This window comes from Bos grunniens, chromosome 24 (genome assembly GCF_055505025.1).
Source record: "Bos grunniens cultivar Pamir isolate PY7600 chromosome 24, Bosgru_T2T1.0, whole genome shotgun sequence".
Classification (NCBI taxonomy): domain Eukaryota; kingdom Metazoa; phylum Chordata; class Mammalia; order Artiodactyla; family Bovidae; genus Bos; species Bos grunniens.
In genome coordinates, this window is record NC_141188.1 from 52,524,706 (window position 1) to 52,668,884 (window position 144,179).

At 43.1% G+C, this 144,179-nt stretch overlaps 2 long non-coding RNA genes across 2 annotated transcripts; both read left to right on the plus strand.

Annotated features, from left to right (window-relative positions):
* Positions 1 to 20,818: 20,818 nt before the first annotated feature.
* LOC147346291 (uncharacterized) lies at positions 20,819 to 23,352 on the plus strand. The gene is made up of 2 exons (XR_015154095.1): positions 20,819 to 21,637; positions 23,057 to 23,352. It is a non-coding gene; the product is annotated as an uncharacterized LOC147346291 (long non-coding RNA).
* Positions 23,353 to 52,089: 28,737 nt separating this feature from the next.
* LOC147346292 (uncharacterized) lies at positions 52,090 to 116,421 on the plus strand. The gene is made up of 4 exons (XR_015154096.1): positions 52,090 to 53,055; positions 54,346 to 58,891; positions 78,893 to 78,956; positions 115,625 to 116,421. It is a non-coding gene; the product is annotated as an uncharacterized LOC147346292 (long non-coding RNA).
* The last annotated feature ends 27,758 nt before the right edge of the window (positions 116,422 to 144,179 follow it).

Here is a 144,179-nt window from a genome sequence, read left to right on the forward strand (position 1 = left end):
TCTTTCCGTCTTTGGTTTAAAAAAGTGATCAGAAACCCAGCCAATCTATTAATTAAGATCAGGTTGAGAACCTCTCTACACCAAAATATGAACTTGGTTCTATCATCTAAATTAGGTTTCTCACATGAAACTGGACAAAAAGAAATTGAACAGTAAGCTTCACCATTCTCCTCTACCCAAAAACACACATGTGCACTCAGAAATGATATTCAAAATATCCAACATTCAGAAAGTAATAGAAAACATAGCTTACAAATGATACATGTAGGGATACATGTGTCATTGTACTGCTTATTGAGTGATTTAAAATGAGGTGCAAATTGCTCATAAAATCATTTTAATAATTTCCAAATAATTTGTTGATGAACAGAGATGGTGATTGCAATATTTGACATGACTGTCATCCAAAAAATAATGACCTGGTCTCAACTTTGGTTTGATGAAGGAAATTACATTGAATGGCACCAAACTGTTCCAAAGCGATTTCACTGAATTGTGAGCCTTTAGGTCCTTGGGGACCAGACACTTTGTAGCGGACAGAGTAGAGAGGATGCACAGTCTGCTTTGTGGCTTGGCATCCACTTGGGCACAAGGGCTTTTCATGAAGCTGGGGCTGGCCTAAAGATCTCCGTTGCCTTCCTCCTCCCCCACTGCACTCCAAAGGTGGCTCTCGGAGCTGGAAGCAGAGATGTGGACACCCCTTGCTCCCTCTTGTGTGCAGCATCAGCTTCATTACCACGAGGGTTGGGTTTAATGGCGTTATATAAGAAGTGACCGAAGCAGGACTTACATTTTCTGAGCAATGAAGGCTGCCACTTCTGCCTTGATTTCAATAGGATGGATCTGTGCCTGTAACAGTGAGTTTAAAACACAAACAAAAAACAACAGAAAAACTCCTCAAGTTGTAGTAAGAGAGAACTCGGGCAAAGGCAGACCTCTGTGTTAAGTCAGATGTTGGCAAAACCATGCCCAAAGGTGAATGCAGATGATTCTAACAGCAGTACAGAGAGCACGTGTGTGTGTGTGTGTGTGTGTGTGAGTGAGTGAGTGTTAATAGCTCAGTCATGTTTGTCTCTCTGAGACCTCATGAACTGTAGCCTACCAGGCTCTTCTGTCCATGGAATTCTCCAGACAAGAGTACTGGAGTGGGTTGCCATTCCCTTCTCCTGGCTATCTTCCTGACCCAGGGATCGAACCTAGATCTCCCATATTGCAGGCAGATTCTTAACCCACTAAGCCACTAGGGAAGCCCCCTAGAGAGATCTGTGTCACAGAAGAGAATGCAGACTAGATGAGCTTTGGCCTCTTTCAGAGGCACTCATCATTTTTTCAGTTAGGAGACTATGTTCAAAACTCAGTTACCTATCAGCGTGTATAAGAAATGGAAATTGGTTTTCTGTATAGAATGGCCTGAACTGATCTGTCATCTTTATAAAATCTCAAGGAAAATAACCCTCTTTGGATATTGCTTAATATAAATACTTGGACTAGGTAGACCATTCTTGCTATAAATGTCAAGATCAAGTAATACAGGTAAGTAGCTCCCGTTTCAACATTCTATAACCATGAAGTCTACTACAGTCTGGACACACTAAATACGTTAGTGTCTGAATAGGATCACAAAGGATTATCTGGGTTCAAGGTTGAGAGGTTCAATCCTTAAAGTGCTTTGTGACGACCAAAGGAAGTTGTAGAAGTACAGATCTTGGGTTCCATTCCAGAGATGCTGATTCATCAGGGAAGGGCTCTGGAATCTCCTTTTTTTGGCAAATGCCTAAGGTACTTGGCTGTCCATATGGCCCTGTGTTACCGAACCTTAAGAAACACTGAACTAAAGCTTTTAGTTTCAGGAGACTGTAATTGCAGACTTTTTGAAGGAAGGAGAGAATGATTAAGGGTGTAGGATAGAGGGAAGATAATGATGGTATTCTTGTTATCTACATCAAGAAGTGAAACCATTGGTGAGCAGCTTCTATCTTCCCAAGAACTGCCCGAACAGCCACAGTTTTCTAGAAGCTGTACAAAACAGGAAGGTCCTGCTGTTAATTTCTCACAAAGTTATAATCAGATTATGACAGAGACAGAAGGCAGGGAGAAGGGGAGAGGCGGGTGTCATCCTGCTAGTTTCTTACTTCCAAACCTATTATCATCTCTGAATGAAATGAACACACTGCCAACTCTGATTCTAGATCGTTAACCAAGAATTTAAATTTAATAAAATCCCTGACTAATCCAGACAATTGGTGGCCAACTAGAAACTTTCCCATCAAATTCTTAAATAGTATTTACTTTTATAAGATGCTCATGGTTTCCAAGTCAATTATCATGCTAGAGAATACTACACATGAGTCAGAAGAAATGAGCTTGATTTACATGTAGCAACATGAGTGGATCTCAAAAACAAAAGACTGAATTGAAAAAGTAACACACAGAGGTTGATAGTAAAATACCACTTATGTGTATAATATGCACACACAAAAACAATGCTATTTTTCCAGCCTGAGTACACATCTAAAAAAAAGTTGGAATGGGAATATATGTGTTAAATAGACTAAAATGAGGGCCTGTGTTGGGAAAATTAAAACTGGAGATAGACAATAAAAAGGAAAAATAATTCACACTATACCAAACCAAATAAAACCAGGACCTTGCCACAGATATACAATAATTGTGGATCTTGAGTTGAACAGTATGATATGGACTCAATTTGGGACCTTGGGACCTCTGAGGGACAAAAGGAAAAATGTTCACGACTTGGTCTCTGTACTTATGGAATTGCACTATAGCTGGATTACATACATGGAATAAATATGATACTGTAATAGAACCACAGTGGCCAAGGGGTAAAGAATCTGCCTGCAATGCAAGAGACACAGGAGACATGGGTTCGATTCCTGGGTCAGGAAGATCATCTGGAGAAGGAAGTGGCCACCCACTCCAGTATTCTTGCCTGGAGAATTCCATGGACAGAGGAGCCTGGTGGGCTGCTGTCCATTGGTGACAAAAGAGTCAGACACAACCTAATGTCTAAACAACAACAACTATAGAGCCTGTCCTGGCGCAGCCTTTAGCAGGCAGCCATTGCTTCTCAGTCAAGAAGCAACAGTTAGAACCAGACATGGAACAACAGACTGGTTCAAATTGGGAAAGGAGTGTGTCAAAGTTGTATATTGTCACCATGATTATTTAACTTATATGCAGAGTACATCATGTCAAATGCTGGGCTGGATGAAGCACAAGCTGGAATCAAGACTGTGGGGGGAAATAATCAATAACCTCAGATATGCAGATGACACCACCCTTATGGAAGAAAGTGAACAAGAACTAAAGAGCCTCTTGAAAGTTAAAGAGGAAAGTGAAAAAATTGGCTTAAAACTCAACATTCAGAAAATGAAGATCATGGCATCCGGTCCCATCACTCCATGGCAAATAGATGGGGATACAATGGAAACAGAGACTTTATTTTGGGGGGCTCCAAAATCACTGCAGATGGTGACTGCAGCCATGAAATTAAAAGACGCTTGCTCCTTGGAAGAAAAGCTATGATCAGCCTAGCAGAGACATATTAAAAAGCAGAGACACTACTTTGCCAACAAAAGTCTGTCTAGTCAAAGCTATGATATTTCCGGTTGTCATGTATGGATGTGAGAGTAGGACTATAAAGAAAGCTGAGCGCCAGAGAATTGATGCTTTTGAACTGTGGTGTTGGAGAAGACTCTTGAGAGTCCCTTGGATTGCAAGGAGATGCAATCAGTCCATCCTAAAGGAAATCAGCCCTGAATGCTCATTAGAATGACTGATGCTGAAGGTGAAACTCCTATACTTTGGCCACCTCATGCGAAGAGTTGACTCATTGGAAAAGACTCTGATGCTGGGAGGGATTGGGGGCAGGAGGAGAAGGGGACGACAGAGGATGAGATGGTTGGATGGCATCACCAACTCGGACATGAGTTTGAGTGAACTCCGGGAGTTGGTGATGGACAGGGAGGCCTGGCGTGCTGTTATTCATGGGGTTGCCGAGGCAGACACCACTGAGTGACTGAACTGAACTGAGCGACTTAACTGACTGACTGCTTCACATAACCCAACTCCACTCCCGCCCCCCACCACTCTGTTACTAGGCAGCAGTTGCCATGGGACCATTCGTGATTCTGCCCAGCCATTGGTCGGCACTGCAGGGGCTCCTCCCCCAAGCTAGCAACTGTCACTGAACGACCATTAATAGACCTGCTCAGCCATTGGTCAGTGATGCAGTTGGTCCCTCCCCAAAGTGAGCACCTGCCTGAGAGCGACAATTAGTGGGACTTCTCAGCCAAAGTTGGTAGAGTGGTGGTCGTCTAGAGGAGAGTGAGGTAAGAGGCTTCTCCCCTCCAGCTCACTTGGCTTCGGACCAGCAGGAACAGGCTGAGGGCTGTGTCCTGCTGCTCCAGAGCCCTCGCCAAGGCCACCCACTGGCTTGGCCCAGGCCTCGAGGTGGTGGTGAACTTCTCCCTGAGCCCTGCCTCTGCAACATAATGGCGGCGGCCGACTGCATGGGACAGTGGTCTGAGGGACCTGGTTCCTGCCATTTGGGTGGCCCGAGGAGCCTGAGGGCTGGCTGGTCCTGGGCACCTGGCTCCCACAGTGATGTAGCTGGGCAGGGTCTGGGGACCCGACCCTGAGGGAGCTGCCACCTGAGACCTGCTTCCTCTCAGCCAGGGCTGGACCTCAGGGTGAAAGTGGTCCCTGAGGACCTTGCCCTTACTTGTCAGAACAGAGAATAACATTCATTTGGTAGAGATTTATGGGAACTTTGTTACCTGACGGTGACCTTACTTCAAGAACCAAGACTCTAACACCAAGACGTTTGCAACAACTCACTGTGCCCCTCCCTCATCTTTCTTAGAAAAGGGCTTTTCTGAGAACTTTCGGAGAGTTTGGAGTTTTTAAAGCATGAGCCACCCATCTCCTTGCGTTATTGTTGCTCAGTTGCTAAGTCGTGTCCGAGTCTTTGTGACCCCATGGACTGCAGCACACCAGGTTTCTCTGTCCCCCACTGTCTTCCAGAGTTTGCGCAAATTCATGTCCATTGAGTCAGTGATGCTGTCTAACCATCTCATCCTCTGTCACACCCTTCTTCACTTGCCCTCAGTCTTTCCCAGGATCAGGGTTCTTTTCCAGTGAGTCAGCTCTTTGCATCAGGTGGCCAAAGTATTGGAGCATCAGCTTCAGCATTAGTCCTTCCGATGAATATTCAGGATTGATTTTCTTTAGTATTGACTGGTTGGATCTCCTTGCAGTCCAAGGACTCTCAAGAGTCTTCTCCAGCACCACAGTTCGAAAGCATCAATTCTTGGGTGCTCAGCCTTCTTTATGGTCCTACCCTCACATCCATATGTGACTACTGGAAAAACCATAGCTTTGACTATACAGACCTGTGTCTACAAAGTGATGCCTGTGGTTTTAAATACGGTGTCTTGGTTTGTCATAGTTTTCCTTCCAAGGAGCATGTGTTTTTTAATTTCATGGCTGCAATCACTGTCTGCAGTGACTTTGGAGCCCAAGAAAACAAAATCTGTCACTACTTCCATTTTTTCCCCTTCTATTTGCTAAAACCTTTCTCTGATCCAAACGCCAACATTTTGACATTTGACCCCACTGTGCGTTGGGCACACAGACTTGCATTTCAGTAGCAAAATAGTCAAGTGTTAGGCAATACCATGGAGAAGGAAATGGCTTCCACTCCAGTATTCTTGCCTGGAGAATCCCAGGGACAGAGGAGCCTAGTGGGCTGCCGTCTATGGGATCGCACAGAGTCGGACACGACTGAAGCGACTTAGCAGCAGCAGCAGCAGCAGGCAATACCAGTGACTACTATAATAGTTCAGAGACTGGGAAAAAAAGAAAAAGAAAATTACAGAAAATTTTAAGGTGAAAGGAAAGGAAAAAGCAAACATTTGTCCATGTCTGCTAGTGGTCCTTAATGGATTTTCCTGTGTGACAATCTTTGAAAGTCTGTTCTTTTCACCATTTCCTCAAGAGTCTGCAAGAATTAATACCAGTATAGATCCTCTAGGCCTATCCCAGTTTCAAAGAACTATTTTGTTCACTTTGTTCTTTTCCAGATGACTGAACTTTGCATACATGAGGATGATGTTATTTTAATCTAATTTCATGTATTTATTCTTATTGTTTTTTATATTGATTTTAAAAATATTTTTTCTGTAAGGCGAGGTAATATATGCAAAAGTTTTCCAGTGTTAAAGTGTGCTCTTCTGCCTCACATTAGTTAAGGTGATGCTAACTACAGTAGACACACGTCAGAGGCTGAAGACTCACATTCCAGTACAATGATGGTTCTCCTGGTCTACTGGCTCTTCTCCATGCAGTGATTCCAGACTTCAGTTTCCGGCAGTGTTGAATCTTTGCCATGTTATACATATGATTCTCAAATTTCTCTGGGGGACTTTTCCATTCCAGCCTGCTGAAGAGGGAAAGAGGATGGAAAACCATGTTTGGAGAATTTGATGGATCAAAACTGGAAGAAGTGTTACATCACTTCCTAACCCCATGCCCTTGGCTAGAGCTCAGGAGGACTAACAAGACGGTTGTGAAAGGTAATCTTTCCGTATGCTCAGGGATATGGGGAGACAGTCTGCCATGTAACTCCTTCTTATTTATTTATTTTCATTGAGCTTCCCTTGTGGGTCAGCTAGTAAAGAATCTGCCTGCAGTGCGGGAGACCTGGGTTTGATCCCTGGGTTGGGAAGATCCCCTGGAGAATTCCATGTCCTATATAGACCATGGGGTCGCAAAGAGTCGGACATGACAAAATGACTTTCACTTTCACTTCACTTTTTTCATAAGATGTGTAGAAATAGAAAATGTTAAAACTCATAGGAAATATCCCTTTGACTTAACTTGATATGTTTGATGTATTGAATCTGAAGTTGGATAAAAGGACTTGGTTGTGCCCTTTTAAAGTCTTCTTCATTAATTGATCATAAAATAAAGAAGGCTATATGAATAGCACAATTGTATGAATTGAAAAAGTTTGCAAGCCTTCACCTGAAAAATATTCTGGCATCTGGCCAACTGGGGCACTAATCAGCCATTCACCTCTCCTTCTTAAGCTGCCTTTTCTGACTTCTCTGAGCCAATAAATATCCAGATGTCTGAATCTTCCAGTCTTGATTAAATTTTATAGATTTTACCCCTGACCTGCCCACAGGGAATAGCCTGGGCCTTTATGCCTTAGCTGTTTTCCTTGGACTCCCATTTCCTGACAGCCTGAATTTCTCTGCCTAATTGCTTCAGCCATGGCTGTGCTGGTATAGAATTTCCTTCCAACTTTTTCAAAGCAAGGATCAGCTCCCTCCTAAGTAGCTAGATTCTGGGTAGTGCTATATCCTGCTTAGTATCACTTTGTTGCTATCTTCATCTCATTGTAACTCTGGCGTACTAATAGTTGGGATTTATATGTGAAATCCCCACAAAAGAGCTTACTATTTTATCCTGTATATGTTTGGAAGAGTGCTGAGTCATCCAGATATTTCAAATAGAAATTTAAATCTGAATCCTGTAAGAAAGTTCTCCTGGGGATATCTGCTCCAGTGTCTCTGTCACGTGTTTGGGAATTTGCTCATCATTTTTGGTAACTGTTCAAAGTTGTAGAGGGAATGGAATCAAATTTCAACTCAGGCCTAGGAAAGTCAATGTGACTGAACACAGACTTTGTTCCTTGGATAACCTGAGGTCTAAAGTGTGTGCAGCTGGGTTATCAATTCATAATACAAATATATCTTTTAATCACACTTTTACATAAACTGATTAATAATGAATAGTGCAATCATTTCCTTGCCTTTGCCTTATTATAAAGGTCAGATATTGGCAAATTACCATCTGTTGGTCAAATTTGGCCCACTGCCTATTTTGGTAAATAAAGTTTTATTGGAACATAGCAGTACTCATCTTTTCACTTATTGTCTCTAGCTACTTTCATGCCACAACAGCATAGTTGAGTAGTTGTGACAGAGACTGTAGGGCTTCCCAGGTGGCTCAGTGGTAAAAGAGTCCGCCTGTGAATGCAGGAGACACAGGAGACCTAGGTTCAATTCCTGGGTCAGGAAGATCCCCGGGAGGAGGAAACGGCAACCCACTCCAGTATTCTTGCCTGAAAAATTCAATGGACAGAGGAGCCTGGTGGGCTATAGTCCAAGGGGTTGCAAAAGAGTCAGACTCAACTGAGTGACTGAGCACACACTACGGAGACTGTATGGCCATCACAGACTGAAATATTTATTATCTGGTCCTTTACACAAAATGTGTGCCTATTTCTTATATGATTTATATGATTCCTAACATCCCTTACATGATTTATATGACTTACATGATTCCTAACACAGAATATGGCCAGTGAATGTGAATTTTTGATCCCACCTTCCTTTGCTTAGACTGTTGCTTCTACCTGGAGAGCTTTGACTCTCCAATCATTTATTCACTTATCCAACAGGCACTGTTCTTGGTGCTGGGTCAGTGAAGATCACACACAGATGCTCTGTTGGGCTTCTGTTCTTCTGGGGTAGGAGACGAGGTTCCAGGTAAGCGAGTAGATGCGTAACATCATGTCTCCTCACGATTAGCCTCACAAAGGCAAATAAAGCAGCGCACAGGGCCTGTTTAATTCCTCCTCGTTTTCCAAAGTTTTGCGCAAGCCCCACTTCCTTCACGAGATGTTCCTTGGTCTCCCCATTTCGTCTTTGCCTCCCTGTTAGCTCACAGATCCTTCTAGTTTGTGCTTTTTTGTGTTATTCCACTTTGAACTGGAGTTCTTGGTGGATGTTTTTCTTTGTAACCAGAGATTGTGAGCCTTAATAACAAGAGTCATATGACAACTTTTTTTGTTCCCAACAGTAACTAACACAGTAACTGAAAACAGGAAACTGGTGAATAGCCCCAGTTAAGCCCGGTTCTAACAATGGAGGTCTTTAGTAAAGTACAATTTAATGCACCCGCCTCACAGTCTGTAGTATTCCTGAGTTTGTGATCATCACTGTGGTCCACCAGTTGCTTACAAGAGAGGAGGAGAAAATTTCCCACTTTTTAAGGAGCTAGGATCCTTTCAGAAATTAACTACACCCACAGATATATCCTAACCATAAGTTTTATCTTCTCTTTTGATATAGAAATCAGATAAAATTTTAATTGATTATACCCTAAATTTCCCCCAGTCAAGGGGGAAAAGTCCAAGCAATCAAGCAAATAAAAGAGAGAAAGGGATGAAGTTGCATATACCAAAGCAGTTACCAAATAGGTGATATAAATGAGAAATTCTTGGCATTTTGTTGCTGTATTAAATCATTAAATCACACACACACACATACACCCTCTGAGTTCGTGGGCTGGTCTGTCAAGAAAAAAAACAGGTTACTTTGTTGGAAAGAAGCTAGCGTTGGAGGTTGCATTAATCAGTGCTTAGGGATCAGCCAATTTCTCCCCTGATTGGGATGAATGGGGTTATTCATGAGAGGGCATCTGGGAAGGAAGTGGGGGGAGTTGTGGCTCACTGGGCTGGCTAGTGCCTGAGAGTGGAAGGAAAATCTGTCATCAGAACAAATGAACATCAGCGAGGTGAGGGCAAAGGCCAAAGGTGCTGGTGGAAGCTGAGTGAGAAGGCAATGAAGAGCTGCAGCCTGTTAGCAATTCGCACGTTTCTCCAGGCAAAGCCAGAGACACAGAGCTGGGCTACAGATTATGAGCCTATCGTATTTCACTCATCACAGAGGCCTTCGCGGAAAAGACCCGAGTCTGTAACCCTTGGCCTGGAAGAGACTAATTTTATTATTGCCTCATTCTCTTCAGCATCATCACCAATGTCCCCCAGTGTTTCTCAGCACTGACTGGGAGGAAAGAGCCGGTATGGAGGTCTTGTAATGCCTAATAAAATCGTACAGCTCCTAGGTACTTGTAGCTTCTATCTCAGGACACCCAAGTGCTACTGAACTAGAAAGTCTGGAAATTTCTGTTGATGATGAGAGTGAATTGGAGACAAGACAGCAGTCTTGCCTGCTGTGGGGCCTTGGATAAGATCCTCTCCTCAGCCCACAGTGTTAACCTTCCCTTTGAACTTGACCCATGCTCATTCCCACTCTGTTACAACTACATATCCTTGAAAAAAGCAATCAAGGACTCTGGTCTGTTGGAATTCAGACTGTGTTTTTGAGAACAAACTGTTTTATGGGACAACCGGCAGGCACCTGGGCTAGGAGTGCCCCCTGGGACAGACAGTGCAGTGGTTGGTTAGGCAGTGGGCTTGACTGCCCTGTAGGTTTCTCTCACTGTGTATTTAAAGTCTTTCCCATGAAGGTTGTACCTCTTGATGCTCATGTCTTTGCATATTTATAAAATGAGACTGATTCCATTCCTAAGATTCTATGCTCGTGTTTCTAGTACAGTCTAAATTCCCCAACACTATCACAGTGAACTTGAGCTGTCTATAATGACAGTCACAGCACTTGTCCTGTAGTAAATATAAGTGCATTTGTCCGATGATACAGACACTACTGTCATAAAAATGGGCCTCCCAGGTGGCGCTAGTGGTAAAGAACCTGCTTGCCAGTGCGGGAAACACAAGAGACACAGGTTCAGTCTCTGGGTGGGGAAGATCCCCTGGAGTAGGAAATGGCAACCCATTCCAGCCTTCTTGCCTGGAGAATCCCCTGGACAGAGGAGTCTTGACGGGCTATAGTCCATGGGGGTCACAAAGAGTTGGACACGACTGAAGCAACTTAGCGTAGCACACATTATAATAATAGCTATCATTAATCAATAACTTACTATGTGCCTGCTACCCTGCTAAACACTTAAAAATTGTTTGATATACTTATATATTGCAAAATGATTGCCGCCATAGAGTTAGCTAACACATCCATCATCTTACATAATTACAATTTTTTTTTTGTGGTGAGAACAACAAAGATCTACTCTTTTAGCAACTTTTAGGTGTATAATACAATATTATTACCTATAGCCAGCAGTACATTGTACATGAGACTCCCAGAATTTATTTGTCTTATTACTTTGACCGACATTTCACATCTGTCTCATTCTCCCACCTCTCAGCTCCTGGCTAGTACCATTCTACTGTATCTCTGTGAATTTAGCTTTTTTAGATTCCACGTATAGATAATGATATGTAATGATATTTGTCTTTCTCTGTTTGACATTTTATTTATTATTAACTTACTAATTATTAACTTAGCATAATACCCTGAAGCTCCGTCCATGTTCTTGTAAACGGCAGAATTTCCTTGTTTCTCATATATAAATATAAATATATATAATATGAATATGTATATCTTCTTTGTCCATTTATCTGTTTAGGGACACAGACACTTGAGTTGTTTCTATGTATTGATTACTGTTAATTTTGAACAGTGCTGCAATAAATATGGGAATACAGATAAAAACATACAAAGTAACATTTGCAATAACACTATGAGGTAAGTACTAATATTCTTCCCTTTTTATAGGTGGGGAACGTGAGGCTTAGGTTAAATATCTTTCCCAAAGACTCACAGTCAGAATCTGCAAAGCTAATTCCAGAACCCAGGCTCTTAGCTTCTGTGTTATGATTGCTCCAGTTCACACAGCCTAACGAGGGAGGGTAACAGAGGTTCAGGCGCCGGCAGCTGGGCTCAGAGGCGCCACTCTTCTTCAGTGCTCTATGCTTTTATTTGTGTCTGTGTTTACATATGTTTTCACCAGATTTGCTGCACTAAGTGGTAGCTCTTTTTCTTCTTGGGGACAAGTGGAAGTCAGGAGAACTCACGGCCTGAGGCTTAGTAACTGTGCATTTTACAGTGTAGGTTAGCTCTGTGCATTTATGGAAGAATGAGACATGGCACTGAGATGTAGAAATAGTCATAGGCACTTTTAAAACTGTGCACTTGTAGACTGTGGCAGGAAGGTTGCAGTTATATCTGTTTCAAACACCATGAAGTTGCACTGACCTTTTTTGATCCTATGTAACAGTGGACTCCGGAGAGGGTGATGGCAACCCACTCCAGTACTCCTGCCTGGAGGATCCCGTGGATGGAGGAGCCTGGTAGGCTGCAGTCCGTGGGGTCGCTGGGGGTCGGACACGACTGAGCGGCTTTGCTTTCACTTTTCACTTTCATGCATTGGAGAAGGAAATGGCAGCCCACTCCAGTGTTCTTGCCTGGAGAATCCCAGGGACGGGGGAGCCTGGTGGGCTGCCGTCTATGGGGTCGCACAGAGTCGGACACGACTGAAGCGACTTAGCAGCTTAGCAGCATCAGGGGACTCATCTCTAGGTAGAAAAAGGAAATTGCAGTCAGTGGAGAAAGAGCGTTGTCAATTCTGTTTTACCTGAAGTGATTAACTTATTACCGTTGGATATAATTTATGAATAACTGCAGGTTACCTTCTATGACTTTCCCGTTATCTGAAATGTTTCATATTTCAGGCTGCTTTGGCCAGATCTGTGCTAAAAGAATTTAACAGTAAGAGAAAGAGTGAATTTCTATCTTATTTGAAATATCTTCTTCCTTGTGATTAACCAGCAGAGAGGTTTTCTGTTTAGCTAACAAAGAAAAAGGAGTTTATAATATAGTATTTGGAATTTGAGATCCCAGTAACCTGCTTCGTAATTTTCCTTTAATATAAGCAACATAATCCATTCTCTGATTTACTAGTTTCCACTTTCAAAGAGGCTCAGTTCAGTTCAGTCGTTCAGTCGTGTCCAACTCTGCGACCCCATGGACTGCAGCACGCTAGGCCTCCCTGTCCATCACCAACTCCTGGAGTTTACTCAAACTCATGTCCATTGAGTCGGTGATGCCGTCCAACCATCTCATCCTCTGTCATCCCCTTCTCCTCCTGCCTTCAAAGAGGTGGCACATGCTATTTCCACAGCATTTGCCAGAGGATTGTTTAACCCATGTCTTGATTTGCATCTAGAATTGCACAGTGTAAATTACCAAGTAGACCCTGAGTAACATGGTGGAATGAGATTCTTTAGATTCTGAACGCAGTCTCTTAACCCTCAGCTTCCTGTTTCTATCTGTTCCATCTATACGCCTGTAGGAAGGCTGCTGAAACCGTTGGGATAGTGGTGCAGGTGATGGTGATTAGTTCAACAAATGTTTTTGGCTGCCTTCCAGAGACGTGGTCAGTAGAACTTCCTGTCTGCCTTGGAGTTTGGTGGGGCCTCTGTGACCAGTTCTGGCAAATGTGTTATGTTTGGAAGTGTGTGTCATTACTGTCAGGGCATTCCATTGGCAGAACATCACCCTCCAGAGCTCTTTTTCCATCTGCTGTGGACCAGCAATGAGCCTTCTACATCTGTCCTGTTAGCCTTGTTCCTAGAATGGGGACTTCATGGAAAAATGCTGACACAAAGGATATATAACATGAGCAAGAAATTGATTTTTTTTTTTTTAAGTATGGGGGTTTGTTAGCAGAACAGAAGCCAGCCTATCATGAGGCCAGAGTTATCTGTTAGAATATTGTATGGAACTAGCTAAGCCCAAGAATCCTCATCAGGATAGTCCCGAAGAACAAGGTGCTGGGATGGGCAGGCTCTCCTTTTGTATTAAAATAAAGCATATTATTATAAAGCTGTGTTAATTAAACCAATACAGTATTGTTAAGGTGATAAATAAAATGGCCAATGAAAGAAAAGTGAGAGTTCAGAGCAGTCTCAAACTTATTGGGGAATTGTATATTTGATATAGTAATGTTGCAGATTGTTAAGGAAAAATAGAAAAGTCAAGAAATGGTGCTGGGAAAGTTGGTGTTCCAAATGGAAAAAAATGAATTTAGCACTCTATCTTGTACACAAAAATCAATTCACATGTAGGTTAAATAGCTAGATGTGAAAGATAAAAATTTTAAACTTATGAGGCTTTGAGTAGAGAAGGAATTTTTAAAAGAGAAATAAAAGATTGATAAATTAGATGCACTATACTGGATGCTTGGGGCTAGTGCACTGGGACGACCCAGAGGGATGGTATGGGGAGGGAGGAGGGAGGAGGGTTCAGGATGGGGAACACATGTATACCGGTGGCGGATTCATTTTGATATTTGGCAAAACTAATACAATTATGTAAAGTTTAAAAATAAAATAAAATTTAAAAAAAATTAAGAAACATGTATAATATCATGTATGAAACGAGTTGCCAGTCCAGGTTCAATGCACGATACTGGATGCTTGGGGCTAGTGCACTGGGACGACCCAGAGGGATGGTATGGGGAGGGAGGAGGGAGGAGGGTTCAGGATGGGGAACACATTATACCTGTGGCGGATTCATTTTGATATTTGGCAAAACTAATACAATTTGTAAAGTTTAAAAATAAAATAAAATTAAAAAAAAAGAAATCAAAAGCCTTTATAAAAATTTATGAAAAAAGAGAAGCCACCACAGCAAATGAATATAATTTGCAAAGGGTTACATATCAGAAAGAAAAAGATAACTGTGTAATAATTCAGTTCATAGGAAAAAACTTTAAGCCATTTCACAGAAGAGGGAATACAAATGCCAAATAGATACAAGAAAAGACATTTACTTCATTAATTATCAGAAGAATGCAAATTAAGTACACATAAGCACTCAAAAATTTAGAAGTTATACCAAGTTGTTATATCACATGTTATACCAAGTGTAGATGAGGGTGTGGATATATATGAATCCTCATGTACTCCTTATAGAAGTGTAGGTAGTTAATAACACTTCGGAAAACAAGTTTTCGTTCTCTGTAAAGCCAAACATTTCATTTCTCTACAAATGAGCAATTTCAGTCATAATTTGTCATGAAGAAATACTCTAAATATGTATACTAAGACATATTCAATGGTATAGCCATTAGGGAAAGCAGTTTGGAAGTGCCCCCTAGAATTACAAATGGAATTACTGTATGATCCAGCAATTCCACTTGTGGGTATATATGCCAAAGCTATGAAATCAATATCTCAAAGAGATATCTGCATTCCCCTTTGCGGAATTCCTCATTGCAGCAGTATACAGAATCATCCTGTGTCCATTGACAAATGAATGGATTAAGAAATGGGTCTCTCTCTAAGTATGTATGTATGTATGTGTGTGTGTATGTGTCTGCTGTTAGTCATATTCAACTCCTTTTGACCCCATGGACTATAGGCTGCCAGGCTCCTCTGTCCATGGAACTTTCCAGGCAAGAATACTGGAGTATTTGATCTATATAAATACATGTATAATATTCAGCCAGTTATTTATGACAATATGGATGAAACCGGAGGACATTATACTAAATGAAATAAGCCAGGAACAAATAATGCATGATCTCACTTTTACATGGAATCTAAAAAAATTGAACTTGCAGAAGCAGAGAGTAGAATTGTGGTTTTCAGGGGCTAGAGGATAGGAGAAATGGGGAGATGTTGGTAAAAGAGTACAAGCTTTCAATTATGCAGGATGGGAAATTTTGGAGAGCTAATAGCATAGTGATTATACTTATAAAATACTATATTTTATAGTTGAAATTTACTGAGAGTACATCTTAAGTATTCTCATAACCTACACACATAAAGTGGTAACTAGGTGAGGTGGTGGATATATTAATTATCTTTATTGTGGTTATTTTACAATGCATGTATACATCAAAGCATTGTAATATATACCATAAATACATACAATATTTTTTTGTCAATTATACTTCAATAAACATTGGGGAGGTGGAAAGATACATGCAATACTGTTCATGGCAACACTGAAAGAGCAAAAATACTAAAATCAAATCAAACAAATCAATATGCCCATTGACAGGAACATAATTAATTGTGGAATGGCTTTAAATGGAATATTATACATCAGTGAAAATGAAATGTATCACCTGTGTGTCATATTTGTTTGATTTATGTATAATTATGAATGATGAATATTTGAATAAGGAAAATAAGTTATAGAATAATACATACAGAATGAAACCATTTTTGAATGCTTAAAAACAAGAGCAACTATGTAGAGAAAAAAGCTGGGGAATGAATGAGCAACGGTAACACACTTGCAGCTACAGCGATTTTGATAATACTCCAAGTATTTAGTAGGCGATAGATCCATACGTGTTTGTTTTATTAGAGTATTTTCTCCTTTATTTATATGTCACATATATGTAACAGATCTTATTAAATAATTTTTCCTAAAGATCGTATATATGTCCAGTGAAGTATTTAAAGAACTGTCCAGTGAAGGTGGAACAAAAGATACATCTCCATTGGAAACCTCTTTCCAGCAACATGTTAAACACCTTTGAACAGTGTTCCCAAATACAGTTGCTTTTCCCAACATTTTTTCATTTCTGATTCTGACATTCATGAATGCCTCTGAAATCCTCGGATAACAGAAGAAGGGCCCTTCCCTGGCAACATATTCTTTTCCTCCTTTTCTTTCTCTTTCTTCTCTTCCTTTCTCTTTTTCTTTTCATTTAAAAAGTTCAACTAAATCACAGATACTTTGTTGCTTTAATAGTTGTTATTATTTTTCTTCCTTAGACATGCATCATTTCTAAGACATTTGCTTCTAAAGTACTTCTTTTTTGGTCAACACGAAGTACCTTTCTCAGATGATAGCTTGTCTTCTCAATATTTGCATTTAAGTTTTCAGATAATTCTTTCCTGCCTCTGTGTCAGTGTCTGCAGTTTCCCTGGAACCCCACTAACTGCGATAGCCCACGTTCATATAGCACATACTATGCTCTAGCTTATACTCTTAGTGTTATCTCATTCAGTCCTCACAAATCTTGCTAGTATTATCCCCATTTTGCAGATGAGAAAGTTAAGGCCTGAAGAGGTTAAAAATCACCAGTGGCAAAGCTGGGATTCAAACCAAGTGGTCAAGATACATTTTCCATGTTTCTAACTAACTAACACATCATTACACCTACCCTGTGCTTTTAAAGCAACCAGTTTTCTGTAAGAAGCAATACAATTGTCTATTGCTTTCAAAAAAATTTTCCACTGGGCATCTTCCAACACGCCTGTATTGAATTTATCTCTGGATGAGATGCAAGCCTTTACCAAGAGGGTTGCCTGGTTTTCAAGTATTGGATTGTTCTATCTGATCCTGAAATATGCAAACCTAGCTAGTATAGCCTGCTAGACTAGTTTGGATACAAATAAAGTTCTGTCTTTTTAAAAAAAAAATCATCAAACTCAATTATCATTGTATCCGTAATACACTTACCTGATTCAAAATTCTGAAATTACAAAAAAGACTATGCAGTCTGAAATAGTTCCCACATGTACCTTTCACCCAGGCTCCCAGATTCTCCGTGCAAAAATTTATTCTACCGTGCAATAAACTTTTCCAGTTTCTTGAACACAGCAGAGAAAACTTACAAAATTTATTTATTTTTAATTGGATGATAAGGGCTTTACATTACTTTGTTGATTTCTGCCATACATCAACATGAATCAGCCATAGGTTTACCTATGTCCTCTCTGTCTTGAACCTCCCTCCCACCTCCCACCCCATCCCACCCCTCTAGGTTGTCACAGACAACCTGTTTGAGCTTCCTGCATCATACAGCAAATTCCCACGGCTATCTGTTTTCCATATGGTAATGTGTATGTTTCAATGATCCTCTCTCAGTTCATCCCACCCTCTTCTTCTCCCTCTGGGTTCACAAAGTCTGTTCTCTAGGTCTGCATCTCCACTGCTGCCTTACAAATAGGTTCGCCAGCACCATTTTTCTAGATTCCATACATATTTATTAATATATGATATTTGTTTTTCTCTAACTTACTTCACTCTGTATCATAGGCTGTATGTTCATCTACCTCGTTAGAACTGAGCCAAATGTGTTTCTTTTTAGGCTGAGTAACATTTCATTCTATACACATACCATAACTTCTTTATCCATTCATCTCTCGATGGACATCTAGGTTGCTTCCATGTCCTAGCTAATGTAGTGCTGCAATGAACATTAAAAAGACAACATGTGTCTTTTTAAATTATGGTTTCCTTAGGTTATATGCCCAGTAATGGAATTGTGTCATATGGTAGTTTTATTCCTAATTTTTTAAGGGCTCTCCAGCCTGTTCTCCATAGTGGCTGTATCAATCTATATTCCCACCAACAAGGCAAGAGAGTTCTGTTTTCCCCACACCCTCTCCAGCATTTATTGTTTGTAAACTTTTTGGTGATGGTCATTCTGACCCGTGTGAAGTGGTATTGCATTGTAATTGTGATATTGCATTGTAGTTTTGATTTGCATTTCTCTAATACTTATATGCAGAGTACATCATGAGAAATGCTGGGCTGGAAGAAGCACAAGCTGGAATCAAGATTGCCGGGAGAAATATCAATAACGTCAGACATACAGATGACACCACTCTTATGGCAGAAAGTGAAGAGGAACTAAAAAGCCTCTTGATGAAAGTGAAAGAGGAAAGTGAAAAAGTTGGCTTAAAGCTGAACGTTCAGAAAACTAAGATCATGGCATCCGGTCCCATCACTTCATGGGAAATAGATGGGGAAACAGTGGAAACTGTGTCAGACTTTATTTTTCTGGGCTCCAAAATCACTGCAGATGGTGATTGCAGCCATGAAATTAAAAGACGCTTACTCCTTGGAAGGAAAGTTATGACCAACCTAGATAGCATATTCAAAAGCAGAGACATTACTTTGCCAACAAAGGTCTGTCTAGTCAAGGCTATGGTTTTTCCAGTAGTCATGTATGGATGTGAGAGTTGGACGGTGAAGAAAGCTGAGTGCCGAAGAATTGATGCTTTTAAACTGTGGTGTTGGAGAAGACTCTTGAGAGTCCCTTGGACTGCAGGAGATCCAATCAGACCATTCTAAAAGAGATCAGTCCTGGGTGTCCTTTGGAAGGAATGATGCTAAAGCTGAAACTCCAGTACTTTGGCCACCTCATGTGAAGAGTTGACTCATTGGAAAAGACTCTGATGCTGGATTTATATACTTTGGATTGTGGGCAGAAGGAGAAGGGGACGACAGAGGATGAGATGGCTGGATGGCATCACTGACTCGATGAACGTGAGTTTGAGTGAATTCTGGGAGTTGGTGATGGACAGGGAGGCCTGGCGTGCTGCGGTTCATGGGGTCGCAAAAAGTCGAACACGACTGAGCTACTGAACTGAACTGAATAATGACCGATGTTGAGCATCTTTTCCTGTGCTTATTAGCCATCTGTCTGTCAGCTTTGGGGAAATGTCTGTTTAGGTCTTCTGCTCACTTTTTGATTGGCTTGGTTGTTTTTCTGGTACTGAGTTGCATGAGCTGCTTGTATATTTTGGAGAATTGTCCTTTGTCAGTTGCTTCATTTGCTATTATTTTCTCCCATTCTGAGGGTTGTCTTTTCACCTTGTTTATAGTTTCCTTTGCTGTGCAAAACCTTTTAAATTTAATTAGGTCCTACTTATTTTATAGACAAATAAATATGCATATTTAAAAATAATTTTGAATATGAAATATTCATTTTGCACTTAATTTCATGTCAGGCACTACACTTAACCCTTTTGCTTAATCTTTCTAATAGCTCAGTCAGGTAGATTTTACTGCATCCCATTTTGCAGATGAGAAAACTGAGGCACAAGAATCACACATACTGTACCAAACATAGCTGAGATTTGAACCCAGAGAGTCTGACTCCAGAGCCCATACTGTTAACTGCTATGATATATTGCCTTTCCCTGCTGAAGTGTTTTATGAGAAAAATGAGATACCAGATTCTTTAAAGTTTATATAGTCCACATAGGGGAAAATATCCCCATTTCTTTAGGGAGAGTAAAATATTGTACTTGTACATTTCTTTTTTTACAACATCTTTAGTGAGATATAATTTGTTTACCATAAAATTTACCCATTTAAAATGCACAATTTAATGATTTAGAGTATATTCACAGAGCTGTGTAACCATCATCACAATAAAAGTTTAGAACATTTTCATCATCTATAAAAGAAACTCTATACCCATTAACAGTCACTCTCCATCCCCACTGTCCCTATAGCACTCGGCAACCACTAACACACTTTCTGTCTCTGCGGATTTATCCATTCTGGACTTTTCACATAAATGGAATCCTACAGTATATAACCTTTTGAACTGAGTTCTTTCACTTTGTATAATATTCTCTGTTAATTGTTCTATCCCTGACATGTCCCTTTAGCAGGAAGTTAATATTTTTATCCTGTGGACTTCTCCCTGTCTCCAGTTTCTTAATCAGTTCAAAATTCTGGCACAATAATTGGTTAAACAGGTCAGTTTTGCTAATGCTTTTGTGGCTGTGCTGATATCTCATTTAAAGACTAGTCTTGCACGTTTCAGTGGACTCTTCTAGACCATGGAAGGATGCACTCACTCACCCAAATTCTGCTTGGAGTGCCACATGCTTGATCTCTGGGATCTTTTTGTTGTTGTTGATCACGTTTACATGCCTACCCACTGCTTTTTTCAAATAAGAGTCATGGTGTCAGTTGGCCAAGTTTCAAAGTGGGCGTCTAGCTCCAGCCTGGACCAGAACATCTAGATCCCTCTGTTAGAACTGGGACGATAGTGCAGTCCCATTGGTGAGTTTACTTTTAGGGTCCTTGGGGTCTTGTTTGGCTAGTGGAATTTGGATCTGGCAAATCTTGTCTCTGCTAATAGTCTTCCTTAACTTTGAATTTTAGGGAATAGGTGTTGGGGGTCTGTGTTCCTTTCTTCACAAAAAACCTTGAGGAAAATCATTCAACTTCGTATACTCTCTGCTGGCACTAGTTTAAACCTTCAAAAGTGTGTCTTATTGGAACATAAAGGTATTTGCTATGTCTACTTCTAGACCAATGACTGGCTATCAGATAAGGGAGCCGCCCTTAAAATTCTTCGAGCAAGGAAGACCATTGCCAAGGCTGCTTGCTATATCCAGCTAAGCAAAGAAGTGAAACATAGCTTCAGCAACCCACTACACAATGCAAACATTTCACATCTGGTAAATAATTCCTTTTCATTGTTTAAAAGAAATTGCATCAGCTCAGTGCTCTTCATAGTCTCCATTGACATTTCCTTGAAATTTCAGAGCTCTGTTTGTGCATTTAAAATTTTTCTTTTTGTTTTTAAATTTTTTTCGAGCTATGGTTAATATATAATGTTGTGTTAGTTTCTGCTGTACAGCCAAGTGTATCAATTATACATATATCCACTCTTTTTTAGATTCTTTTCCCATGAAGGTCATCACAGAGTGCTGAGTAGAGTTCCTGTACTAAACAGTAGGCACCTGTTAGTTATCTGTTTTATATATAATACTATGCATAGTAGTATGTGTATGTCAATCCCAATCTCCCAGTTTGTGTTTGTGCATTGAGTATGGCAGTGTGGACTTGGAAATTTGCTCACTCACATTCATTTCTCCTACCATTAAGTTAAACTCTTCTGTGTCCCTTTCAGAGAGATGGATTATCTTGCCTTTCGGGGAGGTAGATTTGACAGTCTGTATATCCCATCAACTTTTCTCTCTTTTTTTTTTTTTGACACAGTGAAGAGCAAGAAATTTAAAAGTTTAAAGAAAATTTGCAAAGATAAAGGGGAGAGCAGTTTGCAGGAGATCCACTTACTGTAAATACGCCTGCAGACGGTGTCAGCCAAGTGACTGCCAGCTGCGGTGAGTACAGCTGCTGATCGGAATGCAGAAGCATTGCTTGCAGAGCTTAGAGCTCATCAGTATGGGGTTCGGTCCTGGCCGTGCTGTGAGAGTGGGGAGCATCCCTAGTTCAGCAGGTTTAAATCCAGGGTCGCTTGTATTAGAATTCTGTTACATACGTTTGTTAATGGAGAAGATTTCTAGTACTAATATAATGAGTTGTTTTCCCTTCTTGTTGCTCTCAAGGCATTACTTTTATTATAATAGATTCTAGCTAGTTTATGAGATCAAAATGAAGCCAGTGACTGGAAAGGCAAGAAGTTACTTACTTTTTTTCTTAAGGAGGAAAGTAGATATTTCACATGTATGATTTACAGTTGTTTATCATGCAAGATGACTGACTGCTGACCCCCAAAAGTTTTCATTTTCTGGTTCAGATCTAGAAAGGGCCATACAGACAAATGTGGTAGAGTGTCATATGGAAGATTTAGATGGTCGGACTTCTGCCAGCCTTCTCAGGGTGAGGAGGCACACAGACCAGACAGAAAGCTGAGAGATCCTTCCATTGCTTGTGCCTGAGCCCCTTCTTCAGGCCAGCTGTTATGCTAGGTACTTTCCTTGTGGAAAAAGAAAATTAATAGCCCTATCTATCTACCTGTCTAATTTTGGCCTTCCAAGTGGCTCAGTGGGTAAAGAATCTGCCTGCAGAGCAGGAGACCTAGGAGATATGGGTTTGAGCCCTGGGCTGGGAAGATCCCCTGGAAGAGGGCATGGCAACCCACTCCAGTGTTCTTGCCTGGAGGAGCCCGTGGACAGAGGAGCCTGGGGGACAGCAGGCCATAGCGTCACAAAGAGTCAGCCACAACTAAAGCGACTATGCATGCATGCAGGCACACTGTTTTAATTGAAGTATAATTGGCTTACAATGTCATGTTAATTTCAGATGTACAGCAAAGCTATTCAGATGTATATGTGTATGTGTGTGTGTGTGTGTGTATATATTTATGTATATATTCTTTTCCCTTATAGGTTATTACAAAATATTGAGTAAAGTTTCCCATGCTCCCTATGCTATACAGTAGATCCTTGTTGGTTATCTATTTTATGTATAATAGTGTTATACATAATCCCAGACTCGTAATTTATCCCCGCCCCTTCCCCTTTGGTAGCCATAAATTTGTTTTCTCTATCTGTGGGTCTATTTTGTTTTGTCTGTAAGTTCATTTGTATCTTTTTCTTTCTTTTTTATTTTAGACTCCTCGTATAAGCAGTATCATATGCATTTGTCTTTCTCTGGTGTACTTCATTTAGTTTGATAATCTCTAGGCGCATCCATATTGCTGCACATGGCATTATTTCATTCTTGTGCCTGAGTGATATCCCACTGTATAAATATGCCATGTCTTAAAAGTCATATTTTTCTATTCACAATTTTTCTAGGTCACAAGTGTGGCTGAACTATTGCTATACATCTCAACAGACTTAGAGCAAATAGGAGTTGAAAAGAAGACTTAACTCAAGTAACTATGGGACTAGAAAGCCTTGGGCTAGTTCATTATCAAGATAAGAGATTAAAGGCTATTGACAAGTCAATTACTGTAAAATGACAAGCAAGAAAGAACTTTAGCCAGGTAAGACAAATGTTTTTGAAATAGTATCTGTAGGAATTCTGAATTATTAAATTTCTCACTATGTTATTTGCTGAAAAAAATAAACTCTCCTTTGCTGATCCGCCATTTAAAGTACAAGTATTTATTTCTATGGAATGTAACCTTTAATTATATGGCTAGATTTATTTCAAAATTCACTTTTTTGGTAAGAAATTCTATTTATACATTAGAAGTTCAGTAAGAAAGTGTTTTGTTAGAAAATGCTATAGAAATTGAGTTAATTTGCCTCAGTTTTGACATACACACTGATTATGAACTCCTTGTTTATGACATTTTAACTTCATTCTGTCACCTCCGTATATTGTTGTTGTTCAGTCGCTCAGTCGTGTCCAACTCTTTGCGACCCCATGGACTGCAGCACGCCAGGCCTCCCTGTCCATCACCAACTCCCGGAGCTTGCTCAAACTCATGTCCATTGAGTCCGTGATGCCATTCAACCATCTCATCCTCTGTCGTCCCCTTTTCCTCCTGCCTTCAATCTTTCCCAGCATCAGGGTCTTTTCCAACGAGTCGGCTCTTCGCATCAGGTGGCCAAAATATTGGAGTTTCAGCTTCTTCAGCATTAGCCCTTCCAATGAATATTCAGGTGACCTCAGTATATAAATGACAAGAATTTGCTTGTTAGAAAAAAGCATGAATATCTCATGCTTTGGCTTTTGTTCCTTTGTTCCCTTTAGCAAAACAGATGAGTGAGTCAAACAGATTCATTTCTAATCACATTTGAAGTTCTTTTTGTTGTGCCATTGTTATTGTTTTCAGTCCTCACAAAACCCCTCTGAGAGAAATTGCATTATTGCTGGGGAAATAACTGCTGGGAAAACTGGGGCTTAGAGGCTTAGAGACCTTCTGCTCCAAGGCAACATGGGAGGTGACAGAGCCAGGAATCAAATCCAGACCTGTCTGTACTTATGGCCCAGCTCTTTTCACGCATCAATGATGCAAATGTTAGATGTTTTATAGTAGGCTCACAGGTCTCTGGGTCTCCCTCTGAGTTTTTTTCAATCTGTTTTTTTCCTGTTGTTCATATTGTGTTATTTCCGTCATTTTGTTTTCAAGATCGCTCATTCTTTCCTTTGTCATCTCCATTCTGCTGTGAAGCTTGTCCATTGGGTTTTCATTTGGATTATTCTTCATTTCTAAAATTTCCATCTGGTTTTTTTGTTGTTGTTGTTGCTGCTGCTGACCTTTTCTATTTTTTCTCTTGTTTCAAGCATACTTGCTATTGCTTCTTGAAATATTTATACAATGGCTAAACTTACATTTCTTGTGAGACAATTCTGTCATTTCCATGTCGATATCTGTATATTAGTTTCTTAGGGCTATTGCAACAAATTACCATAGATTTGGTGGCTTCAGACAATAGAAATTTATTCTCTTACCATGTGGAGGTCAGAAATCTGAAACCATGGGCTTCCCTGGTGGCTCAGTGGTAAAGAATCCACTTGCCATTCAAGAGACATGGGTTTGATCTCTGGGTTGGGAAGATCCTCTGGGGAAGGAAATGGCAACCCACTCTAGTATTCTTATTTGGGAAGTCCCATGAACAGGGGAGCCTGGTATGTTACAATTCAAGTGGTCACAGAGAGTCTGACATGACCTTTTGACTAAACAACAACAATGATCTGAAATCAAGTGTCTGGTGGGGCTGTGCTCCTTTGAAGCCTGTAGAGGTGAATGTATCCTTGCTTCTTCCAGTATCTAGTTGGTTAAAAGACTTACAGGAAAAGTTTCTGTACTCATAATTCCATTTCTAAGGCTCTGGGTGCTTTATAGATGGCAAAATAAACAGCTTCAATTTAAGGCTGAGGTTGGCGGGGATGCAGTTACTATTGCTTCTGCTACTTTTGGGAGACAGAAGAATTTGGGTTGTTTCCATTGACATTTTTGGTTCATTGCTGTGTTTGTGGTCTTATTGGGGCAGCCATGAAGGTTGTTGAGCATCAGCAAACTGCTTGGACAATCTAATCCTGAATAAAGATTCAGACTTTCTTTAATGAATCCTGCCTCCTTAGCATCAATCCCCTTCATCTTTTCATCACCGATCCCAGTGCCATTGCTCTTCTGTCTTGCCTGAACAATTGTCAGTTTCTACTCCTAATTTTTCTTGTATACCTACCCATGGAGAAGGCAATGGCACCCCACTCTAGTACTTTTGCCTGGAAAATCCCATGGATGGAGGAGCCTGGTAGGCTGCAGTCCAGGGGTCGCTGAGGGTTGGACACGACTGAGAGACTTCACTTTCACTTTTCACTTGCATGCATTGGAGAAGGAAAGGGCAACCCACTCCAGTGTTCTTGCCTGGAGAATCCCAGGGACGGGGGAGCCTGGTGGGCTGCTGTCTATGGGGTTGCACAGAGTCGGACATGACTGAAGTGACTTAGCAAAATACCTACCCTAGAAAAGTGAAAGTGTTAGTTGCTTAGTCGTGTCTGACTCTTTGTGACCCCATGGACTGTAGCCCGCCAGGCTCCTTTGTCCTATTCTCCAGGCTAGAATACTGAAGTGACTAGCTGTTTCCTTCTCCAGGGGGTCTTCCCAACTCTGGAATCGAGCCCCAGTCTCCTGCATTGGAGGCAGAATTTTAACCATCTGAGCTACCAAGGAAGCCCCATAATATAGTTAAAGGTATTAAAAATATTTAAGATAGTATAAATTAACTGCATGAATGTGGTCCCAGACCACTTCTGCCCATGTTTCCTGACACAGAGAAGAAGCTGAAGAATAGAGTCGGTGTTTAGAATGAAACAGAAATGAGAGGTTGAGAGAAAGGCCTGGGTATTGGATCTCTGAGGTCTGTCTTTTATTAGCCAGTAACCTGGTAAAGTTAATTAACTTCTGTAAACTCTGTATTTTTTAACCTATGAAATAGGGAAATTAATACTACTTATCCAATAGAGTTCTTATGAAAGATTATGTGAAATACAAAGCATAAAAAGTGCATAAAAAGTGCTTAACAGTGCCTGGCTAGAGTAAATGCTCAATAAACTTTAGTAGAATTCATTATAGCTAAAGGTAGAAGACAGCTTCCTCCTCTTTTTTCTCATCCATAGTGATTGGGGCTTCTCTGTCAGTATTTAGGCTTAAGCTCCCAAGTGGTGCAGTGGTAAAGGATCTGCCTGCCAATGCAAGAAACGCAGGAGACTCAGGTTTGATCCCTGCCTTTGGAAGATCCCCTGGAGGAGGAAATGGCAACCCACTCCAGTATTCTTGCCTGAAAAATTCCATGGACAGAGGATCCTGGTGGGCTATCATCAATGGGGTTGCAAAGAGTTGGACACGTGTGAGTGCACGCACACACGGACACACACGCATCACTGACTGTGGGACCAATTTCCGGTCCCCAGTATCCTCTTAGCCCATCTGTCAGGCTCATTACCATCCTTTGATGTCTCACTTTACTCATCCTTATTCCTTTAAACATTTAAGTAAATTCAGTCTTAACAAACATACTTTGAGAATATTTTCATTTAATTGCAATAAGATTGAAATATTTAAGGTACTAAAATGCATTAGGAGATGGGACCAGTGAAGATTTTTTTTTCCCATTTTTGGAAATCGAATACATTGAAACACAAAATAATTTTGATTGTTTCAAGTATCACATTACCAAGTGGGTACCTTACAGGAAGAATGTGTTTGACAAGGGCATTCTGTAGGCAATTCAGCCTGCTCAGCACAATTGCTCCAAAAAGTTGAAATGTTTTTTCTCTTATTAACAGACTGACTTCATATTTTTGTGGGAAAACTGATACTTTCCTTTGTAGTGTCCTCTTAAGATGCATATGAACTCTATTTTAAAGCGGGCAGCCAGTGACCTTATTGCATTTCTCTCTTCTGACCCAGTTTTTAAAAGAAATGCAGCCTCAGCACCTCTCTTATCTTTTCCTTTAGCTGCTTGAGATCTAAGCAAAATTCCCCCAGAATACATCAGTGAGGTTGGTCTGGGGAGACTCTAATGATCTCTGCTATTTCTCTTTAGTATAGAGAAATATTAAAGGCTGTTTTGACTGCCCCAGTGGACATAATCATTGGAAAGAGCAGAGTCAGTGATGGCAAAGTAATAAAGGAACCCTGGACAACATGAAGGGCCCTTGGTCCTAGTCTTCATTCCATCAATTGCTGTGCACCTGGCTATCTTTTTTTTCCTTCTAGATATCTTTTTCCTCATCTGTAAAATGAGAAGCTTTTACTAAAGAATCTTTAGGATCCATAACACAAGTGTACTTTATAGCCAACAGATAACCTCAATATTTCAGGATCAACATGAATATGAATTTGACACTCTTTATTGAAAGTGGAAGTGAAATCCCTCAGTCATGTGAGACTCTTTGCAATCCCATGGACTGTAGCCTACCAGGCTCCTCCATCCATGGGATTTTCCAGGCAAGAATACTGGAATGGGTTGCCATTTCCTTCTCCAGGAGACTTTCCTGACCCAGGAACTGAACTTGGGTCTCCTGCATTGTAGGCAGATGCTTTACCGTCTGAGCCACCAGGGAAGTCCCATTGGGTATAGTTTAATTCACGCCTTGTTAACTGCAAGAACAGAAACCTATCAGACTAGTCCAGAGATAAAGGGAGACTATTGAAGGACTGCAAGGAACTTTACTGAAGGCATCCCAGGATAGGAGGTGAAGTTCTGCCAGGCCACAGGGGAGCTAGGGAGAGTCAGGAACAGAGCCGCCCCATTCCAGAATTTCTCAGCGCTGCCTCAGTTGGACATTTGGTCTGTTCCTCTGCTTTCTACTACAGACAGGTTGGTTTCTTCGAATTAATTTTGAATTTTTAGCTCCCTTGTAATTCTGAGTTGTCTTGGCACAGTGCTGATGCTGATTAACCCTTGACATTTTTGCTATTTAAAATTTTATTTTATATTGGATTATGATTGATTTACAATCTTGTGTTAGTTTCATGTGTACAGCAAAGTGATTCAGTTATACACATACACACATCTATTCTTTTTCAAATTCTTTTCCCATTTAGGTATTATAGAATATTGAGCAGAGTTCCCTGTGCTATATACTAGATTCTTATTGGTTATCTCTTTTATTCATAGTTAGTGTATATATGTTAATCCCAACCTCCTAATTTATATCTCTTCTCCCATCTTTCCCCTTGGGTAACCATATGTTTGTTTTCTAAGTCTGTATAAGCTCCATGATGTTTAACTAAAAGATCTGATACCTCTCATGATCCAACTTCTTTAGCCCTTTAGAGATCTTCTTCTTCTATAGCCTTTAGAAGAGAGTGCCCAGTTTGAGTCAGGCATCCATCCTGGGTCCCACCAGTGGTGGCTGGGGGCCATGCAGTGCTCAGAGTCACTCCTGTCACAGGCTGTGTGTAGGGGTACAGGCATTGAGACGGTGATGGGCGTGTCTACTAAAGGCCTAAGGAAATCCAATCTAGGGGCCCGGGGGCTTGAGTGGACCTTCATCTCATTTATGAAAATCCACTGGAGAGATTGGGGGTGGGCAGACACTAAAGAGGCTCCTAGTCAATCAGTTGCTCAGCAATACTCAGTAAAGACCCTTACAGACAGATGACATCTGTGTATTCCGTAATCTATGCAGAGTGCCTGGTGGGGCGCTTACCACTGAGCACGTGCTGTGTGATTGACGACTCCCCTCTCAGTTGAGCTGTAAAAATAAAATGTCCTTTTATCTAGTGATGTATAGGGGAAATGGGATGGGCCTTTGAATTCCAAACAAGGGAGAGCTCTTGGGTTGAAGCTGGAGGTCAGAAAAATCTCAGGTGACTGTCTAGCCTTGAGGGGTGGATAGAATTCACACAGGATACAGAGAGAGGGGTGAAGAATGCATTCAGATTTCAGGAATATAAAGAGAGAGAGAGGCCAGCTGCTGAGATTTGTGGAGCAGAGAGCAGGCCGTTTCTGGTTGGGGAGTTTGCCAAGTAGATAGCAAAGGCCCTAACGCTTCAGGATGGAAGGCTCGCCCAGGGACTGTTCGTGAGTTGGGTGAAAGGTAGAGCCGTTCCTTGATAGGCAGACTCCTAGGTGTTCACTGAGCACGACTTGGCTCAGAAATACTGTCAGTGGCCCAGTTTGCCATGAGGTCCAGCACATAAGGCACTTGATGACCTGGCACTTAGATGATTCAGAGGCTTATTATGTAAGCAGTGAAAAGGTACTTAAAGTACTACTTCTCAGAAGAAAGACTCCTTGAAGGCAGGTAGATGCCCTGGTAGCAGATGAGAGCTGGCTAGCGGGCATACTTATGACCCAGAAAGTGAACATAAAGGGTTCCACACTGAGACTGTTCTGTTGAGATCAAATAGATCATATTGCCAAAAAGTTTTTAAGAATGGAAAAGTTCATTATAAAGGCTTACCAGATATAAAACTTATTTTTTTTTCTCTAAATTACTCCATCACTTAAAAGTCTAGTGTGTCCTGAGTTTCACAGGTGCTTATGTTTCTTACTGAATATAGGATTCCCCACCTTGGGGATGATAGAGGTGGATACGCTATCTCTGTTGGGTCCTGCTGTTGCGAAACACACATAGCCCTGTGTATCAGTTATCTGCTGCTGTGTAACGAATTACTCCAAACCTAGCAACCTAAAACAATGAACATTTATTCAGTTACTGAGGGTGAGGCATCCAGGAATGGCTTAGCTGAATGGTTTTGGTACAGGGTCTCTAATAAGGTTGCAGTTAAGCTGTTGGCCGTTATCTGAAGGCTTAACTACAGTTATCTGAAGGCTTAACTTGGGCTAAAGTATCCGCTTCCAAGCTCTTTCACACGGGTTTTCTGGTTCTTTGCTGGATTTTGGCTGGAGACATCATTTCCTCACCACATGGACCTCTCCTAGGTGGCCTGAGGCCTCCTAATATGTCTTGAGAAGTGAGAGAGGAAGAGTGAGAGGGAGAGACAGAGAAAGAGAGAGAGGACCTCCCAAGACTGAAGCCAGTCTTTTTTGTCATCTAATCTTATAAACAATGTGCTATTATTTCTGCTGACTGCTGTAGGTCACACAGCCCAATCCTGGGACAACATGCCTTGGTCCAGGGACCAACTGGTCATCTTGGAGGCTGGCTATCATATCATGAAGCTTTGGGTAAGACAGCTAACTTCTCTGAATCTCCTCTTCCCCTCCATTAAACAGGAATAAAGACATGAGCTAGAAGTGCTGACTTCATGGAGTCAGGTGATGGATGAGAAAGCCCTTTGTAAACTGTAAAATCTATTGGATGAAAAAGTTGATACATGATCTGGAGGTGAGAACTAAAAGGGAAAAAACAGTGGGAAATTCCAGCCCAGCAGAGGGGAATCCTGAGTTCTCTTAAGCCATAAAACCCTTCCCCTTCTCACAGACACGGTAAGTCCCCCTAGGGCTTGGCAGATGGAGACTATGTAGAGTTTGGGGTTGGAGTGCCTTTTTATTTTTTTTCTTGGAATAATAAACTTCATGTTTCTAAGGAAAATAAATGAAGAAACAAGTCTTCCTGCAAGGTTTAAAAGGTTTGAGGCCATCAGCTTGTTCTTACAATACAGTTTGTTAATGCATCAATTGTCAATGAATTTAAAACATGTGGATTCAATTTTACTGAAAGGGTTCATCACTTGCAAAAATATATTTGGGGTTCCATTGAATGCAAGGACATCTAATAAAAGTGCCCATGTCCTGAGCTCACATACCCTTTTTCAGGCCAGCATCAGAGGCAGACATTCTTGCCCACAAACTGGCTGGGCTTATTCCTCATTTGCATGTTACCTCTTGACATGATTAGAGCTGAGTTTAAGTAGATAATTTTGACAAAAATGTGCAAGATTGATTAGAAAGTAGGTACACACTGGTCAGAATGACCATCACCAAAAAAAATCTACAAACAAAAAATGCTGGAGAAGATGTAGAGAAAAGGGAACGCTCCTACACTGTTGGTGGGAATGTAAATTGGTGCAGCCACTTGGAGAACAGTACAGAGGTTCCTTAAAAAACTGAAAACAGAACTGCCATCTGATCCAGCAGTCCCACTCCTGGGCGTACACCCAGAGAGAACCATAATCCCAAAGGATACTTGCACCCCTGTGTTCACTGTAGCCCTATTTGCCACAGCCAGGACGTGGAAGAAACAAACGCTCATTGATGGAGGATGGACAAAGGAGACACGGTACATATACACAATGCAGTGTTCTTAGACATAAAAAAGAATGAAGTAATGCCATTTGCAGTGATATGGATGGATCTAGAGACTGTCATATCATATGATATCGCTTATATATGAAATCTAAGAAACGGGACAAACGAACTTATTTACAAAATAGAAATAGAGAGTCACAAATGTAGAAAACAAAGTTATGGTTACCAAGGGGGGAAGGGGTAGATACATTGGGAGATTTGGATTGACATGTACACACTATATAAAATAGATCACTAATAAGAACCTACTATATAATGCAGGCTCAGATGGTAAAGAATCCACCTGCAATGTGGGAGACCTGGGTTTGCTCCCTGGGTTGGGAAGATCCTCTGGAGGAGGGCATGGCAACCCACTCCAGTATTTTTGCCTGGAGAATCCCCATGGACAGAGGAGCCTGGTGGGCTACAGTCCGTGGGGTCACAAAGAGTCCGACATGACTGAGTGACTAAGCACACACATACAGCGCAGGAAACTCTTTTCAACCTCTGTAATGACCTATTTGGGAAAAGAATCCAAAGAAGAGTGTATGTGTGTAATGGATTCACTTTGCTGTACACCCAAATCTAACACAACATTGTAAACCAACTATATTCTAATGAAAATTAATTTAGTGGAGGGAGTGGGTAATGGTAAACTAGATAATTACACCCAAATAACCATTTTGTTCAAGCCGCTAAAATAGCCAAGACAAATCTAAAAATTATTTTCTTTAAAGTGTGAAGGAACTAAAAAGATAACGAGGAACTACAAACTACGGTCTTGGCAGACACAGGAAACTAGAAAGATGAGATCATCTTTTAAGACCACTTTATATACACTATCATGTGTAAAATAGTTACTAAAGTAGAAGAAAGAAATGAGAATCTAAAAATTAACACAGACTGAGAAAGTAAAATCTGCCCCGCCATGTTGGCATCAGGTGGACATAGCCACAGATAGAGCTAGCTGCAAAGTTAGTAGGAGACAATGTTTGTCCAAGGACATGCTGCCCTTGTAAAATGTCATAACGACTTCTTTCTTTAAGTGATTCCTGCTTTCTTACCTGTGAACAGTACTTTTTTTCCTCTGAAATCTTTTGTTACTTGAAATTATATCAACAAGAATGAAACATCTCACTTTTGCCAAAGGATCTGAGCCACTTTGATAAAGAGAAGGAACCTCAAGCTTCAGTCTGTCTGCAGAGTTTCAGGTAATTGGTTGCTAGACACAGCATTCCATATCTATCTTAACTTTTAGTGTCTAAGGAAACAGGACCCTGAATCCACTTTTCAGTCCAGGCTTGTTTTGCTTTGAGCCTGTCCCAGCACTGCTTCTTTTAAGTTTCAACTAAACTCCACCTTTCCCCCAAATTCTGTAACTTTGTCATTTCTGTTGTTTGGTGAGATGTTTATGGTTCTTCTGTCATTTCCCTGGTGGTTGGTGGTGGTTTAGTTGCTAAGTGGAGTCTGACCCTTGCAAGCCCATGGACTATAGCCCGTCAGACTTCTCTGTCCATGGGTTGTCCAGGCAAGAATACTGGAGTGGATTGCCGTTTCCTTCTCCAGGGGATCTTCCTGATCAAGGAACTGAACCCAGGTCTCCTGCACTGCAGGAGGATTCTTTGCTGACTGAGCCACCAGGGAAGCCCTCTTAATCTGACTTTATAGAGCTATGGGGTTTGCTGCTGGTTGTCTTACACTGATGGGTTAGTAGAGGAAGAAGTCATTTTTCCACTTCTGACAGTGACTGTAAGCCCTTACAGCTTTGATGTTGGTTTCTGCAGCATCAATGGGGTTAACTCCAGAGCTTCTGATTAAAAGTGGTGGGTGAGTTTCAATAGCAGTGGCAAGAGCAGTGGCAATCACGTGGGTTAGTGGGCTCTGAACTGGGACACGAAGCAGCTTCCTGGTCTCTGGGTGACTTACTCTTTTCCTCTTGTTCCTCTAATTCTTCTAACATTTTACAACCAATTCTCTCTTCTGCTTTTTTCATCCTTTCGTCTATTTTTAATCTTGATAGATTCTTTTAACCTAATTTTCAGTTCAGTAATTCTTCAGCTGTGTCTAATTTAGGATTAAAGCCAACTATTGAATGACTTTTTTTGTTACTGCTTTAATTTTCACTTCTAAAATTTCCAGGTTTTTTTTTTCCCCCAAATCTGTTGTTACTTTTTTAGTCTCCATTTTCTGAATTTTTGGCCTTATCTGTACTTTTAATTTGTATGCTCTTAATAACATGCTCTGTGTGTGTGTGTGTGTGTGTGTGTGTATTTGATAGAACTACTAAGAGAAATAAATAAATCTGCTGTCATAATGGAAAATGACAAAAATCTCTCTCTCAGTAATTGATAGAATAAACAGACAAAACTTAAAAATAATATAGATGTGAATAGCACAGCTTACAAAACTACTTAATTCCCATATATAGAACACTGTACCCAACTGAAAAATGTTTATTATTTTTTAATTACATGGAGAATAGTTACAGAAATTGACTATAGACCTATAGATCTATACATTCATTAGGGAAGATATGTATCAAAGATGTCAGTTTGCTGGGAGCCAGCATATTGCATATTGAGTGCATATTGCATATTGCATATTGAGTGCAGCACTTTCCACAGCATCATCTTTCAGGATCTGGAATAGCTCAACTGGAATTCTACCACTGCCGGGAGCCAGCGTGAGGAGCTCCACCCATGACAAAGGTCATGAGGAAGGAGGCTCGGCATACGCAAAGGCGGGATCGAGCCTCAGGAGTCCCCCTGGAAATTCTTGAGCATTTACACCCAAAACCAGAGTCTGCCTACTTTCTGCTTTGTGCTTTCACCTACACCTCTGACTTTACAGGGGGCTGTCCCCCACAACCTCTCTCTGAAAAAAGAGTTAGCTTACAGCTCCAGTTAATAATTCCTGGGTGTGACAGTGTTTCAACCTACAAACTCCTTTGGAAGTCCCCTAGCCTTCCTGAATAGGTTTTTCCAGCCACATGTGATTGCTCAGAGCCTCCCAACTGTGAGAGGCATGAGATGTTCTAAACTGTCTAAACACAGATTCCTTTGAGTAGTTAAAAGATTGATTAGAAATTGTATTGGTGAAGGGATTTTCACTTTTTGGGCCAATGTTTGCTGCTAAGTTTCCATATCCCTTACCTGCTGTGTCCCTGGCAGTGTATTGATTAATATAATTCGTGTAAATAGTAGCTTTAATGTTTGTAACCTGGGACCCCTGAGTTAATTCTTTTTCTTGTTATAGCCCACCACACCTTTTGCTCTGTAGGAATGCAACTTTATCTAATGCTTTTGGAGGGTGGCTCCTGACCAATCACCTTTAGAGAAAAATAAGTTTTCTGAAGAAAGGGTCTTAAAATGTTAACAGGCCTCCGGGCCAGAAGATGATACAAATCACCTAAGCTTTTGCATATGATAAGTTTGCAGGAAGAAAGCCTGGCTTGCTGCATGACTCTACCCCTTCCCCCATTATCTATGCATAACTTAAGGTATAAAAACTACTTTGGAAAATAAAGTGCGGGCCTTGTTCACCAAACCTTGGTCTCCCCATGTCGTTCTTTCTCTTACCTTCTGGCTGAATTATTCAGCCTCTTTTCTTCACTGAATTTCCTCACTGAGCTATCCTTATTCTATTACTCTATATCTTTGATAAATATTTAAATAAATAGGTCGCCTATGCCATCTCTCCTTCGAATACCCTGGATCAGCCGGGGCTGGACCCTGGCATCAGTTCTTCCAAATGGGTCTATAGATTCAATGCAATCCCATTGAGAATACCAGCAAAGTATTTTCCAGAACCCAACAAGCTTATTTTAAAATTTGTACTAAAACTAAAAGAATGAGAAGCGATATTCTTAAAAAAAAAAAAAAAAAAAAAAAAACTTGGCCTACTCATTGTTAAAATTTATAAATTTATAGTAATTAAGACTAGTCTAGTATTGGCAAAGGGGACTTCCTAGGTGGCCCAGCAGTAAAGAATTCACGAAAGAGATGGGCTTGATCCCTGTAGTAGGGGTCCCCTGTAGTAGGAAAGACCCCCTGTAGTAGGAAATGGCAACCTGCTCCAGGACACTTGCCTGGAATACCCATGGACAGAAGAGCCTGGCGGGCAACAGTCCCTGGAGTCGCAGAGTCAGATATAACTGAGCATGCATGCAAACCTGACATACAAAGTATTGGCAAAAAGCTTAAAAAAACCAACCAATGGAACAGAAGAGAGGACCCAGATATTCACTGATGTATGTATGGACTTGAGTTGTGACAAAGGAAACCATAGACTAGAAAAAGAATGTTTTTCCCAATAAATAGAGTTAGGGTAATTGGATAGTCGTGCAGGCAAAAATGAAATAGGATCCTTTTCTCATTTTACATGTAAAAACAATTCCAGGCATATACAGACCTAAGTGTAAATGGAAAAACATAAAAGCTTTTAGAATGTAACATAGGTGAGCATCTTTAAGACCTCAGAATGTGGAAAAAACAAGACAGACGAGTCACTAACTGTAAAATAAAGAATTGATATATCTGATGACATTAAAATTAAGATATTTTGCTCACCAAAAGACAAATAATGAGAGACAAAAAGCAAGCTACAGAGTGGGAGAATAATTCCGTAACATATCTAACAAAGAAAAGGTTTGTATCTAGAATCTATTTCAAAACTCCTTCAGATGAATAATAAAAATGCATGTTATCTATTAACAATAGAAAAACTTTGGAAACACTTCAACCATAGTTTATTATCTGCTGCTGCTGCTGCTAAGTCACTTCAGTTGTGTCTGACTCTGTGCGACCCCATAGATGGCAGCCCACCAGGCTCCCCCGTCCCTGGGATTCTCCAGGCAAGAACACTGGAGTGGGTTGCCATTTCCTTCTCCAATGCATGAAAGTGAAAAGTGAAAGTGAAGTCGCTCAGCTGTAGCTTCTACCATTAGATTGTCATCTTAGCAAGGACAGGACTGTTTTGTCTGTTTTATGTTATGTACCTGAATGCCCAGGCTTCCCATGTAGCTCAGCTGGTAAAAAATCTGCCTCTAATGCAGGAGACCCTGGATCTATTCCTGGGTCGGGAGGATCTTCTGGAGAAGGGTTAGGGTACCCACTCCAGTATTCATGGGCTTCCCTGGTGGCTCAGACAGTAAAGAATCCACCTGCAATGCAGGAGACCTGGGTTTGATCCCTGGGTTGGGAAGATCCCCTGGAGGAGGGTATGGCTACCCACTCCAGCATTTTTGCCTGGAGAATCCCATGGACAGAGGAGCCTTGTGGGCTACAGTCCATGGGGTTGCAAAGAGTCAGACACGACTGAGCAACTTAGCAGAGCACAGCACCTGAATGCCCAGGACAGCACATAATTGGCACATAATTGTTGCTCAAAAAATATTTATTGAATATCCTCATTTAACTCTCATAACAAACCCACAATTGAAGGACTGCTACTCTTCCTAAATTACAATGAGGAATCAGAGGCTCAGAGAGCTCAAAAATGGCCCATCCAGTCTCTCTAGATAGCAATTAATAAGGGCAAGACCCAAATTCGTACCTTCAGATGCCAGAAGCCCATTTTGTGTCCACTGTATTACCTGAGCCTCTTTACAATCCTGCTAATGGCCAGTCATGGGTAGCCAGGTGAGAGTACTTCAACATGCAGGCCCCAGGTAACTTACACTTTACACGAAAGACTACATCAGGCCAACATAAGTGGCTCAGAATAATGGAAATTGTCAGATCCTGGTCATCTAATTTAACAGTTTTCCAATGAGATGTTTCCCTCAAGGGGCAGGGCTGCTTAGCCTCCATTCCACAGAGTAAATGAAGAGGCTTTCTTCTCTGGCTTGACCATTTACTCTTTCCTTATGAGATAATCTGAATGAAACTACAGTTTTCTTCATCTGCTAACATTCAAAAGGCTCAGCTAAGAACTCTCTTTCCTTGTCTTCTGCCAGTATTCTTTATTACAGGCTCTGAGCTTGATGTACAATTAATGCAAGGTTGATTATATTGAGATTATAAGAATTTACAGTGGTTTACTCATTCTTAGATTTAAACAATGTCATATAGGATAAAGCTTCATGAAAATGCCAGCCATTTATCTTGAGTTCCATGTAGGCCAGTCAGATCTAAGAGCAGAGTGCAGCATATTGACCTCCAGGGCTAGGACCTGCCATGGAGGGTAGACACGTTCCAGCCTCCTGACTGGCCACAGGATGGAGAAAGACTCCTAGGAGTCTTGAATGAATCGATCTTTGAAAGAAGGCAGTTTTTGTTTTTGTTTTCCCACAAGGAGATTTTTTGCAGTGTTTAAGAGAAATTAGTACCCAGGAAGTTTGAGAGTCACACAGGAAAGATGCTCCCTTCACTGTCACAGTAATTCAAAGATATTACTTCCATTCTGAGCTTCAAATCAGATTGTTGCTTGATTAAAGAATAGGGCTCCTTTGTGTCTATATGTTTGCTCTTTCCCATAGGTTACCACCTTTTCTCTCACTTTTCAAAGCCCTTTCCATTCTTCATGATCTGCCTTTTTAATGACTCATGCTGTCTAAGGTTGGCTGGTCAGGAGGATAAGAAATTGTGGCTGTGTATTACCAGAAATGGGGCTTCTATGGTGGTTTAGTGGTAAATAATCCACCTGTCAATGCAGGATATGTGAGTCTGATCCCTTAGTTGGGTAGATCCCCTGACAAGGAAACGGCAACCCACTCTAGTATTCTTGCCTAGGAAATCCCCTGGACAGAGGAGCCTGGCAGGCTGCCATCCATGGGTGGCAAAAGAGTAGGGCATGACTTACTGACTAAACAACAACATTACTAGAGCAGAGGCACAGACACACCTGGATAGTGAGCTGCCTAACAATAGGACCAGCATCCAAAACAGTCCAGTCGCTCAGTCGTGTCCGACTCTTTGCGACCCCATGGACTGCAGCATGCCAGGCTTCCCTGTCCATCGCCAACTCCTGGAGCTTACTCAAATTCACATCCATTGAACTGGTTATGCCATCCAACCATCTCATCCTCTGTTGCCCCCTTCTCCTCCTGCCTTCAATCTTTCCCAGCATCAGGGTCTTTTCCAGTGAGTCAGTTCTTAGCATCAGGTGGCCAAAGTATTGGAGTTTCAGCTTCAACATCAATCCTTCCAATGAATATTCAGGACTGATTTCCTTTAGGATGGACTGGTTGGATCTCCTTGCAGTCCAAGGGACTCTCAAGAATCTTCTCCAACACTACGGTTCAAAAGCATCAATTCTTCGGTGCTAAGCTTTCTTTATAGTTCAACTCTAACATCCAAAACTTGATTTTCTGGTTATTTCCATCCCCAGGTATGGATCTGTCTGGTGGGGTTATGCCCAGTCATCTCTGAACTGTGGTGCTTCTCCTAGTGCCTTGGTTTTGAGGGTCCATCAAAGTTGAATGTACAGCCATAAGCTCTGCATGGGAGCTTTCAAGAGCTAGTGGGTTTGTCAAGGTACCAAATGTGGTGGGTTGAATGGCAGCTCTAAAGATATGTCTATATTCTAATCTATGGACTCTATAACAGTGAAAAAATTAGGCTTATTTGGAGAAAAGTTCTTTACAGATGTAATTAAGTTAAGGATCTTGAGATAAGATTATCCTGGATTAACCACATGGAACCTAAATCCAATGACATGTGTCCTTACAAGAGACACACAGATGAAAAGACCCAGAGAGAAGGAGGCCATATGAAAAGAGGCAGACATCAGACTGATGAAGCCACAGGCCCAGGGACGCCTGCAACTACAAAGCTATGACAAACCTAGACAGCATATTAAAAAGCAGAGACATCACTCTGCTGACAAAGGGCTGCATAGTCAAAGCTATGATTTTTCTAGTAGTCTGTATAGATGTGAGAGTTGGACCATAAAGAAGGGCTTGAGGCCCAAAGAATTGATGCTTTCAAACTGTGGTGCTGGAGAACACACTTGAGAGTCCCTTGGACAGCAAGGAGATCAAACCAGTCAATCCTAAAGGAAATCAATCCTGAATATTCACTGGAAGGACTGATGCTGAAGCTGAAGCTCCAGTACTTTGGCCACCTGATGTGAAGAGCTGATTCATTGAAAAAAAAACCCTGATGCTGGAAAAGATTGAAGGCAGGAGGAGAAGGGGATGACAGAGGATGAGATGGTTGGATGGCATCACCGACTCAATGGACATGAGTTTGAGCAAGCTCCAGGAGTTGGTGATTGACAGGGAGGCCTGGTGTGCTGCAGTCCATGGGGTCGCAAAGGGTCGGGCACGACTGAGCGACTGAACAACCTGAGGCTGGAGGAGACAAAGGACAGAATCCCTTATAGCGCCTCTGCACAAGTGTGGGTTTAATTTCAGAGTTCTGGCCGCCAGAGCTGTGAGGGGGTGAATTTATGTTGCTTTCTGTCACCTGGTTTGGGCAGTTTGTTACAGAAACCCTAGGAAGCTGATCCACCAGGCCATGGGCCTCATGCTCAGGCCAGTTAGAGGCCCACTGGGGATTAGGTAAAACTGGTAACTGGGACTGAAAGAGGCTCAGTTACAGGAATGAGACCTCTAAAAGGGGGCCAGGTATAGACAAGAAGCTGCAGGTCAATGAAGGCCCAGTTGGCCAGGGTCTCATCTAGGACATAAGACTAATTCCAGACATTCCGCTGATGGGAATATGGTTTATGTTAGAACAGTAAGTTCAGTTGTTTTTGATGAAGACAAGTTTGATTCCCCAAACTATGGGTCACTACTCCTTAGTTGACTGTGAAATCAATTAAGTGAGAGACAATAGTTTTTTAATGTTTGTTTGCTTTTAAGAATGGAATAAAAAACATCAGATTGCATCACACAGGGCAGAAGTAAGGATTTGTATCAGTGAGATACTTTCAGGAAACAGATGACACTCAAATTGAATAACTTGAGTTAGTTTAAACTCGGAAAGTACTATTTGCAAGAGCAAAAGCAGCAAGAGATGGTGCAGCATTGGGGTATAATATTAGAAGGGAGACCTTGCTATTTCTGTGGGCTTCACTGGTGGCTCAGGCGGTAAAGAATCCACCTGCCAATGCAGGAGATATAAGGAGGGCATGGCAACCCATTTCAATATTCTTGCCTGGAGAATCCCATGGACAGAGGAGCCTGGCGGGCTATAGTCCATGGGGTTGCAAAGAGTCGGACACAGCTGAGAGACTAACACAACTCCGAAGCCTGAAGATGTAAATGGAAAGAGCTTCTAGAATACTGTAAGGTTGGGGGTTGAGTTGCCTGATGGGGCTGTGGTCTTCAGAGGAAGCAGGCAGATGCCCCACACTAAGCTGGCAGGTGAGGGCCAGTATAAAATAAGTGCCCAGTCCCACCCTCCCACCCCCCTCCTGCTTCCTCATCTCCCGCCTGCAGCTCTCAGTGGCCAAGACCACCTTCGGGCAGAGAGCAAATGAGTCCATGGATCCGCTGCATACACATCAGCTGGAGAAGGGTGGATACTGAGCTAGAAGAGCAGGAAGAACTAATCTAGACTAGTACTGCTTCCTGATGCTCTTGTGAGTGCCGAGTGACAGTAGAAAGTAGCAGTACTTTGCTTACTGTGTGTTATGGTTAAAAACTGGAGAAAACGTAGGAGGAATTCCAAACCTTCCAAACTTAACGATTGGAATTGTTCTGGGCTGCAAGTTAAAGGTTTCAGAAACTGTAGCCAGGCCAAGCCAGGAGGGACAGCACGGATTCCATGGAGAACCTTCCCTTAACTCCACACTATATCCATCCCTCCTTACGAGAACTGCCTGCAGCTTTTACTGCACATGATGGGCTTGGATTATACTTTATTCAGCACTGCACGTTATGCTAGCATTTAAAATTCTTTGCATCAAGTATGTAAGTTGGGTCTCCCTGATATTCTAAAGTCCTTCAGGGAAGAAGCAGGGTCATGGGCTTCTCATGTAACCTCCGCAGTGCTCAGAGGAGAGTGAAGCTGGCCAACCCCTGGAAATTTAATTACATATGAAGTACAAGAGGCCAGGGAGCCTCCCGGTCTTTCATCAGACCTGGTGCTTCAGACCTTGGTTCGCGCTGAGGAAACTATAATGAGTTGAACTTAAAACCTAATTCGTCCTAAGAAAAGTTTCCTTTAATGGTTAGTAAGGATATAACTGAAAGCCAGAAGTCATTTAGTTACTAGACTCATTGGAACCTTTGCAGGATCCATCTTTGAATTTTTTTCCCCTTAGACTTTGACCTCTGCAAACCCAGAGACCATCCAAACTTGCCTCAGTTATATTTCTAAGAATCTCAGTTCTCTACAGAGCCGAAGTATGTCAAAGAAAGTTCTGAACCTGAAAAAATGGAAATTCTACACCCCACCAAGTCCTAGGTTTCGCCAGTCACCATTTGGGCAATCCTGAGTGGGTGAGGTGGCCTTGGTTGCTCAGCCATCTCATCATCAAAGCCACAAGGAGTCACTGTGAGGCTGAAGAGAGTGGTAATCAGGGCAGTTGAGGTTCAGAAAGAAAAGTTTCAAGGGTAGGGATGGAAGGCTTTTCCTATCTTCTAAATCCCATAAAAGAAGCTACGTTTAGTTCCAACCTTCTTCCTCTCCAGTCCTTCATAACAGACAGAGAGACACAGACACACTCCTCCAAGAGAATCTCGCTGTCTCTAAAGGTGGCCGATTGCTGGTGGGGTGGGCGTCGGTTGTCTTTGCTGGAACCTTGGGTGAATGTGAAATCAGATTTGGGCTGAGGAAAGCTGCTCCCTGGTCATTTCTAGCATTACTTTACATACAGATTGGTTTTCTGAAGAAGCAACATGGATTTTAGTTGTTCTGCACTGGGAGGGAGAGACACGGGGCTCAGGATATTGTCTTTGACATCCCTTTGATGTCCCTTTGACATCTTATTTTCAAGGAAAATAGATGTTTTGAGAAACACACAGTTTGCTTACAAAGCTTAAACGTGTGTGTACCAACTCCACGCTTTCAGTGTCTGTTACCATCTGTTATCCTTCAGAGTGAGAAGGTGGGAAAGAGGGTTCTGCCTGTTACAAGCTGTGTTGTATCCCCCAGAGGACTGCTGAAATCCTAACCCTGGTACCTGTGAATGTGACCTGGTTTGGAAAGAAGGTCTTTGCAGGTGTGATTGACTTGACATGAGGTCGTATATGACAAGCATGTGTGCTAAGTTGATTCAGTTGTGTCCAACTGTTTGTGACCCCATGGAATGGAGCCCGCCAGGCTCCTCTGTCCATGGGATTCTCCAGGCAGGAATACTGGAATGGGTTACCATGCCCTTCTCCGGGGGAAATCTTCCTGACCCAGGGATCAAACCAGTGTCTCCTGAATCTCCTGCACTGCAGGTGGATTCTTTACCATGGAGCCACCAGGGAAGCCCCATATGATGAGAGAGGACCGTAAATCAGTATGACTGGGGTCCTTCGAGGAAGAGAAGAGGACATGTCCACAGAGGGAGATGATGTGAGGAGATGGAGGAGAAGCCAGGTGACGATGGAGGCAGAGAAGGGAGCAGTGCTTCTGTAGATCAAGGAGCGCTGGGGATTGTTGCTGTCAGTGGAAGCAAGGAGACAGGCAGGGACCAAATTATCCCTCAGCAGGAGCTAACCCTGCTGACACCTTGATTTCCAGCTTCTAGGCTCTAGACGGGAGAGAGAATCAATTTCCCTCAGTTTAAGCCACTCCTTTCTGTAGTATTGATATCAATACTTTGTTGTGGGGGGCCCTAGCAAACTCATATATTACCTCCTTTTCTAGCCAAGGGTTGTAACATGGTCTTAGCCACTACCAGCTTCTACAGAACTTTCATGATTTCTACTCTTAATGTTTCAAATGTTATAGACTTCATGTTTACCGTGTAGTATCACACATCTGGCAGATGTTGTACATTTAGCTCTTCATTGAAACATATTTTAACATCCTGAGTTTTCTGGGAAATGGTAAGGCTGGACTCAGGGCCCTCGATGATCCCTGTGAACCCATCCTCTGATTGGACCACCTGCTTAACAAACCTCTGGGGATGAAGCTTTTTAAAACTGAACTCTTCCAGGTGGAGAGAGACCTGGGTAAAACAGGGCCTCCTGGAAACTGAAGATCATCACACAGAAAGGCTCTCAGTGATGCTGAGAGGGGCACTTGTGGCTAAGGGAGACGGTCTGGCAAAGGGGAGCATCTGGAGGGAGGGCCAGGAGCGAGGTGCAGGGATAGATGGAGGCACAGAGAAGCCCTCCTTCAGATGTGTCGCCTGCTCCTTCCTGCAGGGCCAACGCGCTGGGATGTCACCCCTCTTTTAAGAGCAGAGGACGGGCTGCCTTAGGGACCCTCTGGGCCAGGCTTGGTCCAGCTCCACGTCGTTGTCCCTCTGAAGAGCCGCCCAGTCCCACAGGGCTGCCTCCCATCACACGGATCTGGCTTGTTGGCTTTGGTTTTCTTTGGCTCCTCGGTTCTTCTTCGGAAGCTCCTCACGGGGCAGTTGGGCAGGCAGCTGCGGGACCGCTGCGGTGGTGGTTGTGCTGATTGATTGAACACCACAGGCGACACTGGCCAGAACACTCCTCACTCTGATTGTCCTGAGGGTCGGGCTCACTAATGAACGGGCTCTGATTACAGCCCGGCCTCTGAGAGCCTCCCTTCGGCCCAGGGGCTGACGCGTCTGCTCTAAGTACATCTTGAAAAGCATGGCAGAGTTCTCAGTGGGATCTGCTGCCGTGGGAATGAGATTTGTTCAGCCTGCTCGTTGTTCTCAACACTGTTGCAAGGTGGCAGGCGATTCCACCCAAGCCAGGTGCTGCCACACAAAGCCACCTGCCAGTGAGCAATGGGGAAGAGCTGGCTTCCTGGATCCTGACATTAGGCTGCGTGTTCCCAACTGGAACCAAGCTGGGAATCTCTCAGAGTTTGCTGGGGAGACTAGAGAGTGTGATGGCTCCTTCTAGCAAGGTCAGCTCTTCCCATTCAGAGACTGCTGCTTAAAGCTTTGGAAAACAATGAGGTTGACCTGTAATTTCGCCTGCGCCCAGTTCCTGGTCAGTGACCTGGCAGGAAAGTGACCATAGGCATTTCACTCTTTCATTCTCTATTTCTGTCTCCAACTCCCTGGGTTGTAATAGGCAAACGGAGATTGATCCTTTTTTTTTGGTAAAATAAAATGAATTCAATATGATTTCTAAAGTATCTCCTTGTTTTTTAAAAAAGTCTGGTGTTTCTATTTTAACTATTTCCACCCATATGTCATCTTCCATGGGCTCAGAGATGCCCATCCCTCGAAATGTGTTTCTGCCCTGAGAAGAAGCACATGAGAAGCTGAGCAGGAAACTTGTCTCCTTTCAGATTTACCCCAGACATGATTAGACAGTTACCCAGAGTGATGCTGTGCTGTCCAAGGTTCCCAGCCTCCTTGACCTGGGCATAGACACCTCATTCTCCCTTACTTGTGAGGAGCATCCTGGGTTTCTGCCCACTGAGCTGCTTGGGCCTGTGGTAATTGCATATCCTGACTGGGGCCAGGCTCTGAGGATGATTACAGTATCCGGAGAGCTGCCCAGTGTCATGCATACCACACTCTGCACAGACTCCTTCAGCGCTGGCTGGGGTGGATGAATGGGAAGTTGGTTTCAAGGCTGAAGGTTTCAGCCCATCATAACAGGCCGAAGGGTTGAGGAGTCTAATTTTGGAGGCCCAGGGGAAGGAAGAAGGGACATTTGTGGGGCTTGTAGAAGCTAGGACTCTGGTGCCAGGAAGAACACAGGAGAGAAAGACAGGGCTTAAATCTGTGTATGAGAGGGTAAGGCAAGATCTGAACCTTCTTCCAAAAACCTTTGTTCAACAAGGTTTAGTTTTAGGAGAAGAGATTACAGTAGGCCAGTTAGAAGAACCTGGCTATGAGTTGGCAACTGCTTTAATAGCTTCTTTAGATTGAATTGTGCCCCCCCAATAATAGATGTTGAAGATTAACCCCCAAATCTGTGATTGTGACCTTAGTTGGAAATAGAATCTTTGGGGATATAATCAGAGTAATATCCCCCAGTGGGTTAAATCTGATATGACTGATGCCCTTGGAAGAAGAGGGAAATGTGGAAGCAGATACTCAGGGAAGAAGGCTGTGTGAAGATGGGGGCAGGGATAGGAGTCACGCGCTTCCTTGCTAAAGACCACTACCGCATGCTGGCAACCCCCAGAAGCTAGGAGAGAGGCATGGAAAAAATTCTCTTTTATAGTCAGACGGAGCCAACTCACTTTGGTTTCAGACTTCTAGCCTCCAGAACTGTAAAAGAGAATAAATTCACTTTGCTTTAAGCCACCCAGTTGGTGGTAATTTGTTATGACATTGCTAAGAAACTCAGTAACCAAGTTAATCTGATGTGGAACTGCTGAAGGGCTGGTCTGGCCCTGCTTATATGTTCTTTGTGTGAGAGTCAGATGGGTTTCAAAGACGGATAAAGGGCTGAACCAAAAAGGGGGCTGTGAGGGCAGTGACTCTCGAATGATGTGGCTGGGTTGTTTTGAAGGTGGGTGTGTGTTGGTACATAACATAGCCACCAAGGCTTTATTACTAAATGTATCTATGTGTCATGATTACCAAGGTGGGATTATTTGTAAGTGGGCTGGGGCAATGTAATACACCATTTCTGTAGCTCGCGTCCCTATCCTTGAAGGCACAATCTTACAACTCCCCATCCTCCTACCTTAATTCCCTGACTTCTTCTCAACATGCAGTTTCAAAAACACATGTTAGAGGAACGTAGGGCAAAAAGATAAGGAGATTCCCTACCTAGTTCATCTGACAACTCTGTCTTAGGGAAACGCTAGATGATGTAACAAACAAACCCTAAAAATATTACTGTTTCACATAGTAAAAGTTCTTTTCCTCACTAATGTATTAATAATAGTTCAGTAGTCCTGGAAGGGAGGACAAGCTGGATCTGCTCCACACTGGTGATTCAGGGACCCGGGCTCCTTCCACATTGACATTTACATCCTTAATGGCCTTGAGTTCCCTGTTTTAGGGAAGGGGGTTTGTAAAAGTTCCATGTATGTCTCAAAAGCCATGGTCTGTAAGTGAAAGTTTTGAGTTCCTCCATATTCTGTTGGAAAAGCAGACGCATGGCCCTGCCTGGGAGGGAGTTGGGCTGTGCTGGGAAATGTGGTGTCCGGCTCCGTGTCTCCTGGTCATGCTCCCACAACGATGGGCCCACTTTCTTGGTGGACAGCTGTCCATCTTTGTTATGGTCTCTTATATAATTTCAGAAATGTCACCACATAGTTCTCAGAAACTTCCTTTTGCTCTTTATTTGAATTTTTATATAGCAGATAATAGAATTGGCAGCTAACTACAATAAAAAAAATGGCAATTTTTTTTTTTTCAAATAAGACCTGTGTTTTAATCCTGGCCCCAACATTTAATAATTGGCTAAATCTTGGGCAATTTACCTAAATTCTCTGAGTCCCCATATCCAGATGTGTAAAATAGAAATAGTAAAATATTTATTTGAAGTGTAATGATTAGAAATTATAAGTATACAGGGCTTGCATTTAATAAGTGCCTATTAAATAGGAGCTTTTCTTTTAATTTCAATACAGTTATCAGCAATGGATTTTTATAAGTTAACATGTTACTGTTAAACTAAAAATTTCCTTAAGTCTGAGATATTTTTCCTGTAATTTAAATGTTTCCACTTAATCATGGAAGTTAGAGTTAAAGATCTCTTGGACATCACTGTATTTGATTTCTGGGGATTTGGAATGACTTAGTCAAGGTTACAGAAGGATTTAGTCGCAGAGATAAGACTAAACCTCGTGACTTTTCGGCTTGTAGTTCAGTGCGCCATCCACGTCCTCCTGTTGAATTTATTGAAGATTGAGTACACCAGAATAGTAGCTTCCAAATAGGAACTTTCGGATAAACTTTTTGTCTGCTTTGGTTGGGTATAACTTCTGGGCTAGCCGTCATTTTCCTGAATCTCATCTCATTTTTAGTATTGTTGTGCCAGAACGCTTCCCTGATGGCTCAGAAGGTAAAGAATTTGCCTGCAGTGCAGGAGACCTGGGTTCGATCCCTGGGCTGAAAAGGTCCCTTGGAGAAGGGAATGGCAACCCACTCCAGTATTTTTGCCAGGAGACTCCCATGGACAGAGGAGCCTGGAGGGCTATCGTCCACGGAGTCGCAAAGAGTCAGACACGACTAAGCAACTAACACACAATGAATTTTGTTGTTTCTAGAGAGTTTATTCCTTCCTAGTCATTAAAATATGACTTAAATAGCAATGCTTTTAAAGGACATGAAAACTGATTTGCCTGTGTGCTGTGTTTTACACCAGTAGTTTTCTTTTTGCTCCTCCCTTTCCAAACCTTTGGACCTCCTTTCTTTCAATGATTTTCTGATGGTTAAGAACAAATCATCTCTGTATGTTTGTGAGTATATGGGTGAGTGTGTGTGTTATCAGTTCATAAATAGATTATAATATTGTACAGTGTAAATGCCAAACAATTAAGCAACTTTATTTTGAGAGAGCTGAATTTCTGATAAACATTATCAAGAAGTATATAGACCTCCAGGTCTGACTCTATGGTCATGTGTTGAATATTAGTAGGAAGAGTGAGTAGTCATAGCTGGGCATAGTAACATATTAACTGGATCCAGCATGGTCCTTTCCTTTTTTTTCTTAAGGGATAGTCTTTGCCAACCTCAGTAGAGAGGAATTAATAACCAGGAACCAAAACTGTACTGCCTGACAAGCCTGGAGGAGGTCTGCTGTGGTGTTTCTGTAACCCTGGAAGACTAGGTGATGGTCACCCACCTCAACAAGGCTTCACCAGATCAAACACTCTAGGCTGTGGGAAGATCATAAAGTATTCTTAGCATTAGAGGCCTATGACATGGAGATGTCAGAGACTGGAGCCTGTCTCCAGCAGGATTAGTTCCTCTAGACATGCTTCCAAAGGGTAGTTCAGGCTCAGGCCTTGAATGGAGGCTCTTCTGGGAGTGCCCCTTCTCTTTCCTCTGCGCCTCCCTGTTCTCATGCATCTCCTCCTTGAAAACTCCTCAGTTTGGATCTGCTCATCTTCAGCTTCATGAATGGCCTTCTCCTGCCCACCTTCAGAAGCAAAGGTGGGATTCCTGGTCCTTCCATGTCTTGGAAATGAGAAAGCTCCATTCTTTGTCCAGATATTAATAAAAGTGTTCCTTAGCTGCAATAGATTGATCAGAATATGTTCTGGCCCCCAAAACTACAGCCCATTTCCTTATTATTCACCTAGGAAGTAATCTCATTTGACCACATTGAGAGTCCTAAAAGGCAATCCCATTTAATATCTCAAGAAGAACAGAGAGTTCTAGAGGTAACATGGATTTCACTTTACCTGTGTTGAAATATTGGATTGGCCAAAAATTTTGTTTGGGTTTTCCTGTATGATCTTATGGAAAAGCCTGAATGAATTTTTTGGCCAACCCAATATTAAGCCCTTGTATCATTGGATTAAAGACATTTTGACTTCTTCCTACTTCTAAGTGGCCCAACAAGTGTTTCCCCATCCTACTTACTATACATATCTGGCACGCTCATATTGCTATCCAGAAAGTGAGGCAATAGTTTTGATTATTTTCCTCTATTCAAATATAGGGGATTGGCATCCAGGCTATTTTCACTTCATTCTTCCAATAAAGAACACAGAAAAATAAAAGACACTCATTAATAATTTGGTTTAGATTAGGAAGATGTATTAGTAAAAATTCTTAACTGTGCAAGTGACAGAAAGTCAACAGAAGCTAAGAAGAAAAAAAAGGTTAATTAATATAAATGTGAAGTTCAAGGGAAGTAAATTTAGCTCCAGACCTGGCTGGTCCTAGATAGCATATTAAAAAGCAGAGACATTACTTTGTTGACAAAAGTCCATATAGTCAAAGCTATCGTTTTTCCAGTAGTCATGTATGGATGTGATAGTTGGACCATAAAAAAAGCTGAGCTTAGAAGAATTGATGCTTTTGCACTGTGGTGTTGGAGAAGACTCTTGAGAGTCCCTTGGACTGCAAGGAGATCCAACCAGTCCATCTTAAAGGAAGTAAGTCCTGAATATTCATTGGAAGGACTGATGCTGAAGCTGAAACTCCAATACTTTGGCCACCTGATGCAAAGAAGTAACTAATTTGAAAAGACCCTGATGCTGGGAAAGATTGAAGGCAGGAGGAGAAGGGGATGGCAGAGGATGCAATGGTTTGATGGCATCACTGACTTGATGGACATGAGTTTGAGTAAGCTCTGGGAGTTGGTGATGGACAGGGAAGCCTGGCGTGCTGCAGTCCATGGGGTCAAAAAGAGTTGGACACGACTGAGCAACTGAACTGACTGACTGGCTGGTCCAGAGATACTGAGCACTATTCTCTCTCTTCCCTTATCTCAGTGAAACCCTTGCTTTGGATTTCATCATGGATTGGCATGACTGCTGGCAGTCTCAGAGCCAACTGTTGTTACAGGTCCTGAATCCTCTTGGATGATGGCTCCAGAAGGGATCTTGGCTTAGTGTACTTTTCATCTGAGAACCACTCACTGGGGAGAGGGTCATTTTACTAATTTGATAAATCTGGGTCTTATGTCCAATTTGGGTGGCAGAACTAACCCAGCTCAACCAAAAGGATAGAGCAGAATTATCTTAGAAAGTTGGAGGGCAAGTTTCTCTTAGGGAGGAATGCTGTGTAGATAACAAATCTCCATGTGTCTACTCCAGGAATGGTCTATGGTGTCCTAATGGGAAACACCTAATATACAATAGCAAATGTTGTATAATTAAATACTGAAACGCAGATCCCAGAAGGGCAGTGTGGAAGGAGCTTCCAAAAAAGACGGAAAGCACAGAGAAATGAGGATAATCAGAGAATATTTCATACAGAGGGGATCTTCAACCTGGATTTTAGAGAAAGGTTTCAGACAGATAGTGGTTAGTAAAAGAAACGAAAACACTGGCAGGAAAACAGAGTTGGGGAGCCTGAGATAGTGAGAGTTCACATCAAGGCAAAGCACGGTTCATCCCAGACAGAAGACGGTCCAAGGCGCAGCTCCCTACCTTGGCAGTTTCTCTGTCAGCAAGCTGACTTACAATGGTTCACTCCTCTCTGTTCACTTGGCTTCCTTCAACAGAATCAAAGCACTGCTTGCATTTGGGGAATCTGAGACCTACTAAATGGTAGAGGCTTTGGGGACTGGAGAAGGGAGTGAGAGACTCTAGGCTTTTCCTCAATCCTCTTCCTTCCCTGCTGTCAGGTGCTTGAAATTGCATCCAGAAGACAATGTTCATTGACAAGACTTTGGTTTTTGGGGCTCTAAAATCACTGCAGATGGTGACTGCAGCCATGAAATTAAAAGACGCTTGCTCCTTGGAAGAAAAGTTATGACTAATCTAGACAGTATATTAAAAAGCAGAGACATTACTTTACCAACAAAGATCCGTCTAGTTAAGGCTATGGTTTTTCCAGTGGTCATGTATGGATGTGAGAGTTGGACCATGAAGAAAGCTGAACACCAAAGAACTGATGCTTTTAAACTGGGGTGTTGAAGAAGACTCTTGAGAGTCCCTTGGATTGCAAGGAGATCCAACCAGTCAATCCTAAAGGAAATCAGTCCTGAATATTCATTGGAAGGACTGATGCTGAAGCTGAAACTCCAATACTTTGACCACCTGATGTGAAGAACTGACTCATTTGAAAAGACCCTGATGCTGGGAAAGATTGAAGGTGGGAGGAGAAAGGGACAACAGAGGAGATGGTTGGATGGCATCACTGACTCGATGGACATAAGTTTGGATAAACAGGGAGGTGTGGTGTGCTGCAGTCCATGGGGTTGCAAAGAGTCGGACACAACTGAGTGACTGAACTGAACTGACAATGCTCATGAAATGCCTGATGTGCCCATTCCTGGAGAGAGGGGCTCTGTGACAGATTCTTTCATGTGATGAGGCTTATGAATGAGATCAGGAGAGTCAGGTTGGTAAAGTAGGTAAAGGACTGGAAGTGTGAAAGTGTTAGTCGCTCAGTCGTGTCTGACTCTGTGCGACCCCATGGACTGTAGCCCACCAGGTTCCTCTGTCCATGGGATTCTTCAGGCAAGAATACTAGAGTGGGTTGCCATGCCCTCCTCCAGGGGATCTTCCCAATCCAGGGATCGAACTTGGGTCTCCCATATTGCAGGCATATTCTTTACCATCTGAGCCCAGGAAAGCCCAGGTAAAGGACTGGAAAAAGATAAAACCCAGAGATGAAAGGTGGGTGAGTGGGGAACAGAGGAATGAGACAAGAAAGGGTAGGACACCTCAGTCAGGGACAAACCGCACGGGCCAGGGCGCTGTGGCCTGGGGAGGCGGGCGGGTGCCCGACAAGCCCCTGTCCTGCTGTGCTGCTATGTTGTAGAAGCTTCTCTCACAGCAATGTTGTGGTTTTCTAGTCGCCAAGTCATGTCCGACTCTTTTGTGACCCCATGGGCTGTAACCCTACCAGGCTCCTCTGTCCATGTGATTCTCCAGGCAAAAACACTGGAGTGGGTTGCCATGCCCTTCTCCAGGGGATCTTCCTGATCCAATGATGGAACCTGTGTCTCCTACATTGGCAGGCGGATTCCTTACCACTGAGTTACCTGGGAAGCCCCTACAACAATGTAAAGCAATGTAAATATTTCTGTGTAGGCACATCGCATTTTATACACTGAGAGTGTGTGTGTCTGTGTGTGAGTGTAAATGTGTGTCGTGTTGTGTTATCTGAAGAACTGTGTAACCTTTGGGTTTTAGGTCATATTACGCTGGGGAGGAGTGTCCTCACTCTGGTCCACAGCACAGGGCTCAGCGAGTGAGCTGAACGAGCAGGCAGCTTCGTGGTCTGCCTCTGGCGTGATCACGACGCAGCCCTGCTCCTGGGGGCCCTTTGTGACTTGCTCTGGGCTGCACTCCCATGTTTATTTTGGGAATAATGGAGACTCAGAACCCAGCATGACACTGCCTGACAATTTATTTTTAAAGGGGTTATAAATATGTAATTCCTTGAACAAGAAATCAAAGCTCTTCAAGTATGTTTTATAATCAGCTATAATCTCTGAAATAAACTGGCTTACACCTTAATGCAATTTGCATTAATAATTTCATTTTCTTTAAAATATCAGCATTTGCTTTGCTGGCATGTGAGACACACCGCCAACAGTTGTCTGTTGCAAAGCCGAGCTCGGAGGCCTGTCGCAGGTGCCCCTGACAGAGTGCCTCCCACTGCAGCTCATGCAGGGTTCATATCCCCTTTCTTACTTTCTGAGACATTCACTCCCAGTTCTCCTTTTTGTCCTGAACCTTCTTTCTGATATCATGAACAGAAACACTGGTAGAGCAGAAAAATAAGAGGCAGAAAGATGGAAGTAGGTGTATTTTGCATGACTTTCTGGGATGAAGAGTATGGACTTGAGAGTTAGACATGAGTGGTTAGGTTCAAATCTAAGATCGGTCATTTGTTACCAATCTTGGGATATTACTTAACTTTTCTGAGTCAGAGCTGCCTTATTTGTAATAAGCATAATACTTTCTTCCTCACAGGGCCGTTAGGATAAAACACTGAAAAGACACCACATATAAAGTACCAAGCAGGAAGTAGTCATGAAGTGCTAGTTTCTTCTAATAAGGGTGAGTTTCCTCCTTTACTTAAGCAAAGGCAGGAGCCTTCTTCCTTGTGAAGGAGATACAACACTGACTTCATTTGGGGACATAATCAGAATAGGCTAGATGGTGTTGCAGTAACAAACAATCCCCAGATCTCAGTGACTTACAAAGCAAAGGTTTATTTTCTACTCTTGCTACCCATTCACTGTGGGTCAGTTGCGTCTCTTCTTCACCGTGGGATCCAGGAGGACCGGGTGGACGCTACTGGGATATACTAGTCACGGTGAGAGAGAGAACGAAGCTTATGAACAATGCTGCTGCTGCTGCTGCTGAACCATGAGCTGCCTCTTTTACCCAAAGTGACATATCTCACTTTGCCCACGTTTCATTGGCTAAATCAAGTCACATGGCTAAGCATATTGATTAAGGTAGAGAATTAGAATGCTTTATCCCTTTCTGACTAGGGAGGCCTCCTTATTGACAGCATAAGATAAAACTGAGGTCTGAACCAGGACATTGTGTACATGACAAAGATAAATGTCAGTTATCTTTGTACATAGATGACAAAGTCCTAGTGAATCAAAATCTTGTGAGAGGCTCATGACACACATTTTTGCTACTTTCCACAGATAATTCTGGTATGCATTGTCTGGTTAACAGCCACTGTGTTAGAAGGTTAAAGTAGATCTAAGAGTCAGGAAAAATAGAAAGCTAATTAGCTTTGGAGGGAAGTGTTATAATAGAGAAAACTTGTCTTTTTTTTGTCTTACAAATCTTTTTTTTTTTTCCTGTTATATCTTTATTGAATTGTTCCATGGTCTCCTTATTTATAATTTAGGAAGCAGGTGAATTGAATACTTACTATTTCTCCAGGGAAAATAAAGAACTAGGTTGCTTTTTGTTTGTTTGTAGACCTGCATTGATTTTCTGATGGGTCAGGGGCTCTCAAGGCAAAACAGCATCAACATCTTTGACTTAAATCTTTCTGGGCTGTCTGAGGATGGATGCTGAGAGTCAGGCTTTGATTAACCATTTGCTTTGGGTACATTCTACTGTCTTCTGTACAGATAGTCTTCTGTTGGCTTTTCATTGCTTTGTTAGTCAGTCAGGCATATTGAGTTTCCTTCCTAGCACACTCATTTTTCCTGTGGTACAAAGTAAGTCTAGGAAAGAAAATCAGTGGGGATGTGCCTATGAGAGAGGAAGACACAGGAAAATGAAGGGGCAAAGGAGCATGTCTTAATTGAGTGCCCTGACTTCAGATTGCCTTTTTAACAATGCTGTGTCTTTAATCTTCATTAATCTCATCCTTAGGTTCCAGACATTCCTTTGGCCGAAGAGGAGCCTGAGCCAGCACCTCCCCCACATCCAACCAAGGAAAGACCCGATCCATACTCCAATACTTACAGACGTTTAATAAAGATATCTTACTGATGGGAGGGAGGTGGCAACAAGTATTTTCCTGGATCCAAAGAACACATCATAGTTCAAGACTACAAATAACTCTCCGTGGGATTTTCTGGAGTCAGTGTGACTTCTCCCAGGTCAGTGCTTACCCTGGGGTTTGGCTTTTTCTTCTCATGTCAGAAAAATGGGAAAATGAATTATAGAAAGTTTAAGCAAATATTCAAACACCTTAGAAGCTGGAGGCCCACCAGTTGCAGGACTTTGATTAGTGTGACTTCGTTCTCGCACTCTTCACCTTGACTCTCTGTGTGTTCGCATGCCTGGGGAGTGCCTGACGGGCCGACGCTGTGTCTTGGCAGGAGCTCCTTGCACCGAGGTCTCGGAGCAGCAGAGCGGCCCCTCAGCTCCCCTTGCCTGCTGTCAGGTGAGCTGGAATATTTTTTGGTTTAAGTTTTCAGTTTTTGTTAAAATGGAAATGTCTCTGGGAGGAGTCAAATCTCATTTTTTGTGGGGCGTGTGCATGCGAGTGCTATTTGCGGAAAGAAAATCTATGCTGGGAAAATTATAATAGTGCTCTACAAATGTTTGCTGATTGTTTTTTTTTTTTCTGAGAGAGTTACACAGATGGCCAGCTCTTCTACCATAATGTAGATTCTTCCCTGGGAAGTAGCTGCCTAAGGTCTACCCTCTATCAGCCCTTTTATATCTAAGTGTGGCCACGTAAATGAGTTCAAGCCTATGAAATGTGATTGGAAATTGTCGAGTAGAGAACCTTGCACTGGTTCTCAATGCCTGGGGAGGGCTCCCACTACATGGAAGATAGCAAAGATTGTCACAGTGCCAGCCACTAGGAGTGGACGTTCAAACATTCTGCCTCCTGCGTCCAGGTATTAGAGTTCCAGGGAAAACACTGGGAGTCAAGAACTGGATGGAACAATGCTGAACTTCCATAGGAAAAGGCAGAGCAAGATCAGTTCCTGTGGATATCGGTCCCCCAAGGTCAGGGAGTCTTTCCTGGCAGTCCATGCTAAGCAGTTGACCTACACACACTCCTGCAGTGAAAGGAATCCACTTGAGGTCAAGGACTTTTTAAAGATGCATGAAAAGGTCAGGGGTTGATTGAACCCCCCCGCCCTTTTTCCAAAGGTTCTCAGCAGGTCTGAATAAGGTGTGGCTCTAAATCAAATATTCACTGATGCCCTAGGGACAGAGGCAAAGAGGTATTATGGGAATTGGACACATAAACTGGAAATTTCTGCATGGTGAATACCAGAAGTATGGGCGTTCAAGGGAGAGATTTCAACTGTGGACTTGAAAAGTGGCCCCAAACTATGTTATACAAAAAGTGAGTGAGAGGTAGACGGATAAAAGAAGGGATGGCTAGGGTGGGCGAGTGCACTGAGCTCTGCAAAGGGAAGTGTCTCTCCAGCCACCTGCATCTTCTCTGCTGGGCCCGGGGAGGTAGGTTTGATGAGGGAGCAACTCCCTGGACTGAGGTTTGTCCACATCAGAGACTAGACCCACCCTTCCTCACAGTGCTAACTAGAGGCTGACACTGTGGTCAAGTCCTTGCAACAGTGATCCTCACAGATATCTACTCCTACACCTGTTCCTCCTTAAAGGCTTAGCTGATGGACCAGAGGTGGAAAGTCTCATTCAGCTCCCATGAGGTGTGGAACTCAGTGGAAAGCTCTCATTTAGCCCACGTGGGACCCTTCCTCCTTTTAGGAAGCCTAATTCATTAGGTTCAGTGACCACACCACAGACTCAGGTATAGGGGGAAGGTTGGCTGACACTAGGGACCTGAGCCTGAGAATTGGACACAATTTTTTTCTATTTTGTCTGAGACTTTCCCTGGCTCACATTCAGCCAGACCTCCACCTCCACTGAGACCTGCATATCTGGGTCACAGTTACAGCTTCAGTTCTGCCAGCTGGAGTATCTAGTTCTGATAGCTGCTTCTTGTGGCTCAGCTGGTAAAGAATTTGCCTGCCATGCAGGAGACCTGGGTCTGATCCCTGGGTTGGGAAGATCCCCTGGAGAAGGGAAAGGCTCCCCACTCCAGTATTCTGGCCTGGAGAATTCCCTGGACTGTTTAGTCCATGGGGTCTCAAAGAGTCTGATGCGACTGAGCAACTTTCACTTGCACTTTGCCTGCCTATACATCCCAAGTCCAAGTTAGACCTGAGGCTTTTTTTTTTTTAAGGTCTTCTGGCCTGGATTTTACCAAAGACAAAAACAAGCCTGTCCTTTTCTCCTGGTCCTCCTTTCTTGTCTCTCAACCTGCCCCCAGGTGAGCCCATGCAAATCACCAATGTGTTCCCCAGCCTGATTCATCATCAAGCAGACTTAGGAAGTATATGCCCCAAAGACCCCAGTGTCGGCAAAGGTGAAATGTTTTGGTTTATTGTAGTATCTCTCATGCAGTATCTCTTTTTACCCACATGAGCATGATCATTGCATACTTCATTTACTCAAAAATTTGAAAAAGGATTTGATTGTGTGTTTTTAGCAGGAACAAAAGCTTTCATGCAAAAGTAGCAGAGTGGAATTTCTGGCTTTTTCAGGTTGATGGGGATATAGCATTAAGAATTCCCCATTCCTAAAATAATACCTCATAGTTTGAATGCCAGGAGAAGGTCTAGTATATAGCCTGTGGTTGTGCCTTGAAATTCAGGACAGAAATGGAAAGGACATTTGGAGTGGGTAGGACCTGGAGAGAAGTGCTCATTTGCTTTTTTTAAAGTGAACTAAACTAGAGCTTGAGTATTCTCTGGAGATCAGAAGATGGAGAAAAGATGTTAAATAACTCCGGAGAATGTAAAAGGGAAATTGCTAGGGACATTTTAGTAGGATTGCTTGGCAGTGTCTAGTGTTTATTTGGGATTTATGTCATTAGATTAAGATGACTTGGCATAATGAAACGTGTTTGTTTTTTTTTTCCCCCTCCCTAGGAACATTCAGGTGTTACAGAGAAGATTCAGGATATGTAGATATTTTAGTTTGACAAGGATTGGGGTTTTCTAGGTGTGTGTCAAGTGGAGGGGGGACAGTGGAGCTAAAGATGTTTTCAGTGGAAGTCTAAGAAAGGTTACGTGATTCATCTCAGGTCACATAGCAAGTTAATGGCAACAGCCCCAAATATGAACCCAGGTCTGCTACCCCATCATTAGAAACCCCTATCAGGGCCCTGACACTCTGGGCTGGATAAAGTGGGAAGGGAGACAATGAGGGGTGGTTTCATCCAGATTATTCATCTGGTCTAATATTGTTATTTTGTTATTGTGTGTGTGTGCACGCGCTAAGTCACTTCAGTCATGTCCAACTCTGTGCAACCCTATGAACTGCAGCCTGCCAGGCTCCTCTGTCCATGGGATTCTCCAGGCAAGAATACTGGAGTGGGTTGCCATGCCCTCCTCCAGGGGATCTCTCCAACCCAGGGATCAAACGCATCTCTTATGTCTGCTGCAGTGGCAAGCAGGTTCTTTACCACTAGCGCCACCTGGGAATAAGTTCCATATTGCAAATACTGTGCCAAATAAATTTGACACATTGCTTTAACGTTAACAGGTATCTGCTTGTATTTAAGAAAATCATCCCCATGTATGCTTGTGGTCAAAGAGAACAGCTGTACCCTATCTGGGAGGTTGATTGGAGGACTCGCTAAGAGCTCTGAGCAGCCTTAGCCACACTCTTCACAGATAGACAGGGAGGCACAAAGTCATAACACGTTTTATGGAAAAACCCATGAAAACTTCAAGCCTTCTGTAACACCAATTATGAATAATTTAAATCATTCATATTGTATTAGAAAATGTCAGTGGCTTTGAGCTAATTCGTTTCAAATGTATTTTATTTGCATAAAATTGGCATTTTAGAAAGTGAATTTATTGCTCACAATCATCTCTTCCAATGTGAGATTATTGCCATATTAGTAGTAAATGTGCTCTGACTGAATCTATATCATTTAATCAAATATTCCTAGATTGAAATCCTAATCATGTCTTATAAGATTAAATAAAAAGACCCAGAGGATGTTTTTGCAAGGCCTCAACCAAGGAGGTCGAACTGGTGACTTAATAGGAACATTTACTGCTTTGACTGCCTGGAGTGTGAAACCACCAATGTTTGAGGAGTCCCTCATTTCACACATCATAGCAGGAGGCAGAATCCTGCTTGAGAAGGTGGCCGGGTAGCAAACCGAAAAGACCAGATCCTTTCCCCGTCTCCTTTGCAGCTAGCGTGGCATTGTGATCTAGGCTCAGCCAATCAGACACACCTTCCCCAGCCCCCACCGAGGCTTTGAATCACTGCTAAGGAAGCACAGAGTGGGCAGAGGAGAAGCCGTTCTGGCAGCACAGGTGACGGTAGAAGCAACTCCAGGTCTGATGCCAGCGGCAGAGAGAGGGCAAGCTGGCATCCGGTGTTCTTCGGTTGTAGAAGACGTGTCACTGTAAGTCAGTCGCAAGTGGGATGACGATACATTGTAGTTTGCTTGGGACAGGCCCAGGTCATGCCTGTTGTCTTGTGACAACAGAATTCCACTTCATTTTCAGAATTGTTCCAGTTTGTCAAGTTAACAATCTGGCCGCCTCAGTTGTAATCAAGATCCTTTAGATCTGCAAACGTCTCTTAGAGTGTTCCCTTTACCTCCTTGCTTTGAAATCAGGTTCTTTGCTGAGAACGCTTCTTTATTTTTGTCCCTCCTCAGTGATGGCTGTCTTTCTTCCTACATTCATTTCATTCCTTCATTCTTGCCTCATTCTTCTGTGCCCAGAAGGAGAATATATGCCTTCCTTGTCATCCTTGCTTCTTGTTCCAAATTTCAAATCATTCTCCAAATCATTCCTTTCAAATGTAATAACCCTAGTACTTTCTCACCACCTATCACCCTTATAGTGTCTTATTTATTGTCACTTATTGTGTTTATTCCCTGATAGCTCAGTTGGTAAAGAATCCACCTGCAATGCAGGAGACCCCGGCTCGATTCCTGGGTTGGGAAGATCCCCTGGAGAAGGGAGAGGCTACCCACTCCAGTATTCTTGGGCTTCCCTTGTGGCTCAGCTGGTAAAGAATCTGCCTGCAATGTGGGAGACCTGGGTTTGATCTGTGGGTTGGAAAGATCCCCTGGAGAAGGGAAAGGCTACCCACTCCAGTATTCTGGCCTGGAGAATTCTATATAGTCCATAGAGGGCAAAGAGTCGGACCCAACTGAGTGACTTTCATTGTCTTTATGGACTTGAATCCCATGATTCATGATTATTATCATGCCTTTGTGTATATCATCAGCTAGCTTGATCTTTCTCCCTCTTATGCACTTGCCTGGTAAAACCTTCACCCAGATTCTATCCAATAACAAGCTTGAGATCAGCTGAGGTGAAACCACTCAGTCGTGCTGTGAAGAAGCTTTTAATTTTCTACACTAGTAGCCCTTTCTCTGTTTTTTCCCTTAGTAAAATCACACTTCAATTTTAGCTGATTGCATGGAAAAGTGGGCATCTCAAATGCCCATTGAGATGAAAGCAGAGCTGTTTTATAAATTTGTAGGGAAATGTTCCCAAGGAAAGGGTATATGTGTGTGAGAACACCTATAGCTTTTTTCCTTTCCTGGAAAGAACACATTTGTGAGGGCTGGAACCCGAGCACCTGTCTTAGGCAATGAGGTCATGTGTTGAGAAAGCAGAGGTTGGGTCCTGATGATCACAGTGATCATCATGCACTGGAGACCTAGACCTCCCGTTTCTGGACCCCATGTCAGAGCAAAATGAACTTTCGTCATGTTGTGCTAGTCAGAATAATGATTCCTAACGATGTCTATTCCCTTATCTCAAAAACCTATGAATATATTTCCTTCCCTGGTGGCTCAGACGGTAAAGCGTCTTGCTTACAAGGTGGGAGACCTGGGTTCGATCCCTGGGTCAGGAAGATCCTCTGGAGAAGGTAATGACAACCCACTCCAGTACACTTGCCTGGAAAATCCCACGGACAGAGGAGCATGGCGGGCTACAGTCCACGGGGTCGCAAAGAGTCGGACACGACTGAGCGACTTCACTTTCACTTTCACTTACCTTGGCCAACGGGACTTTGCAGATGTGGTTAAATTAAGGGCCTTGATGAGAGGACCCTGGATTATTCAGGTGGGTCCAATCTGATCACATGAATCTTTAAAATTGATAATTTTCCCAGCTGTAATCAGTCAGAGAGAAAGGTGTGAGGATGGAAGTTGGGACAGAGAAACGTAGTATTTCAGGCTTTGATGATGGAGGGAGAGGATGAGAGAAGCTGGAAAGGGCAGGAAAACGGATTCTCCTTTAGATTCTCTGGAATTGAATGCAACCCATCAACACTTGATTTTTACCCTCAAGACCCATTTTGGACTTTGCATCTATGGAATCATAAGATAACATATTAGTGTTGTTTTGAGTTGATAATTTGTAATGTCAGTAATAGAAAACTGATGCAATTGGTTTATACATTGTTATCTTGTGTTTATATATTACTCACAAATATACTCAATCTCAAATAATATACATACTGAATGGTTTTAACTGAGTAAGATACACATTGAAGAATCCAGGACTGCTAGTCTTGAGGAGGTTTTTGAAACTACCCAGACTTTATGTTGAATTGACCAAAAAATTCATATGGGCTTTTCTATACCATCTTACAGAAAAACCTGAACAAACTTTTTGGTCAACCCAGTACTGTATTTCCCCAATTGACTCATACTTCCCCTCTTTCAAATGGCATCTTCTCTATTCTTCAAACCTCAAACATTTCCTTCCCATAACATATACCAGTGCCTTTGCTTCTTATTTTATTTAGAAAATAGAAGCAATGCCAGGGGAACCTCCTGGTCCTCTCTCCACCATACATATTAACTTGTTGTTATTAGTCACTCAGTCATGTTGGCCTCTTTGCGATCCCACAGACTGTAGCCTGCAAGGTTCCTCTGCCCATGGAATTCTCCAGGCAAGGATACTGGAGTAGGTTGCCATTTCCTTCTCCAGGGGATCTTCCTGATCCAGGGATTGAACCCTGGTCTCCCACTCCAGTACTCTTGCCTGGCAAATCCCATGGACGGAGGAGCCTGGTAGGCTGCAGTCCATGGGGTCGCTAGGAGTCGGACACGACTGAGCGTCTTCACTTTCACTTTCCACTTTCAAGCATTGGAGAAGGAAATGGCAACCCACCCCAGTGTTCTTGCCTGGAGAATCCCAGGGACGGGGGAGCCAGGTGAGCTGCCGTCTCTGGGGTCGCACAGAGTCAGACACGACTGAATTGACTTAGCAGCAGCAGCTCCTGCATTGCAGGCAGATTCTTTACCAACTGAACCACCAGGGAAGCCGATATACTAACCTACCCACATTTTATCCATTTGCTGAGCCATCTTTGCCTGTTTCGTGGACAGTGTATTAATGCTTAGTTTAGACTCTTCACATGTGCACTGTGAAGAGTATTCCTTGCCCTAGTCTCTATGCAGAGATGTTGTTCCTTTAATTACACCTTTTTGCTCCAGCATCATCAGTATTTTCTATTTGATAACTTCTTCTATGCTTTTTGCTTTTACATGGAAAGGGAGAATTGAGGGAATGTATATGTGGTTGGGGGGGTGTATGTGTGTGTGTGTGTGTATATGCAGAGGAGAGCTATCTATAGATCTTAGTATTTATTCTTTGAAGCCTTAACTAGAAAATCAATACATATCAACACATGTTTATTTATAATCTATACAATGCCTATTTACTTAATAAAGAGTTATGAGGTTATAAAGTGATGTGTTTATCACAAGTCCTAGCTTATTTAGAGAAGTTCTAAAATAAAATACCTTTACTACTGATCTCCATAGCTACATCTTTCACTGTCAGCCTAAGTAACTAATTTTGGGTTCCAAAAATAAGTCAATCTATCCATTAGGCAAGAATGATTTCAAGACCATCTTTGAATTCACGAGGGGTTAGCACACATGAAACACTAAAGGATAAAAGACGCAACTTGAGGTGGCAACACGAATGGGTGAGATTGGAGGTAGGAGAGTCTGGCTCTGCTGGAGTAGCAGAGTTTGTCCTGTCCAGGCCTGAGCAAAACGAGTGGTTTTGGCTGCAGTGCTGTGGTTTGGCTAAAACTGTCCTGGTATCGGAGAAGGCAATGGCACCCCACTCCAGTACTCTTGCCTGGAAACTCCCATGGACAGAGGAGCCTGGTAGGCTGCAGTCCATGAGGTCTCGAAGAGTTGGACACGACTGAGCGACTTCACTTTCACTTTTCACTTTCATGCATTGGAGAAGGAAATGGCAACCCACTCCAGTGTTCTTGCCTGGAGAATCCCAGGGACAGCGAAGCCTGGTGGGCTGCCGTCTGTGGGGTCGAACAGAGTCGGACACGACTGAAGCCACTTAGCAGCAGCAGCAGCAGTCCTGCGGTATAGACAGACATCCAAGTTTGTTAGAAACGGCCGTTGGTCAGAAGAGCTGCACCATTTCCACTCCACCGGCCATGGAAGAGTTCCCCTTGTTCTACAATGTTGTCAAGACCTGTATTGTCAGTCTTTATAATTTTTAGGCATTAGGTGGCTATGTAGTGATCTCTAACTGTGATTTTAATTTGCATTTCCCTGATGAACAATCATATTGAGCACTTTTTTAATAGGTGTTTTGGCCATTATGTATCTTCCTTTGTGAAGTGCCTGTTAAAATCTTTTACCTATTTTATTGGGGTGCTTGTCTCATTATTACGGATTTGTGGAAGTTCTTTATTATTCTAAATACAAATCCTTTGTCACCTCGAAGCCAAGAAGACTTCTGAAAGCAAATAAAGAACTTGACTAGTGCTGACTTAAGCAGCCACAATGGCAATTATCTGATAAAGCAAAAAGTCCAGAGCCAGCGAGTTCATGGCTTACTAAGCGGACCTGCGGGCCTTGGCAGTTTGGCTTTTCATTTTGTGCTTGTGACCTCATGGCTACGAGATGGCTGCCATTGCTTCAGGAGCTAGGTCTTCATTCAAAGGCCAGAAGCAGTGAGGCAACCACGGAGGCAACATAAAAATGTCCTTGTATGATTTTTCCTTCTTTCAAGGGAGATAAACATTTCTCAGCAGCACTCCCAAACTTCCTTTGGTTTCTGATGGGCCACACACGCTCCAGCAGCAGAAAGGCTGGGAAATGAGCATTAGGCAATGGTCTGTATATTAGTCAGGGAGGCTAAGGTCGTAAAGAATATGCAACCTGTGTTCAATCCCTAGGTTGGGAAGATCCCCTGGAGAAGGGAATGGCTACCCACCCACTCCAGCATTCTTGCATTCCATGAATGGAGAATTCCATGAATGGAGGAGCCTATCAGGCTATAGTCCATGGGGTTGCAAATGGCTGGACCTGGCTGAGCAACTAACACTTTGAGTGCTATATGTAGTCATGACGGCATTAGGCCATTGAGAGTCATGCCCTGGGGCTGGGCACGTTGCATAAGCACAGGTGCTGTTGTTTAGTTTTTATTTATTCATTTTATTTTTGGCTACTCTGGGCCTCTGTTGCTGCTCATGGGCTTTCTTCAGTTGCTGTGAGTGGGGACTCCTCTTGGTTTCGTTGCAGGGGCTGCTCATGACGGGTTCTCTCGTTGCAGAGCACAGACTCCAGGCCTGCGGGCTTCAGTAGTTGTAGCACATGGGCTCAGTAGTTGTTCCAGGGGCTTAGCTGCCTTGCAGCATGTGGAATCTTCCCGGACCAGGGATCAAACCCACGTCCCCTGCATTGCCACAGGGACTCTCAGCCTCTGGACCACCAGGAAAGCACAGGTGCTATTATTTAGGAGAGAGGAATGACACTGCATAGGCACTTAACAAGGAAACATTAAAACCCCCAAACCTATGTGTTACTCCCTGATGCAATGAGGGATTCTCTGGAAAATGTTGGGAAATCTTGGTAAGCTTGTGGACATCATGGAAGTCTCATAAAAAAAATTAGAAAACCAAACTGTTTGACTTAAAAGCACAAACTTTCCTTGAATGTCTGATCTCAAAGAAGCCCTACTGGCTTAAAGAGCTGAATCAAGTTGTTAGTTCTGATCACACTTCATTGCTGCAATAGGAAGTCAGGTTTCATATCCACATTGTCCAGGGGAACAAGGGCAGATGGGGTGCCACAGGAGTCCTGAAGGCAAGTGGGGTTAAAGGGTCTATGCCTTTGTCTGGGTCTCCTTTGAAAGTGGAGCCTGAGATAGGGATGTTTGCGTTTGAGAAGTGATTCTAGGAAGCAGGAGCAAAGGCCTGGGGAAAGGCAATGCAGAAGCACAGGAAGGGTTGGTCATTCCTGGTGGTGGCTGACACATGACTGTTCTGGGAGCCTTTGGGGAGCAGATAGACTACAGGACAGGCTGGTTCTCTAAGTGTGGCCCTTGAATGAGCTGCACTGGCCTCACCTTGACTGGGTTATATGTGCAAATGCATGCCCCCCTCCTTGATCTCCTGAATCAAGACATCTGGTGGGGAGGGGACCAGGGTGTTGTATTTTAACAAAGTCTTCAGATGACACTTACACATGTTCACATTTGAGAAGCAATGGTTTGCCCCACAGAGAGTGCCTTCATTTAATTAGCTCACATGCCCCAGTGATAAAACCATGTGGGGTTAACTTCCTTCTACTTTAAAGTTGCTCATGCTCTAGGGCATCACTCACCACCTGTCAGAGGAGCCCAGGATAGAAAGCAAGAGTCTTCAGTGCAGCTGAGGTAAGGCCTATCCACAAACACTCCCAGGATGCTAGTTTCTAGCAATGGTTGGGGTAGAAGGAGGGACAAAAGAACGTGACCACGGCATGCCAAGCCATCCGTGCATGCTCAGTCATGTCTGACTCTTCAGGACCTCATGGATGGTAGCCTGCCAGGTCCTCTGTTCATAGAATTTCCGAGGCAAGAATCCTGGAAGTGGGTTGCCATTTTCTACTCTAGGAGGTGTTCCCAACCCAGGGATCAAACCCACATCTACGTCTCTTACATTGGCCAGTCACCACTGCACCACCTGGCAAGCCCGAAGAATGTAACAAGAGCTGTCTGATCCATGAGAGGAAAACAAGGATAGGCCAGTGTAGATCTGACAGCTGCCGTAATACCCGAACTTCAGAGAGGAAGCCAGGAAATCACTTTGTAAAGCATTAAGTGCTTCATCAAGGGCCTTGAGCTCCCAGAAGGAAACACACTGTATAATTGCGTGGGACTTAAGTGTACAGAATGCTTTAACAAGACACATGAGAAACAGTAGTATTTAGGCTGTAGTGTATGCTTGAAGCAGGTGGAGTGTTTCCATCTGTTGAAAGTGGCGTCAGTGATGTCTCCCTGCTGGGATCAAGTTAAAGAGAATGGATTTGTCACTGTGTTGGGAAAGAGCTTCTCAAAAGAAGATATTCACCAACTCTCCCTTGGTTTCTTCGGAAAGTTAAATCTGTGCAGTTTCCCATCTCTATTCTCCTTCACATGGCCCCAGGAAAACTTCCACTTCTTTGCCACAAATTGCTTCCCATCCAGTTTTCTCCTTTCTCCTTCGACCCTAAAATTGTCACTGGTCTGATTTGAATTATTCGAAGAGAGGACAGAAAAATAGCCTGTTGAGACTAGTTAATGTGGGTTGGTGGGGTGGGGATGATTAACTCAGGTGTGGAGTAGAGGGATTCATTTCACAGGTCCTTCATGAGTGATGTTTGATTCAACAGGAGAAATTTCCAAATTTTATTCAGAAGTATCATTAAGCTGGGAGGCAATAACATGAGCTCTAAAGATGGAGAGAGAGAACATAGTTGCAGGCTTTTTCTACTGTGGGTGGGAGGTGCTTGAAAATTCAATTTGAAAAGTTATAGCTACTGCAATTTTACATTTATGCGTCTATGTGTATACAGATTTCCCTGGGGAGAACTGATCAACCTCTCCACCGCCACGCTGCCCCGCCCCCTTTTAGGGCTTCCCTTCTAGGGCACATCTCTTAAGCTCAAGTTGTATCTGGTGACGACATTTATTTTGTCTCCACTGTTGGAAACTTAAAGTGTCCAAGACACAGGTCATGGCCTAGGCTCAGTATCTCAGAAAGCATAGTAGTGCTCTTCTAGTTTCCTTTAAAAAGAAGATGGTCGGATCCCAGAAAGAAACAATTCTCCCTTGGAATAAAACTCTGATTCATCTTCATAAAATGTACCTTTTCTCATGTTCCAATTCAGCTCTAGACTGCAGTGATCTTTAATAAAACAGCCCAGAAGCCGGCCTAGGTCTCTGCCCTCCAGATCTAGGCAAAATTAATCCCAAACTTTGTACATTATAAGCCCCCAATGATGCCTATGGCCTGTGAGCTGATGCACAGGATGGAACTGTCAAATCAGACTCATATCAGTTGGAGATCTTACCTTTGGCGTACTCTTCTAACCATTGATATTTCTGTCTTCTCCCTGGCCTCTGGGATGTGGGCAGCATGATCAGAACAGCACTGAATCTCATTCTTTCTGTTCCTTTTATCACAACTGAGGCAAGTCAGTTTTAAAAATGGACTATTCACTTACAAATGAAACAACAGGGACATACAGGGACAATGTTTCTGAAATTACCTTTTCTAGCTCACTTTCAGGCTCATGTGTTTTTTCACCTGCCCAATCTTGTCCTAGGAAGCAGAGTTCATTATGGGCTAACCTCCAAGGCTGTTTTCCTCCACATTTATGGCTCCATCAAACAGTTCATGGACCCAATAGTGCAGCCTTGATCCCTAGACTCACAGTCAAGGAAGCAGAGAGTAACCCTATCACTTTTATTTGTCTAGGGCTACGGCCCCACCTTCTTAGGAAAGACAGAGGAACCAGAGATCAAATTGCCAGTATCCGTTGGATCATACAAAAAGCAAGGGGATTTTAGAAAACATCTACTTCTGCTTCATTGACTACGCTAAAGCCTTTGACTGTATGAAGAAAGTAAAAGTGAAAGTAGCAGTCACTCAGTTGCGTCCGACTCTTTGTGACTCCATAGACTGGAGCCCGCCAGGCTCCTCTGCCCATGGAGTTCTCCAGGTGAGAAGACTGGAGAGCATTGCCATGCCCTTCTCCAGGGGATCTTCCCAACCCAGGGATCAAACCCAGGTCTCTCCCATTGCAGGCAGATTCTTTACCATTTGAACTATCTGGGAAACCCAAACTTGTGACTGTGTGGATCACAACAAACTGTGGAAAATTCTCCAAGAGGTGGGAATACCAGACTCCTTTACCTGCTTCCTGAGAAACTGGTTTGCAGGTCAAGAAGCAACAGTTAGAACTGGACATGAAATAACAGACTGGTTAAAAATTGGGAAAGGAGTACAACAAGGCTGTATGTTGTTGCCCTGCTTATTTGACTTATATGCAGAGAACATCATGTGAAATGCTGGACTGGATGAAGCTCAAGCTGGAATCAAGATTGCCGGGAGAAATATCAATAACCTCAGAGAGGCAGATGACACCACCCTTATGGCAGAAAGTGAAGAGGAACTAAAGAGCCTCTTGATGAAGGTGAGAGAGGAGAGTGAAAAAACTGGCATAAAATTCAACATTCAAGAATTCAATATTCATTCATCACTTCATGGCAAATAGATGGGGAAACAATGGAAACAATGACAGATTTTATTTTCTTGGGCTCCAAAATCACTGTGGATGGTGACTACAGCCATGAAATTAAAAGACGCTTGCTCTTTGGAAGGAAAGCTAAGACAGACCTAGACAGCGTATTAAAAAGCAGAGACATCACTTTGCAAGCAAAGGTCCATATAGTCAAAGCTATGGTTTTTCCAGTAATCATGTATGGATGTGAGAGTTGAACCATAAAGAAAGCTGAGCACCCAAGAATTGATGCTTTTGCACTGTGGTGTTGGAGAAGACTCTTGAGAGTCTCTTGGATTGCAAAGAGGTAAAACCATTCAGCCCTAAAGGAAATCAACACTGCATATTCATTGGAAGGACTGATACTGAAGCTGAAACTCCAATATTTTGAGTGAAGAGCCAACTCACTGGGAAAGACCCTGATGCTGGGAAAGATTGAGGGCAAGAGGAGAAGGGGGTGACAGAGGATGAGATGGTTGATGGCATCATTGACTCAGTGAACACGAGTTTGAGCAAACTCCAGGAGATAGTGAAGGACAGGGAAGCCTGCCGTGTCACAGTCCATGGAGTCACAAAGAGTCAGACAAGATTTAGTGAATGAACAGCCTTGGGGCCCACCAGGAAGCTGTCTTTCTGAAGAGCAGTCCTCTCTCCCTATTGGCAGATCTGTTGAGATTAAGGAAGTGAATGGCCTCCACATTTTGATGTTATTCTTCTTATACACAGGGAATCCTTTGCAACCTAAAACAGGCCCACTAATTTAGTGCCAGAATTCTTTATCTTAGTTATGAATTTTTTAAAAATGTTATTTATTTGTATGTTTATTTTTGGCTGTGCTGGGTCTTTGCTGCTGAGAGGGCTTTTCTCTAGCTGCAGAGAGCAGGGGCTGTTCTCTAGTTGCGGTGTGCGGGCTTCCCATTGCTGCAGCTTCTCTTGCCGCAGAGCACAGGCTCTAGGGCCCTCGGACTGCAGTAGCTGTGGCTCCTGGGCTCTAAAGCACGGGCTCAATATTGTAATGAAGGGTTAGTTGCTCCACTGCTTGTGGGATCTTCTTGGATCAGGGATTGAACCTGTGTCTCCTGCATTAGGAGTCAGATTCTTCACCACTGAGCTGCCAGGAATGCTCCCAGTGCTAAAATTTTAAAAAGTACCCAAACACCCAGAGCTATGGTGGAAGAAACTTTATTGGAGAGTCCAAACATTACCATCTCTGAGCAATAAAATTATTCTAAAGGAACTCACAAATAATTTTTTCTATTTTTCATCATACCCTTGTCATAATTCAAGATTTATTTTATAGTCTATTTCCCCCAGGCTGTGATTGATTAGTCCATGATTCCACAGTTGTTCAATCTGACACATGTTTTGGCAGACAAATACTCTTTTGAATAATAATTGTAAAAATATAAATGATCCTTCTTATTCCTTAAATCTATACAGAAAGTAAATTACCAAACTGGACTGGATCTCAGCTTTGTTGAGCTGCACGTTTGGTTTGAAGTTGAGTTAAATCAAAAAGAGTGCTTACCAAAAGAAACCACTGCTTCTGGCAGTGAAGCAGCTCAGTCATGTCCAACTCTTTGCGACCCCGTGGACTGTAGCCTACCAGGCTCCTCCCTCCATGGGATTCTCCAGGTAAGAATACTGGAGTGGGTTGCCACTTCCTTCTCCAGGGGATCTTCCAGACCCAGGTATCGAACCCAGGTCTCCCGCATTGGAGGCAGACGCTTTAACCTCTGAGCCTAACAAATATCCCAGATACCTTTGGGAGGGTTAGCAAATCATAAGATCACATGCTTGCCATATGAATTAATATAGGTTATCCTTTCTTTATAGCGGGTTTGTGTAGAGAGAGAGAGGACAGGGATGCATAAAGGACTAAGGGGCTTTCAGTCTGATGTCTGCCTTCGTGATGGTGTCTTCACAGGTGATCAAGATATCTTTAATCTACAATCGTATCATGAATGTACAATTGCACAGACTCCACAAATATTACTGACATAGTTCTGACAGTTCTCTTTCCCTTAATGAGTTCAGAAATCAACTTTCCCCCTTGCTAATTCATGACAGTGGGTGATGAAGAGGTGAATTTCTCTCAAGCATTTTAGCCTGGGAATAAGATTTCTAGCAACACATTGCTTTTCCTTAGATTTCAGTAGCTCACACCATTTTTCAGGTCTAGTGGATTTTGACAGAATGTGATTTTTATGCTGAGCATTTCCTGTGAATATTTGAGTCTGGCTCTGCTCTAGGAGACCCACAGCCTAGCCTAAAAGGGGAATATGCAGGAGAGATGACATTGGTGGGATGCTCAGACGGAATATAGTCTCCAAGGTGTCCAGCCCATGAAGTATTAGGAGTCCTAAATTCTATGGGCAAAACTCCATCACTTCCTGTCTCAGCTCCCTATGGGAAAGCCTTAGCCTTTGGGTAATAAGAAGGAAATTCAAAAGAAATCCTGTCTAGGAGTTCACATAGGTATGGGGTAACATGTTTCCACTGATACCCTAGATAGCGCTGGGTTTATTCAGAATTTGCAGTCATGTTCCTGTTCCATTCATTTCCTGATCATAACCAGGACTTATTCTATCAGGAAAGTCAGTTTCCATAGATTATCAACTATGGATTGGGGCATGCAGAATGAACAGGGCTAAGCTTCCTGTAGGCTCATGGCTATGATGAGTGCTTGGGGCTTGAGTGAAATGGAGAGATGGAGGTGATGATGGGAAGGGATGATGGTACTTTTCTGGCCCTGGACCAGGAAGCTTCTCTCTTGTGCTGCTTTAAAGAAAATCACCACAGCCTCAGTTAATACTTGATTTCTACAAGAAATTTTATGTAAGCAGAAAAATTACTTGTATGCCATTTTTTGTTTAGCTTGTTGGCAAACGTCACATTCTATTTTTTAAACATCATCTGAACCAATTTTATGAGTCTCCAAAGTGTCTTGTTTTCAAACTCAGAGATTCTCTTAAAAATACTCACTAGCTGAAATAGTCCAAACCAATTTTTTCAGTATCGTGGCTTAAACTGTTTTTTTTTTTCCAGACAAAATTTGAACTGCTGAAAGCTTAGTTTCAAGGGAAATGTAAACACACTAGAAATCAAAACAAATAGGATGAAAAAAAAGGGACAGCAAAGTGATAAATACAAGATCACTAATATGGATCCTGATGCTAGGGTGTATTTTAACTCTAAATGACTCTCAGCAGGTGATACTTATAGAGGAAAAAAAATACCTGTTAGTTGCGTCTTAGTAACCAGTTGTATGACCATTTTATCTGTCTTAATCACTCCATGAAACTATGGGACTGGACTATGATATCATAAGAACCCCTTCTCTTCTCATGTACTAGAAATCTGGCGAATATCTTTTATTTTGCATTTAAGAAAACATAAATTTTGAAAAGACATCACATTTAATTTAATTTAAATTTGAGAAAATACTTAGTTGTATTTAATCTATCAATTTAATTTTAGTTGAACAAAACTTAGGGTATGTCCTTTAGATTTCCCATGACCTTTGACTGGAATAGTAGATGATCAGCTTTGCCATGTGAACAGAGATGGAACAATGGAGTTGTTAGCTGCTTAGAGCTTCCTTCAAGCAATTCACATGATCCAGGGCACATTTTCTCATCCAAACCGCTATATACCCCAACTGGCTCTTGAGATACTGAGGGTCAGTACAGCCAGACACCCACCATTCTCTTCCCATGCACTGACTTAACCCAGATGACACTAGAATGGGACCAGAGCCATTCTTTCCAGAGGAGACGTACCATATTGGAAGATAAGTCAGCAGATGAGTTTTGTGATATGTACCCCTCCCAGAGGACAAAATGTTGTCCTATAATCTTCCATATTGCCATTCACAATTGACAAATAGCCAGGTAGGATTCCTTAATGAGTGTGCTCCTCAGGATCATATAGAGAGAAGTTGGGTAAAAGTTAGATCAAGTGCCAGGTCCTAACTGATGGATCAGATTTACTTTTTTCTAAATTGAGGTATAATATATATGATACATAATATATAAAATATATACTATTATATAAGTTTCAGATATACACAGTGATTCACAATTTTGAAAGATAATACTCCAGTTACAGTTCTTATATTCCCTGTGTTGTACAGTATAACCTGATGTGCATGGGTGCTTGCATGCTAAGTCACCTGTCATGTCCAACTCCTTGCAACCCTATGAACTATAGCCCACTGGGCTCCTCTGTCCATGGGATTCTCCAGGCAAGAAATACTGGAGTGACTTGCCATGTACTCCTCCAGGGAATCTTTCTGATCAGGGATCGAACCTGAGTCTCTTATATCTCCTGCTTTGGCAGGCTGATTCTTTACCTCTAGCACCACCTGGGAAGCCCAAAATATAACCTTAGAGCATATTTATTTTATACATAGTAGTTTATACCTCTTAATCCTCTACCCCTATCTTGCCCCTCCCCTTCCTTCCACTAGTAACTATTAGTTCTCTGCATATGTGAGTCTGTTTCTTTTAAATTATTCACAAGTTTGTGTTATATTTTAGATTCCACATCTAAGTGATATCATACAGTATTTGTCTTTCTCTGTCTAATTTATTTCACTTAGGATAATACCCTTCAAATCCATCCATGTTGTTTCAAATGCTAAAATTTAATTCTCTTTTATGGCTGAGTAGAATTCCATTATGAATTCCCCAGGAGGTGCAGTGTAAAGAATCCACCTGACAATGCAGGAGATGCAAGAGATGCTGGTTCTATCCCTGGATGGGGAAGTTCCCTTGGAGGAAGAAATGGCAAGCCCCTCCAGTATTCTTGCCTGAAAAATTTCAGATAGAGGAGCCTGGGGGGACTGCAGTCCATGGGGTTTCCAAGAGTCAGACAGAGTGACTGAGCACACAGAATTCCATTATACATGTACACACACCATGTCTTCTTTATCCATTCATCTGTCAATGAATGCGTAGGTTACTTCCGTATCTTGGCAGTTGTATTAAATAAATAATGCCGCTATGAATACTGGTGTGCATGTATCTTTTCAAATTAGCATCTTCATTTTTTTCAGATATATCCCCAGGAGTGGAATTGCTGAGTCATATGGTAGTTCTATTTTTAGTTTTTTAACACAGATCTGTAATGTTTTCCACAGTGAATACACAAATTTTACAGTCTCATCAATACAGTACAAGATTTTCCTTTTCTTCACATCCTCACCAATGTTTGTAACTTGTGTTCTTTTTAATGACATCACATTAAAAAGCAGAGACATTACTTTGCCAACAAAGGTCCATCTAGTCAAAGCCATGGTTTTTCAAGTAGTCATGCATGGATGTGAGAGTTGGACTATAAAGGAAGCTGAGCGCCAAAGAATTGATGCTTTTGAACTGTGCTGTTGAAGAAGACTCTTGAGAGTCTCTTGGACTGCAAGGAAATCCAACCAGTCCATCCTAAAGGAAATCAGTCCTGAATATTCATTAGAAGGACTGATGCTGAAGCTGAAGCTGAAGCTCCAATACTTCGGCCACCTGATGCAAAGAACTGACTCATTGGAAAAAACCCTGATGCTGGGAAAGGTTGAAGGCAGGAGGAGAAGGGGACGACAGAGGATGAGATGGTTGGATGGTAACACTGACTCAATGGACATGAATTTGAGTAAGTTCTGCAAGTTGGTGATGGACAGGGAGGCCCGGCGTGCTGCAGTCCCTGGGGTTGCAAAGAGTCGGACACGACTGAGCCACTGAGCTGACTGACTCTAATAGGTGTGAGGTGACACTTCATTGTGGTTTTAATTTACATTTCTCTGATGATTAGTGATGTTGAGCATCTTTTCAAGTGCCTGTTGGCCATCTGTGTGTCTTCTTTGGAAAAATGTCTATTCAAGTCTTCTTCCCATTTTTTGATTGGATTGCTTTTTTTTTTTTTTTTTTGAGTTGTATGATCTCTTGATATATTTTGGATGTTAACCCCCTCTTCATCATATGATTTGTAAATATTTTTCCCATTCAGTAGGTTGTCTTTTCATTTTTGTCAATTATTTTCTTTGATGTGTGAATGTTTTTAACTATGTACTAGTTATTAATTTTTGCTTTAATTTCCCTTGCTTCGGGATACAGATTAAAACATGTTGTTATGATTTATGTCAAAGAATATTCTGTGGTTTTTTTTTCTAGTAGCTTTAAGGTTTTTGGTCTTACATTTAGGTCTTTAATAAATTTTTGACTTTATGTTTGTATATGGTGTTAAAGAATGCTCCAGTTTCATTCTTTTGCATGTAGCTGTCAAGTTTTTCCAGCACCACTTACTGGAAAAGACTACATTTTCTCCACTGTGGTTGTTTTTCCCCCACCCGCCAAGTAAATGAGGAAGTTGGACAGTTTCAATATTTTCTTAACTAAAACCGTATTTTTCACAGAGTGTTACGCTTGAGGAGTTGCTATGTATTATAAGAAAAGACGGTTCCATGATTGAATGTTTGGGAAATGGTATGTAAAACAATGTTAACAGGTTTCTTTACTACAGAATTTTTCCTAGTCTCTTCTATGCAGATATGCTTTTGACTCTAATATGGGAGTTAAATTAAGCTTTTATTTATTTGAAAATGATTTTTTGAGGAGTGGCCTATGATATTAGTATTCACAAAAGTTCTTTCAGCTTTATAAATCTCACCAATGCACTAATCATTTTAGAAGATTTGAATGTCCATTAAACTCAGTGAAGATCCACATTCTCTGGGAAGTCATTCTGTATTTCACTGGTTTCCAACAGGAACCTTCTCCTCCTCTCAATGGAGAGAATATTTTCTCTGATCAACTGAAAAGGGAATTATCAAAGGGAGTGCTTCTGAATAATTTGATGCAAATTTCCCTGACTTTTATTGACTCTCCCATGTCCACATAATGATTTTTTCTTCCATTTTCTGAAATGTAGCCTTATGTAAAAAGTCAACATATGAAAATCCAAACATGTAAAGCATAAAAGATGAGGGGAGAGCTATTTATATAACAGGAGAATTTTTTACTTTACAAAATGATTCCTCCCAGAGTCTATTTTAGAGCAAAAGTTGGAGACACTGAAGAAAATTCAGTGGTCTCACAGTTTCCTCTAACTTCACCATCTATTACCTTTTAGTAATCTTAACCTTTAAAAGGCACTTCCAAAGTGGTGCTAGTGATAAAGAACCCACCTGCCAATGCAGGAGACATAAGTGATGAGGGTTTGTAAGATTGCCTGGAAGAGGGCATGGCAACCCACTCCAGTATTCTTGCCTGGAGAATCCCATGGGCAGAGGGGCCTGGTGGGCTACAGTCCATAGGGTGGCCAAGATTTGGACTTGACTGAAGCAGCTTAGCACACAGATGCCTCTGTTTACCCACCAGTGGGATTGAGTTAGCCTTAGAATGGCACCTTCGTCTTCCACATGGCCGGTGGGCTACTCCCAAGATCCTCTGCTGGTCAGGGAGGTCTTTCCCACCAGCTGGGGACCACTGTTCAGTGCCAAGCAAGCTCCAGCCAGAATCTCATTATTTATTTTCCCAGTGGTGCTTGTGGCTTGGAGACTTATTTATCTACAGAGATTATCACCCATTGGAAACAAATCTTTGTATATCATTTTTTAATTATGCCTCTGAAACATGTATTCTGTTTTGCCAGTTGTCTGAGTTGCTGGGACGTTCCCCCTTGGTTGAGAAAACGGTTTCTCAGACAGCCACATTGAATCAAGATGTACACAAACTTGATTTTTAAAGGTGTTTCCTGCCTTGTTAACCCAATCATTATGAAGACAAAGGAACAGTTGGATCATTGATACGTTGGCGAAAAGCATTAGCTTTCTTGTAAGGGCAATTTGCCACTTCAGGCATAATTAGGCTAGTTAAACACATCTTTGTGAGTCAGTGGGCTGGGAAGTCTTTATCCTTATCATGAATGGTGTAATTCAAAGAGACTCTTAGCTCTAAATGGAGATGCCCTTTCAGGGCAAGGTAGTTCCTATGATTGCTGGATATTTTAATCTCTAGGCCTAACTAACCCATTGGTTTATGTGCCTCAAGAAGACCATCACCTCTAAAATATTTCTGCAGTCCTTCATTAAGTAGGATTTGAAATCCTTGGCGACACTTGAGGAGAAGAGAAATCAGTTAAAACACCAAGTCCCGAGAGTGAATGTTCTTTTTCAGGTTATTTTGTGCTAGTTGTCTGAGAAAAGAGAATGGAGTATGTAAGGGGTCGGGAGGAGGCCAATAAATCCTTGCATCCCCCAAACCCATACTCTGCCTGTAGCTCAAGCCTGAGGACAGACACAGATGACAGAAGATCGGTGTGCTTGGCTAACTTCTCCTATGGCAATGAAGCATATGGATCTGCCCTTGAGAGTGAGGGGCGGGGGGGGGGGGGGGAGGGGGGTTCTGATCCTGTTCCTGGTTCTGCTTCTCCAACCAGCTCTGTGATCACAGCGGTCCATTAGCCTCTGAGTTTTCTCACAGCAAAGTGGGGATCCATCTCTGCTTTGCTTGGATGCACAGAATGTTGTGCTGAGGGCTGTGCTACTAAGATCATGGCTCTGAGAATTACAGATTATGATGATTAATAAGGGCAAAGGTCATGACTTTTTTCTTTGCTTCTTTTACATCTGTTTGGCTTATGTGGGAAGAGCACAGGTATCAGAATTGCACCCATCTGAGATTCCTCTGCTCATTACTCAGTTTCCTCATCTGTATACCAGGCAGTGATCATCTGTGTCTCAGGGACCGTGAAGTCTTGGCAAATTCTACTGCCTCTAGTTGCGTCATCTGGGGTTGGGCCTAGCAATCTTTCCCTAGTAGCTTTCCCTTGTGTGTTTGGTCAATGGCAAATGCAGCTTCATCAACACTTTCCCAAGTCATTCATGGCACTTAGTTGTTGGGTTGTGGCTTTATAAGAAAAACACTAAATTGTGACATTTCCACATTCCCTGCTACGCTGTTTCTTTGCTTGTAACATATAAAGTCACCTTATCGTGTAATCTTTTTGAAGACACTTAAAGCAGCAGTCCTCAACCTTTTTGGCACCGGGGACGAGTTTCGTGGACACAATTTTATAACAGACCACAGAGGACAATAAGATAACAACAGAACATTAAAAAAAAAAGCAAAAATTAGTTCTACTCCCCCTCCCTCGCCCCTGCTCCCACCCCCAACTGATGCATAATGGAAACAAACCAAGCAACCAAACAAAAACTAAACACAAATCTGACAATATCAATTTTTGGCAAGGGTGTAGAACAACTGGGATTCTTATATAATGTTGGTAAGAATGCAAACTGGCATAACCATTTTAGAAAACTATTAGATAGTACCTAGGAAAGCTGAACATATGCCTACCTTATGACCCCTAAACAAATGCGCATGCACACCAAAAGTATACAAGAATGTTCCTGACAGTTTTACTTAAAACCACCAGAAACTAATATCAGAATCCACTGTGGTGTATTCACTCATGGGAACACTGCATAGTAATGAGAGGGCAGTGGGAAGCTTCCATGGTGCTGGTAAGGTTTTATATTTTGATCTCAGAGGTAGTTATATAGGACTATTTATTTTATAACAAATTATCAAGCTGTACACTTAAGATCTCTGCATATATCTTATACTTCAGCAAAATTTTTGCTAAATAAATATTGATATTATTTTTTAAAAAATTCACTGCCAGATGGCTGGAAAGTTTCTTTAGGCTGCAATTAAAAGATGTCACAATTTTAGAGATCTTAAAATAGATATAAAAGAAAAATGCAACTTAAAATTCAGCACTCACATATTCATGCAATTGTGCATTACTTTTTATTCAGAAATAATTTACCAAAAAAATCCCCCACACAGATATTAAGTGTACAGTTCAGTGAGTTTTGCTACACGCATACCTTCAAGTTTATAACTCCAGTCAAGATATAAACATTTCCTTTCCTTCACCACTTGTGCTTCTCCCCAGTCAATTCTCCACCTCTTCTACCCAGAGTAAGCTAACTGTTCTTTTTTTTCTAATTGTTGAAATATAGTTGATTTACAATATTTCAGGTATACAGCAAAGTGATTCCGTTATGCACACACATATATTCTTTTGAAGATTCTCTTTCATTATAGGTTACTGCAAGATACTGAGTATAGTCCCTGTGCTATACACTAGCTCCCTGTTGTTTATTTTATATACAGTAGTGGGTGTACCAACTGTTCTTCATTGCAGCACATCAGGTTAGCTTCACTTGTCCTTGAACAGAATAGAATTAAAATAGAATCACAAAGTACTCTTGTGGCTGGCTTCTTCATTCAGCACTATGCTTTTGATATTCATCCAAATTGTTGAATGTGCCAGTGGTTAATTTTTTATTTTATAAATATATATTTTTTTCATTTCTCTGCTGTTGGATATTTGGGTTATTTCCAGCTTGGAGTTACTGATGAATAAGACTGCTATCAATATTTTTGTGCAAGTTTTTCTTGAAATGTGCGTCCTAAGAACTCTTTGCCTCTTAGGTCATAAAGTCATTTCTTATGTCCCTTAAGAAGCTTTTTTTTTTTTTTTTTAATGTTTGTAACTGTGATCTATCTCAAAATAATTTTTACGTATAGTGTGAGGTGAGGATCAAGTTTCATTTTTATCTGGTTGTTCAAACCCTGTTTGTTGAGAAGAACCTTTCTTTCTCCATTTGATTACTTTGCATTGTCTGTTGAGAATCAACGAGTCATTTATGTATAGATCTATCCAGGAGTTTCTGCTCAGTTCCATTGATCTATGCACTTACCTTAATTCTCATAGCACACTGTTTTAATTACGGCAGCTGTAGAATAAGTATTGAAAGCATAGAATGAGTATTTATGTATTGATTTTTCCCATTAGGTAACACAAGTGCGTTTATAGACCTCTTGCCAATGAAGATAAACTGCATCCAGTGTGCTGTGTGGTAAGTCGATTTTATGTTAGATGAGAAATAATCACTCTGATTTCAAAAACCTTTCAGGCAGGATACCTTAAAACGTGGAGGTGTCTCTGCTACTCAATAAAAATTTTACTACTGTTTATCCTGCTTATCGAGGGTAGTAAGTACATTTCTTATGGCTCTGTTGACATTTCTGCCTTTACCGTGAAGTTCTTAGTACATCTAACCATATTAAATAGTGGCTTTGGGTATATAGTAATTGATAAATGTGCTTTTATTTACATTTCAGTCTCCAGTATCACTTTTAGCATACTTAGTTGGTCCAAATTTTCCCTTTTTTTCCTTTTTTTTTTAATGTTTCACTTTTTCTTTTTTTTGCTTATTTTTTTCCTTTTTTTTTTTTTTTTAGAAAAGGTGGATTATAACCTCAGCCCAGAGCAATAAAGATTGACCTTAAAATAATTAGGTGGTCTCATTTCTTATTTGTCAGTGACTGGTTGAGGTGTGGCAATGTGGTGCAATTCTAGGCAATAAGAGGGGATGGGGTATGACCTCTGAAGTTCCTATGAAAGGTTTTCTGGCTGTGAACAAGGTAACAGTTTCTCTCTTGCTGTTATTGTTGCTGGACGTTGTGAAGTCAGGAGGTGATACCTGGAAACTTTGTAGCCATCTTGTGACCAGGAAGAGACTTACAAGCTGATTTGCTGAATTAAGCAGAGTCAAGAGAAGGAAGAAATCTGAGTCCTCAAAAAAAACGAGGGAGTTTAAAAAATAATGTTTTAATATATCCCCAGTCTTCTAGTTATGGGGCTTAAAATTTTTTGCTCTTTGTCAAAATCATTTGAGTTGGGATTTTTCTTACTTGCTCCCTAAAGCATGCTATCTTGCATTTCAGCAGCTCTTTGATGTGCCAAGAACTCATACTCAGAAAATTAAATGAATGAGGCATTAGATTAAGAACCAAAGCATGAGCAAAGGCATACTCTATTGACCAATTTTAGTCCTCAGAATGTATGATTCTAAAAGTGAGGGGGGACCACTCATTTTCATAAAGTTTGAAAATACCTGCATGCACTCGATACTGCTATGTCTTGGGATATGGATATTCATGACTCGGGTAACTATAGATGAGAGTAGAATGTTGGGGGCAGGAGAAGCAAAACCAACTACAGATCTTGAGACGAAGTTCACGATCATGTCCCCTGCCTAAAGAACCACTGGACTATAGAGACCTGAGCTTATGAGAGATGTCGAGTAGTACAGCTAAGAACGCTGAGCGCGAGGCAGGACCAGACATAGAGCTCCTGAGTTTCTGTGTAGGAGGGGCTTAACGGCTGCAGCAGGTTTCTGTTTGGACCTGCCATTGCAAAGAACTTTTCCTATTAGCTATCCATGTCAACGAATGGGGCGGGACAGTAGCCAAGACACTGGTTACCTCCTCTGAGTCAATGATTAACACCAAACCAATTTTCCTGCCTTGGATTGAGAAAACCCACAGTCATTAGAAAAGCAAGCCAACCTCAAGATCCATAGCTGTTTTATTTTGAAATGAAGTCATTATTTCAAGTCAGAGTGCATAAAGTATTCCTGAAGGGTTTTCAAGACAGAAAAATTTCAGTTCTGGTTGGTTTGCAATCAAGGTAGTCTTTCAGTTTTCAATTTCATTGAAGGGAATGCTCCATAATTTGAACTCCTGGTGCTGAAAATTGAGCTGAAAATGAGACTCTCATGTTGTTCAACCACTGCTTTGTTATTGGCCTGATCATTACTAGTAAATCATCTCATCCATGTCGGAGGAGAACAAGAGACTCCGTCCTTGCCCTCAAGGTGTACAGGCAAGATCCCTGGAAATCCTTTTTTCAAAATAGCCTGTGCAAGGTGGGGAATGGTACCTTCCACTGGTTTGAGTCATGGTTCTTTCCATTTCAAGCAAAGGGTCTTCTTTTTTGGCTGAATTTCTACATTTTAAAAGTTCTTCCAATGGGAAAGCGTTAATATCCCTATTATACAGGACATGGCAGCATGAAATCCATAGACTGAATTGCCTGGGTTTCTTTTAACCACTGTACACAGGCAGGGTTGGGAGTTCTTTGGGAGACCTGTCTTTCTTGCTAATATGTTAGCATGGTACTTTTCTTGGTTAATACATTTGTATATTTGCAGGGGTCTTTGGACAAATGATGTGAAAAGCTATTTGTTCATAATGCATGTTTTACCTACCATGGGGTGGATTGAACTGAATAATGTATGTTTAGCTCATCTAAAAACTATAGACCAAGGGAAAGAAAAGACCTTGGACCAAATTGTTTCCATTTCAAATTTAACACTGGAGATTACTGTCTTTGTGTTGTCAGGCTTACTCTGTGTGTGTGTCTGTGTGTGTGTGTGGAGTGTGGCCTTCAGGGTAAAGCTGTTCTACCAGCTATGAGCATATTTTTTAACTTGAAGAAAATACTACCAGCTTTTACAAAAAATTCAAGCCTGCCTCTCATGAATCACAGAAAATTGTACCAAAGAGTACAGCCCTAAAGTTTATGGAGGTCATACTGAAGCAGATGCTCAGAGCCTGTTCATATTGTGCTGCTGAGTTATTAGTAGAACAGTAAATTAGCCCGTGCTGCATACTGATACTGTTGACTGATGAATGACTTTGGTGACCTTATTGGAAGTTTGGGGCACTTCTGATCTGACTCTAATATGTACGAAAGGAGGTGGGAACTGCTGTTCAATATGATCATGGGACAAAGGAAGCCTACTGAAGCAGGGGTACGATGGCCTCTTCCCTCCTGCACTTTCGGGGAAATGTTTCCCTGCATGCCTTTTTAGGATCAGCAAGGTAATGACAGGGTAGTGCAAGTGGGGAAATCAAGAGACTGGGCCAGTGACTACAGGGAGAGTGGATGTGAGGAAAGATGGCAGCGAGGAGTTTGGAGAGGATCAAGTTCTTAAAGAGGGTTTGTGGAAAAGAGGAAGATTCTGGGAAAATAGCAGCCAAATGGGACTCTGAGGAGATAAGTAGGAAAGCATAATTTTTAGTATTTTTTTCCTTTGCGTCCATTTATTTCCATTTTCTGAAATCTTCAGAAAAGATGCGATCAAAATTGCCTTTGGCCACTGGAGGTGGTCCAACTTCATATATACACAATCACTTATTTCACATTGTACAACCTGTTTCTATCACTCATCTTGCAAGTTCCCAGATTAGTTATTGAAAAGTTTCTTGAAATTATGTCTTGGTGTTGCTCCGCTATCAGGCAGGAAGTGCTATAGTTGGGCGAGGGTCCAAGAGTTGAGCATGTGGTCTGGCAACTTAGACAGAAAAGATTCTGTTGGAGGACTTTGGAAAAGGTGCTTCCCTGGTGCAGGGAGAGGATGCTTACAAAGTGAAGGTCTCTTTGTGTCCTGGCCACCCTTTGACCTAGTTTTTTGATAATTTTTTTGGTGGCTCGTGACCATTAAGTGACTTCCCAGAGGTAAAAGGACAGCCTAGGATGGAAATATGGAAGGCACTGGGGTCCTTTATGACTCTGTTGAGCTGGTTCTGTATCGTCTACCTTTAGAGTACTTGTTCAAATCTTCTTAACCACTATTTCTAACTATGCATTTTTCTGCATTACTAAATTTTGTTAATCAAGAGTGAATTTCCTTACGGTTAAGCCTCTAACATTAAACTGTTTTCTCACCTGTAGCCAAAGTCATTACTAACTGGCATACAACACATTTAAAACTTTCACCATTCATAAGGTGCAACCAAACAAAACAGAAATAAATTGGAAATTAGAACCTATGAAAAATTGCACTTGTCATCCATACCGTCTGATTTTTCAAATGTTTATATGGGTCAGAACTGTTTGGCCTCATTGATTGACTTTATCATGAGCAAATATCATAATTGAACTCAAATATAAATGTTCATGAATAAATGTTTGCAGTGTGTCTGTTTTACATATTGGTGTTCAATTAAAATTTCATTTGAAAAGAGCTAAAATAACTAAAAAGCTCTAGCAAAAGCCAAAGGGAAGTAGGATAGTTAAATATTTGTGTCTGTGTATATGTGCATGTGTCAACCACTGCATTTAATATCTGATCATTTAAGTTTATTAAACTCCTATGTGGGATCCACTGTTCTGGGGGCTAGAGATACAACACTTAATTTGATACAGATTCTGACATCTACAAGACTCCAGCTTGATCAATGGTGCCACGATCTGACCACATGCTGAGAATGAAAACCAAGTAGTCATCCTTCAAAGACTTCACACATCCCATTTGTAATGTGTGAGCAAATCACTTTGCTCCGCCCCCGGGGTACAACCCCCTCTTATGCTCTTCTTTTCTCCCGCCTTGAGCTCAAGCCATCCCTGTTTCCCACTTGTCCTCTGTAGGTTCTTCTCTACATGGTAGGTTCTTCTCTACATGGTAACAAGGGTGATTTTTTTTTTAAAAAAACCTCAAGGAGATCATGATGCTCCCTTCTTTTCAGCTTTTTCATGGCTTTGCATCACTATTAAAAAAATAATCTAAAGACCTACCCCTTGTGCACAGAGCTTTGAGATCTAACACCGGTTACCTCTGCATGTAAATTCTGCCTTTCACTGAGTCCAGCCCAAGTATTTTGGTCTCCTTGCTGTTGTCCCGCAGCAGGTTGTTCCCTTCCTGGTAACCTTGCCCTGATTTTCTCGCTTCAGTCAGGTCTCTGCTCTGAGTCACCCCAGGTGTGTTGTGTATCTACTCATTTATTCTCTGTTTTTCTCACTTGAATATCAGTTCCAAGAGGGCAGGGTCTTGGCCATTCTAATAAATCCAAATGAATGAATCAGTTAACGAATTGTGGGTGATAAGCTCTTTTTCTTTTTTCCCTCGTCTTGAGTCTGCCCTGACTGGCAACATTTTCTGGGCCGGGTTCATCCACTGTCTGTGCCTGTGTGTTTGCATTTGTGAGACAAGGGGAAATTTCTGGCCAGTTCGAGGATGGGAGGTTTTCAAGCGCGGGCCTGGTGGCTCTCCTCCTGTATTGCTGGGGTGGCTCCCACCTTTGCTTATGCATCAGACCAGCTTGTTGCCGGGCAGGGTAGGCAGCAGGACTGAGCAAAGGTGCTGACTAAAGCAGGTGTCTCTCCCTTTATCCGAAGAAGAAGAAAAGCCAGCTCAGGTTGCCCCAGGCAGAGAAACATAGGAAGTCAGCAGTGCTCTCTCTGGCTTGGCGTCTGCTGTGCACAGTCCTTGCCTGTTTCTGCTTCTCCTGCCGGTGAACTGAGTGGGATCCTGCGGCCCTGTTTCGCATTCCAGGAGCATGGATTAGAAAATATAATCGATCCACAGAAACTCAGCATATATTCCTTTCTATGTGTGCACTGAGTGGCAAGAAGATGTCTAGAACCACACACACCTGTGTCCAGCTCTGGCTCTTCTCTAGCTGTGTGACCCTGGGCAGGTGTCTCTACCTTTCTGAGCCTCAGTCATATTGTCAGCAACATGGGAGCTCTAAGACCCACCTCATGTGGTTGACACAACAGCTACGTGATATCTAGAAGGTATCTATGTAGCATCACAGCCGAGAAGATTGTAGTGAGCAGATGATGGGTCGTTCATCACTGTTTTGGCCCCCTTTGTCTTTTTAGCAGCCTTTAAATTCACTCTCGAGGTCATTTCTGTTCAAATAAATCGCCAGTCTTGTTGACAAGACCTGGGAACTGTGGGAAACCAGGCTGAGACAAATGGGAAACAATTGCAAAAACCTGAACACACTCATATGCCGGGACCCATTTCAGAAGAAACTGCAGCCTGTACACCGTTCATGGAACACCGCTCTGAGGCTGGAGAGGCTGTGGAACCCACAGCGAGGCTCTCCTCTCCCATCGGGACTTCCCTCCCAGTGGGCGGTCCTGCAGGAGCCAGGGGTGGCCTGGGGGGCAGGCCCCTCATCTGCAACCCCAGCCCGGCCCTGGGGGCGGTGGTTTCACTGCCCTCCTCCTCAATGCTGGCCCCCTTCCCCCGGTAGGGTGGGGAGGTGGGGAGTCCAGCGCACTTACCAGGCCTGTGAGAAGGGGGCCCAGTGAGCATTGCGCCAGCCTGTCCTCCACGCAGCTCAGCTCTCTCTTACCCGCCACGTTTCAAGCTCCTTTGTGGGAGGGCAGGGTCTGGGGTGGGAAGGGGTCTGCTCTGGAATGATTGGAGTCTTGTCAATACCTCCACTGGATCGTGGAGTTGTCAGCAAAGGAAAGCCCATGTTGAAAGACCAGGAGTCCTCAGGACAAAGGGGTTTGGTTCACCTGGAAGAACTAGTCTTAGGACCCTGGCAACAGAAGTTTTGGGGGCAGGGCCACTCTGAGATGGCGAGTTCAGACCGAGGGCTGGGAAGGCCCTGGGTCTAACAGAGAGGGAGAGGCTGGCTGCTGGGATAGCATGAGGATTTGGGATTCTAGCCAAGGGAGAAAGGGAAAGAAGTCAGAGGAGTCTCCTGTGTCCTGAAACATCGAGATTGTTTCCACCTCAGGGCCTTTGCACATGCTCTCCCTGGAATGCTCTTACTTCTAAATCTGCATGGCTTCTTTCTTGCTTCGAAGATCCAGGGCTTGTCCAAAAGATGCATTATCTTTGAGACCTTCCTGGATTTCCTCTCTCCCAGTATCAAATCTCCCCTTCCCCTTACTATCTACAGAGCATCTCTAAGTGTTTTACTTGGTATATTCAACACTCCCATGAGGTTCTAAGTCCATGCTCAACAAGTAAAAGAATGCATTTTATATCAGAGACTCCCCAGCTGATGAATGTCCCTACTTTGTAGTCAGTTTCCAGAACATAAGTCTGGGTTCAGAATAAACTGTAGAAACTTTGGCCAAAAGGAGTAATACTCAGACAGACCTGATGAGTGTGGCTGGCTTCTCTTGTGAGCAGAGGCTGTTTATACTCAGGTGTTCTAGGGTTCCCCTTCAAGGCACATCTGTGAAGCTAAATAAACATGAGCTGTTTTTGTAAAGTTACAGTTAATCTAGTGTAAAAGGGTCACAATCATGACTGTCCCCTTACTTAAAACTTCATTCTCCAAGCAAAATGATGAAGGCCATTATTAGAGGGATAAGAATCATTTTTAAAACACTGAACACTGCAAGCTTGTGTGCTTAGTTGCTCAGTCATGTCCGACTCTTTGTGACCCCATGGACTGCAGCCCGTCAGGCTCCTCTGTCCATGGCGATTCTCCAGTCAGGAATATTAGAGTGGGTTGCCATGCCCTCCTCCAGGGGACCTTCCCAAGCCACGGATCAAACCCAGGTCTCCTGCATTGCAGGCAGATTCTTTACTAACTGAGCCACCAGGGAAGCCCAAGGTGAAGTGAAAACATTTTGCTTTAGCCATCCGTGTGTATTTCTAATTTTTTTTTTTTAAGTGTTAGTTGCTCAGTCATGTCTGACTCTTTGCACCCCCATGGACTATAGCCTGCTAGGCTCCTCTGTCCATGGAATTTTCCAGGCAAGAATACTGGAGTTGGTTGCCATTCCCTTCTCCAGAAGATCTTCTAGAACTTAGAAAAGAAATGCCATAGAATGTTAATTGCTATGTCTGTACGTCTTACCAGGCTCGGGCAATTCCTAACAAACTGGATTGATGGCTGTGAAACTATTCCACTTTGGTAGAGAGAAAAGGCAGGCAAACTGGCCACTTCTAGCTCTTTGTGGATCCCAAAGATTAAGCTGTGACAGGCTCAGCCACAGAGCCAAACAGATAGAAGCTTCATTCATTCACTTATAAAGTATTCACGGATCCCCTACCACGTGCCATGCTTTTTTCTAGGGGTTGGGGATTCAGCAGTGACAAAGAGACAGGTGTGTCTGCCTGCAAGCAGCTGCCCATTCTAGTGGGGGAGACAGACAACATCACAATAGATGAAGTACCCAGGATGGCGGAAGGCGACCCACAGTGGAAAAGAGGCAGAGGAAGGTGAGGCAGGATGCAGGAAGCTCTCAGGTGACATCTGGGCAAAGATCAAAGGCAGTCAGGAGCACAGCGGGGCGAGGGGTGTGCCAAGCAGAATGGCCAGGGGAGACTCTATGCATATTTGAGGAGGGGCAAGGAAACCAGTGCATCGGGACTACTGTGAGCAAAGCAGCGGACAAAGGGCTGACGAGCCAGAGGGAAACACAGCGGTGATCGCTTAGCGCCTGCAGCCAGTGGAAGGAGCCTTGGGCTCTATTCCAAGTGAAACACCAAGCCAATCCAGAGTTTCACAGTGGAGCCGCACGATAAGTTCACAATGTAAAAGGACTCCTGAATTCAATGCTTGGACAGACTGTGTTATTTTGGTCAAAACATTCAAATCTAAAAAAGGGCTTGCAGGCAGCATCATTGCTGGGTATAGTGGGGACCCTGATGAAAATCCCCATCTATGCGGCAGATACTTGCCATCCACTAAAGCTTCTGCATTTTTTCTCGCAGCAACGCTGAAGGCCAGAGCCAGGGGCAAAAGGGTTTGAGCTCTCAGCCCATCTTGGCCCCACAAGGTCACCCTCCCCCTCTTTTTGGCATCCTTGACTGAAGGGAGGAACTGGGGGGTCATGCTGATGCCCAGCTCACAGAGTCCTGGTCACCACTGACCTCCCCCTGCAGATTCTGAGGCTAAGATTGCCCCCATCATTCTTCTCAACTTTTGGCATTGATGCAATTCTTCATTTCATGGCTCATGATCAGCGATGTCTTTTAAACCTGGGGCACTCTGTCTAATGGGATTTTTGAGTTATTTTAAAGTTTGAGAAGTAGCATGTGAGATGTGGTTTGGATGCAAAATGTTCAAGTTAGCCTCTCTGGGGTTTTGAGTTACTTACTTTATGAAGACAGTAAGGTAATGAGTCCTGGCCAGTCCTCCTAACGAGATGGGCCAGGATGAGGTGTTAAGACAGAGGCACATATCCAGAGCTTCAGGAGCTGGGAAAGCAGGAGCCCCTGTATTGTACAAGATGAGCTCACCAACCTTCTAACTGTGTCCCCTCAGAGGGTCCTGAGGGCACTCCCTTCACCAAGGCTGGGGGAGATACATTTATGGGGGAGCCCCAGTGTTCTCTGTGCAGGCTCTTATCCATGGCCAGAAGTGATGGTGTGGGCAGCTGCCATCCCACAGGGCTCCTTGACTTCGGTGGGGATGACGGAACACAGCACCAAGACGGGGTATTGCATTGCTAAAGACAAGGTGGGTGTGTTTCCTGTAAGAGTTTGCAGAACCCAAAGTAGCAATCAGAATAGTATGGCCTGCAGAGCCATTGAATGGGCCCGTTGATCACGATGTTCCTTGAGCAGAAATAGATGGGCAGGCTATTAAAGCCTTAATTGACTTGCATAAATGGGAAAGCTCTAGCTCTGGTGAATAGAATCACCACAATAGAAAGCAGAGATCCCTCAACCCATTCTCAGACTTGAGTCATTTCATAGACACAGAGCCTCTTGATAAATGGGAGGAAAAATCTCCTTGGAAATCCTGCCACACAGCCAACAGTTTACACTTTGAATCCTCCTTCTGACCCTCGCTAAAGGGGCCTTTGGCAGTGTATTAGGGTGACTGTGTGTGGGGGTACGGGGTGTAACTGGACTGTCAGGGACGAGGGGACCCTAGAGACCCAAACTGCCACTGTATTCCACTGACCAGGTGATCGGGGGGTCTGGCTCTGTTCCATCTCCAGGGGGGCCCTAGACCCACTCTGGGGTTATTTCTCCAGTTTCAAAAATCATAGTTGGAAAAAAAAAAAACATGACCCAGTGCCCTCACAGGGGTCAGTTTAAGAGGGGGCACCTCTTCGTTTAAGCGCTTCTTCTTCCTGAATGCTGAGTTTGCCCAGTGCTCAGAGCACTCTCTGTGCACAGATGACCTCGCATAGACCGCTGTCTCGGGACTGTGTCTCCAGGGCCCGGCCACCCTGGCTTGTCAGCTGGTTGCGCATGAGGCCGAGCATGATGGAGTGGACAGTGGCAGGACAAGGAAGGACTGCAGAGGACGAGGAGGAGAAACCTGGTTCCAGTTCTGCCATTAGCTCCCTGCGTGTTGCTGGACAGACCACTCTGCCTTTCTGTGCTAGAAGCCAGTGATTCTCAACCCTGGCAGCATACGTATTGATACGAACACCAGAGTGACTCATTGTCTGTGGAGGATATGTTCCAAGACTCCCAGAGGATGCCTTAAACTGGGGATCGTCCCGGATCCTATATACACTATGTTTTTTCCTATGCATACACACCTATGATATGTTCACTTTATAAATTATGCACAGATTAATAATAATTAATTATAAAATAGATAAATTACAACTATATACTGTAATAAACGTTTGGATATGTAGTCATTTTATCTCTCAAAATATTGTACTACTGAACTCAACCTTCATCATGCTGTGAGATGATAAAATATCTACGTGATGAGACGAAGTGAGGTGAATGATCAAGGCGTTAGGCTCTGGACCTTTGGACCACATGTCAAAAGCAGGTCACCTGGAGGAGGTGATCCTGGATCGAGCTCCCATGATAATGTCAATGGTTGGGGATCCCAGGCTGTACGGTGTAAGACTTCATCACAACACTCCAAAAAGCATACAGTGTAAAACTTCTGAGTTACTTATTTCTGGAATGTTCCATTTAATATTTTTTTGAGCTATAGTTAACTGTGGGTAACTGAAAATACAGAAAGTGAAATCACAGATAAGGATGGTGGGTCTACTGTACTTAGACCCCACACTAGAGAATTATATTTAATTGGTCTGGGGTGGGGCCCTAGCATTGATCTTTTTTTTTTTTTTTTTCAAATATACATCTACTTGGATCTCCAACTCATTCTTTTATTTATTTATTTGGCTGCGCTGGGTCTTGGTTGCAGGATGTGGGGTCTTCGCTGTGGCTCACAGCCTCTCTAGCTGTGGCCCGTGGGCTTAGTTGCTCCACAGCACGTGGGATCTTAGTTCCCTGACCAGGAGCCGAATCCTTGTCCCCTGCATTCCTGCTCTAATAGGCTGAGTCTCCACGATGTTCCTCCCCAAGAGAGGAAGAGCATTGGACACATTTGAAGTCAAAGCTCCAAAGGGCCTTCAGAGAAGAAAACCCTGAAAATCCCTAATTCCCAAATTAAAATCTGCAACATTTCTCCTTGGAGGGGGAAATGTGACTGACCAGCCCACAGAGCGGTTGGGTTGGAGAAGAGCCCAAATATTGGTCTCAGTCATCTCAGTGACATTTTGGAGGGCTGCTCAAAGGTTTGTCCGTGGTGTGTGTCCATATCCTAGACACAAGTCAAAATCTGTCTTCTGTGTTATCAATATATAGATTCAGAGACACGGACCCAGACCTTTATTTACTTACTGATGGATGCTCTTCTGTGTCTCGTTCCTACCTCCATCTCTGCCCAGACTTAAAGAGAGTTTCCATCCTGTGAACAGCAAGATTGGTTCTAGTTTTTGAGCCTGATCCAACCATAAAATAGCTGCGTGACCATGAAGAAGCAACTTTTTCTCCTTGGGCCTCCATCTTCTCATCTTTTAAACGTGTAGCTCCAAGGAGTCTTATAGGTGAGATGACCTACAGTAATGAAGTTTTATAAAACCTTGCTTATCCACCCAGAATATTAAGCTGAGCTGCTTTCCTGAAGTAAAATGGACTCCAAGCTGTCGCCAACAGATCGTGCTCACTGATAGCAGAGCTGGATTTGCAGAGACCATCTCTCCAGCTTGGTCAGCCTCAAGAGAACCGTCAGCCTTTTCCAATGACTCAGTCAACAAACCCAGCTTCGAAGCACTTAGATAGAGGACTGCTAGGTGGCGCTGTTTCCCCAGATTTCCAGGGAGTCTTCGGTTAAGCAGATGGCTTTTGGAGAAGAATTAACAATTAACGTCCACAGTATGAGCCAGAGCCTGTAGAAAATATGTTATGTTCTAGAAACTACAGAGAGCCGAGATTGCTCAAAGATATGCTTCTGCCAGCCTGGTTCTCTCCTGGCCAAGAATGTAATCACACAGCCTGTCCCATCCACAAATTAGTGGGACGTTAATAACAAGGGTAAATAAGGAATATTATAATAAATGATTTGTATGCTTGTTTTTTTTAGCCTTATTGCATTTTATTTTGGAAATTTTCCCTGCATATAATAGCTAGAAAAGAATTGCCACTGGGCAGGAGGGTAAACCAATTCTGACGTGAACTCAATTTCCAACAGCTTAAAAAAGGAAATCACCAAATGAGATACCTAGGTTTTTCCCCTGAATTCATACGGATGCTTATAGAGTATCCTAAACAAGGGTGCCAGGGCTGTGATGACTGGCAGAAAATATTTCTTGTGTTTTCCTGACTTTTCCTTTTCTAGAAAAAGACCATTTGAGTTAAGGATTTAAGCTCTGATGCTATGGCTTTCTTCATCAAAGGCAAAGGTGTCCTTTGTCACACAAGGAGTGCAGGAAGGCAGGAAGAGGGAAGGGTGAAGAGGTCATTCGGCCCATTTTTAGCTCTGTTTTCTTGCACTTTTTCCCTTGAATGATTGTAAACTTGATTATTTCCACGGATGCCTTTCCATGGAAAGGCAAACTCCTCCTGGACAGCAGAATTTGCGAGGAGGAGGATGCCAAAGGTTTTGCTTCCCTGCCCGTCCTTCATGACATTTTTCTCGTAGAAATGACCGTACAGAGGGGCAGCGAGAGGCGCAGTGACCGGTTGGGTCAGGAGAACCACAGGGCACTTCTGTCTTGAAGGCCAGGACAGGCTCTGAAATAGAACTATCTGCGCCTCCAGAGCCACGCACCGCCCCCTCTCCGCACTGGCTCCTGACTACTCCCTTGCCCAGAAACTGCAACTTGTCAAAATTAAATCAACTGCCTCGCCCCGCCTCTGCCACGCCCTTTGCAGCTGACGTTTGTACGAAGCAGAGTGAAACCCCAACATTTGTTCCCTGTTTCCACTTTAGTTTAATTCTCCCTTTCATGAATTCATGGTATGCATTGTTAAGTCTATAAAAATGTTCCCAGTGCCAACTCCTCTGGTGTGCATCCAAAAATAAATCATTTGCAATCAGCAGCATCAAATACTCAGACTCCAGCCTGGTAGACGGGATCCTTGCAGGGAAGTGGACGGGGGCGGGCGGTCCGCATCACTGGGAAGCAGAGCATCTCCCCTCCTGGCAGGGAAAAGCGAGGCGCCTTGACCCCTGGCGCCAATTACTATCTTAACCACCCTCCCCCACGGCCCAGGGGCAGCTGGAAAGGAAACCGCACCCTGGGGGTCCCCACAGCGTCTTGCCGGCTCCCTAAGGCTCCCGGGCGTTTGCCCATCTGGTGCGGCCTGCCGGGCGGGGGGCCTCATTAGGCGTCATCTGGCCACCTGAGAAGGCTCGGTGGGTCTCCCCCGGGGCCCCCTCCTCCAGGCAGGACTCCACCCGCCAGCTGCGGATCTCCGGACCTTGTTTGCTCGAGCAGCTGCCCTGGCTAATTATTGGATCTCAGTGTCCCCAGGTGGCTGCCCCAGACTGGAGGGGCTGGGCCGAGAGAGGGCCGGGGACATAAAGGGACAGAGACGGGGACAATAGGAGGGGTGGTCAGAGAGGGTCGGGGGGTGAAGTAGCAGAGAGCATTAGATGAGCATCGCAATTCAAATCTCTTGAGCTGGAAGACAAGCTGACCTGACCTGCAGCGGGAAGCTGGTCCCATAGCGGGAGCTTATCCATGAGAGACACCCCTGCCCCACTCCACCCTCACCCTCACATCCCACCTCCCACCTCCCACCATGCCACGATAGATTTCTCTTTTCCTGCTCTTTACTGCCCTTTTAGTGCAGGGTCTAACGGGCAGTTTTCCACTAGGAGAGCACGGCCTTACAGCCCTGCTTCTGGGGAGTCGCTGTGGGAAGAGGATATTGTTAAACTCAAAACTATTCTTTGTTCTTGTTGGGCGTCTAGGCGTGTGGGAGTGTATGTGTTTTAAGAGGTATTTATTTCACCCTTTGTGTGTCTAAACCAGGCTTCCCCGGTGGCTCAGATGGTAAAGAATCTGCCTGCCATGCGGGAGGCCTGGGTTGGGAAGATCCCCTGGAGAAAGGGAACAGCTACTGTCTCTAGTTGGGAGGAGTCCAGAGAGTTGGGCAGTTGCTGATATGCAGGCCAGGCCCTGCCCATCACTTCTTGGGCATTTTTCCTTTGTCTTCTGGGCAATCACACCCTCAGGGTAAGACATATGACAAATGTCACAGTGACAAAAATGTTGGGACAAATTGAGGGGAAGCAGATGGAGAGCAGGATCATCCCCAAGGGGCCATGTTGGCAAAGATGCTGCGTCCAGGTCACCGACGGCCTGCTGTCTGTTTGAACCCTGGCTCTCAAGAAAACCGGGCTGAGCCACCAAAACAATTAACTCGGTGGTTTTCTCTCTTGTAACATAGGATCGTTTGAAGCAATGAGATTCTGTTGAGTAGGGGGAGGATCCCTGGACTAGGTCCGAATGAGGTTTAATTTCTGGTTCTATTATATCTGGGGTTTTGACCATCATAGTTCATTGAGTTTCCTCTCTCCTCCAATGTTCTCATTGGAAAATGTAAGAGAACGTTTCTTTTAGTGTTCTAGAAGTTACCATTTTCTGAATATATTAGAGGTTATAATATTATGTTTTTATATTTGGCTTAGCAGGGTTAAAAGAGGAATGTCTTTCTCCGCACCAACCCCCCGAACTGCCACAGTGCAGTTTTGCTCAAGGAAAGGATAACTGGTACATGGAGAACAGCTGTTGCGAAACTCATGTGCCCCGCACAGCAGAAGGGTAGGCTGTACAGATCTGCAGCAAGAATCGGAAGGGTGGCAGGAAGATAATCTCATTAGGTTTTTGAAGACTTGTCTGGTTCCCACACGACTGTCTGCCCATCCTTGTGAATCCAGGGCTGACATGGGAAGCCTCAGACTCAGATTTAGATCTGTCCAAGGAGATTCACAAAGGTGAGCAGCTCTTTTCAGAGCACTCACATCCTTTGATTCCATTAGTTGTGGGCTGAGGTCAACTTTGGCTCCTCCAACGGGCCTCTGCGCATAAAATGCAGGGATGCAGGGTGAAGCCCTAGAAGCAGAGAGGGGAGCAAATGAAGGGAATCTTCCTACTAATGGGTGTTGCCTTCAGCTGGGCATGCAAATAGAGGGAAGTTGAATTTTTCAGTCTCAGAGGAAAGGTTATGATTTTAAAGGGCCCTTGGGGCCAAGATAAATCTTAGAGGGATGACTGATACTCTTTTCTGCAGGCCACAAAGCACCCCAGTTTTGTCCTTGAGCTCCAGTAGAAAATGATTAATTTCTTTCTGACTTATTTCACTCCGTACAAAAGACTCTAGGTCCATCTGCATCTCTACCCAAGTTTGTTCCTTTTTATGTCTGAGTAATATCCCACTGTATGTATGTGCCACAGCTTCTTTATGCAGTCCTCTGTCATTGAACACTGAGGTTGCCTCTATGTTCTGGTTACTGTAAATAGTGCTGCAATGAAAATTGGGGTGCACGTGTCCTTTTTAAATTATAGTTTTCTCAGAGTATGTACCCAATAATGGGGATGCTGGGTCATATGGTAGTTTTTATTTTTTTAGGGAACTGTTTTCAATAGTGGCTGTATCAATCTGCATTCCCACTGACAGTGCGTGATGGTTCCGTTTTCTCCACACCATCTCCACAGCATTTATTGTTTGCGGATTTTTCTGATGATGACCAGTGAGAACCCACTGTACAGTACAAGAGTTCAGCTCGATGCTTGTGATCACTTAGGTGGCTGGGTTGGAGGGTGGGGTTTGAGGAGGTCCAAGGGGGAGGTTAGATATACCTACCTATGGCTGATTTTCTTTGTTGTATAGCATAAACCAACACAGCTTGGTAAGGCAACTATACCCCCAAATATAAAAAAAGGAAGGAAATGACTAAATCTTTCATTAAAGTCTATAGATTCTGCAGGAGGATATTTGAGGCTCAAGAGTTGATCTGGCCCAGCACATCAGTCTGGTGGGCACCTCTCCCGAGTCTCAGATGAAAATCAACCCTCTGTTTGACTGCTGCTGCTGCTGCTGCTGCTAAGTCGCTTCAGTTGTGTCCGACTCTGCGCGACCCCATAGACGGCAGCCCACCAGGCTCCCCTGTCCCTGGGATTCTCCAGGCAAGAACACTGGAGTGGGTTGCCATTTCCTTCTCCAATGCAGGAAAGTGAAAAGTGAAAGTGAAGTCGCTCAGTCGTGTCTGACTCTTAGTGACCCCATGGACTACAGCCTACCAGGCTCCTCCATCCATGGGATTTTTCCAGGCAAGAGTACTGGAGTGGGGTGCCATTGCCTTCTCCTCTGCTTGACTAGCCCCCTACAAAAGTCACCAGTACATTCCATTGTGGGCAGTTCAAGGACTTAGAGGACCGTTCCTCTTAGAAACCTGCTCCCAGTGAGTGAGAAAACTTCTGCCTGCTAATCCTTGTTCTGCCCTCTGGAACTACACAGGATAAATATAATCCCTTTTTTGATTGAAAGCTCTTCAAGTAGTCAAAGCTGGTGATCACATTCCCTAAGTCTTGCTTTGAACGAGACATGCATTCCAAGTACCACATGGTATCCACCTCTTCCTGTGGACGTCATCTGGGTTTTCAGCATTTGCATCAGTCAGACCCTGAGAAGAAGACAGAAATCTTCTCAACATTTCCAGTAAAGGGAAAGTAACACAGGAGCTTCTCATATAGCTACATGAGGACAGAGAGTAAATGTGAGATAACCCAGACATGAGTAACTAAAGGAAGCAATTACCATCCCTATAAGTGAGGGGTGAATGAGAGGACGTTCGCAGAGAAGAGAATCGCAGAGCAGAGCCACCAGGGGGCCATGGCGGAGGTCCCGTGGCCATGTTGGAATGTCTGAAGGGGCACCAGCTTACTGATGCTGGCACTGCCGAGGCTGTGTTAGTACTCTTACTGTGCTTACAGCCAACTAAACCCCTTGTTTACATAAAGGAGGTAAGGCCAAACCTGTATTCTTGAAAATGAGTGTAAGTCTGAAGTTCACGTCTTTTTGCTGTTGTTCAGTCGCTCAGTCATGTCTGACTCTTTATGGCTGACTCTTTGTGACCCCATGGACTGCAGCACGCCAGGCTTCCCTGCCCTACACTATCTCCTGGAGTTTACTCAAACTCATGTCCATTGAATCGGTGATGCCATCCAACCATCTCATCTTCTGTCGTCTCCTTCTCCTGCCCACAATCTTTCCCAGCATCAGGGTCTTTTCCAATGAGTTGGCTCTTTGCATCAGGTGGCCAAAGTATTGGAACTTCAGCTTCAGCATCAGTCCTTCTAATGAATATTCAGGACTGATTTCCTTTAGGAACACCTGGTTTGATCTTCTTGCAGTCCAAGGGACTCTCAAGAGTCTTTTCCAGACCACAGTTTGAAAGCTTCAGTGCTCAGCCTTCTTTATGGACCAGCTGTCACAGGCATACGTGACCACTGGAAAACCCATAGCTTTGACTAGACGAACCTTTGTCCGCAAAGTAGCCTCTGCTTTTTAATATGTTGTTTAGGTTTGTTGTAGCTTTTCTTCCAAGAAACAAGCATCTTTTAATTTCATGGCTGCAGTTACCATCTGCAGTGATTTTGGAGCCCAAGAAAATAAAGTCTGTCTCTGTTTCCAATGTTTCCCCATCTATTTGCCATGAAGTGATAGAATTGGATGGCATGATCTTAGTTTTTTGAATGTTGAGTTTTAAGCCAGCTTCTTCACTCTTCTCTTTCACTTTCATCAAGAGGCTCTTTAGTTCCTCTTCGCTTTCTGCCATAACGGTGGTATCATCTGCATATCTGAGATTATTGATATTTCTGGCAATCTTGATTCCAGCTTGAGTTTCATCTAGCCTGGCATTTCACATGATGTACTCTGCATAGATTTTAAATATACAGGATAACACTATACAGCCTGTTGTACTTCTTTCCCAATTTTGAACCAGTCCGTTTTTCCAGCTGTTGCTTCTGGTTCTAACTGTTGCTTCTTGACCTGCATACAGGTTTCTCAGGAGGCAGGTAAGGTGGTCTGATATTTCCACCTCTTTAGTGGGTCTATTTTTTCTTTCTTATTCCACATACTACCCCTTTCCTCTAAGAACTGTGCCCTTTCTTTTCCCTTGGGGCGATTGCCCTCCTCTCTCCACACGACCCCAGCTGTTCCGATCAAAGGGAAGGGGGCACCTGAAACAGCGTTAGAAACTTGGGCCGAGACCCAGAAGGACCAATGGCCAGCGGAGCTGAAGCTCTTGGTGGCGCCTCCTTAAGGAAGCTGTGTCTGGGCTCTTTGTGAGCTCTCTGGAGCTCCTCTGACCAGGGGCCTTCCCCTATCTTGTTTGCCTCTTCTGCTATTGAAAGCATTGCTGTGCAGCCTCCTAAAAAGTCCTTCCTGGCTTAGTCAGCCAGGGTCTATTTCTACTTCTTACAAACAAAGAACCTGGATTGATACACGGTCTTTCCTTATATTCCCGAAAGCAAGAAAACAACATCTGTTTTGGTGGAGATCTATCAAATATTGACTCTGAAACCAGCCTCCATCTTTCTCTCCTCATGAGTATTAGAAGCACAATGAATTATTGCCAACCTGAAAGTAAATGTCTCAGAGAGAGCTGAAGATATGGATCCTTACTGTTATAGAGTTCCAACATCTGTAATGCATATAAATATGTGAAAATCAGGTCTGGAAAGAGATTTTGATGTGACTACTTTGATTTGGCCATATTAAAATGGGTGCATCAAAATACAGGCACGTCTTTTTTCATTCCCTAGCAAAGTCAATAATGAATTTTGCAGTCTCATCTCACTCTCGAATTTGACCTTACTGCCCCTCTAAAATTCACTCAGAAGTGGGACGAAGGTCAGGAAGTGAGTGTGTATGTAATTATGTTAATTGGCATTTGAGAAAAATTCTTTAAAATTAAATTATTTCACAGGGCTGTCAAAATACCTTCAAAATAATTGTATCAAAATATCTTGTACCTGATTTCTGTATATCCACATGAGTCATAAACATTATTTATACACTGTGTCTATCTTTTCCTTGTCAGTTTTTTCTGAGATTTTGTAACATTTTTTTGTCCAAAGTTCATTTTGTGATATCAAACATGATTCATAAAATACTAAATCAAATATATATGTTTTACTTTAGAAACACAGTTTCATCTGTGTTATCTGTATTAATTATAGTCATCAATTATTAGTCACTCTAATTTGGAAAATAATGTGATTAGTTCTCAGTGTTAAAGAACTTCAGAAGACGCTTTGTATTCTGAAATGTCTTTATTTAGAATTGATTTTGCTGATTTTTACTTCAGTTACCATTACTACTTAACAAAAAATACTTGGGCCATCTATTTGTTTTAAAAAGATCTTTATGCTTACTAAAATGATTGCCCTAATAAAAGTCTTCATGTCTGTAAAAAATATTGCCAGGTCTTGATACTTTTCCCTTTTTCTAAGATTCATCCTTTGAAGGTTTTTGTTTCTGTTTTGTGTATTATTTATTTTATTTTTTAAGTTTATTTTGTATTGAAGTATAGTTGAATTACAGTGTTGTGTTCATTATTGCTGTACAGAAAAGTGACTCAGTTATACACACTTTTGTTGTTCAGTTGGTAAGTTGTGTCCAACTCTTTTCGACCCCATGGACTGCCAAAAGCCAGGGTTCCCTGTCCTTCACCGTCTTCTGGAATTCGCTAAAACCCATGTCCATTGAGTCGGTGATGCCATCCAACCATCTCATCCTCTGTTGCCCCCTTCTCCTCATGAACTCACTCTTTCCCAGCATCAGGGTCTTTTCCAGTGAGTCAGCTCTTCACAGCAGGTGAAGGCCTTCACAGAAGGCCAAAGTACTGGAGCTTCACCTTCAGCATCAGTCCTTCTGATGAATATTCAGAATTGATTTCCTTTTAGGATTGGTTTGATCTCCTTGCTGTTCAAGGGACTCTCAAGAGTCTTCTGCAGCACTACAGTTCGAAACCATAGATTCTTCAGTACTCAGCCTTCTTTTTGGTCCAACTTCCATACTATCATACATGACTACTGGAAAAATCATATCTTTGACTAGACAGATCTTTGTTGGCAAAATGATGTCTCTGCTTTTTAATACACTGTCTAGATTTGTCATAGCTTTTCTTCCAAGCAGCAAGCATCTTTTAATTACACACACACACACATATATATACATTCTTTTCCATATTCTTTCCACTATGGTTTATCACAGGATATTGAATATGCTGTACAGTAGGACCTTGTTTTTAAAAGTTGGAGCATGTGTCTGTTCTCTAAAATCCCCTCAAATTCTCCAGCACTCACTGCAGCTGGACCTGTGGACCTGAAATCACTTGAGGTGCTTGCTATTTCCTTGTTGTCTCCTTGCCTATCTCAGGGTTCGGTTTCCTACAAATCATATTTGTTTAAGTTTTCCAAGTTTGAAGGTCGCTTTCCTCAATAGAGAAGGCAAGACAGAGACCGCTTGTCCTGTCTTTCCTCTGTTAGCTTTCAGCAGGACATTCTCTGACCCTGAGCACAGGGCTCTTGCTTTCTGCAGTCTTCTCCCTGTTCTGAACTCAGCCCAAAGCCAGTCAATCTTTTTAGGCCTGGGGCAATTTTAGCTCTCTTTTTCTTGGTACATTAAGAGTGGCTAGTATTTCTTGGTTATAAATACTTCTTTTCGTATTTCAGGCATTTCTTTTGTAATCTGAGATCATTAGAGAGCTATCTGCGTAGATTTTGTTTGCTTTTTTTTTTTTTGAAGGACACTTTCCTCTTCTTGATCAATATCATTTGTTTTTATGGACTGAATATTTGTGTTGTCTAAAACTTAGGTGCTGAGATAAAATTCTTAATGTGATGATATTTGGAGATGGAGCCTTTAAGGGATTAGTGCCCTGATAAGAAATCAGAGAGCTGGATTACATTTTGTGCCCTGTGAGGGTTCATTGAGAAATGGGCAGTCAGCAACTCAGACGAGGGTTCTTGCCAGAAACTGAGCGTGCTGGCACTCTGACCTCTGACTTCCAGAACTGTGAGAAAGAAATTTCTGTTGTTTATAAGTCATCCAGTCTATGGTACTTTGTTTCAGCAGCTCAAACAAACTAAGACATTAGTGATTGTTCTGATAGAATTCTTTTCTATGAATCTTTCCTCTTTTAGCCATTTTAACTTTTATCATTGTCACCAAGGAGTCATACCACCCCTTTCTCCAAACTTTTATAAATTACTTTCTTCTTAAAGTCTAGACTTTATGTCTAGTTGTGGCCAATGCTTCCTTCCTTCTTTGGCTGTTAATAGTTCTACCATGGTAACAGTCAATTTATCTGAGTGTTCATTCGACTGTACTAAGCTGGTTTGCCTAGCAATTGATAAGAAGGATGCTGTCATAGTTGAAAGGGCAGGGGCCTCTGAATTTGGCAGATCTTGATTCAAATGTCAACAGATCTGCTGCTGATCTTGAACAATCCACTTGAGTTGTCTGACTCACAGGGCTAAAATATTGTCATTTATACAGTTTTGCAAGGATGCTTTTAAAATCATAAAGAAGGCACAATGCCATTAGCTATTGTTATTACTGTTTGAATAGTGGTTTTGATCTTCTGGGAATCTTTCTTGCTCTAGCATACGTGTTAATGTATGTACATGAGTTGGTAGTGTAGTGTGAAGAAATTAAAGCTACAGTAGGTAGCATTAGGGTTGAAGTATAGACACACTGGTGGCAAATAGCACACTGGTTGAGCACGTCGGTCCTGAAGCCAAACTATGACTCAGAGTTTGCTGTGCTACATATCAGCCTTGAGATCCTGAGAAAAGGGCAGGAACATTTCGTGTTCCCATTTCTTTATCTGCAAAACAACTCTAATTCATGGAGTTATTAACTAAGATTTAAATTAAATGTATGCAATTGTTCAGAACATTACCATGTACCCACCCAGCACTTAATAATGTTAGCTCTTATTATTAGCATGCTGAGGATGGCTTGGATGAACACCGAGCCAGAAGCACCAGCATTCTTGGGTCAACCAAATTATCTGCAGCAAAGCTGAGAAACCTTCGAGATCAAGGCTAAAAGGAATGAACAAAAGAAAGTTACTGAAAAATGTTGACAAGAAAGCTGAGGTTGATGTTATTCCATTGGCAAACATATGGACATATTTGGAGGGAATGTTTTCAGAGTCATGAAACTATAAGGGATGAGCTTCTAAGAGCAGCTGAAACCTGACCATCTTTTTGGGTGCATATTGCTGAATCGCTAGAGCCCTCAGCACTGTGCTAATGCTCCCTGCCTTCTTAGGAAATTGGAGGTGTGTACCATTCTTGATGGGTTGGCAGTGGACACCTGGGTGGACAGATACACATCTTTATAAATCCTTCTCTTTCTTGTTTTCTGCTGTCAGGCCATCCAGCTTTTAAAATATGGGTCCTCATATTGTGGATTAAAGTTTGGGAGAGTTGCAAAAAGGCAGGGCACTTAAAACAAGGTTAGTGCCCCTCAGGACTATTCCCTAGACTCAAAGGGAGCAAAACATTGCTCAGAGATGGAATAAACATGTTTTCAAGTTTGAGAAACTCTCCTCAGGGAATGGAGTCATTTGCCACACAGAAAGAGACAGATAAATAGTTATCCCTCTTTCCTCAATCTCATAGTTACTCAGGAAGTTGACTCCAAAACTGATGACCTAAGGCCCTTTACTTTCAAAACATAATCACGTGTGCACCCAAATGAATATCAAGTCTTTTGTCACATATCATCTTTCTAATGTTTCTCTTCCCATGTAATGAACTCAGCAAATTCCCCTAAATTTCCACCCAGGCTAGGTTGTCACTGTAGCTGATTGTTAGAGAGAGCTGCTGTCACTGGACTCTCAGGGTCTAAATCCTGTCTCTACCATTTCCTACCTGCTACATCTTGGCCAGGTTCATGTCATTTTAAAGCCGGGCATGGTAACAATACCTCACCCTAAGTGTTTGGATAAGGATTAAATGAGTTAATACCGTGGCTGGCACTCGGTGAACACTCAGCAAAGTTTGCCTTCTCCTTGGAGGCCTGTTGAAGAACTAGGGACTCACAAACCAGGAAGCTTTTCTTTGTTTGGGAATTCCACTCTCTGTCACCCATAAATATTTTTCCTTATCAAAAGAAATATTTGAGGTGGATTTTTTGGAGATTCTGGTCTGTTTAAACCCAGGCTCTACATAAGGTAGAATGAATTCAAAATTATATGGACTCTTCAGAACTGATTCAACACACTGTTTCTCTAGCAGCCCCTCCAGGGACTCTGAATTGTATGAAAAAATTAAAAGTGTTAGTCACTCAGTTGTGTCCAACTCTTTGCAACCCCTTCTGGACTGTAGCTCGACAGACTCTTGTGTCCATGGAATTCTCCAGGCAAGATACTGGAGTGGGTAGCCTTTTCCTTCACCGAGGGAGACAATATATTTTCCATATTTTTTAATATAATGAATGCATTTACTTCTCTTGTATACTCCCAGTTTGGCATATAAAGAGAAGATTGTTTGGTGTAATTTTTAAAAATGCAGAAGTATTGAGTCGGGCTCCTCACCTTATTTTGCTTCGTGACCCTATGCAAGTTATTTTAACTCTCTGAACCTTGATCTCTTCATCTAGAATATAAGAATGACTGAGAGGAAGGAAATGGCATAAACCACATGCTCAAGTGCTTGGACTAAAGCAGATGCTGGACTCACATGAGCCAACTCAAATGTTAGCTCCTCACCAGTATCAGTGGGCACCCTCTTCTCAGTCAGACGACCTTGATCTCCACCCATCCTCTTGGTCCTTAATCAATTGACAATCAATTAGTTATCAGTTTCTGACACGTTAAAAAAAAATCAGCCTTGGGTTTTGATTGGACTCCCAAGACCTTTTTAGGGCCATTCTCAAATCTTAGGAGCTCTTAATCTATATACAGTATAAATACTACTGGAGTGCTTTTAAAAATGCAAATTCCCAAACCCTATAATGAATGAGTCTGATTATTTAATTCTGAGAAGGGGCTCAGGAATCTGCATTTTCAGCAAGGACTAGGTGATGGTACCAGGTGGATGTGATGTAAATGCTGCAGGAGGCACACTTTGAGAAATTGCTAGTGAGGTTATTATATCCTATAAATAAACTGCACACCTGGTCCATTCAAGAGTGCCTCCTAAGCAAGGCTTTTTGACCTTGGGTGCACACTTGGGATTCAGGGTTTCTGTGAGCCCCCTGAATTTGAAGGCAAGTCATGTGTATATGCATTTCTTTGCAGAAAAAGTTTGACCTGTAGCTTTCATTTTACATGTTATTTTTTTATTGTTTTTTTTTTTTTTTAAATTTTTTCTTTATTTTGACCACACCACATGGCATGTGGAATCTTAGTTCCCCAACCAGGGATGGAACTCATATCTCCTGCATTTGAAATATGGAGTCTTAACCACTCGGCTGTCAGGGAAGTCCCTATATATGTTCTTGAGCCCTCTATCCCACTGCCAACTCCTACCAAAACCACAACCAGACAAAAAACTTAAGAACTGTGTCTCCAAGCCCCAGGGTATTTCCCATCCCAGTTCTCATGGTCTTTCTCTAATAACCAACTTGATAGAGCTGTGTGAACAGCTAGTTATCCCCTCACTGACTGACCTTGCCCTGGAAACTCATGTTTAAAAACATTTATTTATCTGCGGCTGCGCTGGGTCTTTGTTCCAATGCGGGCTGCTCCCTGGTTGTGGTGTGTGGGGATACCCTCTAGTTGCAGTGTGCCGGCTTCTCCTGTTGCAGAGCGCGGGCTCTGGGCTGCATCTGGTTTCAGTTATTGCAGCATGTGGGCTCAGTAGCTGGGGTGCCAGGCTCCAGGGCACAGGCTCACTACTTGCGGTACTAGGGTTCACTTGCCCCGCGGCTTCTGCGCCATGTGGGATCTTCCCAGACCAGGGATCAACCCGGGGTCTCCTGCATGGGCCGTCTGGTTCTTCACTGTTGAGCCCCTGGGGAAGCCCCTCATTAAGGTTTTCACTGCCGACAGGTGTTCTTCCTTGCCAGGCACGGACAGGAGCAGAGCATGCAGATGTAACTTATCTGGCTTCTCTTCGGCTGTTTCCTGACCATTTTGTGCCCCTGTGGAGCACAGGTCTGGGAAGAACCCTGCTCTGGTTCCCGTGTGGGCCTACAAGGGGCCCGAAGACGGCAGTCTATAGTCCTCTCTGGGTTTAAAGCTGTTTGCCAGGGTCTGTTGTCAGAAGTTCTGTTTTTCAAAAGAAATGCATAGACCATCTCCATGGAGGTCTAAATCATCTGCCCTGAGGTAGGACTGAGCCCCCCCTGTTACCAAGGTGGTTCTCTCTCTCTGGAGACTCTGGCCACATTGCAGACTCTGGCCACACTGCCTTCGGTACCAAGCTTGAATCGAGGTGTGATTTCCCTTTCTCCAGGAAACACACTGCAAACAGATCGGATCCCCAGGGGATGGGGAACACGTGCTTGCTGCCTGTACTCACGGTCCCCTAAATTTTCACTTTCTCTGCTGTCAGCTTGTGGGGTGGGACCCACCTAGACCCATGAGCATTTAAGTACCTTGTCTCCCAAGCATCTCTCTTGACAGAGGAATATCAAAGTCATCCATCCACCACCTCCACCACCACCACCAACTCCTGATTCCCTAGTGATGAGAATCCTGTTTCCCTTATTATGAGCTTCTACACTGTGCCAGGGCCTGGGCCAACTATAAACGGCTATAAGATGATGCCTGCAGGCGTGTGTTCGTTCTCTGGGCAGACCCTCTTTGTCCCAGTCTTTAGAACTGATGACATCTGGGTTTTGTGTGTACTGGAGAGGAGGGGCGTGGAGCAGGGAGGGTGCAATGGGGCACTGGTGTGGTCAGGCAGCTCTGCCTGACGGCCCTGGGGATCTCTGAGTGGATCCAAGTCCACCTTTTTGTCCTTCATGACAAAACCTTTCCTGGAGATGCCCAGCATTGGTTCCTATTGTCTACCTGGCTGGTAAAAGCAGTCTGGAGATAGTAAAGGGCCTTTGACATTCATTCCCATCCCTCCAATCACTCTGTTCTCCTGCCTAGTGTTCTATATGAAGAGCTTAGCAGCACTGGACTCTAGAAGAGAACAGGCAAATATGGTGCTTGAAAATGCTAGCAATAGCAGATGGCAAGACGAGTTTCCTTAAAATCCACATGAGCAATTGCTTCTCCTAGTGGGTTTTTATTATTAAATTCATTTCCATCATTTGACTAGATAGGTCCATCCTCATGTTCACTTAGCATGTGCTAAAATCATCTTGCTTGTAACATCTGAAACGAAGAGCTGTTCATTACACCAATTATAAATACAGCCAGATGGTCCCATGCGCAACTGTCAACTCAGTTCCATGGATGTGGCCTTTGTATTTGTGGGGAGTGAATGCTCACCTTCTTCTACAGAAAATGAGGTGTCTCTGAGCTTTTAGGCTCTTGCCAGTCATTTTCATAAGGATAAAGTGAAACTTTTGGGGGCCCAAAGTTATCAATCCTTAAATTGATTTCAAATATATTACCCTTATCTTAGGCCCTGCTGCTGCTGCTGCTAAGTCGCTTCAGTCGTGTCCGACTCTGTGCGACCCCATAGATGGCAGCCCACCAGGCTCCTCTGTCTCTGGGATTCTCCAGGCAAGAATACTGGAGTGGGTTGCCATTTCCTTCTCCAGTGCAAAGTGGAAGTGAAGTTGCTCGGTCGTGTCCGACCCTCAGCGACCCCATGGACTGCAGCCTTCCAGGCTCCTCCATCCATGGGATTTTCCAGGCAAGAGTACTGGAGTGGGATGCCATCGCCTTCTCCGATCTTAGGCCCAGAGGTCCTGAATCTAATCCTTATTTTGCAACTAAATAAAACTCAGTGCCTTAATGTTAAGCCATCTCTGCTCCTTCCCTCTGTGAACTTGTGATTTGTTTTCATTTCCAACTTCCAATAAGAGGAATCAAAGTTCATCAAGTTCTTTGGAAATTAAGCTCAGGTGAGTCTTATACCTTCTACTCCCCACTCCAAACCAAAGTAGAAGTTTTCATGATCACCGTTAGCAGCAGCAGCACTCACATGATCACTATCCTGATGTATGGTTGTTACTTGTGATATTGATTAACTTCATATATGGCAGAAATAGCATATGGTATATTTTTGGCTATTTCCAGCTCAGGAATCCAGGAATCGTAACATTCCAACACACCAAGGGACATCGGGAAGTCATCTACCCCACCCTCTGCTTTTCAGAGATGTTCAAACCATATGGAAAGACTTTATTTTTAAGCAAAATATTTGTACGTGTGTGATGAGATGGCTAGTGAAAGGAAAATAGACACCAACAGGAAGTTAAAATGAAATGCTTCATTTTTTTCCATAGGGTTTTAGTTAGCAATAAAAGACCTTCAGTGCTGTGGGAGAAAGGCCATCATGGGTAGTTTTGTGAACTCAGTGATAAGCTCGCCATTGAAGAGAGATGTGCAGTGAACCTGATTATTTCTCCAAGTGCTGTCATTTTCGCAAGAGCTGGCATTTGCAGCCTCTTGAAGAAAACCAACACTGTCATCACAGCTCCAACTTGAGCAATCAATCAGGGGTTTGAAACATTAAACTCGAATATATAATTTCAAAGAGGATAATTTTAGGAAAATTCACCCCGAACAGAAACAGCTTCAGTCAGCCCTTCTTTAACAAGAAGGTCACTGCTCTTCTTGGCCCTGACAGTTGCCTCCCTGCGCTCAGTCTGTTCTCCTTCTCAGCCAGAGGAGATGAGGCGCCAGGCCATGGATTTATGAGGTTCCCTGAAAAGAATGCCCAGAAACCTTCCCAAGGAGGCAAACACAGGCTGCTTGGGAGAATTACCATGCGGTCTAGAATAGGGATGATATAGATGGAAAAGGTGGCGTGAATGTTATCTCTGACCCTAGTGAATATCATAAATGATACAACTTCGGCTCCGGAAACCTCACAAACCAATTTAAATTCATTAGTTACATTGTCTTGGCTAATCGCATAGCCCTTAATTTCTTCTTAGCTAGCCAAGAGGAAATTTATGTTGTAGCAAACACTTTTTGTTGCATCTAAATTAGAAATCTATAATTAGGCTCCATTTGGATCTCAAGAGAACGCTATTTGGAACGTGGGACAGGTTTCCGTTGCCTGTGTTTGGTAATCTAGGTCCCTGTCTTCTGGGTCTATTACATGAACTAACTACCATTTTTGCTGCTGTTTCTCGTGACTGCCTGTGTTACCGTTGGCTGCTGTGTCCCGTCCAGAGGTGTAAATGCTAGCGTGCAGCCATTGTCTTGTCGGATGTTAACCACTTGTCCTACCACAAAGAGAACTGCAGTGACAAACTCTAGTCCCATTGCAGACTGCATCCTTTTCAACCTCCCAATCAGCAAAAGCTCAGCAGTGATGACAACAGGAATATCTTAGATGAGTGTCCTGCAGCCCAACTTTATCTGCCCTTGACCAGAAGAGGTGACTGAGAAAAGAAAGCAGCTCCGACAGCTGGAAACTCACCTGGCCCCATCATGGAGGCTGTGCTGTTGCTGGGAGCTTTCTGTCCTTTACAGCTAAACCGTGGGGCCGTCTGGCTCAACATAAATGATTTCAAAGAACACTAGCATCAGGCAAGGCCGCTCAGACAAGACACAAGCAAGATCATTTCGTAGTTGTGTCTGAACATAGACGAAAACATAAACAATGTCCCTAAAACAAAAATGACCAAACATCACCCATCCTGTACGCTTCCAGGTATGAATTATGAAGTTATCCAATCATAGAATCACCCTCACTTCTCTACAGCACCCAAAGCAGAGCAAAACCCCGTTTCCTCGCATGATCCCCAAATCACCTACGAGAAGCCCAAATTCTGTAACACGTCCCTTCTTGCACCCTCGCCCTGAGGCGCTGTGCAGGTGCCCGTCACGCTCTGCTGCTCGGTAGCCAGCACACCCAGCTTTGCTCGGGCGCAGGCAGGTTTCCAGCACTTGTCCGTTTCACATCTCGGTCGGTGTCACCCCATCTCCTGCGTCCTGCTGTGTGTGCAGGAGGCACGATGACACACTGGGCATTTCCCTCTCAACCTCATCGTGTGTCAGTCACAAAACCTGATGATTTCACCCTATAAACAGCTCTCTGAACCAGTTGCTTCTCTCCGTCTTCAAAGCAACCTCAGTGGCCCGAGAGACCAGCCTGTCTCATTTTGTCTGTGGCAACTGTCTCTCAGCTGCTTTTCCTGTAGCTCCATTGACTCTCTCCAGCGTTTCCCACACTGCAGCCAGAGTAATCCTTTCTAATTAGAAATCTTAAAAAGTCATGTTGAAAGCCCTTTAATGCTTTCTAATGCTCTTGGAATAAAGCCACGCTTGCTTAAAATGGCTGACAAGGTCATGAGGAGTCTGACCAGTCCTTGCCTCTTCCGTGTCTTCTCATGTCACTCTGCCATCTTTCTGGTCCAGACACATTGGCCTTCTCTGATTTCCTTGATCCTCACATGCTTCCTGCCACCACAGGCCTTCGTACATGCCCTCTCTCTGGATATTCCCTCCTCTCCCTCACTGAGTAAACTCTCCTTTGCCTTTCAGACCTCAGTCCAATTGTGTCTCCAGTTAGTCCCCTTGGACTCCTGAGTAAGTCAGCTCGTCTTACTTACATCTCGTAGCACAGATACCTGTCCGTGGTAGCAATTATTATAGTTTTATTTGCGTTGTGTGATTCTTTGACCGGCCTCCTCCAGAAGACTGCTTACACTTTGTAGGTGTTTAATAAACAAATATTTGTGCAGTGAGTGATGCGTCCCAGCTCTCCACTGCTGAGCTGCCTCATTTTGAACATATCATCTAACCTTTTTAACTTAGTCTCCTCCAGTTGCCATAATGAACTACTTCTGGCTGTGGGGCTCATACAACAGACATTTATTTTCTCACAGTTCTGGAGGACAGAAGGCAGAGATCAAGGTGTCATCAGCGTTGGTTTCTGACGAGGGCTCTCTTCCCAGCTTGCAGATGGCTACCTTTCTGCTGTATTCTCAGATGGCATTTTTATCTGTGTATAGAGAGAGAGAGGGAGAGAGAGAGATCTCTAGTGTCTTTTCCTTTGCTCACAAGGATACCAGTCCTTTTGGGTTAGGGCCCCACCCTTATGACCTCATTCAATCTTCATTACCTCCCTCATGGCCCTGTCTTCAAATACAGTTGTGTTGGAAGTTAATCTTCAATGTATGCATTTGGGGAGGGACACAATTCAGTCCATAACCTTAACCCTTAGCTTCATCACCATAACAGGAATAATTATGAGGGCTTTTCCTCTGGAAGATGTTTTGAAGGCAAAATGGGATACTGTATGTGAAAGCCTCTTAATACATACAAAGTACTAACCCACGGAAATAGGTGGGATTCCTCTCTTTGATCAAAAAGGATTTTTGTTAATACCCTCTCAGTGTAGAAATAGGTTATAGATAGGGAAGCTTAAATCTTATCTGTATAAGATAGATGTAGGTAAGGATTGTTATAGTTTAATATCAGAAACATAGCATGTACATGTGTACCTGTGGTGGATTCATTTCAATATTTGGCAAAACCAATACAATATTGTAAAGTTTAAAAATAAAATAAAATTAAAAAAAAAAACTAAAAAAAAACACAAAAACATAGCATGTAGAGTGGAGGTGTTTGATGAAGGGCTAGGCTTTTTGGAAGCTTGTTGAGTCCTCACTCCTGTATTTCTGCAGGACATACTATAGAGTGGAAGGCTGGACCAGGAGTCTTCCAAATTCTCTTTGAACTTTAAATTTGTGCCTTATACTGTGTCACAGGACTTCCCTGGTGGCTCAGACAGTAAAGCATCTGTCTACAATGCGGGAGACCCGGGTTCGATCCCTGGGTTGGGAAGATCCCTTGGAGAAGGAAATGGCAATCCACTCCAGTACTGTTGCCTGGAAAATCCCATGGACAGAGGAGCCTGGTAGGCTACAGTCCGTGGGGTCGCTAGGAGTCGGACACGACTGAGCGACTTCATGTTCACATTCAGTGTGTCACATGATACCTTTACTTCACAAGAGATGGAACCTGAACTTATCTTGCATATTAGAGGTTGGCAAACTTCTGGAAAGTGATAGCTAGTGAATACATATTTTAGGATTTGCAGGCTAAGTGGTATCTTTTGTAGCTACTCAGTTTTGCTCTTGTAGCAGGAAAATGGCCTCTGACACACATTTATTCATTAATGAATACTTGTGGTCCTGTTGCAATAAAACTTTACTTTCGGGTACTGAAATTCACATTTCATATGACTTTCCTGTGTCATGATATATTCTTCTTTTTTGATTTTCCTCCCATCCATTAAAAAATATAAAGCCCATTCTTTCCAGTGAGCCTACAGAAACGGGTGGTGGCCTAGGTTTGACCTGCAGGCCATAATTTGCAAACCTCTTGGTATTGTACATCATTGACTGAGAACTTGAAATACCATTATCTTTCTGGCTATCCTTAGACCACCAAACTGCACTGGTTTTCAGGTCTGTTTGGAAGCATCTCCTCTTCTCTCATTTAACTCACTGGCTAGGCAGAACATTTACTTTATTTTTTTCATACGTTTAATTTTACAACCGGCTGTGAAAAAATTGCTTATTCCACTTGCCAGGTTGCAGCAGCTGATGCTGAGGCTCTTAAGCCAAACCTGGCCTTTTCCACACTCCCTCTGCTCTGGGCAGCCTTCGTCCTGCCATATTCTCCAAGCCCCTCAGCTGCTGACAGTGCCAAATTCTCAACCTGTAAGCCAGCCTCTTCCAATAAGTATATCCAATCTCTGGATTTTAAAAGTACCCCAATGCCATATTTAGATTCAATTACAAAGCATAGACATTCACGTAGAGAAGGGAAGAGTAAAAAAAAGTGACTGATGCTCTACCAGCAACTCTTGGGCCACTTGGCAAGAACGTGCCACCAATTTAAACTGTGGGTAAAACATTGTCACATTTCCCCAATAGCCTCAAATAAGAGAGCACAAAGGCTTCTTCAAATGCCCCCCATGGACTGTAGCCCACCAGGGTCCTCTGTCCATGGGACTCTCCAGGCAAGAATACTGGAGCGGGGTGCCATGTCCTCCTGCAGGGGATCTTCCCCACCCAGGGATCAAACCCAAGTCTCTTGCTGCGGGGAGATTCTTTACCATTTAAGCTACCCAGGAAGTTCCTTCAAATGCCCAGCCAGATGTAATTCTTCCATGGGTATTTTTAGTGCTGGCCTATTATTTAGTGATCAAGAGATGTGTGGAATCTTAAGCTTCAGATTTCCTCTTGGCTACTAAATGGTTTAGCTGTCCACCCCAGCCTTCCTCTGCTTCATAGATATGAGACTGGTTAGGGGGATGTCATATGTACTAGCAGTGACCCATATGGCTTGTGATACATGGGAAAAAAGTGTAGAACTGCTTCTGGCTAGCCAGGAGTATATGGATTATTCTAACTACAGAGCTTAAGCTTTACAGTTATAGTCCTGGGGCTTTTCTGTGCAAAACTATCCAGCTCATTTATTGATCAATGTTTATTGGTAATTTCCCATGTTTTATGTGGCACAAAACTCCCCATCAGATGATTACATGCCCATGTCCTGATTTTAAAGGTGCCAGTTTGGGTTACAAATGTGCATGTATGCCCCACCTCAGGTAGTGCAATGAAATCTTTCCCACTTATATGTTCATGACTCATTCATTTATGTGCTCATTCCATCCAGCCACCGTTCTGTTTACACATTGTATCCATTCTTGCTAGAGATATTTGATCAAGCACTAAGAGGAGAATTAGGTAATTAGGATAAAAAAGATGAATAGACACAGCCTCCTTTGAAAAATAGCATGGGTATTTAGTTGTGGGGAAGTCAGACATTTTATGGAGAAGGCAATGGCACCCCATTCCAGTACTCTTGCTTAGAAAATCCCATGGACGGAGGAGCCTGGTAGGCTGTAGTCCATGGAGTTGCTGAGGGTCAGACACGACTGAGCGACTTCACTTTCACTTTTCACTTTCATGCATTGGAGAAGGAAATGGCAACCCACTCCAGTGTTCTTGCTTGAAGAATCCCAGGGACGGGGGAGCCTGGTGGGCTGCCGTCTATGGGGTTGCACAGAGTCGGACATGACTGAAGTGACTTAGCAGCAGCAGGAGCAGAAATTTAAAAAAATACGTCAATTCATGTGAAAAATGGCATAGCAGATGTGTGGGCCAAGTGTCTTAGGATTAGTGAGAAAGATATAAAAGTTTGGAGGCAAGCATGTTAGCCACTCAGTCATGTCTGGCTCTTTGCAAGCCCATGGACTGTAGTCCGCCAGGCTCCTCTGTTCATGGAATTCTCCAGGCAGGAATACTGCAAGGCAGGTTGTAAAAGACTTCAAAGGTCTTTCATGAAGACCTTTGGAATAGGTTATGAAGGATGAGTGGTCTATTGGAGAGAAAATAGGAAAGAACATTCTAACAGAGTAGACAGTACAACCCCCTTACGATCCCAGCTCATGCTTTTTTCCTACACCCAACCTCAATCATATCTCCACTCTGCCCATAGCTCACCCGCCACCTTCTGCTACTCCCCTTCCGTGGTCACCCTTTCCTAGCCAGGCTGCTATACGGAGAACTTGACTGACTGGTAGATGGCAGGTGTTAGAAGGAAGGACTTGAAAGCTAAACCAGTCTCTTTCCACTGGTGGTCACAGAAAGGTTTCTGAGCAGAGAAGTAAGCTGAGTAGATTGTGGAACACTCTGCATGGTCGTGGTATGTAACCTGAGTTGGAGGGAAGAAGCTGGGTGTTGGGAGGTCACCTGGGAGACTTTGTTGGGGAGGTACCTTCTGTCTCTCATGGCATGAAACAGGCCCCACATTGAGGGGGCGATTGATGGGCTGTCCGGGTCCTGGTGGAGGAGGTGCATCCGCAGACGCCATGGAAGCTCCTCTGAGAACAAGGCAGAGCCTGGGAGGAGAGGCTTGGGCTTAGCTTGCAGCTCACTAAGTCTTCCTGGGAAGAGCCTGGAATCACTCAGCAATCAGGGAAACTTGGCCAACGTGGCAGATGGGCAGGAGCAACACTAGCGCTTGGCCTGAGGTTGGAAATGAGGTCGGTTGCCATCGTGCTGAGTGGGGACAGGAGAGAGAGAGGCCCCTGGGAAGGGTATGGCGAGAGCTGCCAAGGTGCGTGTCAAGCAGGACTCACAGAGCTCCAGAAGCCTGAGCCAAGGGGAGGAAGTGATAAGTAGATACAAGCCTTCCCGTAGAACCCTGGCAGGTAGAAGAGGGTTATCAGGAAATACCCTTTTCTCACCATAGAAGGAAATTTGTTACTTGCCGGGTCCAGATATTCCAAAAGCTGCTTCCCTAGAAGGTATCATCAAAATTAAGATGTCAAGTGATAGCAGCCGTGCAACACTGCTGTTGAACAGATAAATAGATCGTCAAGTGGTTTTTAGTTCCTGGGGAGACAGTAGGGGAGAGTGGAACGGTGGACCTGGCTTCAGCCCAGTTCATCCCCCCAAGTGACCGTGACCCTGGGCAGACCACTGAACTGGCCAGACCTCAGTTTCCTAATGTATACAAGAAGGAGGGAGTCTTCCATCTCTAACACTGTTTTCCTATTACAATTCAAAACATGATGGTTTTGTGTGTGCATTTGAAAGAAATTATCAAATTTAAAATGATGGTAAAATCCAGATTACTGTTAGTGGGGAAAAATTAGTGCAACTCATTTGGAAAGCAGTTTGCAATCTATCTCAAGAGCTTTGAAAGTGTTCATATCCGTTGGCTCGATGGTTTGTCTCCTAGAGAACTACTCTATAAAGTGTTCTGAAATTCAGAAAAAAAAAATTTCACCTTACTGTTATTTCTAGTAGTGAAAAATTATATAGGATTGGACAGAATGTATAATTGATAGTGTGTGCTCCATATAATTAATTTTTTTAGCCATTAGAAATGATTATTGAGCATATAAAATGATAATTTTAAGTCACTTAAAATGGTAAATAGGGAAGTTATTGAAATTCTTGAAGTAAGCAGGGAAATGTTTATAACAGTAAGTTAAAAAACCTAGAATATAAAAACTGTAATCTAAATTATGTCAAAATGCATAGACATGTTGGCAGAAAATATTCATTTAAAATGTTTGGAGATTATTGATTTAATTTATTTTCTCTTTGTTCTCTTCTAATAATCTATAGTAAGTTCATATTACTTTCATTACAATAAAAACTGAAATAACTCAAGTTTATGATTATTAGTTGGTAGTATATATTAAGATACTGTCAGAAAAAATGGAAATAACCACAATTATAGAACTTTATTTGTTAACATGATATGAAATGGTGTCTACAGAGCTCAATGGTACATGGGTTATTGGAAAGGTCCCTGAACTCAGTCAAGCTCTAATTCAAATCATGGTTCTTATATTTCCTGGCTGTATAGCCTCTAGTGATTAGAGAGTTCCGTCTCTGGAATCTCAGGAGGGTCCTCTGTAAAACAAATTAAATTAATATTAAACAAAGTATTTATTGAGTATCTACCATCAAATTGATTTATTTGATAAAACAAATATTTATCGAACATCTATCATGTGCTAGGTACTTGTGAAATGCAGTGGTGATGCAAAGGTAAAGAAAATGACTCACACCAATAAAAGATTCATAAATTAATGGGCTGAGTCTTTAAGCTCAAGCAGTGAAATAAAAGATTCATAAATTAATGGGCTGAGTCCTTAAGCTCAGCGAGTCAAAGAGGACATTACAGATAGAAAGAGTAGGAAACCCACTTTTAGGGACCTACTGAAGTGCTTCATGCAGTGAAGTGACCTGGCAGCACGGCGAAACAGAAGGACCACAGTCCTGGCGCCGTAGGTCTGGCTTCAAACCCTGACCGCCTTTGTTGTGTGGCTCGACCTCTCTGTGCCTCAGTTATCTTCACCTGAATATAAAGATGATAACACTTACACCTTATGAAAAGCATGTGACAAAGCCATGATCTGCCTTCAAAAAATACGTATTGAATGCCTGGTACACACAACACATAGGGAGACATTCTGAGACTAAATAAGCCAGACAGACACTTGCTCTTGCTCTTTCATCTAGAATAAATGATGTCATTATTGCTGTTATTAGTATTAATCACATAATTGTTGGAAAGACGTTCTCAACATTTTCTAGGTGCTGAGTGGCCCCGTCGGTTTTCATCACTGCAGTGGTTTTCAACCCAGGGGCACGTCGGTTCGTGCCATCAGACATCACGATATAGATGGTTGATCTGCTGGTGGAAAATGTCCCTTCGGGTACCCTGTGATGCCCCTTCCTCCTTGCTGCCTCATTGAGTCTCCTGGGAGGGGGGAGAACAGATGTGTGGATGATGGTGGGCAGGATGGGATACTGTGATGGCCCCCAGAAATGGGACGCCCCCAACCCCTGGCAGCCAGGGATGGCTGTCCCCCTACCCAGAGTGGCAGGGACGGAGGAAGGGAAGGAGCCAAGGGCACACTCCTTCCAGAGGGCTCCTTAGAGCCACAGCGGGTAATTATGGCAATGTCTCAGCAACCCCAGGGGCAGGAGGGGGTACGGAGGGGAGAGCCTGGTTAATTATGGAGCAGATGCCCGCAGCACCTTGGGGTGAATGCATTAAGGTCGGGGAGCTGTCATCTCACTCACCCTGTCACATTTATTTACAGACCCCTAGGCACCCAGCTGGGGCTGCCTTCATGTGGATTCTGGCTCAGTCGGAGAGATCTGCAAGTTCAAAGCCTGCGCCTTCTTTCCAAATGGGATTCCCCCTCCCACCTTCTCTCCCTTGCTTCCCACCCCGCCTGCCTCCCATCAGGACTCTCCCCACCCCACCCCATGGCTGCCTCCTGGCCTCCTCCTAGCCTACAGACAGCCTGAATTGTTTTGCCTGCACTGGTTTAGAAAGGAGGGTTTCAGGCCTTCAGGCAGATTGGAGGAGGGGGCTTCCAGGCCTCCCCTGGACCCCCAGCTCACTCCTGGTCCCCTCCTGGGCCTGCCCATGGCTGACAGCAGACCTTTGTATGGATGGACGGTGCCCTGAGAAGAGTCTTCAAAGCCCTGCTGTCCCTGCAGAAATGGGATCAGCCGGGAACTGTCACAAAGAGCAGAGGCCCCAGTGCTATGTGCCCAGCCCTCTGCCAGCTTGCAACTGTGCCGTGGGCACCCAGGCCACAGCGGTTTATGCCGGAGGTAAAATGTGCCAGGGCCAAATAGGGGCAGAAAAGAAGTCAGGGACCCCCAGGTTGTCCTGGTTCATCTTCAGTCTCCTCATTGTCTTTCCCACACGCGTCCCAGGCTGCCAAATGGAGATAAAACTTGCAAATCCGAAGAGGAGAATTGAATTTGCACCCTCTGCCTTCCTGCCTGCATTTTCGAACATGACTCACCTCCCCAGGGGCCCGACTCCATCCACCTCTGCTACAAAAAAAGAGCAAACTCCTCTACCACCTCTCATCTCTCTCCCTGCTGAATTTGTCCCTGAGTTAGCTCTTGCTTTTCTATTAATAGGCAGAGATCCTTTTGCTCTCTGGCTAGATTGTCAATTTCTGGAGAAACTATGCCCACTTCAGAGCCACCCTGAGTTAATCTGGTGAAACAATAGAAAAGGCGATCTTTTCGTACAGCCTGCCTCATTCTGCACATGCTTGCCCTGGGGGTAACAATTTTGGCCAGTAAAGCAAAATGCCACCAGTAATTAGGCACGTCTGTAATCTCTGGCACAAGTGTCCAAAAAAGGATGAGCAGGTCCGGCTTATATTTTACCCATAGTGTGTAATTCAGTGATAATTTTTCCTGCACAAATGAGATGATTGAATACTTTGAGTAATTTAAACCAGATAACACGGGCGGACTCACTGGAAGTGAAGTATTTAATGCATCATTGCCTTCATTATTGTTATGCTGTTATTATTCTCATAATTTGAAGCTGGGGGTTGTCAGTTAGATTCAGAAGCGACCTTTGAAGTCACCTAGTCCAGTGTCCTCCTCAAAAGATAGCTCTTTCGCTTGGCAAATATCGAGGTAAAATGCGACGTCAGTTTATAAGGAATGTGGAATTGCTGTGAGGTGTTTGCCATGCTGGAGAAGAAGCCCAGGCTCTGGAATAATGGGATCTGTCTGGCTTTGCACTCTGAGATCTATAACCTTGCACCACACCATTTCAAGGCCGAGGCAGCAAACTGGCTCCTCAAAAGTTGAGTCCCACCTGCCAAGGTGTTTGGTTTGGCCTGTTTGGAATTTAATTTTTTTATATGAGTCAACATTTAAAAATCAGGAGAGTTCACCTAAAAAAAATCAGAATTATTGCTTTACTTTAAAAAGTGAAGCTTTGGAAACAGTGGCCCTGCAGTTATACTTGGAAGCAATTAGCTGAAAGAGTGTCCTATAGATCCGGGTGAATGCTTGTTTACCATGGTCCTCACCACTCTCTATCACCTCCCTGTTCCTAAGCCCAGGTCCCGGTTGCCACGTACCCTCATGCTTCTTTTTATTTTCCTGCTTTTCTTCTTCCTTTCCTCCCCTTTCAACTCCCTTCTTTTATTCTTTTTCTTCTGGTAAAGATGGAACAACAAAAGACAGATTAATATTATTTATGTTTCATGCTGGAAAAGACCCTGATGCTGGGGAAGATTGGGGGCAGGAGGAGGAGGAGGCAACAGAGGATGAGATGGTTGGATGGCATCACCGACTCAATGGACATAAGTTGAGCAAACTCCGGGAGATGGTGAAGGACAAGAAAGCCTGGTGTCCATGGGGTCGCAGAGTCGGACACGACTGAGCAACTGAACAGCAACAACAACAACCCTTTAAAATGCTGCTTACGCATCTGTGCTTTCCTTCCATAGCTCTTGTACTCATACAGCTGTTCCATGCTTTCCTCTCCCTCTGGACCGTGAATTCTAAGCAGCCATCCACTGCCTGTCTTGCTCACGACTATACCTCATGCTGTGCCCAACAGGGTCCACATCCGATATATGTTCTTGGACTCTTATTAAATTCTCTTACTCTTGGCTGACGGGTAGCGAGATACCTCCTCAGCCAGAATTGACTACAACCTCAGCCGTAACAAGATAAGTGGGCTGTAAAAATTCAGTGGCATACAATGCGGTTGACGTCATCAGGAGGAAGAGAAAGGGCTCTTTTCCGGTTGGTCTGTACTGTCACAGGAGCCCGATGGGGGAAGGATAATGGTCACACATCTGCCACTTCCTCACCCGCCTCTCCCCACCAGAATATAAGAAGCCAACCCACTCACATCTGAGAATAAGAGCTGGCGCAGTGAGGGAGTCAAACATCACTGGAGACATACAAACACCTGTAATCACAGCCACAGTTTCTCAGGACCCACAATCGGGGTTTCGGTGAGTGCCGAAGCTCTGGCTGGCAGCTGTGCAATAAAACGCCCATGTCTTGGCTGGCTAACCAACGTCCCCTGCAAGTAGCCCAGCTAAGATGGTGCTGGCCTCGGCGTCACTGTGTTGCTGTCTCCTTCACTCACTTTGAAGCCTCGGGGAACAGGCCTTGTCCCCATCTCTGAGCAAAGTGCCGGCCCACCGCATGTGGCAGATGCACTTGCTCCCTGGTCCAGCGTGAGCTCCCAGAGGGAGGCGTCTCTGCTTGGTGGTGGGACCCCAGCTCTGCACCCTGAGGGGTCTGCCTTTCTCCAGGAGCCTCGAAACCCCGTGAGCAGGGAGCTCGGATCAGAAAGGGCAACTAACCTTCTCCTGGGGTCTGTGTCAGAACTATGGTATGTGTCAGGGAGTCCCAGTCCTTTGTTACGAGTTTTGGGGCAGGGGGTTGGTGGGCATGACTCCTGGGAAGCTTATGTTAGCATCCATTGGCAGCTACTGTTCCTTGCCTGAAAGGAACATCTAGCCCTTGTACTTGGTCACGCTCTTGTCCCTTTGGGCTTTGCTGGATTCCTGGGTGGGGAACCCGGCTGGAGCACCTGAAGATCATCCCCAGGTCCCGGTCTAACCCAGTGTGTGGGTGAGGCTGCTTGACTACATGAGACCCTCAGTGTTTGCTCGACACCCAGCCTTCTGTCCTTTGTCTGATCACATATGACTGTTCAACATTTTTGTTGTTGTTCAGTCGCTCAGTCGTGTCCGACTCTTTGGGACCCCATGGACTACAGCACACCAGGCCTCCCTATCCTCCACTATCTCCCAGAGTTTACTCAAACTCATGTCCATAGCTTCATTGATGCCATCCAATCATCTCATACTCTGTCGTCCCCTTCTCCTCCTGCCTTCAGTCATTCCCAGCATCAGGGTCTGTTCAAATGAGTCAGTTCTTCGCATCAGGTGGCCAAAGTATTGGAGCTTCAGCTTTAGCATCAGTCCTTCCAATTAACATTCAGGGTTGATTTCCTTTAGAATTGACTGATTGGATGTCCTTGTTTTCCAAGAGACTCTCTTCTTCTCCAGCATATAGTTTGAAGGATCAATTCTTTGGTGCTCAGCTTTCTTTATAGTCCAAATCTCACAACCATACATGATTACTGGAAAAACCATAGCTTTGATTATACAGACTTTTGTTGGCAAAGTGATGTCCCTCCTATATGGAAAACCAAAGGAAAAGTGACTTCACCTACTTGGACTCTCTGCTTTATCATTTTTAAATGAATATTTTTCTTTGACCAATTCTTTATGCCCTTCTTGATACAGCATCTGGGTGGCACTGGAGCAAGTCGGTGCTGAAGCAGGGGTGGCTGAACTCTCGTGGGGGTGTGGCTGGGGAGGTGGGCTTGCAGGAAGCCACGGTGATGACTGACAGGGCAAGTACCTGGACTTAAGGAGTGGTACTCGGCATTAGTGATGCTGATGATTTGACATATATTTTTTGCACCAGAAGCAGTGATTGTGCATCGAGAGGGACCTAATGGGCCAGTTTTGATAATCCAAGCTACCCAGCAGGCTTCTTTGCTTCTACAAGCAGTCGGTAGAAATCCCACTGTGCTAGGCTGTTGGCAGGTTTTTCTAGGATTCAAAAGTCACCTGAGGGTCATCTCTAATCCCTTCTGATCTAGCAGATGCCTTCCACTCTTCGCCTTCGAGCTTCCCTCTCCCCCAGAGCCTCCTTGTCTAGAACTGTCTGTTTCAATAGTGGCTTTATCTGTCCTCACACTGACACTTTTAGTACCTTATTCTTGTCAAAATCTTTCACAAAACCTCAGCTTCCTGGGGTCTGTTCCCCCTGAGCGCATCCCTTCATTAATGCTCCATTTCTCTGATGAGATCCACACTTCATCCGTTTAACCCGTTCGCTGTGCAGTTTGAACCCTTCCCTTGGAAGACCATCTCTTTCTATTTACACTGTTATTCAGGACATGTTTGAAATGTGCATTATTCATGTGCATTATTGGAGATCAGTGTGCAAATCAGCTTTATTGGGAACCCTAGAGACTGCAGCAGATTCCTGGGTACTTACACATTGAATAGTATCATTTTCTGATGAGCAGGCTTGCTCTGCCTGTTGGGGGGAAAAATGACAGTTTCAGGCAACTTCCAGGAACAATCATGCCTTTGAAAGAGATTGAGCAGCCGTTTGATTTGCTGTTTGATGCACATCCTCTAGCCAGGCTGGGGAAGTCCTCAGCTAGATTTGACTCATTTGATTTTGAGAACGTATTCAGATCCAGACTGGCCAGGACTCTGCCGATGTCATGGGAGAGTTGTGGCTTTCAAAAAAAAAATCATCCTTTTTGCTTAACAAGCATGGAAAGGCTACTGTAGAGAATGTCCCCAGTCTAAGGACACATACAAGCAGCAAAAGGGATGAGCATGGTCGCAAAGGGAAGACTTGGGTGTAACTTGGGTGCTTAGTTTGCCTTTCTGAGTGTGTCTTCTCTGCTCAAAATGCCCTCCATGCTCTGCGGCTTTCTTTTCTTGGAGAAAGTGACCCATGCCATGGGCTGTAGAAGCTGACCTTACTGTTCCTCTGAGGAATACTCAACTAGTGTATCCAATTGGGATAGTTCTGTTGATGGAGATCAAGGGTTCTTTGGTGGGAAGACACCCTGGGGGACAAGACGGCTTTCCTAGAGTCTCTCTAAAACCTGTTGTGTATGCGACTTAGATCCCATCTGAACTTTGAAAAGACAGCCCCTTCTCTGCCTATAGGTTATAATAGGCTCTGTGCCAAAGTGAACTAGACCCTCTGACCCCATTTTCTCTGTACTCATTTCCCACTTGCTTCACTAGTCCTCAGGGGTAAATTAGGGTTTTTGGAAAACACTCACTCTGTGAGGCTTCTGTACTATAGCAGGTTGTATATTCTAAGACTATTAAAGTTGATTTGTTCCTGGAGACCAAAGTGACACCATAAAAACAGCTCCTATGCCATTGATGGCAATGGGCAGAGTTCTCACAACTCTGCCATGGTTCTGGCTTTATTCTATCTATAGACGCTGTTATATGGAAACTTTAATTGAAAGGTTTTTGTAGAGGGAAAAAGGTGAATGACTCCCTTAAAACTGTAAAGTGTTCGTTGCTCAGTCGTGTCCGACTCTTTGAGACCCCATCGACTGCAACCTGTCAGGCCCCTCTGTCCATGGGATTCTCTAGGCAAGAATACTGGAGTGGGGTGCCATTTCCTTCTCCATAAAAGTGTAAAGGTAAACTTTATTTTCGTAGTGCATTTGTATGCACTTAGCTCCTGACAATCTCAAATTGTCAGAGCTCTCTAAACCTAAAAATTTTGGTTCATTCATTCACAAATGGAATAAAAAAAAATTGTGAATGTTTACGCGGTGTCAGCTCTATGCTAGGTGCGGGGATAAAGCGAACTGTGTGTGTGTGTTTGTGTGTGTGTGTATGTGTGCGCGCTCTTCATCATGATCATGCTCAGTTGTGTCTGACTCTTTGTGACCCCATGGACCAGGCTCCTCTGCCCATGGGATTTCCCAGGCAAGAATACTGGAGTGGGTTGCCATTTCTGCACCCAGGGGATCTTCCCAATCCAGGGACTGAACCTGTGTCTCCTGCATTGCAGGCAGATTCTTTACCACTAGCCACCTGAGAGGCCCATGTACTCTCCCGACACACACACAAATGCACACACATGTTACAGGGCACTAGTCCAATAGGTATGGCTCAGTGGGAGTTGGATGCAAGGAAGGTGAGGACGTTAGGGAGTGAGCAGATAAAAGGGCCCAGCTCAAGGTTGGAGGACCACAGCTGGGGAGATAAGCCAAAGGAACTGATGCCTAAGCCGGTTCTTGAAGGATGATGAAGACCTCTGTGCGGAGAGGAAAGAGGGTGGTCAAAGCAAAAGAAGCATTTAAAAAAAAAAGGCACAGAAGCAAGAGGGAACAAGGCTGCTTACGAAACTGGGATGGGGTCTGTTGGGAGGTCTGAAGCATATGGGGATTCTAGCAGGAGAAAAGGTTAGAAAAGAAAACTGGATCACACCAGGAGGTTGCAGGCATGCCAGGCTTGGGGGTGGGGACCCGCCCTTAAAGCAACAGGAAATTCCTGCTGATTGAAGCAAGACCGTGTGCTTTGGTGAGACCACTGTGATGCGATGGTGGAAACTGGGTTAGAGGGCTGCTGCTGCTAAGTTGCTTCAGTCGTGTCCGACTCTGTGCGACCCCATAGACGGCAGCCCACCAGGCCCCTCCGTCCATGGAATTTTCCGGGCAAGAGTACAGGAGTGGGTTGCCATTGAGGGCAAGAGATGAGAAGAGAGTAGTGCTGGGACCTTTTCCAGGTGGGAAAGGCTCAGCAAAGATGGGGGCAAAGGGGCTGGGGAGAAGGGGGTGAACCAGAGAGTCACTGATGAGAGAAAAAGAGGAGATGCTTGCGGGGAGGCAGAAGATGGTTCTCAGGGTTCGGATGTGGTGACTGGATGCTTGGCGGCCCATTCCTGAGACACAGAACTTGAGGATGGTCTTCCTTTAGGTGAAAGAATACGCATCACCTCAGGGAACTATTCGAAAACAGAATTAACTTGTATTAAGAAAAGGGAATTTTTAAAGATATAAACAGACAGCCCACAACAGGCAGTACAAATTCTAGGCTCAGTGGGGTAACACATTTTAGACAAAAATGTCTCTTTCCTGGGGACAAAGACCAGTGATATTAAGGATGGTGACTTTGAAGCCTTGTAAGTCATTATCAAGGCTGAAAGATTCAGTTATTTGCCTCAAAGCAGGAGAGTGCACTCAGGTATTTGCTGCTGCTGCTGCTAAGTCACTTCAGTCATGTCTGACTCTGTGCGACCCCATAGACGGCAGCCCACCAGGCTCCCTCGTCCCTGAGATTCTCCAGGCAAGAACACTGGAGTGGGTTGCTATTGGTATTTGAAGTTATTCCAACTCCACGTGGTGCCCACTTTGAGTCTGTTTACAGATTTTTGCTGTTCAAGATAAGATGTTTCTGGGGAAAGCAGGAGGAGTTGGAGCTTTCTCAGCACTGGAGTCGAGTAGACATTGACACTGGATGATATAATATCACAGCAGTTTGGGGTTCTTTCTGCTGAGGCCAAAAAAATTGAACTCATTCCTTCTGGATGATATAAAGAGTGTGCCTTCATCACTTGTAAAAGATATTTCTGCAGGAAAACTTAAACAAGGTCCATTAATCATTATTTCTAGTATGGTAACAGCAGTCGTGAAGTCATCCAAAGTGTTTAATGGGGAATATTTGTCTTCATCCCCAAGGCCACAGAGTCATCCTTAAAACAACCTCAAAGAGTCTCTCTTCTTTGAACTCCACGCCCAGACTGCCAATTTTTGTGCCTGGACCATGGTGGGACTTCCTCGTGGCCCCGTCCCCATCACTCCCTGTCCTCTTAGACCCATCTTATGTGTACCCCCGTCTGCTCATCTATACATGAAAGACACCCTAACCTTCCTGGCCCCCAACCTCCCCACCGATTCATACATCTGACGCTCTGATATTGGAGCAACATCACCACGAGGGCCACCTCCTCCTAACACATCCAAACCAGATTGCCAGTTTTGTCTCCAGCTTTGCTCTTCCTGCCGTCTTCCCATCTCAACGAATGACAGTTCCATCCTCTGGTAGCTTATTTCAGCAAATTCTGTTGGGTCTATCTTCCTAATATGTCCAGATCCTCACTACCTGTCACCAGCTCTACCATCGTGGCAAAAGTCATTGTCATTTATCACCTGGACTGTTCATGAAAGCCTCCTACCTGGTCCCCTGCTTCTACACCCGAGCCAAAAGAATGTTCATGGCAGAAGAGTCAGAATGACCCTATTAGTATCAGTGACTGAGTCCTTTCTCTGATCCTCTCCTGCAGTTCCATCAGAATAAATCTGATGGCGTTGCAGTGGTCTGATGGCCCTCTTAATCTGGTCTCTGGTCACTTTCCTCTTTTCACTTAGTACCAGTCCCCACTTACTAAGTGTGTTCTGGCTGCACTAACTTTCTTCCTTCCTAAGCTCCCAAATCCCATCTTGCCCAAGCATGAGTTCCTGCCCTGTTCTCCCGTCTTGGGTCATACTGTTCCCTCCTGAGTCCTTTTCACTTTTCCAGCTCCTTCTTACTTCTGAGCTCACCTCACGCTCACTTCCTCCAGGAACACGCACATGACACTCGGATGATCTTTTTCCCAAACCCTGATGTTAGACTACTGTGTTCATCTCTTCACACGTGATAAACAGCCTGGCGTCCTTACTTGAGTGACGCAGCTGGGTTTAATGCTAGCCAGCCAGTGGGATGAGGACCACTTCTTTCGTTTCGGGCTCCTGAAGACCCTCAGCACAGCCTGCCTGTAAATAAATCTCTTTTGGATTCTGGTAGACAGTTTGCATTACTATATCAGGCTAGGAAAGAAGGTGCAGGAGAACTGATGGGCTCTACCTTAAATGTCATCTCGGATGACTGCTGAGCAGTGAGGAGGAAGGAACTATGAACGCGTTTCACAGCATGGATGGAGCGCAAAGGTGAAGTGAAAGACTCCACACCCCAAAGGATTCATAATCTATGATCCAAATGGTGTGAGATTCTGGAAAAGGCAAAATTACAGGGCTGGAGTGTAGACCAGGGGTTGCCAAAGGGTTGATTGAGAGTGAGGAAGGCAACAGAGAGTCGGCAGGAGGGAATTTGGGGGATATTGGGTCTGTTCTGTATCACCGTGGTGGGGAATTCACAGACAGGGAAGTCTGATCGTTGGCTGAGAATAAATTTGGAAAATACATGAAAAACAGACCACTGATAAACAATTCCACTGTTTGATAATTGTTTCCATTGTGTGTGCCCAGTTGTTCAGTCTTGTCCGATTCTCTGTGGTCTCACGGACTATAGCCCGCCAGGCTCCTCTGCCTGTGGAATTTTCTAGGCAAGAACACTGTAGCGGGGTACCATTTCTTACTCCAGGGGATCTTCCCGACACAGGGATCAAACCCGCGTCTCTTGCGTCTCCTATATTGGCAGGTGGATTCTTCACCACTAAGGGAAAAAAGCTTGCTTTGCAGAAAATGTGGACTATACCAATTGCAAAAATGTATTTATCTATGAAGTATTACCTGGATGAAACATACATAAAATGGATTGCAAAAATATTTTTCAGTTTGTGAATATCCGGTTATATTTATGCTTGACAGAGATTTTATCTTTGAAAGAATGAAAGAAAATATTGTGAAACATCGCAAGTAGGTGCTGATTATTTTAAATAATACAAATAAAAGTAATTGTATTTTTAAAAATGTTCTGATGTCCAAAGAAACATGCTGTCATCATTGTAACGAATGTGCAAAAGAATTTTTTTCGGAAACACACACCTATACAGATAGCTATCATCTCATTTTTCAGAGAGAACAACTGTCAAGGGAATTCAGCTTGAGCCTAGCTGTGCTGGGTACTTGCGTTTTTTAGGTCTTATAATAATCCTATGAGGAAAGCAATATTATCCCCATGGGATGGATAAAAACGATGAAACCCGGAGAGGTAAACGAACAAAGGGCTGGTGAGTGGCTGAGGTAGGGTCCCCCCGGGTCTGTCTGACTCGGATGTTGCACTTGACACAGACACGCGATTGTCTAGCTGTGCAGATGGAAGGCAGCCAAGGGAGCCTTCAGCCTGAATAACACGCAACCGAGCTTCTGATGAGACCTCCGTCTGGCCTCGGGACATGGAGCCTCATCACTCCTGCCCCGTTAGTGACCTCAGTTCGGTCAGTATGGCGAGAAAACTGTCCCTTTGCAAAGGCAGGGCCAGGCTCTTAAGTCCTCTCTCTCTCAGCTGCAGTCCCAGCTTGAAAACAAACAGCCTTGGAGGGGCCACTCTGTCGGGAAGATCAATGCTGCCTCCCTGATTCTCTCACCGGGGAGCTCGGCCTAAGCGGCAGCTGCTAGATGAAAACGCTTTGAAGGTTGAACTCAGGAGTCCAGCACCGCCCCTTCTGGCAGGCTTGCCGAGCAAGGCAGACGCGCAAGGCAAATTAAAGTCCCCGTCACAGGCTACGACAGAAAGTAAAATGCATAATTCATACAACTTTTCCAGGGAGATCCTTAGAAAGTTGCCAGGACTGAGCACGCTGGATTCTCCCCACCTTGGAATTACGGCCACCCACCCCAGGATTGACAAAGCTCATTTACAATGAACGGCAAGGGCAAAGGGCATTCCTGCAGGCAATGAAGTCATAAGAAGGGAGAAGTGTAAAGTCTCCCCCTTTGCAGGAGATGGTGAAAGGTGTCATTTGGGATTGTACGTGTGTATGTACGGATATTTATACTGTACCAGTGAATGGCATCACCCCATCCCTCTCTGGAACCCGCTCCCTCATGTCACTGCCCTACTCCTAGCAAGCATCCTCAGAGAGTGGGGGCTCAGGGAACGTCCCCCAACTCCCCATGTGCTGGGAAAGTGGCACAAGATCTCAGATGAGATAGGGGCAGGGATGGGAGCAGAGGGTCGTGTCCAGTCTTCACCTAGCTTCTCACGACGAAGGATCCATCCTATTGCAGTGGCATATCTCTCCACTAGGTGGCACTCAGAGCCTGGCTTTATTTTTGTCTCTATCCCTGGAAAACTTTGCTCTGCTGTGGAGGGACGCAAGACTTTTGCTTTCTTCCCAATTAAGGTACTGATTTCATGTACTGTCATCTTTGTCTTCTATACAATTATAATTTATTGTTTCCCTTGGGGTCTTGGCAAAGGTCACTTTAAGGGGAGAGCTGTTATAACCTGAGTGGGAAGGGTCATTTCATCATCATCTGACACACACACACACACACACACACACACTCCCACACCCCACAACTGCTCTAGGGGTGAAATAGTGAAAGTGCAAGTCACTCAGTCGTGTCCAACTCTGAGACCCTGTGGACTGTATCCCGCCAAGCTCCTCTGTCCATGGAATTCTCCAGGCAAGAGTACTGGAGTGGGTTGTCATTTTCCCTTCCAGGGGATCTTCCCAACCCAGGGATTGAACCTGGGTCTCCTGCATTTTTGCAGACAGATTTATTACCGTCTGAGCCACCAGGGAAGTTTAGATCCTGCCATATTTTTCTTTTCCAGTTTTCCTTACCTCCTGCCTCTCTAGCCCTCCCTTGTTCTTCTCTGCAGTCAAAATGGTGTGACTGGCTGGCACACTCCGGTGTACAGAATCCCACACAGGATACCTTTTCAGTATTTGTCTTCGTTCCATGGTGGTTAAGGCTTGGATATGCAGCCTCCAAAAAAGGCTCACCTGTGAGTCTTAAAGATCAAAGGCCAGAGAGAAAAAGATTATGGCAGACTTGTCTTTGAGAAAGGACATTAGAATGGTGTGTGTCTGGGACGTTGTGACTGGATTTCATCCAGCTGTTCTCTGTGGGGAAGCAGAGACTCTAGGACTGTGCTGACCAAGGTTCTTGGAAGCCTCTATTAATATTATTGGACACAATTTAGTTATTAGAGCTTAGGACAAAGGATATAAGATATGGTCTCTGTCCTCAAAAAATCCAGTCTACTTAGGGAGATCAGAAACGTGGCCATTTCAATAGTATTATTGGAGTAAGGCAATCTCAGCTAAGAGCTTCATATTAACAGATTTGCTCAAAGAGTTCATAAAGCCTGTGCCTGAGTCCTGGGAGGTTGGGGGAGTTAAGGGGAAGGATCAGCCTAGGTGGGCTTTGATAGGATTAAGGTGATACAGGGGGTGGGAGAGGGCATACCCTGGGAAGCAGGAGGAATCTTGCAAGAGAGGCTCAGATGCAGACCTGCAAAGCCACAGATAGCCACGTCTCAATTACTTGGTGCCTTCAATGATAAATGGTTCCTTTAAAAATCCCATCTTATGAAAAGACCAAACCACAGTAAATTCCTCCAGCTCCAGCACGGGATGATGGTATCTCCAAGCTCCACAAAATATTCATCTTTAAAGCAGTGCTTATTCTTATTCTTATTAAATACTGAGGGTGACCTCATTCATCCAACACATATTTATGGAGTACTTTCATTGTGCTGAATGTTTGTGGGAAACCAAGATATATCAGGCAGGATTGTTTTCTCTAGAGCCTTCTTGCTAGGAGGGAAGACAAGAAGTGTGCATATAATAACTATAAATGTCTGAGAGAAAGAATCTTGAAGGTACATATAGAAAAATATTATAGGAGTTAAGCATAAGAGCAAAGTGGTACTCGGCTGTGGGTTCAGTGGTGGGATAAGATCATGTAAAGATGAGGGGAGGGGAAGGGTGCTTCTCATGAAGGAAATGACAAGTACAAGATAAAATGTTCAGAAAGAAAGAACTGAATGGGACACGCATACAGGAGCAGGGCCGTGAGAAAGAATGCTGAAAGTTTAGGCCAAGGCCTGACGGGAGCCAGCCTCGTATGGAAGGTTAAAGAACATGAACTCAGTAGAAAGTTACTGTATAATTTTGAGTTCGTGTATAAATTGATCTTTAAAAAGGCCTGCGTTTCCAAAAATTAACACCTGACACCAACGTATATGATGGACTGGGCAGGGGAGAGGCGAGAAATTAAGGACTTCTCAGCTCTGGAAGGAAAATGACTTCATAAGTCGGCATCTACTCATGTGTATGCATGCTCAGTTGCTCGGTCATGTCTGATTCTATGTGACCCCATGGATTATAGCCCGCCAGGCTCCTCTGTCCATGGGATTCTCCAGGCAAGAACACTGGAGTGGGTTGCCATGACCTCCTCCAGGGGATCTTCTCAGCCTGGGGACCAAATCTGCATCTCCTGCATTGACAGGCAGATTCTTTACCACTGAGCCACCTGGGAAGCCCCATTTACTCGTATCATTCTGGAAATGACCAATATGACAAAAGCAAAGTTAAAGACATAAAGCCCTGGAGATTGTTTTTGGTAACATTAGGAGACATGTATAATTCACAGATCCCCAAATGTGTTAAGTCTCAACAAAGTAGCTGAGAGCAGAGAGAAATGATAGATGATGTGAAGAGAGAGGTGTGGGGCAGAGTGAGGAGGCAGCTGTGTCCGAAAGCACCAGTGCTTCTGAAGGGAAGGTTGCAGTTACCCAGTTCTCTGGGTAAATTGGAGATCTGAGCATAGGCACTCACGAAAGGATTTGGTAGAGGGAATCCAAAGATGGGAGCTTCGTGAAGAGCTGAACCAACAGCTGTATTTGCAGGATGCTGCTTCTCTGGGGTGTCATAGATTGTGTTGTAAACACCTGCTAGCCTCTCTGTTATCATAAAGGGTACTTCTCCCTCCAATAAAGTCATTCCCTGCAAATGGCTGGCCCAGGGATCCAGTGATGACTAAGGAAAAGATGCTGCTGCTGCTAAGTTGCTTCAGTCATGTCTGACTCTGTGTGACCCCAGAGATGGCAGCCCACCAGGCTCCCCCATCCCTGGGACTCTCCAGGCAAGAACACTGGAGTGGAAAAGGAAGGAAAAGATGAGCAAGTACTAAACCAGTGCAAAGTTACTCTGAGAATAAAAGAAGCAAAGGCGCATCAAAACTTTCTAACAAATGGTGAACACTTGCCAGAAAAAATGTTTCCACCAAATAGAGTAAAATTGTGACCAAACATTTTACTACATTTGAAAAAAAGAAAAAGAAGCCACATGATGCCATCACCTTTACAAACAAAGAATTCAACAAGAATGTAAGAACTTGGGAAAGAGACGAGAAGAGAGTAAGAGAAGATGAAACGTGACTCTCTTGTTGACTGTGATGGCTACTCCATTTCTTCTAAGGGATTCTTGCCCACAGTAATAGATACAATGGTCATCTGAGTTTACTTCCTTTTATTGCTTTGATCCCAAGTCTATGCTCCAACCAGTAATGCTGAAGAAACTGAAGTTGAGCAGTTCTATGAAGACCTACAAGACCTTCTAGAACTAACACCCAAAAGAGATGTCTTTTTCATTATAGGGGACTGGAATGCAAAAGTAGGAATTCAAAAAATACCAGAGTAACAGGCAAATTTGGCCTTGGAGTACAGAATGAATCAGGGCAAAGGCTGATAGAGTTTTGCCAAGAGAACACAAGGGTCATAGCAAATACCCTCTTCCGTCACAAGAGAAGACTCTACACATGGACATCACCAGATGGTCAACACCGAAATTAGACTGATTATATTCTTTGCAGCCAAAGATGGAGAAGCTCTATACCGTCAGCAAAAATAAGACCAGGAACTGACTGTGGCTCAGATCATGAACTCCTTATTGCAAAATTCAGACTTAAATTGAAGAAAGTAGGAAAATCACTAGACCACTCAGGTATGACCTAAATCAAATCCCTTAGAATTATAAAGTGGAAGTGACAGATTCAAGAGATTTGATCTGATAGACAGAGTGCCTGAAGAACTATGGATGGAGGTTTGTGACATTGTACAGGAAACAGTGATCAAGATCATCCCCAAGAAAAAGAAATGCAAAAAGGCACAATGGTTGTCCGTCCATAGTTCTTCAGGCACTCTGTCTATTAGATCGAATCCCTTGAATCTGTCACTTCCACTTTATAATTCTAAGGGATTTGATTAGGTCATACCTGAGTGGTCTAGTGATATTCCTTACTAATAGCTATGAAAAGAAGAAAAGCAAAAGGCAAAAGAGAAAAGGAAAGATATACCCATCTGAATGCAGAGTTCCAAAGAATAGCAAGGAGAGATAAGAATGCCTTCCTCAGTGACCAGTGCAAAGAAATAGAGGAAAACAACAGAATGGGAAAGACTAGAGATCTCTTCAAGAAAACTAGAGATATCAAGGGAACATTTCATGCAAAGATGGACACAATAAAGGACAGAAATGGTATGGACCTAACAGAAGCAGAAGATATTAAGAAGAGGTGGCAAGAATACACAGAAGAACTGTACAAAAGAGATCTTCACGACCCAGATAATCACGATGGTGTGATCACTCACCTAGAGCCAGACATCCTGGAATGTGAAGTCAAGTGGGCCTTAGAAAGCATCACTACGCACAAAGCTAGTGAAGGTGATGGAATTCCAGTTGAGCTATTCCAGATCCTACAAGATGATGCTGTGAAAGTGCTGCACTCAATATGCCAGCAAATTTGGAAAACTCAGCAGTGGCCACAGGACTGGAAAAGGTCAGTTTTCATTCCAATCCCAAAGAAAGGCAATGCCAAAGAATGCTCAAACTACTGCACAATTGCATTCATCTCACACGCTAGCAAAGTAATGCTCAAAATTCTCCAAGCCAGGTTTCAACAGTATGTGAACCATGAACTCCCAGATGTTCAAGCTGGTTTTAGAAAAGGCAGAGGAACCAGAGATCAAATTGCCAACATCTATTAAATCATCAAAAAAGCAAGAGAGTTCCAGAAAAACATCTGCTTTATCAACTATGCCAAAGCCTTTGACTGTGTGGATCACAATAAACTGTGGAAAATTCTGAAAGAGATGGGAATACCAGACCACCTGACCTGCCTCCTGAGAAATCTGTACGCAGGTCAAGAAGCAACAGTTAAAACTCGACATGGAACAACAGACTGGTTCCAAATTGGGAAAGGAGTATGTCAAGGCTATATATTGTCACCCTACTTATTTAACTCATGCAGAGTACATCATGAGAAACACTGGACTGGATGAAGCAAAGGCTGGAATCAAGATTGCCAGGAGAAATATCAATCACCTCAGATATGCAGATGACATCACCCTTATGGCAGAAAGTGAAGAACTAAAGATCCTTTTGATGAAAGTGGAAGAGGAGAGTGAAAAAGTTGGCTTAAAACTCAACATTCAGAAAGCTAAGATCATGGCAGCTGGTCCCATCACTTCATGACAAATAGATGGGGAAACAATGGAAACAATGGGAGACTTTGTTTTGGGGGGCTCTAAAATCACTGCAGATGGTGACTACAGCCATGAAATTTAAAGACGCTTGCTTCTTGGAAGAAAAGTTATGACCAACCTAGACAGCTTATTAAAAAGCAGAGACATTACTTTGCCAACAAAAGTCTGTCTAATCAAAGCTATGGTTTTTCCAGTAGTCATGTTGGAATGTGTTGGAATGTGAGAAAATTGAGTGCCAAAGTAGTGATGCTTTTGAACTGTGGTGTTGGAGAAGGCTCTTGAGAGTCCCTTGGACAACAAGGAGATCCAACCAGTCCACGCTGAAGGAAATCAGTCCTGAATATACATTGGAAGGACTGATGCTGAAGCTGAAACTCCAATACTTTGGCCACCTGATGCAAAGAACTGACTCATTTGAAAAGACCCTGATTTTCGGAAAGACTGAATGTGGAAGGAGAAGTGGATAACAGATGATGAGATAGTTGGATGTCATCACTGACTTGATGGATATGAGTTTGAGTAAGCTCTGGGAGTTAGTGATGGACAGGGAAGCCTGGTGTGCTGCAGTCCATGGGGTGGCAAAGAGTTGGACACTTTGAGTGACTGAACTGAACTGAAAAGTTAGGCAGGTCTCAAATTTGGTTATAGCAAAATGCCATGTCAAAGTATAATGATGCAGACTTAAACTTCAAATAAGAAAGTATAAATGAAGAATTTTATATGCAAACTCTCCTGTAAATACAAAGCTAGTGTATAAAACTGAAATATGCAAAAACTAAGGGAGTATAATTATTATGAGAACTTTTTAAAGAAATTTCTGTAAGATAAACTTACCTTAGTTAAAAAATAACTAGGAAAATTACAACAAAAGTTAGGACATATTGAATGTATTTCACTCTAGAATTAACACTAGTGCAAATTTGGAGATTAGCGCAATGAACCATAATATGAATCTTGTTTTCTGACCACATAGAAGTGTTACAACTAACAGATATTTTGAAGAACTTCGAAAGAAGGTGGGCAGTGGAATGGTTTTGATGATTGCCTTATGAAATAGTAGTCAGTAGTTATCATTAAAACTGTCTATTAGAAAATTGGCATAATTAAGTGTACAAGAGTAAACATTTAAAAAGATGGCCTTATTCACTAAAAACACATGTTTGGGGAACATGAAATATGCTAATTTTATCATTTCTCAAAATAAGGAATTGATACTTACTGTAAAGAAACAAAGGTCTAGGGGATTATATGCAATTATAAATAAAATTTTTATATATCAGAATAAATATGACCAATATTCCAAGCAAAGAAAATGCATCACATAGTTAAAGAGAGAGAGAAACACAAGATAAAATGCAGACCTATGATATTGGTCTCATATTAATATTAATGGGTTTAAATCAGTTACCAAAAGGATTTTAGACTGGATCAGAAAAAAACAAACCATACTATATGGTGTATAGGAAACATATGAAAACAAAATAATTCAGTAAATTTGACGATAAAAGCTGAGCAGAGATACAGTAAAGAAATGCAAGAAAAAAATACGGTCCTCCCCATAACAAAAAAATAGACCCTCCAAAAGCAAACAAAAAATGGAAGCAAACAAGCAAGAGTCATGATCTTATTTCTAGAAATTAGAATCCAGGCAAAAATAAAGAATTAAATAGGATAAAGAAAGCCATTTCAATCTTTTAGTGTGCAGCTCGTGAGTTTTAAACAATTATGCTGCTGCTGCTATCTACACATACAATGTCACGGCATCAAAATCGATAAAGCAGAAATTACAAGACATGAAAAGGAGAAACATGAATAGTCAGGGACCTCACTCACTTCTTTCCATCTTCAACTGGGCAAGTGAGCAAAAACACGGAGAAAAACAAAGCGATATGATTCCCAGTTTGATGAGATGGATAGAGTTCAAACTCTACACTGTGAAAATAGAGAACACACATTTTTCTCATACGCCTAGAAAATAGTCACAAAAATTGGCCCTAAACTAGGTCTTAGAGAAAATCTCTGTACTTTGGAGGAAGTAATACGGACACATTCCTTCCATCTTGTTGATTTCTTATCTGCTAGAACCCCCTGGTCCTCTGCCCCCCAACTTGCAAAAGATGGGGAATGATCATGGCAAAGGCACAGCTTTCCTAAATGCCTTGGCCTGGAAGTGACACACAAGTTGGTTCACCTTCCAGGGTGGCTGGAAAATGTAATCCCTAACCAGGCAACCAGTTGTCAGAGCAACCTTGGAACTGTTTTGGTGAACATCTAACCATCTTTGAAACACTTATCTCCTTGTATAGGCAGGCTACATATTATAAAAACAGTAATTCTTCCATGTCAATTTTTAAATTTAATGTAATCAACATTCCAAATGGTTTTTAAAACAGACAAGGTGTTTTAAAGCTCGAATGGGAAATTGAAAAATAAGTATAGCGAGAAAAACTCTTAGAAAAAGAATAGGTGTAAATGAGGTGTAAACAGTTTTTCCAAGTATCAAAATGTTTTAAGGTCCCAATGATTAAAATAGTAGATACCAGTGCATGAATTGTTGAATGAGTCAGAGGAAAGTTGAAAGCCAAGAAATATTGAGTTGGACAAAAATCTCCTTTGGTTTTTTAAGTAAAAATAAAAGACATTTTTCACTTTTACCAAGAATTTTATGGAATGACATATTCACCATTTTGTTCCACTATCTTCTGTCATTTTTCAGATAACTTCACAATTCTGTCTTCTGAAAAACTTTTTATCTTTTTGAGCAAAGAACTTTTCCAGGTGCCTTTTATAGTCTTCCAGGTAACTGAACATTTTTTCCATTAAGAGAATTTTGTAAAGAGTGAAATAAATGGACATCTGAAGGTGCAATATCTGGTGAATATGATGGATGAATCAGAACTTCCCAGCTAAGTTGTAACAGTTTTTGCCTGGTCATCAGAGAAGCGTGCAGTTTTGCGGTATCCTGATGGAAGGTTATGCATTTTCTGTTGACTAATTCCATACGCTTTTCGTCAAGTGCTGCTTTCCGTTGGTCTAATTGGGAGCAGTACTCATTGGAATTAATTGTTTGGCTTTCTGGAAGGGGCTCTTAATAGACAGCTCCCTTCAAATCCCACCATATACACAACATCACCTTCTTTGGATGAAGACCGGCCTTTGGTGTGGTTGGTGGTGGTTCATTTTGCTTGCCCTATGATCTCTTCCATTGCACGTTTTTGTTCAGTATCCGCCTTTCATTGCTGGCCACAATTAGTTTTAAAAATGGAACTTTTTTTTAAACGTTCTAAGTAGAGAATCGCATAAGGAAATACAGTTAGGAAGGTTTATCTTTGACTCATCTTATGTGGAACCCAAACATCAAAGTGATTAATGATGCAAATGATTTTCAGCACTTGATTGGCATATTTTGAGTATGTCAGCCCTCTTTCCCATGGTGTGATGGTGATTGCTCTCAATTAATGTCTCGCTATCAACTTCAGTTGGTCTACCTGATTGTGGAGTATCATCCAGTGAGAAATCTCTATCACAAACTTCACCAAACCCTTCTGACACCTTTGATCAATCACAGCACCTTCACCATACACTGCATAAATCTCCTTTTTTTTTTTTTTCCTTTCAGTTGCATTTTTACCTTTCTTGAAATAATAAAGCATGATATGCTGAAAATGTTCCTTTGTTTCTTCCATCTTCAATATTAAAATGGCTATACAAAAGTTCACCAATTTTTATTTTTTTAAATGCACACTGATATGACAGCTGTTACAACACAACCTAACAAAATTGTTTTGAATGAAGTTAAAGACAACTAAACACTAATAGTGGGCTTCCCTGGTGGCTCAGGGGTAAAGAACCTGCCTGGCAATGCTGCAGACAAGGGTTTGATCCCTGGTCTGGGAAGATCTCCTAGAGAAAGAAATGGAAACCCACTCCAATATTCTTGCCTAGGAAATCCCATCAACAGAGGAACCAGGAAGACCACAGTCCATGGGGTTGCAAATGAGTTGGACACAACTTAGGGGCTGAACACCATGCAGAAGCACCATCAGAGCCATGTTACAGAGCAAAATGAATGAACCTTTTGGCCAACCCAATAACTTGAAGTAAGTCAGAATAAATGGAGGCTATAACAATCAGGGAAATGATAGAATACCAAAATAAACTCCAAAAGGATTAAAATTTAAGGATAAGGGATAAAGCTATAAAAATAAAAAAATAAAATGTGCAATGTTTAAAATCTTAGCTTGGAAAGATCTTTCTAATCATAATACAATAGTCTTGAAGTCCTAAAAAGAGTTGGTTAATTGGACCACATAAAAATTGAAGAAAAGAGTTCTGCATGGCATTTGGGTCTCCTACTATAATACCCTTTGTTTTAGGTCTAAACTATTCAATTTAATTGAAGTAACAGTAATAGAACATCTATGACAAAGTTCTAGATGAATAGGCAATGGCTGCTGCATTACCATAGCCACCTTGTTGACAGTTCTACCATTAATTGTAAGATCAGAGATGTACATCATTTTTTAAATACAAGTGTCAATATCAGTGACATGTAGTTTAATACAAATACTTGGATTATTGAGAGTAACAGAAGCATCCTATATGCTAGTTCAAATCCAAGATGAATAGCCATCTAATACTTGGTCATTGACAACATACTTAATGGCCTCAAAAGATTGCTTTAATGATTTGTGTATCATTCATTGAAAGATTAATTCTGTTAGTAATCTTCTCTAAAAAGATTATATCAGTAATAAGCTTAGCTCTAGATTAAAATTGTCAGAACATTTGTCATACTCATTTGCAACCACTAGATGCTATTATTGGGTGTTTAGTTTAAAAAAGAATGAGTGGAGTTACATTTTATTGACTATTTACACTTACACACGTGCACATGTATACACCCACACACCCACTCACACGTATATACACAACACTCTTTCTCAATCTGCTTTAGGCTGAAAAGGACTAATAATGTCCACAGCAGGGAAGAATAATAAGAGCATATTCATGAATCTGATTTCTGTTTTTAGTTCTATTGTGAATGATAATTGTTTGTTACCATAAATAACAGTATATGCCTTGGTTGCAGTTTTCAATGTGGAGAAATATTAACTATTTCTATTCCTTCTGTGAAAAGCAAGCTCTGCTGATTTAATTCTGAGTAAATCTAACAGTATCACTTAATATTAGGCACTAATTATTTAAGTGGACACAGAAGACCTTATTTCACCCAAATAAGCAGCAAACACAGTGTCCCACACCACTCGTTCTGGGTACAATTAGATAAGATTAGCCCATTTGAAAAGTGCTTGTCACATTTTCTTTTCAAGAAGACTGACCCCCAAATCAAATTCCAGAGTTTTATTTTTTGTTTCTGCTTTTTATGCCTTTTAGGTTACAAATTTGATCCAAATATGTCAATTTTTCCTTTTTTTTTTTGCTTGTTTTTTTTTTTTTTTTTGAGTAAACAATCTGTCATAGGCAGAACCCAAGGATTTCTGTTAAAACTGTTGTTTGGTTATTGAATAAACATGTTAATGGTTCCTTTATGCCATAGATTTTAGTTCTGCTGGAGCTGATGGCTGTAATATTCAATTTATAGTACCCACCTCATGCGAAGAGTTGACTCATTGGAAAAGACTCTGATGCTGGGAGGGATTGGGGGCAAGAGGAGAAGGGGACGACAGAGGATGAGATGGCTGGATGGCATCACTGATTCGATGGACATGAGTCTCAGTGAACTCCGGGAGTTGGTGATGGACAGGGAGGCCTGGCGTGCTGCGATTCATGGGGTCGCAAAGAGTCGGACACAACTGAGCGACTGATCTGATCTGAACCCTAACAACATAAGTCTTTCAGAAGTGGCTTTGAAATTTTTATTTTACTTTATTTTGGGGGCCACACCATGTAGCTTGTAGGATCTTAGTTCCCCGACCAGGGATCGAACCCGGGCCCTTGGCAGTGAAAGCTCAGAGTCCTAAACCCTGGCCCACCAGAGGATTCCCAAAATACTGATTTTAGAATGGAAACTGCCAGGAGGAATATAAAAATCTTCTAAGCACGTGGTCTTCTAGAACAGTTTAAAATGTGAGGACTCAAGGAAATCTACCCTGAGGGTGGCTGACACCCTCTTCGCCTCTCTGCGGTGCTGGCGGCCTCCTGGTCTGCTGACATGGCCTGCTGCTAAAGAGTTAAACCGTTGGCATGCTTGTCATTGCCCTGCCTGACGGCCCCCGCAGCAAGCCACACATCTTCCTTGGTCTGGATGACAGCTAATGAGCTGTAAGCGTCTTGCACCGATATTTCTACTCCATCTGCAAGCTTGAAGAAAGCAAGTTTGTTTTTCATCCTCGAAAAGAATCAACTGTATTTCTTAGGCCGGCAACGATGATTTGCTTGCATGGACCTCCTTTTAGCTGGGAGGATGTCTTTTGAGCTTGGGAATTTGATTCAGAAAATCACAAGCTTCTAATTATTCTTGGGATGTTTTATGTGCCTGGATGTGTTTTATTAGCTTAACTATATCACAAGCTCTTCTGAGTCTATGACCTTGAGCAAGTTACTTGACCTCTCTGGGCCTATTTTCCTCCCCTGTAAAATGAGAATTCTAATATATCACCAAATTTCCTTACGAGGTCAAATGAGATAGTGATGATTACTTTTCTAAAAGATCACTTAAAATTACCTGATTAAACATTATATTAATTATCAAACTGTTTAAATCATATTAATCACAATATATGTATGTATATATATCTGTGTATATAAATTTAGATATAAGCATATTCATATTTGTAAAAATACACATTCCTATACCCTTTGAGCAGTTTCTGCAAGGTATAACTGTTTCTGAAGATTAAGTAAATGAAGCATAATTTGACATGAGAAAGCACCTGTTTAGGAGCAAGAGTAATGATATATTTTTAAGAGGCATCTTTTGCATATTTTGGATTAATTTTTATATGCATGCCCTAGTGAATCTGCCTGCAATGCAGGAGACCTGGGTTTGATCCCTGGGTTGGGAAGATTCCCTGGAAAAGGGAAAGGCTACCCACTCCAGTATTCTGGCCTGGAAAATTCCATGGACTGTATAGGCCATGGGTCTCAAAGACTTGGACATAACTGAGCGACTTTCATTTTCACTTTAGTGAAATTATACTTTGCCTTAAATTTTGACTAGAGTCACCTCACAAACTTTAATGTCCTTCTAAATTGTTCTTTCAGTTGAGCTCTGTTTAGTATTTACCAAAATGGTATCATTCAAAATGCTGGTATTTATTCTGTTTCTAATTTACCCTTTTGAGAGCTTAGAAAGAATTCTGGTCCTTTCAGTTGCTCCTCCATCTCTCAGCATAGCATCATTATATCCCAAGTTCTGGGCATAGGTGTGCTGGTAGCATGTTGTTCTTTTGGGCAAACTTAGCTGACGAGCAAATAAATATATTTTTACATAATAACATGTATTCACAGGCCTAGTTAAAAATATTTCAATGTTTAATCCTTTGTATCTATTTCAAGGTAAACGTGAATTCATACCAATGTCTCCAGTACTAACCCATTACTACATGGGTCATTCTAGCCTTTGCTCATTTGTTCATTACAACAGTGCTCCCACCATCTGCCATTTATACTTAACTGTTCAACCCCAGTACACATGTATAGCAGAGTCAGAGTCATTAACCCATATTCCTGTAGGAAAAACTTTATCAACTGCAATTCTGGCTTATATACCATTTCTTCTGCCTTTTGTCTTATGATCTCTGTTCATTTCCAAAGATGCTTAATTAGTACCTCTTCTATACCCTCTTTGGAGAAGGAAATGGCAACCCACTCCAGTGTTCTTGCCTGGAGAATCCCAGGGACCTGGGAGCCTGGTGGGCTGTCGTCTCTGGGGTCGCACAGAGTTGGACACGACTGAAGCGACTTAGCAGCAGCAGCAGCCACACCCTCTTTAGTGGTTATTTCATATACTAGTAATACAGTTAGTTTTTTTTCACATTCTGCATTTCCTCCTATGATCCCCCGGCCCCCTTAATGATTTTTAAAATTGGTCTTTATTTAATTTTATGCTTTAAATACTGTGTGGCCTATCAAAATACTGCTAACTACTTGCATATTTGGGCTTCCCTGGTAGCTCAGATGGTAAAAATCTGCCTGCAATGCAGGAGACCTGAGTTCAATCCCTGGGTTGGGAAGACCCCCTGGAGGAGGGCATGGCAACCCACTCCAGTATTCTTGCCTGGAGAGTCCCCATGGACAGAGGAGCCTGGAGGGCTACAGTCCATGGGGTTGCAAAGGGTCAGACACGACTGAGCAACTGTCACACACACACATACCTGCATATTCGTATCCTGACTTTGTTGGCCTTTTCCAAACTCATATACTTGTTAATGCTTCTTTACTTGAAAAATCAAGTACAAGGCATATGCTCTCTGTATTAAGCTGTGTTCTTAGTTGCAGAGAAGAGAATCCACACTAGGTGGTTAGAGTTGTAATAATAACAGTATTTAACAGCAGAAACAGCAATAATATGACTGGTAATTGTGTGTTTACTGTGTTCCAGGCTGTACTCAAAATACATTGTGTGTGTGTGTGTGTGTGTGCTCTGTTGCTCAGTCATATCTCACTCTTTGTGACCCTATGGATGGTAGCCCACCAGGCTCCACTGTACATGGAATTTTCCAGGCAAGAACACTGGAGCAGGTTGCCGTTTCCTACTCCAGGAAATTTTTCTGACCCAGGAATCAAACCTGTGTCTCCTGCATTTACAGGTGGATTCTTTACCACTGAGCTACATGGGTAGCCCCTCTAAATGCTTTGTGTAAAGTAATTCCTTTATACCTTACTACCTATTTGCTCCATCACTTAAGGAAGTTCTTGTTGTTCAGTAGCCAGGTCGTGTCTGACCCTTTGCAACCCCATGGACTGTGGCATGCCAGCTTCCTCTGTCCTCCACTCTCAGATAAGGAAACTGATGCATAAAGCAGTTAGACAACATGTTTGAAGTCACACAGTAAGTGAGAGAGCTGGGATGGGAGCCCAGACTGCTTTCTCTAACTCTTAGAGTCATTGGAAGAGCCAGCGGGCCATCTCTAGGCTGGTTTCCAGAGAAATTCATGGAAACACCCTGCAGACGTGTCCTGGTAAGTGAGCTGCTGCCAGTCCCAGCATGCTGGGACCACACTGCCAGCCATGATGCCGCCACTCTCCGCACTTCCAGTCCCAGAAACGTGTGGCTTCGGCTCCCACTCCAGGTTGAAAAATGGAAGTTCCATTCCCGCCAGTTTCCTTGCTTCCAAATCAAAGGCTCTGAAGGTGGGTCTGGTTGGAGGGACCCACGTCACATTTCTGAACATTTATATAACAGCAGGTATATGAGGCTTGTGGACTGCCCAGGCGGTGCTTGTGGTATAGAACCCTCCAGCCAAAACAAGAAATGTAAGAAACGCGAGTTCCATCCCTGGGTTGGGAAGATCCCCTGGAGGAGGGCATGCACTGTAGCCTGCCAGTTTCCTCTGTCCGTGGAATTTTCCAGGCAAGAATCCTGGAGTGGGTTGCTATTTCCTTCTCCAGGGGATTTTCCTGACCCAGGGACCCAATCTGCATCTCCTTCATTGGCAGGCGGGCTCTTTACCACCAGCACTTACATGTTAATCAGCTGTCTGTGATTTGGGCCAGATGCCCGTGAGGACCACAGAAGGAACTAAGCCTGGGGCAGTCATACTCTGCTCCCAAGCTTTCCAATCAATTCAATCCCCTTCCCACCCTCTGTTGGAGACAGTGAGTTACCACTGAGAGAGGGGATGTCTCTTCACATGAAGATGTGCTTCCCTGGGAAAACAAGTTCCCCTTGCCAGAATCCTGGGAGACTGCGATCCTAAAGCAGGTAGAGAGAAGTGGAAAGACCATGTGGCAAGAAGCCCTGTGCTCTCAACCTGGGCCCATCACTGCCTCTGTCATCCCAGGCAGATCCAGTTACCTCTTGGCCTCAGTTTCCCCCCTTTGAAAAATGTAAGTAGTCAGACCAGCAGTGCTCACCAGACCGGATCATTCTGTGAATCCAGTAAGACAGTATGTGTGAAAATGATTTGAAAATTATGAAGCACTAGTAAGATACGATTGAAGTTGAAAGCATATATACTCGAATCATTGGGGAATTGGGGATTGTATAGTATTTCTAGTCCCAATTTTATTTTTGCTAATAAGTAAACTGAATCAGAGAGTTAAGGGCATTTTTGGACTGTCACATTCAGGTTTCTGGACCCTCAATCCAGGGCTATTTGTCCTTCATCATCATGTAAGTGGTTTCTGAGTCATAACCATGCCTGGAAGCCAAGGACTCAAGTTTCAAGAAAAATTCTCCCTTGTTTGGGTTAGCCTGAGACTGAGTCTGCTATGGTCCTGCTGAGCTGCATAGTCATTTTCCCTTTGCACAGGGAACTGATGTTCCTTTTGGGCGCTCTCTTCTTTCTGAGGCATGTGAGGTGGTGAGAGGGTGACTTAGCCTGGAGTCTCTGCTGCGGAAACACCAGCAGCCCGACAACCATCAGGCTCTCCTCACCCAGCTCCCCACGCTGCTCCCAGCACTGCCATCAATTTAGCATTTTTAGTGTTTTTAAAAGTGTATTCGTCAGATTGTGTGTTTTTTATTTTTTTTAATTTTTGTTGGAGTATAGTTGATTTACAATGTTGTATTTCTGCTGCACAGGAAAGTGATTCAGTTATACATATACATGTGTCTGCCCTTTTTTAGACTCTTTTCCCATCTAGGTCATTAGAGTGCTGAGTGGCATTCCCTGTGCTCTACAGTAGGTCCTTATTGGTCACTTATTTTATATATTGTCAGTTTTTAAAGATATGTATTATTACATTGTGTGTTAATTCGCTCAGTTGTGTTTCTTTGTGACCCCATGGACTAGAGCCCAACAGGCTCCTCTGTTCATGGAATTTTCTAGGCAAGAATACTGGAGTGGGTTGCTATTTCCTACTCCTGTGGGGATCTTCCTGACCCAGGGATGGAACCTGCATCTCTTGGGTCTCCTGCATTGGCAGGAGGATTCTTTACCATTAGCAGCACCTGGAAAGCCCATTTTTAAAGACAGTTCACACTCAAAGAGTGTCTGTGCTTATACTAGCTTGGAAAACACTAATGCACAGTCATGTCCGTTAACATAGCTAGGGCCTTAAAATCCCATAGCAAACAGAGACTGTTTATTATTTACTGTTATTTACCCCAAGATTCCCAAAACCTATTTAGCATTGAAAGACTTTTTTTTTTTTTTTCCAAGGAACAGCTACCAACGTCCTGGTTTCCTGTGGTGAATAAATCTCATCTTCAACCACCCTCCCTGCCCACCACCCCCATACAGGAGATGAGGCACCTTCTCAATCTTGGCTCTGCATGGAAAGATTTTATTCCAGATACCTAAGCTGTCCCCAAACCAATTAAATTCAAATCTCTAGGGGTGATACCAGGCATCAGTACTTTGTAAAGCTTGCCATCCAAGTGGATCCAATGCAGGGCCAAGGCTGAGAGCCTGCATTGAGGAAATCACCTTGGCAGTGACATCCAAAGCAGGAGAAAAAAGAGACCCGGGTTCGATCCCTGGGTTGGGAAGATCTCCTGGAGAAGGGAATGGCTACCCACTCCGGTATTCTGGAGAATTCCATGGACTGTATAGTCTATGAGGTCGCTAAGACTGAGTGACTTTCACTTCACTTCACAAACTACGCTCTCTGCCAGGACCCTCTGCAGAGACGAGCCTGGTGGCAGAAACTTTAGGAAAACATGAGCAGCAGCTCAGTCGGGAGCACCCCTCCCTACGCCCCGCCCTCCTCCTTGTCTTCCTCTCCACCTGCCTGGTGGAGCTCAGGCTCTGTCCTCACAAATGAAGCCAGCAGCATGGTGACGGAGTTCAGCTTTCTTCTCCCGGGATGGGATTGGAGGGGTCAGCAGAACCCTTCTCAGGACAGCAAAGCCCCTGATATTTATCACCTGCCTGGGGCTGAAGTA